The sequence below is a fragment of the Dermacentor variabilis genome, chromosome 7, assembly GCF_050947875.1.
Source record: "Dermacentor variabilis isolate Ectoservices chromosome 7, ASM5094787v1, whole genome shotgun sequence".
Classification (NCBI taxonomy): domain Eukaryota; kingdom Metazoa; phylum Arthropoda; class Arachnida; order Ixodida; family Ixodidae; genus Dermacentor; species Dermacentor variabilis.
In genome coordinates this window covers 51,726,699-51,870,877 of record NC_134574.1, presented here as the reverse complement: position 1 = coordinate 51,870,877, position 144,179 = coordinate 51,726,699, and the positions used below count along the sequence as shown (strand labels likewise).

Below are 144,179 nucleotides of genomic sequence, written 5' to 3'. Positions count from 1 at the left end.
ACAAGTTGATGAAATGCCGCACGACATCTTCCAGCCGTAGGAAAACCCGTGGGCACCTCTTGTAGCCTTGTCGAAGAAGAAGGACGGAACCCTACGTTTCTGCGTCGATTATCGTCGACTGAAGAAGATCACGAAAAGGGACGTATACCAGCTCCTACGGACAGAAGACGCATTGGATCCTCTCTGCAATGATAAATACTTCTCCTCGATGGACCTCAAGTTTGGCTACTGGCAAATTAAAATATATGAGAGAGATCGTGAAAAGACCGACTTGATCACGCACGACGACCTCAATGAGCTCAAAGTTATGCCATTTGGAGGGTTCTCGGTGCCTGCAACGTTCCACCGCGTGATGAACATGGTTTTAACAGGATTCAGGTGGCAGCCCTGTTTTGTTTAATTTGATGACATCGCCGTCTTCGCTGGAAATTTCGACGATACGCGACTTGCGACAGTACTATAGGCCACCACGTCGCCAGGCCTCGCTGGATCCAGAGAAGTGTTGCTTCGATTACGATCAGCTTCTGTTCCTTGGCCACGTCATCAGCAAAGCTAGAGTCCGCCACGACTCGCAGAAGACAGCTACCATCGCAAAGTTCCCACAGTCCATCGACAAGAAGGCAGTGCGAAGATTCCTTGGCACGTGTGCCTACTGTAGGCGCTTTGTCAAGCAAGTTTCATGCATCGGTGAGCCGCTGGCAGAAATAACTAAATATGATGTCGGGCTCAAGTGGGAAGTGCCGCAGGCCGACGAATTTCAAGAACTCAAACGGCGCATGAAGTCGCCGCCTGTACTTGCGTGCTTCTACGAGGACGCCGATACCGAAATGCACATTGACACCAGTAGCCTAGGCCTCGGGGTCGGCGTAGTGCAGAGGAAAGACGGACATCAATGGGTGATAGCTTAGGCGAGCGCGTCGCTGTGAAAAGAGGGAGGCAATTATTCTACGACAGAAAGGGAATGCCTCGCCATCGTTTGGGCTGCCTCTATCTTCCGCCCTTACCTATGCGGCTGGCCGACCAATGTTGTCAGCGACGATCACGCTTTGTGCTGGCTAGCGATTATAAAGGACTATTCAGGATGGCTTGCACATAAAGCCTCAGACTGAAAAAATAGGACATCATTGTAATCTACAAGTCGGGACGAAAACACTTCAATGCCTATTGCCTGTCACGGCAATGGGCATTGACCCACTGTCGCTTGATGATGGAGATGACGACGCCTTCCTTGGAATTATAAGCGTGGAAGACTTCGCTGAACCAGAACGAGCAGACCCGGAGCTAAAAAACCTCGTCGAGTATTTGGAAGGGAACACCGTCGTTGACCCTAGGGCCTTTAGGCGAGGATTGTCTTCGTTCGTGCTTCAAAACGACCTACTCGTAAAGAAGGAGTTCTGACCTGTCCGTTCCAACTACCTTCTTGTTGTTCCCTCAGCGCTCTGTCCAAAAGTACTGTACGCCCTACAAGACGATCCGACCGCTGCGCACCGCTGCGCCGGCGTCGCCCGTTACATCAAAACGTGCCGAGACTGCCGGTGACGCAAGACACCACCGACAAAACCAGTTCGATTACTATAGCCGATCGAGCCTCCTTGCAGACCATTTTCGCAGATTGGGATGGACTTGTTGGGACCCATTCCCACGTCAATATCCGGAAATCAGTGGATCGTCGTGGCGACGAACTACCTCACCCATTTCGCTGAAACGAAAGCTCTGCCGAAAGGTAGCATGCCAAAGAGGCGAAATTGTTCATCGAGAACATTCTGCTGCAACATTGCGCTCAAGAGGTCCTCATCACGGGCAGAGTAACGGCCCTTACAGCGGAGCTCACCGAAGCCATCCTGCAATGTAGCCAGACAAGCCACAGGAAGACAACTTCCTACCACCCGCAGACGAATGGCCTTATGGAGCGCCTGAAAAAGACCCTCGCCGGTGTGCTAGCAATGTACAACGACGTCGAACACAAGAGCTGGGGTGCCATCCTGCCACACGCAACCTTCACTTACAACACGGCGGTGCAAGAAACAACAGTGATCCCGCCGTTCCAGCTGGTTTACCACAGGAATCCGATGACGATTTTTGATGCCATGCTGCCGCACGTCACCGACGAAGAGAACCTTGACGTCGCCACCGATTTTGAGCACGCCGAAGAAGCCCGACAGTTTACAATTAGCAAAGGACCGACAGCCGACACTACAACCTTCGACAAGGCTACGCCGAGTACTAGCCCGGCGAGCGTGTTTGGCTTTGGACCCCAATACGCCGAGAAGGACTTATCGAGAGGCTTTTACGCGGCTATTTCAGACCCTACACGATCATTCCGCGCATTGGCGCACTCTACAATGAGGTCGTTCCAGATGGTATTTCGTTATCACAGAGGCGCCGCTCAGGACTTGAAATAGTCCATGTGCGACTTAAACAGTTATACCATCGCTAGCGAACTTTGGGACTTTGCGTAGTTGAACCCAAGGAGAGAATCTCAGCACGGCTGCCATTGGCTAGTTTAAGTAGACGCTTTTTGCAAGCTTGCGCCTAGGTTTCTTCAGTTACGGCCCATCAGGAGGGCGATACTTTGGTAAAATGGCGGCGCACACGACTGTTTACGTTGTCATAGCAACCGAAACAGCAGCCACGCAGTGCCTTTTTACCCTAGCGTTCTTTGTTTTTCCCTTTCTTTTACTACGACGACCCGCTCCGCTCCCTTTCCACCCTTCCCCCTGCACCGCGCACCTTTGCTTTTGCTTCCCTTTTGCCTGTACGCAGCGCGTAATTCTTTTATCGCGTGCGTGCGCTACGCCAGACATTGGTATTGTAAACTGGCGCGTGGCGCGCCGTTGGTTCTTTGTGTGTTTGCACGAGCGCAGTTTTGTCCATACTTTTGAGTATGCCAGCATATGCGAGAGCATATATAAATTCCACTCCCAACACGATAGATTATTGACATCGTTTTATTTACTTCCGTTTGAGAAAGCAAAGATTTTCGCATAACTCGGTTTGGCACACATTCATAAAATGAACAAAAGTGAAAAATTCATGAAATGTACAGGCGTGGCCATTGTTAGAGGTAACACAGCGCGTGTGGCCGCGCTGCTCGGGCCACCAAGTGGGCGCCGCGAGAAGTATTACGACGCAGGCGCAATCAGCGCCAGAGGTGGAGTTAGCTGCGCGTCGTCTGCTATGGTTCCTGCGACTTCGCCACACGCGCTCTGGTACAAAATACTGTAGTCATGGTACTTGAAAGGAAGGAGACCTTCATCTAAGCTTCATTTGCAGCCGTGGTCTTGGCTTCTTCGTGTTTACCATATAACAAATCTAAAGCACCAATTTATAAATATGCCTTGTTTGTCGTGTGATTTTTTAAATTCTTTATCATGCAAATTCTGAAATCGACCCTCTGTACAAAAGGGACTTTTTAGAAGTAAAATGCGCAGTTAAAATTTCAGGTGTACAGCATGCCTGATTACTTTGATAACTGATTTAGAATACTACCTGTCGACCCACCAGTGCTGAGGGGTTAGTGTTCTCCCAAAGCGCGCGCGCAATCTAGGGTTCGCCGTTCGCCGCGAAGTGGAAGGAACCGTAGCAGATGATAGCAGAAGACGCGCAGCTAACTCCGCCTGTGCCACTGATTGCGCATGCGCCGCAATCCTTCGCGCGGCGTCAGTTTTGACGCTCCGCGGAGAGCGGCCACTTACTCCGCTTTACCTCTAACAGTGGCCGCGCCTGTACATGACTACTAAGCGACACAAAAGTTTACAGACAGTGAAGTAACAAAAAAACCTCAAGTAAACACGAAGGCTGTTATGTACACACATATAAAAATAATTTTATATATTGCCTTAAAAACGAAAGTGTAATGAAGCTTCTAATATCCGCAGTGAGCTGGTAAGAAGGACAGTTATAATCTTTGCCAATGCCTCCGCGCCGTCGTCAGATTGAACGCCACGTCACATCAGGGAGGCGCTTTGCACCGACCTTAACTCTCTAGCATGCGTAATCATGCGAACAGCAATTAAAATTTGGAGTGCGCGCGTAGGCGCCCACTCCAAATTTTAAACTCAAAGCGCGTGGGCGCCATCACTGGAGAAAAGAGGAGGACGAACAAACTGTGTTCGCGCTGTGAGTCTAACCGGTTAGCGCTGCAACCGCCGTTGTAAATATAACCTGTAAATGGTTACTTGTCTTACTGACTGGTTTTCGCTTAAGATTGTCGTCGAGGTGGTACGTTCCCCGTCCTCGCAACGGAGCTCCGTAGCGGCTGCACCGTCGTCTTCTCAGCGATGGCTCCCAATGGAACTACACCGTCGCCACCTACACCTGAGGCGCCTACCACAACGTACGTTACGGTGCCTAGTCTTCGTGATCCTAGGACATTGCCCACCCAAAATCACATTAATCTCAACGACTGGCTTAGCATGTATGAGCGTGTTAGCCAAAGACACCACTAGGACCCTACCATCATGCTTGCCAATGTGCTCTTTTATCTGGACGGGACACCGCGTGTTTGGTTTCACACCCATGAGAGCGAGCTCTTCAGCTGGGACATTTTCGAAGCGCGGCTTCGCGACCTATTTGATAACTCGTCAGGTCGCCAACAGGATGCGCGAAAACAGCTTGCCACCCGTGTCCAGTCGTCGACCAAATGGTATGTCTCCTACATACAGGAAGTGCTCGCCCTTTTCCGGAAAGTGGATGAGCACATGACCAAGGTTGACAAGGTGGGCCATATCGTAAAAGGCATCACGGACGAGGCCTTCAATTTGCTCCTCTATAGCAACATTTCTACCGTCGACGCCATCATCAAAGAATGTTGCCGCTTCGAGGTATCCAAAAGCCGCCGCGTCGTCCCATACATTTCCTGGCTCCCAAACACCCCTGCCACGTCCTCTTGCTCCGCTCTTACCGCCACATGACCACTTCAAGAGAGCGTAACCCGTATCGTTCGCTGTGAGATTGAAGCGGCGAGTCCGGCCCCTCTTCACCCACGACGCCCCTGAAGGTACCTTTGACCAAGTGGCCCCACTATCCCCGATATCCGAGCAGTTGTGCACCAAGAAATTGCAAACCTTGGCATCCCTACCGCCTGCTCTGTCTCACGTCCTGATTCGGCACCCATTCCCATGTCCACAGCCCATAAAGACCGGTATTTCGCTCCCAGACCACGCAATCCTGCCGATGGCGAAGCCCAGAAGACAAACCGATCTGCTTTCGCGGCTACAGCGTTGGTCATGTATCTCACCACTGCCGCACCACCTGGATACCGCCATAATGGAGCTCACTCCCCGCTCTTCGCCCTTACACCGACGCTCGCCTTTATTCACCTCGCCGTCTCTGACCTACTACTGATGCCCCTGACAGCCGCTCCCCTGTGCGATCGCCGTCGCCTCAAAGCCGTCGCTCCCCGTCACCCCAGCTTCGCCGCTTTTCCTCGCGAAACCGTCGGACGAAAACCTAGGCCATGCAGCTCTTGGAGGTAGTGCTGCTTTACGTTCGTCCTGTCCAAATCTCCCGTTGAAGCTCCTCCCAAACACGAACCTAATTGTAGAAGACGTAGATGATTTTCCGTTGACGGCATTAATTGGTACTGGAGAGAAAGTGTCCATAATGAGCTCTAACCTATGTCATCGCCTCAAAAAAGTTCTTACGCCTGCCATCGCTCGAGCCGTACGCGTCGCCAATGGCGCCACTGTTGCCGTCAGTGGTATGTGCACCGCTCGCATAGGAATTGCTGGACGCCAAGTTCCAATCCTGTTCACCGTGCTGACCAGTTGCCCTCATGATCTTCGGGGTCGACTTTCTGACGACGCATTCTGCCCTCATCGACTGTGCCACCGGTACGCTGTGCCTAGTGCTTCGTCTTCTTTCAGACGTTCGCCCCAAACAACCACGCACCCTCTGCACTAGAGTTTGTTCGCTTACCTCCAAAAGCCCTATCCTTCGTCGAATTGGCCTCAACGGCAACCGTGCCTGATAGCGAGTATGTCGTGGCACCTATTCGTGATGTCCTCTTGGCGCGCGATATCTCTGGGCCATACTGCGTCGTAACCTTTGCCGCTTCTTGGATCTGTCTCCCCGTTATGAACTTTGGCTTGACGAGGCAAGTGTTACCTGAAGGCATAGCGGAAGCCACACTCCGGTCAGTGACCGACGACCACGTCAGTGCTTTTGAAGCCGACGCGTCTCCAGATCCTCCTAATTACCCGCAGGATACCTTGAACCTCAACGGCGCATTGGGTCGCATGGTCGCTTCGGACCGCGCACCTGACCAAGCAGCCGCCCTATATCGCCTTTTACTTTGCTACCGCGACATATTTGGCACTGGCAATCGACCGCTTGGTCAGACGCCCCTTGTCAAGCTTAGGATACACACTGGTGATGCTGTTCCCATTCGCTGCCGACGGTATCGCATGTCCACGGCAGAGCAGCAAGTTATTCAGCAGGAAGTCAACAAGATGCTAACCAGAGGCATTGTTGAGCCCTCGTCGAGTCCTCGGGCGTCGCCGGTCGTGCTCGTCAAAAAGAAATATGGCACGTGGCGTTTCTGCGTTGATTTCCGCCACTTAAACCGAATGATTAAAAATGACGTTTACCCTTTACCATGATTCGACGATGCTATTTATTGTCTTCACGGTGCCAAATACATTTCGTCCATCGACCTTCGATATGGTTATTGGCGGATTTCTGTCGATGAGCAAGACCAAGAAATGACCGCTTTCGTCACTGCAGATGGCCTATACAAATTCAAGGTTAGGCCGTTTGGTTTATGCAATGCCCCCGCTACGTTCGCGCGGATGAGCGGCTCTCGGCTTCAAGGTTTCAAATGGTCAACTAGCCTTGGTTACCTTGAAGACGCCCATGTATTCTCGCCTACATTTGAGACGCACCTTCAGAGCGTAGCAACTATTCTTGACGTCTTCCGCAAGGCTGGGCTCCAATTAAACTCATCGAAGTAGCACTTAAGGCGCCGACAAATTACAGTGCTAGGCTATCTAGTCGATGCTTTCGAAGTACAACCAGAACCAGGGAAGCTTCGAGCAGTAAAGGCTTTTCCTGTACCTCAGTCTGTCAAAGACATCCGAAGTTTTGTGGGGTTCTGTTCTTATTTCCGACGGTTCGTGAAAGATTTCGCAGTAATCGATCGACCACTCAGTGAAGTTCGGAAGAAAGACGTGCCTTTTACGTGGGGTTCCCCTCAGGCTGCAGAATTTTCACGCCTTCTCACGATTCTCACCAACCCACCGGTCTTGGCCTACTTTGACCCGTCCGCGCCTACAGAGGTCCGAACCGATGCCAGTGGTTAGCGGGTCGGCGCCGTCTTATCGTAACGCTAACACGGACACGACGGCATTTTAGTGTATCGTCGGAGAAGACCATTGAGCTGTTGCTGGTTCGAAAACTAAGGTCGTCGAACTAGATCCGAGAGGACAAATTCATTGCTGGTTTTCGCAATTTCCTTGATGTATGCAATAGCCGTGCCTTGTTGATAGGCTTCAACTTCTTGTTGAAGTTGGTCAGTCTCACTTCCGCTTGGCCTGCGCGCCGTCGCGCGATCCCTCTTGCGGTGCAAATTTCACTGTCGAACAGCAGAAGTTGATCGCGCTTGATGACAGCTTGTACGCCTGCAGTTTCGGTGCTGCCGGAAATGGAAATGCTTGAGCGAGGCGGGATGCCGACTTGATCTTCGAGCACACCGAAAGCTTAGTGACTACGAGAACTCCCCGGCCGTAATACTGCAAAATGGCTGGGTCAGTTTTCCCATGACCACGCCAGCCAAACCAGCACTCAGGCGACGTTCGCAAGCAGAGGGCGAATTGCGAGTGTTGTCGACAGCGCGCACGGCACGGTGATCGCCATCGAGCAACCAAAAGGGCTCAAACTGAGGGAGACCCAGAGCTTCATAACCCGTAGAGGGTACTATGCGTTCAACACCATGATCGTGCATACTCACTGCATATAGAATTTCTCCTGGTTTAATTTTTCGAACCGGCCAGCCTTGATGCTAGCATGGCTATTTTTGTACTGCATAGACAGCTACGAACATATAAGTGTGCAGTGTAGCTTGCTATATTTTGCCAGTGTGCACATGTGTTCTCACTGCAGTTTTCATTGAACGCGTCGCATGATGTGCGCTATGTGCCAAAATACTTGTTTATTTCTTCTTTTTCGTAGTGGAAAGTTCAAGTTTTTATTTTTGCTCGGTTGCGAGTAGCTGTAATTGGGCCTGCTTTTGCATAGTCGAGATGGGGAAGTGTAAGTGTAGAGCTGTATAAGTTGTTGTTAAATGACCTTACTACGAAGTGCAGCAACAATTAATTTCTCTTAAGTTTTTAAGTTGGCATCGTAGCACGTTTAGATTGACGTAGTTTTTGCGTAACTTGGATGCTTCCACCGAGTCACTTTTTTGCCACTGTGCTTCAACCATGGCCCTGAAGGTATGTGATGGCGACATGAGAATCCTTGACCCCCGTTTCCCGGGGTCATCCCACGACTTCTTTGCCTGCTCTGTGCAGGAGAAAATGATCAGGGGGTAAAAAGTGATGAAAGATGATGATGAAGACACAAAGAAGGGATGCATAAATACACTGACACAGTGGTTTTATTAACACGTTGCGTCTGTTCCGGTGATCTTCAGTTAGTCCAGAGCAGCCCTCGTAGCTATTGATGCTACTGTACGGTCACACATTGCGGACAAAATAGTACTTTCAAACAATATCTCCCTACCAGTTCCTGTTAACGTCGAAGCCAGGCTCTTCCGCTGTGATGCATATTGAGGGCAGTCGCAAAATAGATGTTGCAGATTCTCAGACGCTTGGCAGCATTCAGCTGCCTACCAGTTCTTGCTAACATCCAAGCCAGTCTCTTTCGCTGAGATGCATACTGAGGGCAGTCGCAACATAGATGTTGCAGAGTCTCAGACGCTTGGCGCATTCACAGTTCGGGCTGTCTGCACAATCGATAAGGTGCGCATAGCGTCGAGTGAAAGCGACGCCCAGGCGAATCCATGAAGCACCCCATTGGCATTGCTTGGCTCCAGGAGGCGAGAAATCCTACTACAATCTATTTACCGCAGTCACCTGTATCGATATTCTGGTTTAACGTATGAATGTGCTGTGCAATCTCACAGGAACGCAGTCAATAAAGGTTTACATTGCCTATAGAGTATGGAATATTTATGCCGACAGTTTTGAGATAGCGGTTCTTGCTTCCACATTCTATAGCACAGTGCCCAGGTGCCCAGCTGAAGGTAACTGAGAGTCGGTATCTCTGAGAAAGATAAAGTATTTGTAGGATGTCTAATGCTAGCGTGTAATATTGATTTCTCCTCGAGAGAGAATCTATAGCTTACAGCGCTGATTTCGCATCAGAAAGTATACTACGTATGCGCTGTGTGAAGTAGGAGACAAAGCGGACAGCTTCCATGTGTCTGAGGACATTAAGGATATGTTTTGGGTGTATTCCTCGGATGTTCATGTCACAGCTTTCTGAACAGCTTCCAAAACGAATATTAGGTTCACAGTAGACACTGCGTGGTAGATGCAATGTCCCAGATATGTCCTGGACAGAACGTTCATGCACCTAGCTCCTAGACATGGTGTGCGTACTTACTGTACACCAGAGAATGCCATGTGTTTCTCCTTTCGCTATGCCCTCTGCCAGGCACAAGTGACACGTTGAAGTAAGTTAACATTTCGAGGCAAGTTGTGTCAGTATGTATGCAATCAATGATGTTCACAGATGCGGACTTGATGGCATCGGAATACAATTTGAACATTCTGGGACAATTACTTCTCTCGCAAAGACACTAAAGAAGAAGCCTCTTGGAGGACCCATCTTGGGTCTTCAGTACAAGGCGTACATACGTTATTTTTGATATGACCTTGGCAAGATATCCAAACATCCGTAACCCGACAGATGCCATATTTGTCTGCAAAACAGTGAATATATGTGCAGGTTGGTAGTTTTTTTATCGCACAGACAAATTGTTCTTATAATCGATGACTTTTTGTCACTAAATGTCATCACCACCTGTTACATTTTTATCCTGCTGGAAACTCAGACAATCACCCAGTCATGATGTCGCCCAGCCATAACAAATGTCACCCATTCATAACAAAGTTTAACAAGTTCAAAGCAGAAGATACCGTGCTTTCCTTACGATCGCAACAAAAAACCCAAAGTGTCTTATTTGTAGATTATTGCCCTGCCAGCCAGAAAATAAGAAACAAGCTGCTTGACTTCGCCGAAAGAAACAGGGGTCATCTTCCTTCACTATAATGTATAAAACACTGGACTTACATAGCAAACGTTTCGTGTAGGACCTGGTGACCAACAGCACTACAGAAGTTGAATGGTAGTTCATTACTCGTGAACAAAGCAGTGTTGGTGGTAGTTTGAGCGCACGTAGATTGCGACATGACACTTCTACATAGGGATGTGCGAGGAGACGGACGTGGTGTGTCTACATCACCCAATTGCATCGATCGTTCGCACCTGACGGTTATAGCCTGTATCACGCCCAGTTTTCTTAACAAGTCTGCCAGTTTTTATTCAGCCCTTGATTGCTGTGCCGCTGATATTATTGCCGTAAATGAAGCATGGTTATATTCAAACATTACCTGTCATGAAGTTTTCTCAAATATCTCACACTTTGCAATTTATCGCGGTCATCGCAGGTTGCGTCGGAGCCGTCGTGTACTGCTAGCCATCAAAAAATGTATTGTCACAGCTTCTTACTGTGAACTCTGAACTAAAATGCATTTGGTCAGTTGTCGAGCTAGGTTATCGCAAATTTATATCTGGTGTGTGTTATCGTCCACCTTCGTACACGGGTGCCTTTGTCAGTGAGTTATGTGACCTGCTAGGCACTATTCATGCTCACTATCGAAACACTTCATTTTTTCTAATGGGAGATATGAATTCGCCAGAGTTACAATAGTTTTAACACCGCCTATAGCTCAGCCCCTTCTGCAGAATCCAAAGTTTTTTTAATCTCCGCTCATTGTTTGCTCTTTCACAGCTGGCCTGTAAACCAACCAGACTGGCAAATGGAACAGTCAACACGCTCGACTTATTACAAACGTCATGCCCTGGACTTGCGTCTCACATTTTCTACTTACTTGGATAAAGCGACCACCTTCTTCTGGAATTTAGTATTAACACTCCTATCTCAAAGAAGCACGCGAGTACTAAACTTGCATTGCCAGAAAGCAAGTTTTGAGACAATCAACACTGAGTTATCAAAATTTCTCGACTTCTTTCTTACTAACTTTGATGACAACATTGTTGAGGATAATTGGCAACTTTTCAAAACTAAACTTCACGAACTTGTAAAGAAGTGCATACCCTTGCACAAGCTCTCTTGCACTATCAACGCTCCATACTACAACGCTCATTTAAAACCCCTGAGAAATAGAAAATAGCAGGCATACCTTGCCGCTGGGGCTTCTCCTTCTTACACACGATGGGAATCTTACCATACTCCTTACAGTACATTCGTGTCAGCGCTAAATCTATCTAGAAGTAAATTTATTCAAGAAACTTTGTCTGAAGTGTTAACTAACGATCCTCCGAAATTTTGCCGAGTCATTAACCCTTGCAGTCACGATACTGTTAACCTTGGTAATGATACTGCTGTTACTATACCGGATGATTAATGTTCCTCCTTCCTTGATAAAATGTTCTGCAATAATTTCGTTCTTGTTCTTGATCCACCATTCGCTACTGCCACACCATGCGCATGCCTTCATTGGAATAGAATGCTCATCATTCCATGCAGTGTTGCTAAAGCTTATATAATCCCAAAAACGTCTGGCTTGCATGGCGCTGACCTCATTAATTGCAAAATTCTAGAACCACTACTTTGTATTCATCAATTATTCTTTTAAAGAATTTTCAGCAATCTCTTCACACCCATCACATCTCCGCGGACAGGAAGCTCAGGAGGGTCATTCCACTCCACAATTGTGGTAATAAGAAATTTCCTAGCAATGATTGCCCCATCATGACCAGCATTCCCTGTAAAAAATTTGAACATATTCTGTTTTCTCAACTTAACTCATTTCTCGAATGCATCTCAATTTTTCTGCTTTCTAACAAGGTTTTCGAAAATAAATCTCTTGTGAAACCCAGGTACCCTCCTTCCCCCACAAACTACAGTTAATTTTGGGTGGTACTTCCAGGCCTATTGTATTTTTCCACATTACTCAACGGCATTCGATAAAATATTTTACAACCTATTTTTTTAGGTAACCAAAAGTAATATAGATCCAAATCTTCTTAAGTGGCTTGAAATACTCAAGCCGTTTGTTGAATGCAATGATAACCGATAATCTACTAAGCCTGTGCATTCTGGAGCTCCACAAGAGTCGAGTTTTGCTCCCCTCCTCTGCATTGTACATACTGATATGGCCAGCCTGCGGTTCTTCTAACATTCTCTGTTTTGATGTTGACTGCGTCATTTTCCATGAAATTACCAGCGATAACGACACTAATGCCCTTCAAACTGGCCTTGACGCCATATCTAACTGGTGTGATACATGGATTATGCAACTAAATCTTAACAAATGCAAAGTTATGCCTGTAACTCGAACCTCATCCACCTCCCCCTGCTATTTCCTCAGTAGTGTGATCTTGGAGTATGTTGCTTCCTGCCGTTATTTCAGCGTAAACATAACATCAACCCTAAACTGGACTCCACACAAGAGTATCATAATTAACATTACTAATCGCATGCTAAATTACCTCCGTCGAATCTTCTCCGCTCCTCCTTGCTCCCGCAAACTCCTTGTCTGCAGAACACTTGTCAGCACGCGTCTTCCATATGGGATCCTTCTTCTAACGCTCTCATTACTGCACTCTATGCCATAAATAGTTCTTACCATAGGTCATATTTCAACATGTATTTCTACTTTTCTGCCTGTACGCTACACGTTGTCATTGTACGAGGAATTTACATTTTGTATCGGTTTTGCATCCCATGTAATTTCTTCTGTTATCATGTAACACTCCCCTCTGTAATGCCTCCGGACCTTGAGGGTACTAATAAATAAATTCATAGTATGCGTTCAAGGCTAGATGCTCTCGGTGTTTTGTATGAATGCACAGAAAGAGACAACGACCGAGTGAGGTGAGCGCGAGTAACAACCATCTTCCCCTTCGTCTTCTGCTGGTGCCCGTATTTCTCACTACAATCATTCCCAGGCGAAAAAGGAGCCATCCTGGTGACCTATGGAACAGGCAGCACTGGTGGGTCGTAGTGCGGCTTCAGTCAGTAGACATTAAGTTTCGCGTCCACGACGCCGTAGGTCCGTAGGTGACTGAATAGGCTCAATGACTTAGTTGACCGGGGACGTGTGCTTTAGAATCCAGTAAGGGCCTTCATACTTTGAGCTGAATTTTGTAGAAAGGCCAGGAGTAGAGGACGGAAGGCGGAGCCATAGCAGCGTTCCAGGTGAATACGATGGAAAAGTCAAGCTTGCGGCACGCCATGTTTCTGGCTGGCCTGGTCTTGCGCGGTGCGTGAGCGACCGATCTTACGATACTTTTCGGCATAAGTGGCGGCTTCGGATAGAGTCCTAGAATCGGAAGCGGCGAGGCGATACAAAATAATTGTGTCCATGCGCAAGGAAGGCTCGCGACCATAAAGAAAGAAGGGAGAGAATCCCGTGATAGACTGAGTTGCGCTACTGTAAGCATACTTAACAAAGGGGAGGATGCGGTCCCAGTTAGTGTGATCAGCGGAGACGTACACGGCGAGCATGCTGCGGAGAGTGCGATTTTAGCGTTCAGGCGTGCCATTGGTTTACGGATAATAGGCAATTGTAGTTCTACAGATGATGTTACATTCGCGAAGGAGAGTTTCTACAGCTTCGGATACATACCAACGACCACGGTCACTCAGTAGCTCGCGAGGCACACCGTATCGAAGAATAAGCTTGCGAAGGACGCAACAAGCCGACTTCACGTTCTGTGGCCGCCAGGAACGCCGAAGTTTAGGCGTAGCAGGTGAGGTGGTTTAGGGCGGTGAGGTGGTCCACGGAGACCCAGTGGTTGCCATCCGGGGTGTACAGTAGAGGGCCTTACAAATCAATGCCGATACGGCGAAAGGCCGCGAGGTACAAGGCAATGGTTGGAGCGGCCCTGTTATCTAGTGAGGTGGGCGCCTGCAGCGTGGGTACATGGAGCACGAATGAACGTTCTGCCGAAGGAAGTTGTACATTCCTCGCCAGTAGTATCGAAGTCGTAGGCGTGCATACGTCTTTAGTACACCGGCGTGGGCGCATTGCGGATCCGCATGAAAAGAGGCACAGACGTCGGAACGTAAATGGCGAGGTATCACTAGCAACCATTTACGATCATCAGGTAGGTAGTTGCGGCGATACAGAAGCCATGCGCGGATGGCAAAGTGGCGAGCAGTGCGACGAAGCGAGCGGTCAGTGGTGCGTGGTGACGGTTGAGATAAATACTCTAAAAGAGACGCTATCCATGGATCCTTGCGTTGCTCTGCTGGCATGTCGGCAAATGTAACAGACGAAGAATCGTAGCTGGAGAAAGACGGAGTAGCATGCTCATCGGGCAGTGGTGAACGCGAAAGAGCAGTGGCATGCGAATGCTTACGGCCTGACTGGTAGACAACATGGATGTCATAGTCCTGCAGACGAAGCGCCCTGCGATATAGGTGGCGAGATGGGTATATTAATGACGACAACCAGCACATGGCGGTGAGATTGGTCACGACGTCAAATGGACGGCCATATACGTAAGAGCGTCGTCAATTCTGGGCAGCGAATAGACACCTTTTCGTGTGATCATGTTAAGGCGCCTATAATCAATGAAAAATCTGATGATACCGTCCTTTTTCTTCACTTCACCAGCACAACTGAGGAGGCCCAACGGCTGTGTGAGGGCTGAATAACGCCACGATGAAGCATGTCGTGGACGTGTTCATTAACGACGTGGTGTTCAGCGTGAGAAACTTGGTATGGACGGTGGTGTAGGGGTGCATGAGTGCCGGTGTCAATGTGGTGAGCGATGGTGGATGTGCCGCGCAAGGAAGATTGCTTGTGATCGAATTACATCCGAAAGTGGTCGACAAGCTTCAAGAGTTGGGTACGCCGAACCAGTGGGAGTTCGGAGTCAATTGACGGAAGGAAGGCCTCTGTGGACGAATCGGCGTTGGTCACCGGAGTAAGGCTGTCGACGAGAAGACAACGGATTGTCAGGCAGTTCAGAAGAGTAGACGAAATCAATATCATGAAGCCGACCTATGCATTCACCACGGAATAAGGTGGCCGTTGAAGAAAAGTGATTCGTGACATAAATGGGGCTCCAAGAGTTTTCGACCGTGAGAACTGCGAAAGGAAGGAGGGAGTCTTAGCGAGACGTGAAGGCTTCATAGGGCTTAAGAAGGGCGGTGGAAGCGGGAGCATAGCCGCAAGAAAGTGGTACAAGAACAGAAGACGAGGAAGGTAGGTCAGTGTCCGCTGCGACGACTACTGGAGGAGAAGGTGGCTAGTCAGATGAGGCGTCACACGTCGGCGACAACTCAATATCGGCACACGCACTGTCAACAACGGCATAGTTAGTAGCAAGAAAGCCCAACCCAAATAAACGTCGTGCGAAGATGGGGAAAAACGACAAATTCGACCACGTACAAGATGTCCTGAATGACAGGGTGAGCTGTGCATGCCACTGAAGGTTGAATGTGGTACTCGGTGGCGGTACGCAGGGAGACATCGAAAAGGAGAATCGTGGCCTTTTTAACTTGCGGCACAGTTCAACACTAAGAACAGACACAGCGGCTTCACTATCAATCAGTGCTTGCATGGAAACACCTCCGATATACACGGTTATTTCGTTCGGAGGTAGAAATCGAAGCCTTGAAGTTGTCGACACGAGCGCAGATCTCGCCTCCGGAACTGCGATGGCTAGTTTTCAGATTGAACGTGTGTGTGTGCGTGTGTGTGTGTGTGTGCGTGTGTGTGTGTGTGTGTGTGTGTGTGTGTGTGCGTGCGTGCGATAGGGGGGGCGCCGAAGCACAAGGGAAAGTAAACCGTAACGTGGTGACGGCGACCGAGGTGTGCCATAGCGATGTCGATTCGGTGAGCAGGTGTCCATGGTTGTGTGAGAGGAGATTGTGTGCGGTGGCTAAGGACGTAAGTAGGCGCGATGTTCTTCGCCCATACTAGTGCGGAAGTCACGACAACGGCAGAAACAAGCGACATGGCCAGGAAGGCAATAGAAGTAGCAGATAGGCGTGTTGTCTAGGGTGCGCCAAGGATTATTTGACGGCGGTGCGGGGCGGCGAAAAGGTGGCGGGTTCGGACAGACTGGCGCACGAGCAGCGTAGAAGTCATCTGCAGGTCGACGAGGACAGCAGAGGTCGACAACATCCTCAATATAGGACGTAAAGTTCTCGCCGGATTGCTCGGCGCGACCGCGTAGGCGCTGTTCTCCGAGTAGTTTGCGAACAGTGGGTCCGCCGAAGATGCGCTCAGCGTTTTGTATGAATTCACAGAGAAAAACAACAGCCGAGCAGGTTGAGCGCGAGCACCAACCACAATGATCGTCTTCTTCCTCTTCACCTTCTGCTAGCGCCCGTATTTCTTGCTATAAAATAAAAATAAATGAATAAATAAATAAGAAAGAGGCCAGCTGAGGAGTTCACCCGCCATAAGTAAAGAAACAACTCCTTCTCACTTATTAGGATTATTAAACTTTCGTTCTCTCTCACTCTTTCTTAGCAATTAGACTGCCATTTATAAAGCGAATGGTGTGCACAATGTACAATCACTACAGTTTGAAGCAGTAACATTAAGAAAGAGAGAAATGCAAATGAGAGAAAGGCAGGGAGTTTAACAAGAGTTAAAGCCTCTGGTTTGCTACCCTGCACCAGGGGAAGGGAAAGGCGAAGTAAAGACGCAAAGAAGAGCGATGAAGCTAAAGAAAGTTAGTTAAAGTTTAGTTACATGTTCTAACAGTGTGAGGCCGCAAGTTGTTGTTCTTTTTGAAACAGAAGGCATTCAAATGTGTGGATAGGAAACGAAACATGTAGCGTTTCAAAGCTGCACTCAATCACAGCTGGTGCATTCTTTGCTATCATCCATTCATTCCTTCTTGCACAAGCGAAGCCAGCAAGTGCGGTCGCGCTATTGAGCTGGCAAAGCACCTCAAACGTACGGCCTAGCGTTATGCCGCTGTTCAACACCTGTGCAGTGAGTGCTGCGTGACATCTGTGTATAGTTGCAGTCAAACAGGACGCAGAGTGCGGTTCAACTCCGATGAATAACTGTGTATCCAATACGTTTGAGTGCTGTTTTATTTCTATACGTTTTAGTTGTGGAAGCCCTGGGGCATTAACGTGTGCTTGATGTGTAATTCGGGCAGAAACATTTCTATTGTTGCATTGTGATTTGTTTCCGGATGCAAATAGAGAGAAGTGCTTCTTGTGAAGAAGGAGGAAAGGCTAGCACTATCTTTTGCAGCTCATGTGGGAGCACGGCCCAGAAGCAGCAGGGTGGGGGAGATGGGATTAAAAGAGAGAGAGGGTAGGAGGGAAAAAGGTAGAGGGTCGTCCCAGCAGCATCAGAGCAGACCGGCCAGGAGGGCCCAGTGGGTTCGACCGGAGGAATAGGCTGGAGGTAGACCGCATAGGAGGTGACCTAGTAGAAGCGAAGTAGTGGCGGTACAGGAAGCCGAGGTGATGGGATGGCCGTTAGGCTATCCGTCTTTGTAGAAATTTCCTATAGTCTCGCCGAGAGCCCCGACGAGTCTAGGTACTCGACGACATTTAGGAAGGCTGGTAGCCGATTACGACAAGGGGGAATGATACCTTCCTGTCAGGAACATGGGAGTCCCAGGTGGTGGAAGTCCTGCAGAAGTCGGCCGTGGTGCTGCAGGTTAGCAGGGAAGGCCAGCAGGAGGTGCTCCAGAGCCTCTGGTTCACCACAGGAGGCACAGGCTGGCGAGGGGGCTTTCCGAAGATGGTACTGGCGGGCTGCCATCCAGTAGCAGTGAACTCGCAGTCAGAGCAGCAACCAGGCATCCCTTCGTGGGAGGCCATGTTGTGGAAGAGGCCATGGAGGCCGGCAAAGGGATACCCGTTTGTCCAGGTGGCAGGCGATGACGTGCCGGCGCAGCCTGTGTCTCGAGAAGTCTGCGGCCCTTACAGCAAGGCTGAGGGGGACGTTTGAGTGGTGGGCACTTTTTCCAAGAGTGTCCGCCTCTTCATTGCCCGGGGTCCCCACGTGTGCTGGTAGCCAATGCAGGGATAGTGAGCATCCGGCGTCCTGAAGGGCCGTCAGTCTTGAAGTGAGTAGCACAATACCAAGGTTTGCCCTGTCAGAGTTCTGCAGGCAGAGCAGTGCCACCTTGGAATCTCAGAAGATGGCTGCCGGGGTCGCTGGTAGCTCTTCTGCCAGTAGGTCTACAGCAAGGTGGAGTCCTGCTAGCTCTGCTGCGGTAGAGCTGGCATGTCCCGGGAGACGGTGCAGCTTGCTCTTTTGTAGGGCCAGTGCAACGTAGGCTGCTGTGGATGAACCCTTCTCCGGCATCACAGATCCATCGGCGATGTGAAGGTGGTCCGCAAGTCTCTCTTGGAGTAGAGAGGCTCCCGTCTGCTATGGGGCACATAGTGGGGAATGGTTCTTCGAGACACCTGGAAGCTCCGTCGAGATAGGGATTGGTGGTCGATGTGGCGGGCGAGGATGTACAGCGTTTGCAGGCGTGTCCCCTATGACTTCCTTGTAGAGGCCACATACCGTTCCATGTGTGATGCTGGCCGGGAGCGTAGGCGAGTCAGGAGTGCTTGGCCATCTTCGGCATGGTGTAGGCGATCAATGTGTTGTAGCCCCTGCAGCAAGAAGAGTATGGGCAGGGGCCAGGCACCTGCCTCAGCCAAAGTGGCGGCCACTTGTGAGGTACGGGGAACGCCAAGACAGAGCCGTATCGCTGACCGGTGCTACAGCTTCAGTTTCCGTAGGCGGGGCGGAGGCACTGCCACAAGAGTGAGGGCATACAGTAGCCGTGAAGTGGCTGCATCATAATCAGGTGTACATCAGGCGTACATGATTTTACGCCAACATACATGGACTGGTATCAGCCTCGCTGCCGTCTTCTGTTGCTCGATATATTCCGCCTGAAAGTACGTGTTTGTGAATATTATTCGCTGCAATATGTTTTTAAGGCATTATATGGGTCTGTGCTTAATTTGCAAAGAGTCTAATCAGGCTCCTCCACAGACTTTTGTTTGCTTTATTGTCAGGCAAGAGTGGTGCGGTAAAAGTAAGTTGCAACTATGGTTTTGCACGGACTGCAAACTCGGAAAAGGGCAGTGCCAATATTAGCGCATTTAGGTGCCGGACTGTTTGTCACACACTCTGTAGTGATGGCGCTGCCAAGATGGCTGTTTCTTGTTTATGCGTGCTGTTGCTATAAAATGTTACACTTCATCAACTGGCATACTTCTAAAACACTAATTTTTCTCTCCCATGTGCCAGGGAGTCTATTTATGCTTCGTCCTAACAAAGCGCAAGGTTGCTCTATGGTATAAGTGGATAACACTGTGTGGCGTGTCGCTAAAGGGGAAAATAATGTGGACGGCACCGAACCATTTGCCTAACCAGTTTATGAACCACTTCAATTTTTTGTCTGTAAGAGTGGGAACTGTACTGGAATATAATCAGAAATCGCTTAATGAGAACCATTATTTCTTTACCGTGACAACCTAAATATAAGTGAACACGGATATAAGTTGACCTGATTATGAGCGTGAACGAGTACCTGTGATCTGCAGACGTGTGCGCAAGTGAGTGCGAGAGATTAGAGGCGAGTGTGAACGGGACATTGACGCGAGCACTAGAGTGGTGTATCAGTCAGTGACTGCGATAGCGTGAGTGTGACATTGTAGTAGACAGAGCCTTATTGGGTGTGTGTCCATGAGTCTGGGACTGTCTGAATCTGATTGTGGTTACTCAGTGTGCGATGGAACCCGGCTTAATAGATTTTTAGTAAGTCCGAGTCCGCGAGCGGGGGCAGGTTGCAGCTGACTAGACTTTTGCTGAGTCTGAGCCCGAGTGAGGGGGTGGGTCGCCTAAGCAACACAGTGAATTTTTGAGTGAGTCTGAGTAGGCTGTTCATTTTGCCGACCCAGAGCGTAATCGAATGTCGTCACATATCCCTAATATTTTTCTAATAATTTTGTTTCCCTGCTTACGCGACTGCAATTTCTTTAAATATGTTTTTATTCCTCTTTAAAGAGGCATGGGAGCCTAGCTGTTTTTTGCTAGTGCACATTACCTCACGGTTTACGAAGTCATGGAGCACATCAGGGAAAAAAGAAGGCGATTAAACTCAACGTTGACACAGGATAATGTCTTCCTGAGTGAGCAGGGGGTGGGAAAGGGGCGGTGTCACTGCGCACTGCCCTCTGTCGAGTCACCCCTCGCGTGAGTACACTTAGAGTAGTGTCGGAACATGTAGGTTTTCTGCACGCTCAATCTTCGAGATCAGCTTAAATTTTTAGACTGGAAATATCCACCCGAACGGCTTTACACTTGTGTACATTCGGGATCGACCCGCATATTAGAGTACACTATGTCCGATGTCAGCCAACAAAACAGGCTAGAAATACGCGTGCGTAATACGGGAACAAGGCGAAGGCAACTCCACATGAAGGATATTGCTTCTAAAATCGTGCGGTTAACCCTAAGAAATGGCACGGCGGGTTACGATGGGTAACCTAAAGGATGCCTCTGAATCTGTATCGACTACCTGGATTTTTAATGAACAAGCTATGCCCCCATTACAAAAACGCTTTTCTATTCCGTACCCAAGTCGGTACCTCTAGCAGACGATGCGTGATATCTGCTTCGCTAGTATTAAATTTCGCACAAACACAGTTTCCTACTAGGAAAAAAACAGACGTCATTCACCGCAAATATCCCCCTTGTCACCCAATTTTTTTTTTGCTTTCTTCAGGACAACGGTGTATGTGGCGGCGGCGGACATAAAATGCAGGATAATGCATGATAATTACAGGGCTAATTAAGTAAATTCACCTGATTGCCTTTTTAACTAAATCACCATAAACGTGGATCGCAATAAATAAACTGATATGTCTGGTTTGTACATGCTACATCCGCGTGTCTATTACAAAACATGCGATTCGCCGCACCTCTTTAAGACGAAAAATCTCCACATCCATGCGAACACGAAACTCACACACTGGTGGGCGCATGCGGCCAGATCATCGGAGACGTCACTGGTTCTGGATACATGTAGCGTTTTGATGAAGCTATAGGGCGTCACACATTAGACGGATAACTAGGATAGTGTAGAACGAATAAAACACTAGATGTAATGTTTCATTTTTTTCAATGCATATACACATTTCTCGCTGGATGGCAGCAGCCAAGCAAAAAACGTCATTGTGCAGCCCGTTTTCGGAGAATACGATGACGTACTTGGATCGCTGGAGGCGGGATTGCCTGCGCACGCGACGGAGTTATTTAGACTGCTCAAAGTTCTGTTATGTGGTGGTATGTGAGCAGTAACAACAAAGGAACGCGCGTGTATTTAAAATAAGGGTGTTCCATCAAGACCTCCATCGAATAAGCTAGAAGCTCCGAATAAACGCACGGAAGCGCAAACCTGCAAACCAAGGTGTAGAAGGAAAGCCTCAAAGAATGATATTATGAGAAGAAATTTAAGATTCCACTTCTGGGACAATCATCTTCGATTCACTTGTCTTAGCGAAGGCAACAGGCATAGGAATATTCTCACGGCATTCGTGTAGGAATGTTCCACTGCAATATCTGCGATGCCGCCAAACATTAGCTTTGGACAGACACCGCCGATAGCACTTGTTTTGCCTGAAACAATATTGTCTTGAGCATTGTACAGTGGCTGGCGGGCAGCGTTTAGTCAAACCTCCTCTGTATCGCAGTTGCTGCGAATTGAATATTACGCGTTACATTGAAAACGTGCCGATTCCATTCACAAGGAATATCAATGTTGCGCAAACCACAACACTTAGAATCATTGCCTCTATGTAAGTCTGAGACTATGACTCCATCGATAGAGCATCAGGCTATACGCTAAAAGATGATTGTTCGAATCTCACTTTTGTAAAAATTCTCCATTTTATTGAAGAGGCCCCAAACCAGGCCAGACTGTTGCAAGGACGCGAAGGAATTGTTGCATAAAAACTCACATCCCTATGTGAGATTTCAAGTTGAACACCCCACCACTTCTTGGGGTTCGCGCCACCGACAAAAATATGATGGTATTAGCGTGCAGCATGATGCAGCGCGTGAGCGTTAGTGCAGCTATATCAGTACTAATTGTCATGTGCACGCAGAAGGACACACGTGGCCACACAATTTTCGTAGCAATGCCTTCCGCTCCTTTCTGTGCCACTCTTGCCTTCCACATTTCACCACCAGCTGGTCCAGTTCATAAAGCGCATGGAGCTTCGCTTCCATGCTAAAAGGGATATGACCGGAAAATCTACAGCTACATGATTGCGGCCCAGATAATTCCTGTGGGTGATCACCGTTCTTAAATATCACTAAATTACCCACGTCTTAGTGCCGCCCTCAATTTGCTACTCCGTCTTTAGCTATAGCAAACCCACCCGTTATCCACAAGGAGGATGATCTCTCGCAGACCTTTGCACGGCTACGAGCCTAGCTAGCAGATTCAGCGGTCTAAATTAAAGGGAAGCTTTAGCTGAGGCCCAGCTCCGGCGTGGTTGATTCAAATATATTGTCACGTGGTAGTGACGTTAAAGAACACAGTAGCAACACTGTGAAAGACAAAACTAGCTTTTATTGGGCGAACCTGTGCCCACATAGACAGGCTACTCTTAAAGCACAACGACAGCGGCGAACACAGTCGGCGATCGTCGAAAATCTGATCAGCGGGTCAAGCGCGTCGGCTTTGATACAGCAGTCGTCGAACTTTCCAGACTAATCGCTGGGACGCGCGTGCCTTCCACAAAGTTCTACACCATTTCCATCACGTGATAAAACCAGATAACACAGAGTCCGGCTACAACAGAAAGCGGAAAGAAGCATCGATAACTTTCCAGAAACTTCAGATACATGCAGGCGCGTACCGCGCTGTGCGATAACATTTGTTAGGTGACGAAACGTGGTCGCCCGATAAAGATAAGTACACGTGTCAATGCCCACCTCTTAAAAAGCGTCGACCCGATGCTGCACACAAACGAAAGTTATAAAGAAAAGCACTCGTAGCAATGAAAACAACAAAATAAGGAAGTTCGTCAGCGTCCGTAAAAGGGTTTAAGGCGCACCACGTGGACCACTTCAGATCGTGCGCGGCGCCGCTGCGAATGCGAAATGCCGTCTGTCACGACCTCATAGTCCAGTGCACCCATACGTCGGATGACCTTGTAAGGTCCAAGATAGCGTCGCAATAGTTTCTCACTCAGTCCTCGTCGGCGTATCGGGGTCCATACCCAAACACGGTCGCCACGCTGGTACTCGACGAAGCGTTGTCGGAGGTTGTAGTGTCAGCTGTCGGTACGCTGCTGGTTCTTGATCCGTAGGCGGGCGAGCTGTCGAGCTTCTCCGGCGTGGTGAAGATAGGTAGCGACGTCAAGATTTTCTTCGTCAGTGACTTGCGGCAGCATGGCGTCGAGCCTCGTCGGGTTACTGCCGTAAACTAGCTTGAACGCCGGGATCTGGGTTGTTTCTTGCACCGCCGTGTTGTAAGCGAATGTTACGTACGGCAGGATGGCATCCCAGGTCTTGTGTTCAACGTCGACCTACATTGCTAGCATGTCGGCGAGGGTCTTATTCAGGCACTCTGTAAGACCATTCGTCTGTGTGTGCCGTTGTCCAACTGTGCCTTGTCTGATTGTATTGCAGAATAGCTTGGGTCAGCTCCGCTGTAAAAGCCATTCCTCTGTCGGTGATGAAGACTTCAGGGGCGCCATGTCGCAGAAGGATGTTTTCGACAAAGAATTTCGCCACTGCGGCTGAGCTACCTTTCGGCAGTGCTTTAGTTTCAGCTAAGCGGGTGAGGTAATCCGGCACCACAACGATCCACTTATTTCCGGTTGTTGACGTCGGAAAGGGTCCCAACAAGTCCATCCCGATCTGCTGGAATGGTCGGCAAGGAGGCTCGATTGGCTGTAGTAATGCTGCTGGCCTTGTCGGTGGCGTCTTGCGTCGCTTACAGTCTCGGTACGCTCTGACGTAACGGGCGATGTCGGCGGCCAGGCGCGGCCAATAATACTTTTCTTATATTCTCGATAGTGTCCGGGAAGATCCGAGGTGTCCAGCGGTCGGATCGTCATGTAGGGCATGCAATACTTCTGGACGAAGTCCTGACGGGACAACAAGGAGGTAGTTGGCGCGCACTGGTGAGAGGTTCTTCGTTATGAGTAGGTTGTTTTGAAGTGAGAACGAAGACAATCCTTGCTTAAATGCCGTAGGGACATCGTCGGTGTGCCCTTCCAAATACTCGATGAGGTTTTTCAACTCCGTATCTGCTCGCTGCTGTTCAGCGAAGTCTTCCGCGCTTAAAATGCCAAGGAAGGCGTCGTCATCGTCGCCATCTTGCGGCGGCGAGTCAATGAGGTCGCGTGATAGGCAATCGGCATCAGAGGGTTTTCGTCTGGACTTATAGGTTACAATGATATATTCTTGCAGTCTTAGGCTCCCCCGCGCCAGCCGTCCTGAAGGATCCTTAAAATTCGCTAGCCAACACAAGGCGCGATGGTCGCTTACTGCAAGGACTGCCCCCAGAGTACGAACTTCTACCTGAGACGACAAAGAAGATCGTGGCCAAGACAACCCCAATGGCTGCCCCAGCGTCCCCCGTTATCCTACAATAAACTCGTGACTCACCGACCTTCCATGGAGCAGCTACTGAAGGAAGCCTGGCTGGAGACCTACGAACGAATCGCGACTTTCAACGACTGGGACTCCGACATCAAGCTGCGGCATGTATTCTTCGCCTTAGAAGACGCCGCCAGAACGTGGTCGCCCGATAAAGATAAGTACACGGGTCAATCTGTAAAACGCGAAAACACTTTTCTGACCTAACCCCTGGACCAATTTTATCGAAATTTGTTGCATTTTAGAGAAAAAGAAATTCTAGTAACTGTTGGTTGCGGAATTTTGACTCTGGGCTTGAATTTTGTACGAGAATTTTTAGATATTCGAAAGCTAAAAATATATATAGAAGAACGAAGTTTACACATTAATAGCTCAGCATGAAGAACAGATATCGCTGTTCTGTAAACGGCATCCATTAGATCATTCAACACGGACCAAGTCGATAGGGCAATTTACATCTTACGTGGATTTGTTGCGTTTTGTACAAGGATTTACAGAAGCTCTATTTGCATATTGCTAAAGTTTTCCAGACTCATATGTAACATACCTATTTTGTGAACAAGAAGAAAGGGCGTTAACCGAGGGGCCCGAAGTTTTATTAGTTATATCATAGGAAGCCAACAAATACTGACACCAAAAACAATTTAGGGGAAATCACTTGTGCTTAATAAATGAAATAAAGAAATAACAAATGTAATGGAATATAAAGTAGATGAAAAGACAACTTGCCGCAGGTGGGAACCGAACCCACAACCTTCGCATTTCGCGTGCGATGCTCTACCAATTGAGCTACCGCGGCGCTGTTTTCCCATCCACTTTCTTGGGTATTTGTGTCTCCTAGTACATTGCTGGGAGTGTTAGTCAGCGCCACCCCTCATAGACCTTGGCGGCGGACGGGGCACGTCCTTTTTGCCGCAGGCGTCACGAGAACGTGATCTTTTTGGGTGAAGGCAACTGGTCAATAAACCAACATATGCTACCTGAAGGCATCAATGTAGCCGGATTCGAGACCCTCGTTATGTAGCGGCTTCTTATGATATACCTATTTTGTGTGGTTCAGATTTACTACTGCCTGCTATTTCCAGAAATGTGATAGCGTTTTTCATTGCTAAGTTACAGAGTTGTACACCTGACAGTTTCGTTTCCTGAAAATTTGCGATTTCTGCCAATTTTAAATAAAATATTTACAACCAAAATAAAAAATTTGGAACAGTCACTAGACTTTACATTTTTCTTTTGAATGCAACCAACGTCGTCAAGTTTGGTGCAGTGGTTGCAGAGGGAAACGAATTCTCTTTTTAGGTGTGCTCAGGAGCACTGGAGCTAAAGCTCCGTCTTAAGCACTCGTGCTATGCAACAGCTTAATTGTATAGTGGCTGCACACCGTCATGTGCTTCCGCCTCCCCAAAAAACTAATTCACCGTAGGAGGGACGACATATGTTTATCCTCAGTGACAATGGCTAGCCAAACTGTGCTTCTATATACTTCGACTGGGGCAAACGCAGCATGGGGCATTTATTTAAACCCGTTTGTTTATCGCCACATTCACGCACACAAACCACACGACTGCAGGAAAAACGCTAACAGTGGCAACCAGCCTCTACCACTTAACCTAGCTATGTATATTTTATTTGGATGGATCTTCACCTCCGAAAGAATTAACGTTCACACCAGGAATTCTGTGCAGGACAGCATGGTTCTGCAGCATATGAGTATTCACCTGCTTTCTCTGCCTATGCCACCTAAATCTTAACTCTTTGCAAGGTTGTATGAATGAGCGCATGCAAACTACGCCTCGAAGATTTCTAGTTGCACATCCAGCATCGTAGTGCACTCAGTAACCGACACAAATAACAAAAGCCTGTGAACGTGTCTTTGCTACAGTGTTGCTTTTGCTGAAGGTACTTGCGAATGCGTCACTCAGGATATTATTGTCAGCATGATGAGGTGGCCAATATTTCCTGGTGTCCACAGCTATATGTACAGACCATCCTGCGTGCGCATTGAGGACACCCGAAACTCTTAGAGGCGCCGCTCAGAAGAACGCAATACTAATAGCTCTTTTGTTCTCCTAGGCGCCAAACCGAATTCTTTAGCTGGTTGACAGACATCGTCCCAGTCAGCATCGCCAACATATCAGCAGAGGAAAAGAAGACAAGGCTAATGAAAGCCAATTACTGATTCTGCTGCTGAATGCGTTACCACGTGGCCAGATTTAGGTACCGCTCCTGCCGTTTGTGTCCTTCTTCAGCCCTAGCCCTTTGCGTTTTACCTTTACTCATTCACGCACGAACCAACTAGCGCAAGGAAGAGGTTTACTTGAGATTGTGCAAGACGTCCTGTAGTCCTAAGTGTGGCAAATATCAGTGCCATCCCCTGACTGCTTACTGTGCGACCTTTCCAAGCCTGCTAATAGGTGGACCACTAGAAGCTGTATCACCTTTATTGCAAGAACGATCTGTGCCAATCCGGAAAATCGTGGCACTTGCTCGGAGCTACAGGAGTGTTACAGTGAACTGGTCGTATTTGGGCAGAATCAGGTGACCGGCGACTTGTATCTATGCTTTTGAACAGCGGAAGTCAGCGCACCTACATTCGCGCAGATGAGGCAAGACTTCCCCAGCGTTCGGCCGCTGGAAAAGCAGACCTCTCTTTAGTGGCCTTTGGAGGGCTAGCCACACAAGCAACTTTCTAGTTGACGTGTATACATTATACTCCATAATGCGACATTTCGGCCTAGCTGTTTAGGCGTTGTGAATTCGCTTTATACTGAGGCGAATAATTTGTACCTGAATGTACCTCTCGGTGGTGGCGCTGAGCCTCTGCTTGTGCAGTTTGTTTAGCAGCAGCGCCCAATCTTGGAAACTCCGGCACTCCGGTGGTAAATGTAATTGGCGCCATCCGTCAGGAGGGCGGAAAAGCAACCCTGTTTCCCTTGCACGGCCTCCTAGACTTGCACGTGCCGAGTCAGGAGGCCGTGCACTTTCGCCCCTCCTCTCAACTCCTCTCCCGTGGCCCTCCCTAGCAACTGCCTCACTTTCGACTGTCTCCGCCTGGACCCGCCGGCTCGGCGCCAGCTTAGCTGGCTGCATGAAGTGTCAGGTCTCGTTATGCGTTGTTATTGGGAAGCGTGCGCTGCTGTGCGTTGACCGGTGCGGGCAGTTTTGTCAGTTTCGTGGTCCTCGATAGCTGTGTGATTGTGCTCCGCGATGTTTCACCCGTTGCACGACTCGCAGCGCTCGTGCATCGTGCAGCAATGCACGGATACCTCAAAAACAGGCCCTGAAAGGTTCTTCCGGGTGCTTAAAGATAACAGGTGACCGCGCCGACCCAAGGACATATGAATACGCATGTGCACGAAGACGGCCCTGTGCACGTGTATGCTCCATGAGTCGCCGGACGTCGTTGCGCCTCGATTGTGCTACACTTCCCTCTTATCGGTAGAGAAAGCTGACAAATAGATGTTCGTCCTAATTGTCAACTGGTCTATGACTTGTATTTTTTACGCCGCCTTATTCTGAAAATTCAGTAACTCGCCCAATTTTCCATTCCGCACTCAGTGCTTTTTCTGTGTGTCACCGTTGTACAAACGTTCTAACAGCTGAAAAATTACTGTTGGTGTTTATGCATTACCTCAGCAATTGCCCATGGAAAAACCACGTGAACAACCTTCATCTGTACGCATGATATGCTTTTTTTCTGGAAAGCATGAGCATGCAGGCTTTTGCGGTTCGTGTTTATTACACAAACGAGTGCCCACTCGGTATGACGTAGTGTTTTAAGTGACGTAATTTTACTGCTAAGCCTTCAATTTGTGGTGAAATAAAAGTCGTCTGGTTGGCTTATTTCACCTGGTCTTTGATTGAAGAATAGGCCTTTCTGCGAATGTGTTCTATGTGCTGCTGCAAAAGCTGACTGCCTTCTGATCCCCCTTCCCACTGATATTGAAGTTGTGGGCAAGTGCAAAAAAAAACGTGATAAGGAGTATTTACATTTTAGTACAACGTTATGTTTGTTATCCATGGCTTTTTCGTTTTTTTCAGTAGTAATAAACATGTAACGCATTTCATATACATTCTGCAGCTTTATAAGTAAGTTCTCGTTCTTTTTTTCTTGGTGTGGCTGTCAACAAAACAATCTTAGCATCTTATTATATCTCTTAGGCATCTTGCGTGTCATTGTTTTGGCATTACCAGTGAATTTTCCCTTTCTTTAGTTGTCGTGACTATGTCATATACATGTCGTCCAGTTTTGCGCAATACCTCAATAAGTATTACAGAAGATTTCAGTGCGCATATCAGAAGCTTTTCTACGCTTTCGTCTTTATGGCATTATATAAAAATATTTTATATCTGTGTACATGAAAGAGCCTTCGCGTGTTCTCGAGTTTCATTGCTATTTCATTGCCTGTCTACATTTGTGTTGTTTTGTAGTCATGCACATGCCATGCATTTTTCACTATTGTTCATTTTTTTAGCGTGTATCATCCCAAGTTATGCGAGAATATTTGTTTTCGGAACCGGAAGTCAATAAAATGAGGCCAAAGATTTGTAGTGTTGGAAGTGAAATGTATGTATGCTCTGGCATATGCTCGCATACTCAAAGTATAGCCAAGACTGCGTGCGTGCTAACGCGTAAAGAACTCACGGCGCAAACAAACAATGCCTGGGGTAGCGCGTGCGCGCGAAATATATATATACATATATATACATATATATATATATACATATATATACAAATATATGCATATATATATATATATATATATATATATATATATATATATATATATATATATATATATATATATATATATTTATACGTGCCACGGAGAGACAAAAATAAAGCAAAAGTGAAGGGGCGCGGGGCATGGGGAAGTGTGGAGAGCGAGCGTAGCTGGTCGTCGTAATAAAAAAGAAATAAAAATAAGGAGCGCTAGGGGGAGGAGGGGCCGCGGTGCTGCTGTTCCTGCTGCCATGACAGTGTAAACAATCTTGTGCGCCATAATTTTGCCAAGGTATGGCGCTCTTGCTAGGGCCATAACTAAGGGGGACCATTGCGCTAGCGTCGAAAGAGCGTCCACTTAAAGACAGCCAATGGCAGCCATGCGGGGGTTCCGTGCTGTTTTTGTCGCTCACAAACTTACACAATCTGAAGCCTCTTTGTACATCGCCTAAGTGCATGAAATAGATAACAGTTCGATCCAGTGATGCACGGAGTGTAGTGACCTTAACAACGATTAGCTTGCAGCTGAGCATGCCACTTTGAGGCATAGAAGTTTCTTGTGTATATGACGCGGAGAATGCGTGCAAATTCTGGTTCGGAAGTTCTGGTTGGACATGTAGCTTTCTATAGTGTGAAACATACTTCTTCGCGTGCCAATCTAAGCAGGTCTCGCAAATATTCAGTAGCCCTAGGTCGTGTTGTGCGCCTTTGCCTTACAGAGGAATATGGACAAGAATTACTGCTTGTATACAAAGGGACCACGGATGTTTGCATCGGTGCACACGAGATGGTCGGTTGTAGACCCGCCTTCCCTAAAGCCACATTGAAATTGGTAAATTGTCTTGTGCGCCTCTAGGACGGTTAATTGACGCCGATCGATCATTTCCTCAAAAATGCTTACAAATGTGGCTCATGAGCACTATCTGATGGTAACTCATTCGCAATAAAATATATTTACCCTGTTTCAACACTGGGATAGCAATATTTAATGCTATATAGATGGAAGCTAGCCAGGAGCGCAGACAGCATTGACAAATGCGAGTAGTGGTATTTGTGTTTCGGAATGAAGGTGAGTAATGATATCGTACATCATTCGATCGGCCCCGGTGCAGAACTCTGATAAGCGGCCAAGGAAGCGTTAACTTCAGCATCGGTTACAGGACGCTTATAAGCTTCCCTGGGCAAATTTCTTGGTTTAGTAGCTTAGGTTAATCAGTTTCTTTATATTTCAGAAAGTACTTTAAGTAGTGGGTAGAGCTACAGACGTGCTTGATGTCTTCACTATGAGGGCTGCCTGGTGCAACGCCTGGTGCCTGCTAGGAACAGCGGATGAATTTGTATTCGCTTAAGCCCCCTTAGTCGGTTTCCTAGTTTTGCGTCCTGTGTATACGATTTAATGTCTGCGAGTAACCTCTCCCAAACTGCCCGGCTAGGTTGCCATGGCTTCCGCCTTCCCTGTGGTTACTGTGTGTTTTTTTCTATCAAAATTTCAGCAGTTGATGACGATGGAGTTCACCCCCCCTCCCCTAGGCTGTTTCTTTCGTGCCATCTTGCATTCGTCATTCCACTAGACCAATTGTGCACTCGTCATTCCACTACAACATCTACCACTCGATTCTAGAATGAATTAGTTTACTGCGTCAATAGTAAAGACGGGAAAATACCATATGATTTCTTTTGTGCTAATATCGGTCATCATATATTGTGGTCAGAAAATGATTGTTTAAAATAATTCCAATCATAGGGGCTAGTTTCCACCGAGGCGCATGTGGAAAACATTCTTGTTGCTGAAATATGTTTAGCATTACAGGGAAGTGGTCATTTGTATAAGTATTCTCTAAAGAGAAGGGCTGCAGATCGAATGGTTAGATGTGAAGAAGAGCATAAATTGTGAAAGATATTGCAATAGGTTGGTTATTTTTCGATTAAACACGCATGCGCTGGAGGATACAAGGAAGATTTCTTTAAGACAACCTCTTGCATCGCATCAGGAGTCTCCCCAGATAGAGTAATGGGTATAAAGTATTTGATGATTATGTAAGGTTCTTGGAGCTGGTCTGTGAGGCTGTAGAATCGTGTTTTGGTGAGATGGTATTTAGGTGGCGCATAGATAGGACAGGTGCTTAACAGCTTGTCGAACAGATTCGCTCGTACACAAACTGCTTTCAGGGGCGTCTGTAGTGCTATATGTTACCTCGTCGACAATAATTGGCTCCCCACCGGACGAGCTAATAGTGTCGTCGCGGTCTTTTCCGAAGATTGCATATCGCCGGATGAAGTTTGTTCGATTGCGATTAATGTGTGTAGCCTGGGTACAGAACAGTTTAGGCTGATTCTCGGTCAATAGTTCAGCTATGTCATCGAGGTTGTGAACGAATCTTCTAGCATTCCAACTCATTACCTGTGTCGCCATCATACTAATTGTCCTGTATAGTGTGGGTCGCAGGTAAAAATTCCGATTCGTATTTAAGGATCCTTGTCTGGACCCTTAATCTCTTCTTTTCCTGTTTTTCCCGCGTCCAAGAGAACCGCGTCGGTCCTTCGGCATCAAAGGCACCTACGTTGTGTCCATCGCCTCCTGGAAGACGCTAGATGCTCGCTATCCGGCTGTTCGTGCGGGTTTCAGAGTTCGCCTCATGAAGGGACGGCCCCTGGCCTGACGTCCCAAGAGTCGCCAAGCTCTGTCGCTGACTAGATTCATTAGACTAATTATTGCCACGACAGGGGGCTGGCACCACCACCGAGTGCTCGTTGTGCGTGGGGCACACAAGTGGCAAAGGCTGGTGCGACGCTGTTCTGTGGCGTGCCGCATCAGCATAAGACGTGTTTTGGAACACTAAGCACCTTTAGCCAGTTTCTTTGAACGAGTTACTTTCTTTTAATGATAGAGTAATTACTTTATTTTATTTTTTCCATGTTGAACAAGATATTGAATAGGCTGCACGGTCGCCGTCAAAGTTTACGCAGTGGGATGTAGCAGCAAAATAATCTGTAGTGTGGCCTTAGGTCTGACGTTTGGCACATGTGAGTAGACCACAGCAACTACATCAGCAGTGGTTACACTTCTGCTTTTTGAAGCATCTATGCGGGTTGGGAATGCATGTTCTGACACGAGTTATGGTGCATCTGGCTTGGAGACACTGGAAGCAAATGTAAGAATGAAGTCTTTGATCGGTATGTCGTAGTTTTCCCTCTTTATCACGATCCATTGCACGTCAGTTACATTCTGCCTTTTCCAGTAAGAACAAGCAGATCATAATCGGAGATAACGCTTCGTATGGTGCTCAGTTGGGATGTGGAGTGACAGTGATGGCAGTACCCGCGATGGGTACAAGTTTCTAGAGGTTTTCATGTTGGAGGCAGAAGGAGGTCACCGGTGGCCATTTTACTAGCTTTATACCGAGGTCCGATTGTTTCGGTAAGGCTCTCTATAACGAGGAATGGCGAGATTAGCCTGATTGCCTTTTCGGGTTTGGAAATGTGGAGGACGTGTAAGCTGGGGAAGCTCTCTTTGTGTTGGACAAATATATCTGGCTTGCTTCGGTGCGTACTCGCTTGGCGGTGGTACGATCTGGTATGGAAGGAAAGGGGTCTGCAAGCATATTGGAATATAATATGTCCGGCAGCAGTAGCAGCCACCGATCCTGCTCTACGAGAGTCGTCAATGGGTAGCGTTGTGCACGCCAGCTGCACATGCGACGAATATGATGGGTATGTTGGTGAATCGCCAGCGAACTAGCAGGTCGCACAAATTTCGTTTCCTTTTAACGCCGAAAGTGAGCGATCATTTGTGCATTGATAGTCATCGCACAATATAGTCAGTGGCAAAGAACATAACATGAACACTACTGCTCAACCAACGCAAAGCCCTCCTTCACATTTATTTATTTATTTATTTATTCATGTATTTCACGCACTTTCAAGGCCCGAAGGCGTTACAGAAAGGAGTGGAGTCGAAAACAAAAGTAATGCCGTAAAAATACAAACACGAAGTATTAAGAAAAATAATAACGAAAGGCATTCCGTAGAGCGGTCTTGAAGTTAGTAGAGTCGGTGAGGAGTGTGAGTGATGCAGGATGGCGATTCTAGTCCGTGCTTGTCCTAGGGATGAATGAGTTACTGCACCGGTTTGTACGGCCCGATGGCACCCCGACTTTAAGTCTGTGGTCAGTGCGGGCCGAAATATAAGAAGCAAGAAGGGTTATTTTTAAAAAGGGTTCAAATAAAAAACTTTGTGGAAAAGGGAGAGACGGGAACATTTGCGGCGTGACGAAAGATCAGGTAAATTAAGAGTTCATTTCATTGGAGAGATACTTGCATAGCGAGAATAATTAGTTATAACAAACCGTGCACCGCAGTTTTGAATAGTTCCTAGAGTAGAAACTAATGAAGAGTGAGTCGGATCCCAGATGCCTGAAGTATGCTCCAATTTCGAGCGCACTAAAGCTTTGTAAAATGTTAGCTTCAGGGAAGAAGTTCAGAGCTAAAATCACGACGCAACTAACCAAGCATGCGGTTAGCGTTATTAATAACAAAGTCAATATGCGAGTGCCAAGAAAGGTTATTTGATATGTGAAGGCCGAGGTAGTTGTAAGGGGTAACTGACGTCACCGGTGCACCATTAATAAAGTTCGTGCGCGTTGAAGTGTTACGATATATTCGCATGGCCTTGCATTTATTTTAATTTAGTTGCATGCACTAATTAGAACACCACTTAGTTACGCGGTTAAGGTCGTCCTGCAGCTCTTGTGAATCGGAAGGATTAGTAATTTCACGGTAAAGAACACGGTCATCCACGAAAAGCTTTATGGAAGAAAAAAGAACGCAGTTCAGGAGGTCATTAATATAGATCAGATAAAGAAGGGGACCCAGGACTGAGCCTTCAGGAACACTGCTGGTACATTAGAAAACCGAGATTTACAGTTATTAGCGTTTACAAACTGCGTCCTGTTAGAAAGAAAATTCTTTATCCACTCGAGTACATTTATGTCCAAATTAAGTTCAGTCAGCTTAAGCAGACATCACGGGCGATGTTGAGATTGCTTGCGTTTTATTCAACATACACATGGGCAGCAGTTATTATTCTTCAGGATAATAAATATAGCTACGTTGTGGAGCCTCTGCCAATCGTTAGCTTTCTTTCCGCCTGCAGCAATTATTCTATTTATGTTGTTTTCTCCTGCTGAAACTGGTGTGCTTTAAGTTACACCACCCTGAAAGAACGTCTCAAATCCACCATTGAGAGCGTAGCTGGAAGTAATGTCGTGCTTTTTAATCAGCGCGATTAACGCATTTCTCTCCAATTTCTCGGATACAGTAGTGTACATACGCAGCATTTTTCTATATGACTCAGGCACACACTATGTTATGTGCTTTTGCGAAAGCATAGTCGCTTCTAAAATAACATGAACGATTGCTTTCTTTTAGCAGATGTCTGGCATGTAGTGTCTTGTGGAGCCGCTTTCACAACAGATATTGCACGACAGCTGCAAGCAAAATTGTCTTCAACAGTAGAGTATTCTTTCGGCATGCACCTGCGATCACATTTAGAGGAGTCTGTAGATCGTACTGTTCGTCGCCAGCATATACAAAGGGGCGTCATGTAATGACTAGGATGCAACGGTTTGTGAAAAATATTTCTGCTGACGCGCGCGCTTTAAAAGCACGCATTAAGGTACGCTCTGAAGAATAGTGGAAAAGTGGCAATTTTCAGGCGCTTCTGATTGGCCACTTCGTGCGCTGTAGGAAATGCAAATAACGTTTTCCTGGTAGAAAGAATATTTGTAGTGTTATATCTTGGTTGACACGCATTTCTCTCCAGAAACTGGTGTTTATGTATTAAACTCATTTCTCCCTCGTAAATAAAGAGTTCAGAACGCTTCTGCAGAAATATCGTTCGAGAGAACAGGCCACAATTTTTTTCGCCAATGTTAGCGCTGTCTTATAACTGTGTTGAGTTTATTCAAGTTGTGAAATGAAATCATCAATGCAAATAATAACCCTCAGAAAACCGTAACAGTGGCAGATTTCTAACGAAGCATAGTGTGTTTCTGCCGTGAACTGCACTTTTTCACCTATTTGGAGTAGGGTTTAGTATGAACCGTCAAAAAAAAAAAAAAAAAAAAACTTCTGTTATCTTTTGAGCAGACATTAAAGGAAAATCGCTCTCTAAGACACATAACAGATTTTGGCATGGCGTACGGAGGTAAGCCGAAATGAGGTTTCTTTTTGTCCACCATTTCTGCTGCCTCTTAATTGACGTATGCGTATCTTGAAATTGGCGATGTACTGATTGTTTTTGTTTACAGGTATACTCCCACAAAAAATGAGCCCTCATTTGTTGCCGAGCATTGCATCGGAGATTTACAATAATCCATCTGCTGTCTACGTTTGGTCGCTTTCGAGAGCAGAAACGTCAACACGGCGTAAGTAGATACAAAGCGAAGTCCTCGAATTACGTCATTGATCGTCTCGCGATCCTCAAGGCCTCACACGTCAGCCGAACATTTTGAACAAACTAACTAGTGACACTCCTCGCAGCTGAGTACGCGTTCGGTGATATGAGCGCACTTCTTTGTTGTCTAATTGCTGCCGTCTGGTGCTGCAGTATAGCGTGTACAATACCTGCCCGGTAATGTCCGCTGCTTCCACTACGACGCCTAGCACAGTGTAAAGCATCAGATGTGGTGTGGCTTGCGCTTTCAGCCTAGAGCTACAGCACATGTCTTAGGCCTTCCGTGTATGACTAGAAAGCGGCGGCAAGGAGCCGGTTTTTATCGCCTTTAGCGATTTGCCGCTAACTGGCAGTAAAACATTATTCTCTCATAGTTCCTGTATCTCCTCACAGGACCCTTCACCTGGAGGTGTTGCAGTTACATGTGTCAAGTTCACAGAAGGGCTTGCTTTCGTCACCTTTACATACTGCTGATCCGCTTTTTCGTGTGGGTGGGTTCTTTGGCAGCACTTGATTCATGAAAACCTGAACACACAACAGGAAGACACTTTTCCAGGAACCTCGAAGACCTCATGTATATTATTCCCAGGCTTAAGCCGCGCGTAGTGTTACCACTAGCTGCACGTACTTTCGCTACCATTACCTTACCTTCCTTTATTTCCTTTATTAAGCACAAGTAATTTCCCCTATGTTGTCCTTGGTGTAAGTGTTTGTTGGCTTCTCTTGATATGACTAATAAAAATCGGTCCCCTCAGTTAACCCCCTTTCTTCTCGTTTACGTACAAATAGGGCACTCAATTGACCCGTGAGTCAGATTTCGCAAGCCAAAATTGTGCTCGCCATCTCTTGTTGGGGTTTATGAGTTATTTGTTTTTCTTGGAACCGCAACGCTCAATGAAGAATTAGACTGTCAAATTGCAGTCTTATGAGTGTTTTATGCTTCATCGTCACGACATCATGATATTACTGAGTAGACCATAAATATAATCACTTTCGCGCAAACAAGGAAGGACGGAAGGGAACTAGGGGAGCGCCAACTTTCGACTGTTTATTCTCTATTGTGTAACATACAATATATACACGCAGGCGAATGAGCTACATATAAAAACAACTTCAATCGCGCCACACCCTACTAAAAAACCTTCTCTCGGCAAGCAAAAATAAAAGAGATGTGCCACTAATGCAAGACGAACCTCGCTCTTTAATATGAAACGCCTCTAAGAATTCCCGTGCTGTGGTGACCCTGCTTCTTCCAAGAATCCATATCTTGTAGCCGTGGCTCACGCTGATGTGAATTTCACTGCTTAGGCAAATGTGCTCCATCTTTACCTTTCAGGGACAGCTCCAGTTCCCGCGCACGCCCATTTACGCATCCCCCAGTCTGGCCAAGTTATGCCTCACCGCAAGACAACCGAAACTCATACAGGACTCCAGTCGTACATTTTGTGCACGGCTTGGCGTGCACTTTAATAAAGCCATGTTTTTTGCTTCATCAGCGAGAATGCGAGGACACAGATGAGCGAGCTTGCGTGGCGCAGAGAATACGATAGGCACCCCATGTCTGTCTGCAACCTTCTTTAGGTTGTGGGTTACACGGTGCATATAAGGTGAGACCTCCGGCCTCACCATTCTCTGGGCTTACTCATCCCTTCTCCTGTGTTCGTTGATCTTGAGTTTCTGGAGGAGCGACTCGGCGACGGCAGTAATGAGCGCGCGGGGAAACCCGGTTGAACAAAGTCGAACCAATTTATTCCTAAAGCTTGCCTGCATTGCGTGAGGGCATGACCGTACAAGAGCGGGTTCAAGGCAATGTTCACCAATGGCTATCTTAACTGTCTTGCAATGTGCCGACTCATATGGCAGTAATATCTTTTTCGGCCTAGGCGAATAAAGCCAGCAGGTTTGAGCCGTCTGCAAAGCGCTGTTAAGATCTAAAGATTGTTGTGAATTGCATGAAGATACTTCGTAATCAAAACCCAGTCCCTTCCCGGGATGGCAAAAGACCGCTAAAGCTTTATCAATACTGGTCCGATAGGATACAATGGATTGTTACATTAAAAAACTTAAAAATCATCAACATGCGTAAAACCCTTCAAAACCTCCCCCCTTCACTTAAAGTGTGAGTACAATGCACGGTCAATAGCACATAAACAACTGCAAGGTAGAGGAGCAACACAAGAGCCGATACAAATGCTTTGTCGCGTGTACATAAAAATCGTCATAAAATTTGATGAAGGTGTGTTTAAGGTAAAACTCGAGAAGGGATAAAAGAGCGTCAACAGACACATCTGCAATATTCTGGAAGTCAGCGGTACTGCTCTCGTCGATGCACCTTCTGACACAGAGAAACAACTCATTGTGCGGGACAGAAAAAAAAGAAATCCTCAACGCCCACGGAAAACAAGTACCCTACCGTTGGATTCGTCTGCAGAAAGTGCGCGACACATGATGAATTCTCTGTCGCAAACGGGTTATCAACAACAAGTGCATTAAGGTGCCTCGTTAAAAACTGGGTAATCACATTCTGCCGAGAACCGCGTTCACTCGCAATCGTCCTAAACGGAATTCCTGGATTATATGTTTTCGCCGTGAAGAAGACAGAAAGGGCTGAACTGGAACTTGGAAGAGCACCGCCTTTTTTTTTCTTCACGGCAAAAACGCAGAAGCCAGGGGTTCCGTTTATGACAATTGTGAGCGAACGTGGTGCCTGGCAAAATGTGATTACCCAGTTTTTAACGAGGCAGCTTAATTCGCTTGTTGTTGATGACTCTATTGCGACAGAGAATTCTTCATATGTCACGCACTTTCTGGAGACAAATCCAACGATAGGGTATTTGTTTTCCCTGGGCGTTGAGGATTTTTTTGTATATGTCCCGCGCAATGAATTGTTTCTCTGTGTCAGAAGGTGCATCCACGAGAGCGGTACCGCTGCCTTCTTGAGTGCTGCAGGTGTGTCGACGCCTTTTTATCCCTTCTCGGGTTTTAGAGTCACGTTCATCAAATTTCATGAAGAATTATATGTACAAAGACAAGGCATTTGTATTGGCTCCTATGCTGCTCCTGTGCGTTGTAAGATATTTTTATTTACTATTGGCCGTACCTTGCACCAGCATCCTAAGTGGGGTGGGGGGAGGTTGAAGGTTTTTAAGTATGTTGACGATTTTTTAATTATCTTAAAGCAACAATCAATTGTACCATATTAAGTCATTGATAAAGATTTAGGGGCATTTTGCCATCTCGGGAAGGGATTGGTTTTTAATAACGAAGTGTCTTCATGCAATTCTCTACAATTTTTAAATCTTTATATCACGTTGCAGACGGGTCACACCTGGTGGCCTTATTCACCTCGCACAACAAAGGAATTACTGCCTTATGAGTCAGCACATTCCAAGGCATTTAGGAGAGTCATTGCCTTGAATCCGCTCTTGTATGGTCGGGCCCTCATGTAATGCAGGCAAGCTTTAGGAATAAATTGGTTCGACTGTGTTCCGCTGGGTATCCCCGTGCGCTCACTACGGCCATCGCCGAGTCGCTCCTTCAGAAACTTAAGATCGACGAACACAGGAGAAGGGCTGAGGAAGCGCAGAGAATGGTGAGGCAGGAGGTGTTACTTTATATGCACCGTGTAACCCATAACCTAAAGGTTGCAGGCAGACATGGGGTGCCTATCGTATTCTCTGCGCCACGCAAGCTCGCCCATCTTTGTCCTCCCATTCTCTCTGATGAAGCAAGAAACGTGGGTTTATTAAAGCGCATGCCAAGCCGAGCACAAAATGGGCTACTGGAGTCGTGTATGAGTTTCCGCTGTGAATTGCGGTAAGACATAAGTCGGCCAGACTGGGGGATGCGTAAATGGGCGTGCGCGGGAACTGGAGCTGTCCCTGAAAGTTAAAGATGGAGCACATTTACCTAAGCACTGCAATTACCATCAGTGCGAGCCACTGCTGAGAAGATACGGATCCTTGGAAGAAGCAGGTACACCAAGGCACGTGAATTGTTGCAGGCGTTTCATTTAAAGAGCGAGCTTCGTCTTGCAGTAGTGGCACATCCGTTTTACTTTTGCATGCCGAGAGAAGGTTTTTTAAAGCCGGCGATTGAAGTTGTTTTTCTACGTAGCTCATTCTCCGGTGTGTATACACTGCGTGTTATACAAGAATAAACAGTTGAAAGTTGGCGCTCCCCTTGTTCCTTTCCGGCCTTCCTTGTTTGCGCCAAAGTCATCATGTTTGTGGTCTACTCAACAGTACAAAGCGACCGATTAAATGATGTTTGAAGAAGATTGCGTTAGCTTATTGGAAGAATGCTGTGTTTTCTCTATAGAATTCTAGCAATACTGCGTTGGCCATTTTAGGTCTAAATATAAGCCAACTCAGCCAACTATTTGCACTTGTACAGTTTCTATTAATCTCGTACTGCCAGTTTTCTATTTGAAGTGCTCGACATGAATTATGCGCTAACCAGAACGGTGTAAATAGAAGCTCGCCATTGTCTCGAGGACTTCGGTGCAGGATTTCTAAATCTAAAGAAGCAGCACAGATGTAAAAAATGTTTGTCCTAGTCTGAATAGAGGGAGGATGTAAAATAAAAGAATCGTTTCTAGCGACACGTTGAAAGAGTGGCTAGTGCGCTCGTGTCGCACAACAATACTGAAGGCGAACACTATTGCGCAGCCGTTGCCACTGCCTCTGCAATAAATGATAATTTAGTCTCAGCACTGGCATATAAGCATCTGCTGCTGAACGTACGCGCCTTGAATCTTCGTTAGCTTTCGGTCTGGCCCAGGTTCGTGTGTTATGTTATGGCAAGAAAGCAATTTTGTATTATAATTCTGTGCGCGCTTACAGTAACACAAGCTGGTCCCACTGCAATGCATTCATTTAAGCCACTGGACATCAAACAGGTACTTCTTCGTTCTTTTTCAAAGCAGTGTCAGTGGTTACTGAGCTGTGAAACTTATGTTGCATACCGTTTGATTCACAGGTACTAAACAGAATGATGCAGCATGACAGCCTGTCGGCCCATATAATACTATGAGGTGCAAGGTCGTGTCCCAGAATTTCTAAGTTTTTGTTTCAGCTTATTTGTAGCTACGTTAGGCATGTTAGCTGCAATAAATAGCCCATGACATCGTCCGCCTGTTTCCTCATGGGCAATTAGGTGACTTGCGGAATACCGCGAAGCTACCCGTCAGTGTAAATTCGGACGAAGCCTTCTCGCGATGGCTGCCGAAGGTAATCGGTGTCGCGTTGAATCAATATAACACATGGTATTGTTACCGTGGAAACGAGTGTGCATGAGGCGTGTAGTGCAACGGGGGGGGGGGGGGAGTTCTGTAAGAGTCCATCTAGTGTACTGTCCATTTCGGCCGCTTCTGATTGGCTAGGGCCGCTCGTCTCCTCTCTCATACAGCTGCATCGAATCAGCAGTGGCCGAAATGGGCAGTCCCCTAGGTGGACTCTTACGGAATACCCCCTCTGGACTCCCTTTCGCGCTGCGCTCGTACACTCGGCGCCTTCTAGCGCCACTGCGGCAAAGCCTGCGCGCGGCCTTGAAAAGCATGGCACGCCGGTGCGCGAAGACGCTTCGAAACGCGAGAAGCGGCATCCGCACTCCTGTGTCGTACGAGTGTTTTTTTTTCTGTTATTGGCATCCCTTTCAGTGGGGGTGGTGACAGATAGTTATCTTGCCTGATTCAGTTAATCAGGTATGATATACACGCTTTTAATTCTAGCCATTTTGTATACATCTCTGTTATCTTTTGTTCTTTTTCTCAAAACTGATATACTTTCCATGTACCCCTCCCTATGCTTGGAACGGATACGGGCGTATCCTCTTGCCTGCTTTTTCCACAAATACTCTCAACCTCGCTTGCTTATCTCGAGTGCTGACCGATTGATGTCTTCGTGCGCTCTAAATCAAAGCGCATCTGGAAAGCGCACGTTGCCTATGCGTCTCACTTGGTGAATTTATGCCTGTATATAATGTGTAATAAAATTTTTACCACCTTCCGTCTGGCGGCAAGCTTAAGATTTGCGTAGTATTTAAATTATTAGGCGTTTTATGGCGTACTAGCGGTACCTTGCTTTTCTCCGCCCAAATTACCCAGTAACAAGGCAATAAATACTGTTTGAAGCCGAATAGAAAATTGTCATCTAGCGCTCACTATATAAGAGATTTTAATCGACGTAGATAGAGAACACACAGCTATGAGGTGCGCACGCTAATGGACGCTGTTAGGTCTTCACCTTGTCGCGCTGAATTGCGCCATGGTATGATGAAACGTGAGATTGCTCATCTACTCCTGGCGATTTTGACAGACGTCTTTGACTCAACTCGAACTTTTTCGTTAAAAGAACGCGAACTCGTCTTTTCGAAGTTTAACTAAACCGCTTTTTTTCAGCCAATAATCTAAACATCTATTATCATGACTGCTAATTCATTCACGCTTCTATCCACTTGAAATACAAGCGATTCTGGAAGGTTTACGTTAGCTACAGGTGCGTCTAGGTGAATCTCTTCACATTTCATTAGTATGTTCTGAATGGCCTTGACATTTTTGGCTGCAGCAGACAAAGCCTTCATCTTGTTGCAAATGGTTGCTCCGGCATATTTTTGGTCTTAGGCATTCACCTAGAGCCTCAAATAGCAAGGAACTGCTGTTTATGTTATTATTCAGATTTCTTCTTTCCTTTTCTTGATTTTCTTGTAAATCCCTGTGTTCTATTTGTTTCACTTCTTTGTATCCAATTCACTGTCCCTGTTTATCTTACATTCTTTTTGATTACTCCTGGTTGTGTATATAAGCGAAGCTTTCTTTGCCTCTCCCTTCGACTCTATGACTGCTGCTGCTGCTACTGTCTTGCACGCCGCGTCGGGAGGTGGTTCAGAGCGTGTATGTACATGGCGGGAGCGTTGTAGACAGGAAAGGGGACGCGATAATCTCATCCGGACATTTGCACCGCGTGGAATTTGCAGAATAGCCTATGGAGCCCACTGAGCGTCGCCGCAAAGCTCTCTTGAGGGCTCTAATTGTCCAAACCCACCGCAAAAGCATTGCAGAAACTGAAACGCTTACCCTTCTACAACGCGCCATTGTAAAGAGCGGAGGTGGGTGGAATGGTAGGGAGGAGGTGGGTGATAGCAGGCACATAATGGGTAGACCCACTGCAGCCACAAAACGAACGAATTACAGCCTTGACACTCTTCGTTCGCAACTCGCATATATGTGTGAGGGTTGGAGAAGGAAAAGGCGGTGTGAGAACGTGAGGAAACATTACTACGAGGCAGGAAAGTGGTTGCGGTCAAACTGGATAAATGTAAGTCCAGGGTACGGTACGGAGCGTTTGTGGTAGTTCTTAAAAACAAACAGCATGGAAATTTCTCAAGCGGACAACTGACGCATCGTGTGGAGACTCAAAGCCGCGTAGTATCTAAAGGTCTCGCGTCGCTTTTACACGTCTGTGTCCACAGAGGTAGCTTTGCGGGTTCGATCTCGACCTTGGAAGCCACATTTAGACTGGGCGAAATACAACAGGGCTCGTGTACTTAGATTTATGTGCTCGTTGAATAACCCCGGAGGTTAAAATAAAGCCCTAGTTGGCCACTACGGCATGTCTCATAATCTATAGTGGTTATAGCATGTGCAGTCCTACAATTCATTGAATGTTTAAGACTTCTGACACGATGCGATTGTCATGTGAGTTAACGACAACGCTAATCTTCTCGGAGGTTATGATCAATGGCGCACAACAACGCCTCAAGAAATTACGTCTTAGTGTGTGCTCTGTATACTACGCGGACGAACAGGAGTAAAATTCACCATCAACTGATAACTATTGTATTGCGCTAACGCTTAAGAAGGTAAACATTCGCCGTCAACATCACCGCTAATTATGGGTAATAAAGGTCAAACAGGAGAGAAGGCTTCAGTTACGTCGATTGACACCGTGCGTGGGCGCACATACTTTTCACACTTTCTATTACCCGGCACATGGTCGCCAACTTGCCATTTAATTTAATATGACCATTTTAATGATTAATTTCTCTGTATATGACGGAGTAGTCCGCGAATACTTTTGTATTGCTGTGTTTTCATTAGTATAGAGTAAGAAAAGCAATGGTCCGAGAACAGACCCTTGGGACTCCGGTTGTTACTGCGACTGTGTTAGAAAGCGTTTTTTCGTAAACCACAAATTGCGAGTGGCTAGTTAAGGAACCTCTTATCCAAGCAGAAACTTCTCCTATACCAAAGAAATTTTTAAATTTGCCGGTTAATTTGCTCTGTCATACACAGTAAAAAGCCCTAGATAAATCGAATAGAATAAAGTCGGTTTGATCGCGGTTATCAGCTGTAACAGCAAGATCATGGACTAGTTCAAACAGTTGAGTTACTGTCGATAGACTGCGAAAACATGCTGGTTGGGAGAGAAAAAATTAATGTGATCTAGAGATACTGACATGTGCTTTAAGATTATGTGTTCGAGAAGTTTGCATGATGCGCTAGTCAGTGAAATCGGTTTGAAATTTGAAGGTAATGTTGTGTCACCTCCTTTGTGGATAGGGATTACCTTCGCGATTTTCCAATCATGAGGTAGTCGTGAAGTCGTGATTTCCGGAAAACTAGGCCAAGATGTTTAGTATGACTCTGCATATCTTTTCAGGAAAGTATTAGGTATATTGTCGAGGCCACTGCTTTACTTGGGGTGAAGTTTAAGCAGTAGAGTGAAAATAGCGGCATCCGTAATGTCTAGTTTATCGATTTTCGCGTAATGCTGCGTTACAAGTGCGTGATTGGAATTATCATCTATAGTAAACACTGACTGAAAAAAAATCGTTATATGCGTTAGCCTTAGCAGTTTTTTCTACGGGAAGAGGATGTGATATAGCATTTTCGTTGCCACGAAAGTAACTTCAGAACTTCTGGGGCTAATTATCAAGATATTTAAGCAGTGTTACACCAAACTAGTGCTATTTAGCACGTTTAGCTTTAAGTTTAAATTCCGCGATGGCGTCCAGGAATTTCGGAATTACGGATTCCCCCCCCCCCCCCCCCGCTTTTTTTTTTCGCTTCCCTTCGTAACCTTTCGAAACGTAGCTTTGCTTCAATAACTTTTCGCGCGATCCAGGATTTATTTTTCGGAGGGCACTTTGTTTTTGTAGCCACGTAGTGAATGAGGCAGTAAAGTACAACCGATTTGAAGTCAAACCAAAGGAAATATACATCTAGTGAAGCATCGGAGCCAATTTTTTAAAAATGCTGGAATTCATGAGCGAGGTGCGTTAGTATGCTATTGTAATCAGCGCTTTCAAAGCCTGTTACTAATCAGAATCAGTGGCCTATAAGAATCAGTGGCTATGGTGTCGCCAAAAGATACGATGCACACTGGTTCGTCGTGGTCTGATACGTCATGGAAAACATCACTTTTTATACGGTGTATGTCACAGTGATTACTGAAAAAAATTAGATCAAGTACACTCTGAGTATTTGCCTGTGAACGGGCGGGGCATGAAACGATCTGATGAAGATTGAAAGTTAGCATGAGTTGAAACAATGCATCCGCAGCTGATGACGGGTACCACATACTATTCCAGTTAATGTCTGGAATATTAAAATCACCCATGAGGACAATGCGGGAACCAAACACGTGGTGTTCCATGTAATCATGAATGACACTGATGGAAACATCAGCAGAGTTTGGGCACCGATAAACACAACCTATGAATATGCTCGTACCGTCACAAAAAAGTTTGCAAAAAATGGCTTCTGCGCTTTGTACCTCTGCAAATGCCACAAATGAAAGGCCTTCTTTTATTTATAACGCCACTCCACCACCACGTATGGGGCGGTCTTTTCGGACCACAGAATAGTTGGGCAGTGCGAACTCGTGATCAGAAACGTCAGGCGTGAGCCATGTTTCTAATATGGCTGCTAGGTCTGGTTCATGATCAATCATCAGATTTTCAAGGGATTCAGGATTGTTGGTGATGCTTTTTGCATTCACCATGAGGAGTGTTAGTTCGCCGATTTGCAGTGCGACGAGTAGTAGCTCCCTTCTTTGTTTGGTCACTGGGTAGGCTCACCGCCTTTGCTGTGCTTGCAGTAGCTACTTATACGCGCTTTTAATTAAGCGGTACATTGCCCTCCTGCTCATTGCTCCTAACACATGCTCGATTATTTATATATAACTTATCTAAAGCAAGGCACACTTTCTCATTTCTTTGTCGGTTTGCTTTCGCACCCTTCCAAAGTTCTTCTCCACTGGATAGGCCTGTATGTTTAAGTTTGCCTCCCTGTTTTCGTATTGAAGATTTCCCTTTTGAGTCAAGTAGCTTAAGAATTACAGGCCTAACTTCTTCGGCGCCCCTCTACCAATCCGCCGTATATGTTCGATTGCTACTTGTGGTTTTATTTCTAGGGTGCATACGATTCTGTTTTTGTTCACTGCACTTTCAAATATCAATGGTGTATCTCCGTCTATCTCAGGTAAGCCATTTGTTATCAGGTTAGTTCGCCTGCTATGATACTATAGATCATGATTTTTTTCTTGCATGGCTTTATTAGGAATATTCACATTGGTTATTTGTTCTTGACAACAGCCAACCTTTTCTTCCAGTTTCGTTAGAAAGTCTAATTTCTTGTCTATTTTAGCCAGGCAATTTTCCTTAATCTCTTTTTTATCAGCAGCTATTTCTGTTAATTCTTGGCTGATTTCAAGGTCTGGATTCACCTCCATGTCTTCGCCAAGCAATAAGAGTTTGTGTATATGGATCGCATGCTCAATCACAACAGCACATAGCCGTGGGCACGGCAGCACAAATAAGAAAGGCTCCAAAAGGACTTCTTCTTGGGCAAGTTGCTGCTTAGATTTTCTAGGTATACATTGTGGGGCAAAATACATTTCGAAAGAAACAGAAGAAAGGAAGATGGTGGAGTACCAAACTACCAACTGTTTCATGACAGCACGAAAAAATGCATAAAAGAAATGATAACTTCCGCGCCTGCGCAGGGAGCCAAGGTGTGACAGAACAACATGGTCATGATAACATACTTTGGAAGAAGCACATTTATGTGGAATATAATACGATAGATGTATCCCTGACACAATCAGACCCTTTCGTTTTAATATAGAACTCTTCCAACAACTTCTTGCAGTTTGGTTCCTACTTTCGCCAAGAATCAATACTTGTTTAAAGGATGGCGTACAACAAAAGGCTTTGCAATGCTCAGGAACATGCGCCTCGTCACACTTACCGACACTGTTAGCGTGCTCCCTCAGTCTGCCATTAATACAACGTCGCGTTTTCCCGATGTATGACTTGCAGCAATCTAGGGGTATCTCGTAGACCACCCCTTCAACACAGTCTCTGGAATGTTTGGCGTGGTGCTTCTGGCAGCCCCGCGGCCCCTCGCGTGTAAAACTTTATTCAAAGTAAATAAAATAAGGCACGATGGTTGGAGCCCCTATTCCAGGCCTCGCGTGTTATCCGGGGGAACAATTGAGCTAACTTGTTGGGAGCCGAAAAGACAACCGGAATGCCATATCTGGTAGCTACGTTCTTGAGGTCATGGCTCACCCGGTGCGCATAAGGTACTACTTCTGGTTTTAATGGCTCCCTCTCCTTCGAGTGCGTTTTCCCACTCACAGCGGTAGTTTTTAGCTTCTGCAGGAGGGACTCGACCACGGAATTTAAGACAGACTGAGGGTAGCCTGCTTTTAAAAGTTTCTCATGTTGATGGCAAAAACTCGCATGCATCACAAGCACACATGACTTGCGCGGTGTGTGCACGTGATGGCCGTGAGCAATGCCGGGCCCAATGACCCGGCCTCCCTTGAAATTGTCTTTTATAGCTGGGTTGAGTGGTGGCGCTCAGCCCAGGCCATGCGTACAGTCTATGATCGCAGCTTCTGGGCAGGTAGACGACGAGTGATGAAGCGCGGGATCCCATGACTTGAGGGGCAAGGAATCTCGTAGCAGGCTGATAGTGGTTACATTGACGTCGCATGTTGCTCCGGCTTGTCCTGGTGGCTCGAAACTCGCAGCGGCATGAAGCAGCAGTCCGAGTACGAGCTGCAGGATGAAGATAAGCGGATTATTAGCTGACCGCATTTCATAAATGCCGCCGTGCCCAAATCACTTTGGAGCGGCACCGTCCCAGTGGCAGTTACATATGGTTGCTCAAGATGACATCAAAGACGTTCATTGAAGAGCGGTAGACAAATGCTGGTGCATACTCATTGACCGAAGTTGGTAACAAAGAGGTTCCGTGAAGAGGAGCACAGACCGAGTGGAACATACTCAGTGACTAAGTCAGAGTCAGAGGAATTCATTGAAGACCCTTACATATTCAGTGCACCCAGCGCCGCATCCACAGTGCCATTGCCAGGCTTCTTGAGCAACAGTGCCGCATACAATTTTATACAAGTTGGTCCAACAGTTGGTTACCTGCCCTGATTCCTCATTTCAGCAGCCGGATGCTCTGCCTATTCGGCCTCGGACTACGTCGTGACACTGGTTGGCGGGAAAGTGGATGCATAGAAAGATAGACAAGATAGGTGGACACCCAGCCCCGGAAAAGTTCTTGAAGTAGGGAAAAAATGGTAATGGCATACTTAGAGAATTAACTTGAATGAATATTTCCCATTCTTTGGAGGGACACACGCCCGTTCATCTATTTGTTTTCTCCACCGCACAATCACTTACCCGTCCTCTTACATCCGAGAGGTCGCAGCCCGCAAACGCACACGGGTTTTATCGGAAATCGGCATAATTTTGTGAATAACGAACCATACAACTCCTGTTTCGATTCCGTCCGCAGAAAATAGGTTCCAAGTACCCAGTTTTACGTCTTACGCCAACCCGTGTCTTTGCTCGGATGCAAAATTTGATGCAAATAGTGTGGAACACTTCAACTATGGGAGATCCCAGGCAGCACAAGAGCAATGGTCCAAGCACGGCTCAATCCTGAACGAAATTGGTACCATTTCTCAACCAACGCTGGCATATTGGCAAAACGTAACCCTATCCAATGTTGGCGCAGAGTTGATACCAAGATTGGACAAATATTGGGCCAATGCAGCACTCATTTTATTGTTAGCGTAGCACCAGCGCCGAGCCACTTCATCTACACTAATAATGCCCTATTTGAGCCAACGCCCTTTGCATGACGGATATTGTAAATAAGGTGGCTCTAGAGTATGGAGCCATTGTTACTGCGAACCATTGGATAGCGGCATTTTTTGTTAGCAATTGTTCCCATACTGTCTTCGTCGATTTTAACTGGAAAAATTGGACAGACCTATACCGTGTCAAGAAGCAGAAGTCCCCTTTACATGTAAATCATAATAAACATACTGAAAGACGCTTTCATAACAATTTATTTATGACTAAATTAGCACAAGCAGGCATTTTCCGTGGACATAAGTGGGTAACACTGGGTTATGTTCAAACAATTTAATTATAAGCAAGCGCCAAAGACCCAGCTCTTGTGAAGCTAGGTTGATGGCGGTGGATTACGAGAGGGCCTGAGGATAGGAATTAGGCAAGGTGTCGAGCACGGTGAGCTGGTCAGGGCTTTCAGGGCAAAGAGCTGACGTCGGTAGGCTGGCTCGTCCGTGCTCGGATGAGGTTGAGCTGGTAAGGCCCCTGAGGACCGCGATACCTCTGGGGTTTCAATCCATTTGCCGCCACCAGCCAAAGCAACATCCACCTTACTTGGAGGAAATGCTGGCGCTGGAAAATAAAAAAGAAATATTATCGGAAATGCTGATACGAGAAATGTATGTGGCAATGTTTTCATGTTGAAAAATCATCATACTGCAAGAATAGGGACTTCTATCAGGCCACGCTATCTAATATTTCTGCATATATGGCATATTTCGTAGAAGGTGTAACATTTTGAACACAAACACAAAATGAGCAGGGTCCGTCCGTTTTGTTTGCACCCCACATCTAGCCTACGTAGCACTTTCGAATTAAAGAAATGTAACAAAACCTACAACAGCATAAACGCCTAGTTTCAAATAGTGTAGATACCTGCGAGTCGGCCTAGCTGGAGCAGATCCATCTTAAAACTTTTTGTGCGCGAACAAACAGGCACGAACAACGAAACAGGACGTCCTTGTGTCGTCCTTGTGTTGCCCCTTTTCTTCGTCCCTGTTTGTTTGCGCACAAAAGTTTTAAGTGTAGATACAGTGCGGCCTTCGTGCAAAAACTTACATGTGACTACCGAGAAGTTGCTTCAGGAAGGAGTAGTAAAAATACGCATTTATTGCACGGAAAGAAAAAAAAATTACTGTCCCCTGCGCTTGATGGAAATGATGCTTGACCTAGAACTGTGACAACAAGCGCGGTTTCGCTGATCGTCTAGCTCAATTAGGCAGCACGCATGGGAGGATAAAATCAAAGTCGTAAAATTTTGGTTAAATTAACCAACATATTTACATGTATTTTACAATAGGCACTATTCGAAGGCTGGTAATAAAAGAACTTAGCCAATTAGAGGCAATCCACATTAGGCAGGGCTGCTTTAGTAGTATGTGTACGTATATCTGTGATAATGCTCGGGTTGGCAGCAGCTTGTAGCATTCAACCTAATAAAACATAAAAGAATAGTCAATTCAGGTCACAGCGTTTCTGTTCAGTAAAAGTTGGTGGATCTACACAAGAAATATATCAGAATCAGGATTCACGTGCGCAGAAATAAAATAAAATAATACAGCACATTGCAGTGATTCTTTCGGCTCTGCGCTCACTTACTGCGAGAGCAGCATTTTCCTGCTGCAAAGACCACCATTTTATTTTAGATTACCGGCTTTCCCCTGAAATAATTGCGTTCCGCCTCTACAGGAAACTGGACAACGATCCATAGCTTATATGAATATGCATTCATTTAAATAAAGATTTTAAAAAAATACGTAATATCATATTTGAAATGCTGTTACTGCAAAAAAAGCTGTTTTAGATTTCTAGTCAACCTAAACTTATAATCCGCACATCCTTGCCTCAAAATTATAGGAAGTAAACGCAATATAATCCTGCGATCGCCACCACATGCTGTGCGATAGGCCGTGTCAAATCGATGCAGTGGAGGGCAACGTGAATGCGAAAATATTCAACGTTAAGGAAGCTATGAAATGTGAGAAGTGTTAGAACTTCAACAGTAAAATTACACTCAAATCGCGGAATTAAAATGACAATAAAACCACTTGAGTAGGTGGACGAAGTTTTTACGGCAGCAGTATGCTGAAATTTAATTCATTAAAACATTATTGCTTCTAAAACAGAAAACTAAATGCGCCGTTTAATTCACTTCATCTGGTGCCTTAGAAAATTTTTATCATGCGCAAAACAACTGCAGTCACTTTTGCAACACTCCTGCGTATCCAAATTACTCCCAAATCGAATACGGTGGCCACCAGTCAGTCAGTCAATAACTTTATTAAGGTCCTGAGGAATTTTAAGCCATTGGAGATCCCACGCGTTGGAGATCCTAGGGCCCGAACCGTAGGCGACGCCCAAGTCGAGACGGGAACGTGGTGACACTCCGCCAGTTCTTGGGCCCTCTGGATGGCCTTGAGTCGGAGCTTGAGGTCCGGGCTTTTGAGGGCATCTTCCCATTCGGGCTCAGTGGGGAGAGGGACCTCTGGTAACGCGGTACATTGCTATAGCATGTGCGAGAGGGAACAATAGAGTTCTTGGCAGTCTGGGCAATTTGCCTGGATGTCTGAGTTATAGTGACTCAGCAGGTCTCGTGACGGATACAAGCCCGTTTGTAGCATTCGAAACGCGGCCACCTGCGCGCGTTCGAGTTTGGAGTGCGCATTCTGCCTTTTCGATAGTGTGAGGTGATTTCGTGATAAGTGAGTAGCGGTTCATTAAACTGAATGTCCAGCCCCTCGGAGCCCGTGGGACTGTCGCGGCGGGCAAGTTCTCGCGCATGGTCATGGGCCGTTTCATTGAGGTTTGGTTTTCGCGGTTGAATGTCCACCGGCTTTGGGCGAGGATAGCCGGAGTATTTGCGCCATAGTCTGAGCCTCGATCACTTCGTAGATGTTGTTGTGCACACCTAGCTGGTCAACATTTGCTGTACTTGCTCTTTGTGGAATGCCCAAGACTTATTTGATGCTCTTGCGCATGAATGTGTTTAGTTTCGTCTTTTCTATTTTCGTCCGATTGTGGGCAGAGGCAATGTAAGTAATGTGGCTCTTAAGGAACACGTGGTATACGAGCGCAGAAGGTCATGTTCGCAAAGACCCTTCCTGCACCCTGAGCCTCTGTGGATGAGTCTCATCATGTTTTCGGTTTTCGCGGGTAAGTGTTTGATCCTGTGTCCGTGGCAGCCGGTGGCTTCGATTAGGAGCCCAAGAGTGCGTATGTGCTCGACTCGCGGAATCTGTTCTCCGTCTCTTGTGTGTAGTGCGATGGGATCTAGGTCCATTGGTATCATGCAAATATAATAAAGAACCTTTTGCCTATCTGGCGAAAGAAACAAGTATACTACACACTGGTACATTCGCGTTTCTACTACTGTCTTCTTGTCTGGGGCACAGCACCTAAAACAAGCATAGAAAACATATATTTATTACAAAATCAGTTTTCGCGCCTAATAGAGAATGCACCACACCTTAGCCACACTGCCCCATTGTTTAGAAAACATCAGCTGCTTACACTGTGGAATGTTATAAACAAAAAGATAGTGTTAGCTAGTTACCTACAAATGCATTCCGATCCTACGGCTTTTCTTCATCAGTATCTAACGAAAACACACACCTACAACAACCGGCGCATATGCTACAATAAGGAAAATATACGTACGAACTACGGCACCCAGAAACTTAGCAACAGAATTTCCAGATTTTAAACGATCACCATCCTGCTGTAAACATTATCCAGGAAAGTAAATCATTCGAAGCTTTCAAAAATGACATCACTATGTAAATATTGTCACTGCAGGCACTGTTGTTTCTTACAGCATTTTCCCCAATTGTACATCAATGTTCAATAAGAAATAACTCCCGTTTCAATGTTACCAACCACCCTGTATTTCCATCTCGTTTAGTGTTTATTTTGTGCGCTGAATGTCTTGTGCTCTCGAATGGGAGCAAGAGGGGCGCCGACTCCTTGTCAGGCATGCACTTGCCTTTTGGTCTGCGCCCTAGCCAACTGTACCATACGTTGTCTGAATAAACCCTTTGACTCTTTGGATGTTTGTCTAGAGGAGTTAGGTAGCGGACTTCTTGGCAAGGCTTGCGAAATAGTAAGAGTTCCGATTTCTTGGAGGATAGTTTCATTCCTGTGTATAGTAGGTACTCTTCCGTTGCATCTAGGGCAGACTCTAATGCCTGCTCCAGGTCTGCCAGGGAGCCTCCCGGGCTCCAGATGGTGATGTCATCTGCGTATAGAGCGCAGTTGACGTTCGGGATGTCTTGTAGTCTGTCTGCCAGTCCCTTCATCACTATGTTAAATAGTAACGGAGACATGACTGAGCCTTGCGCTGTTCCGACGGAGCCAAGCGTGTAGGGGTCCGACTTGAGTGCTAAGGCTCGCAGTCAGGCTTCTCTGTCTTTTAGGAAGGAGCGTACGCACTTCTGGAATATCCTGAAATTATGCTACAAGAAACCCGAATTAGCAAGACTACCCGGTTAGCAACCATCTGTCCCCCTCCTGAGAGAACTGCGCATTTACTACCTTGGTCAGAAAAAGGCTTAGTGATCCTTCATCACGATGTTAAGGTAGCGCAGATCAAACATTCATTCGTAGAAATCATACCAGAAAGCAAGAGCCAATCGCGCACGTTTATCCTGAATCTATAGAAGAATCCAGTGAGCATACGACAGAGCTTCCTACTAACACTTTTTAGGAGGGCGACTGATATTGCGGGCTCCCATCCCCTACTGATTGGGGAGATTTTATTGTCCCGCACGGAGCGTGGGGCTACACATATACGAGAGCCAAAGGAAATGCTTTATGCTAGGACATACTAGGACATACAGGTGATGGGCCTGACTAGCATCACAGACTTCAGCTTCCCCTCAAGAATGGGAAGCAGGCTGACTAGAGACACCACGCCCGACCTAAGATTATTTAAGAACCTGACAAGCGCCAGTTGTACAAACGCGCTCGAATACCTTGCTAGCGACCACAGAGTTCTCCAAACGAATTCATCGGAGAATTTAAAGCTCGAACCAAACAAAACGTTCAAGTGGACAGACAGCGACCAGTTCCGTAAGAATCGAGCCCTAATGACGCAAGCACAGATCACAGACATTCAACAATGGGCCAAAGTGATGGCTGACGTCAAAGAAGTAACAAAGACCGTGAAGCCAGAAGTCCCCGTCAAGAACATCAACAGCCACGTGTTGCGCATGTGGGAGGCCAAACGATCGCTGCAGGCCAGCTGGCAGAAACAAAGAAACAATAGGAAGTTGACGAAACGCATAGCGTTACTCAGCAAACAAAGAGAACAGTGCAGAACTCTAAGTAAACAGCAACGTGATAAGATCTGTAACGCAATGGATGAAGGAAGAAAACCGCTCCTAACTGTGCAACAGATACGCCCCGCTGAACCAGGTTCTTCCACACGGGGAATACACGGGAGATAGACATTGACGAGGCGAAAATGTGGGCCGCTCTGCAAAAGCTCAACAGCAAGTCAGCCCCGGGACCGGACGGTGTAACAAATAAGACCCTTCGTAGCTTGGGCAACGAGACCATCACCGAACTGACCAAGTGCATTAACTATTGCTGGACCTGAGGAACCATCAGCGACTAGTGGAAAAGAGCAAAAATGGTGCTTATCCCTACTGGCACTTCGACGATGTCGAAGCGTATCTGGACACCCTGCAAGGGTTTGGAGCTCATCTCTCTACGCAGGATGCAATGTTGCAAATCAAACACCAGATTGTCGACAAGGAGATAAGGGTTACGAGGGCCATTCCTGGATTAGACCTCAAGAAAGTCTTCGACGAAGTGGCTCGCGCAAACATACTGCGCAGGATAGCCGCAGGCAATCTACGAAACCAAGCGTACAGCTACGTGAGGATTTCGTCACAAAAAAGAACGTCTCGTTAACGCTGGGCAAACTCACATCCGAAGACAGGAATATGGCTAGTGTCGGCACCCCGCAAGGCACGGTCATCTCGCCAATGCTATTTACTCTCATTATGATCGGCCTCTCCGAGCGCCTCAACGCCATCGAGGGAGTGCATCATACCATATACGCCGACGATGAGGTAGCGGATGAGGTGGTGATTGCCCTAGCCGTCGTGAACCCCGGTTGCAGATACGTGCTAAGTGACTAGCAGACGGCGGTCAGAAACTATGCACAGGGCAGAATTTCCCCGAAGGCCCAGGCTATACTCAGAGCAAACGCGAACTATATTACCTCCGAGGAGGCAGACGAACGACACATTATATGGTTCCCGGCTCAGATCCCCAACATCCCCGTACCCTACATCAACGAGGAGGTCCGCCGCGTGCTACGAGGTCTCACATTTCGCCCCCACATAGAAAGATATTCTCTTGGGGATGGAAATATAACGGTGGGAAGGACAGAGAGTAATAGTGACATTAGAAAGGTTGATCAAAAATCCAGGTGTGTTTATCCACATCGTAAATCCAAACGCGAAGGGCCGTGGTGGTATACTGGAGGCAGTTACAAACCAGGACCTTCCCCAGCCCCGCTCGTCTCAGGTGGATACGTTCATACATCTATTGAGAAGTAAACTTCAAACTATGCGGCAGAGCTCACGCATCTCTTAGACACATTCTCTGGGAACCTGACGTTATAGGCAAAGAACATGCAGTGCACTGGACGGCGGCGCTGCGCAGTTCAAACCTCCAAGATCAAATATTGGCCATCCAGCAAGCCCCTGAAGTGGCGAGGAGACAGGATCTCCTGACCTCCTCGGGGGCAGCCTAGGGCCGGGCCACGAAGTTACAGATTTTGAATACAGTTGTTACCATCACCACCTGCTCATGAAGCCTTCAGAGTGGTGCTCCGTCAAATCGGCAAAATACCTTCAAAAATCAATTGCAAAAGAAGTGCAAGGAAGCATCAAGCGGTCAGCAGTCGTGATATGGTAGAGACGTTAGAGTATTGGATAAAAAAAGAAAAAAAAAGAAAGTGATAAAAGCCGACTTATTACAGGCATACGTAGTGGTAAAAGGTATGTATGGAAATTTTAAGGGGACAGGGTAGGTCCTATTCTAGCAATGCATTTTAGGCTATGTTCGTGACCCTTTTTCTCGTGATCTGCTGGGGTTAGAACAATAATCTTGGTGGCATTGTAATCAGCAATGTTAGGTAGTGTTACTGAACCAGGATTATTTCTTTTTAGAGATTAGATTTTTTGTTTTCATTTTTTTACTGGACCCACCAAATTTTAGAGCCAAAATCTGCAGTAAATAGCCTGTAAACAAAAATCCCCTACAAGAATATTTGAAATCCTGGTTCAGTAGACTTTCTGTAATGTTTGCTCAGTATCTGGAAAATGTTATCGCCCTAGCGCTTGTAGTTTCTGAAAAAAAGGGTCAAATGCAGCAAAATTCGGTGTTTTGAGATAATTGGCTTTGAAGTGGAAGAAAGAGCTTTATTGCAATATAGGACTATAGAAACAAATTCTGGCGCATTTTTTCAATAGCCACCAGCCTGGTAGCCCCCTCTATCGTCAACACTTTTTTCCTGTGCTAGCTGCCTTGTTTTCCGGGCCTCCTTAGTTACCAGTCGTGTAGCCCTCTCTGCAAAGTACAGTCGCCGCCGGTCAACTTCGCGCAACCACTGGACTGTGAACCGTCCTGGAGAAACTACGAATGACCTCAAAATGTCGGCTCGAGCAATGCTGCGGTCATTAAAAGTTATCACAGCATCCATTGTCGCTATTTTCAGCGTCTTGAGGCCAAGAAAGACATTCTTCGGGGCGCGCTCCCACACAATCTTGTTGAACGCCTCATTCGCGTTCTGAGTTTTTTCATGGAGACATTTCTGGAGAAGCTAAGGCTTTGAGAGCTGCTGAAACACCGGCGTTTTGCTTAGAGCGTTCCGCCGGGCGTGAAAGCTTCGATGCAGACGCTCATGTGGTGGCCGCGGCGCCCACTCCTGGTTTGTGTTGCGGAGAATTGGCGTCATTGGAGGTCGACTTATGCCGGTTTCCGTGGAAGAGACGTTTTTTAAAGCACTTCTTTGGCTTCGTCATTGCATTATCGCTAAAAAACCAGCACCAAAGTATAAATAAATTCAATTGTCCGCGAAAACACGCCAAAGCACGAGCAAAACGCCCCGCGTTGCGAGTAATCCAGCTGCGTCTTAGGATTAGTTTGGCTAAGTGAAATATGCTAGCAAGATTTTCACTATTGCCAGATGAGTGACAGCCATTCCGCTAAACGTGGCAAAAAATAGGCGGTGAAAAAAATTTTTTTTTTCAGTTTAGGAGAGGCAAAGATTCCGAGCATGTGTCGAAGGGGGCGTGGCTGGATACTGCCTAGGTTTCGAAAAATGTTGATTTTGAGGTAAATATTTCGCGTACGCGCAAATGAAACACTGGGCCATGTTAAGGAAAGAATAGAGATTTTAAATTACACAAAAACAAAAAATCAATTTTTTTTGGAAAATTTGCCTACCCGGTTCCCTTAAAGAGAAAATAGAATAAGCAAATGAATCAAGACGGTAGAATGCAGAATATGTATGGCAGACCTGAAAAACATAAGCAAGCTAGGTCAACATTTGCCAACACCCTGTTTCAAAGCAGATACAAATAAATAATCATTATCGTCTTTATAACTACTTTCTTTTGAACCACATTTACCTCTGTCTGGTGAGCTTCATGATATGCTAATGCAATTCTAACCCTGTTTCGTGTGCAAGGTATCAAGTTCTTTACAGATCAGCATCGACGAATGGTTTTCAATAGTTTTAGTCGTATGTGTTCTGGAATGATTTTCTTGTGAAGAAATCTTTGTAGTTATCTTTGCGGCTATGCTAGACAAAGGGCATGTTCGGGCAACTTTTAACCTCTGTCTGGCAAGCTTCGTGCAATATTAATTTTATTCTAATCCTGTTTTGTGAAAAAGGTATCAAATTCTCTAAAAGATGAATGACAAAAATGCTTTTAAATAGTTTCTCCGGTTTCTTGTCGGGGATGATTAATTTATTAAGAAGAAATGCTAATATGATGTATGATATGCTAATGTGATTTTAATCTTATTTCGAGAAGTAGGTATCAAATTCTTTAGCAGATGAATGCCAACAAATGATTTTAAATAACTTAGCTGTTGGTTATTGGCAATTATATTTTCTGTGAAGAAATCTTTGTAGTTATCTCCGCGGCTATGCTAGACAAAAGGCATGTACCGGAAACTTTTAACCTCTGTCTCGCAAGCTTCGCGAAGTACTAATGTGCTTTCAATCCTGTTTTGCGAAGTAGGTATCATGTTCTTTAGCAGATGTATGCCAAAAAAATGCTTTTAAATAGTTTCACCGGTTTCTTGTCGAGGATGATTTATTTTTTATGAAAAATCTTCTTATTTATTTATCTCTGCGGTTATGTTAGACTTAAGGAATATTTAGGCAATATTTAAGCTGCTTCCAATATGCCCAAAATGGCTAATTGTTTTGCAAATTGTAATCGCATTTGATGGCACATCAAGCTATATATGTTGAAGAGAGAAGCAGCTGTAAGATTCCCGTCGAAGTCATAGTCTATACGAAGGCCTCGCACAACGACATCCAATTTTGCGCTAGCTCATTCTATTTATGGCTTATATTTTCTTAACTTCATGACATCGCCTAGTTTTATGTGTCCTCGACTTGGTTTCCCTCATTTTAGCGCCCATTCTGTAGCTCTCATAGACCATCGTTTATCTGCCCGACGCATTGCACAGTGTGCCCTTCTCCACTTCTTTGTTCTTAGTTTCAAGTACAATATCGGTTATGCCGTTTGCCCTCTAGTTCCTTAAGCTCCCACATAACAATTGTTCTTCATTCTATCATTGTGCCGCCCTTAAATTTATCCTTCAGCTTTTTTGCTGATCTCTAAGTTTCTGCTCCAGATGTTAGCTTCTATAGAATGCAATGATTGTGCACTGATAAGGGGGTTTGGAAGTCAAAGAACAAAAAAAAATATTACTTGAGATTAGTACACGTATTGCGAAGGTACTGAAATGTTTTTTTTTGTTCTTTGACTTCCATACCCCCTGATATGTTTAACTGATGCTTTTTACCTTGTCATGTTCTTATGCTACGGTTTTGGCAATCACCTATATATATGTTCTTCGTTTTAATAAAAATTTAGTTGAGAGTTAGCGCTCGTCCTGCCTGCTCCTTTCTGTGTCCCTGTTTGACTTCGCGCTAGAAGCCAAAATCATGTTACCGTACCAACTCACCGAACTGTCTATCCTTTTGCACTCCACCTCATGTTTCGTCTCATCTGTTTTTGGTTGAGCTAAAGGTTGTCTTAGCTTTCGCAAAGGAACCAACGGACCCACATCTCTTCATTACCTGCAAGATCGCTGTAGGCACTCTTCCGGCGCCTTGATAACGCCGCTGCTTCTTCATTTATGCTACAAGTCTTACCGCTGCCAATCGCTAGGCTGCCAAAAGAACTTGGTGACCTTCGAAAGTCAGAATGTAGGGGCCTCCCAAATGCCAGGAGACGCAAGCGGTAACTCGCATTGTTATCTATTTCAAAGTCCAACTACGCGGAATAAGTACAGCAAGCACTTGTAAATAGCTTTGCAAATATCTATAAAACTTTGCTGCTGCCCTAATTCTCGATAGGAAAAGAGGAAAATACCGATCGAAGCAAGGGTGGGTCATGGAGGTTCGATATCGCAATGAAATTCACTGCTTGCTTAAAGAAGGATTCAGACTGTTGAGCAGAAATAAATAAGTGAGAATCAACGGCGCATATACAAAAATTTGCGGCTTGCTGAACAAATTATCTTTTCCGACAAAGTGTGAATAAAGCCCTGATTATTATTATGCAGTTCATTAGCCATGCAAGATAATAAGAATTTTGATTGATCATGATCGCCCCTAGAGTCTGCGCCAGGCCACGTCTATCTAGGCTAAGTATCCAGAGGAGACGCTGATCACGGAAACAAAATATACATTAGAAGAAAAGTTGGTTGAAGTGCAAATGCCAATAATGGCCGGCAACTTAATATTTTTTGTGAAAAGGGAAATATAAAATCCTCACATTTAGCTGGTCAACATGCAGGTTAACAAAGAAGCTTGATAAAGAGTTAGGAACCTCGCAACAAAGCATTCTATGGAAGTACACAAAAATACGCTGGAGCTAGTGATGATGAAACCAACTTTTCTAAAAGGTGACGTTTGATCGTCAGAGCAACAAGAGTCGCTTAAATGATGATTTCGAGACTTGCCTTGTTCGGCAAGACTTCCCTAGATCACTTGAAATCTCCATCACTTTGTGTAACTCGGTCTTGTAAAAACCCATATGGGCTGAGTGACCGGCTTGATGAATAAAAACAGCACATACGCCACCACACACTGCATCCCTATATAAATAGGCATGTGTCTCGCTGGGACTGACCTTGCTAAGGCCTCCGAGGTGGCTTGCTCCAACATTACGATCACAATAGTCCTTGCAAGGGTGCACATTAAAGCTTTGACCACGGCTAGGATGTAGGCGATTCTGGTAAACATGATTCTGTTAGAACCGCAGGCAACACTCTGCAGGACCGGCTGAGGACTGGGTCACTTAATACCATGAAGAATTGATTGATTATCGGAGATTAGTTTCCCAAACCAAAACTGGGACTATGAAAAATTCTGTATCGGGTGTTTCTATGCTAATTGGGACCACATGAGTATAAGTAGTGTATACCTAAAGCTACCGCGACCTCGAGGTCAGCAGCTCAATGCCGAACTAACTAAGGTGCCTGGGCACATGACTTTGAAAATGAAGAACACGGGCGTTTTATCAAAAATAGATTAGGCTTTCTACGGCTTACGGCATCATCGTTTGTTCAGAAATACCTTAAGTTTATTTCAGCATATCTAATAAGCCTAGCCGAAGGTACAGACACCATCAAAATGTTGCAGTTGCGCCCGAAAGGCGAAATATCGATTGCGACACCAAATTATAGACCACCACACGAAGTAAGGATAGCTGTCTTATTGACGGGCAAACTTAAAGACACTCGCTTTCTAACTAAAGTAACAAGCATTGAGTCAGCGCGCACAGGCATACATGCATGCATGCAGACGTAACACTCGGTGACCGCAGACACTCGCTGTCATAACGCTGCCGTGAGGAAGTGTGACTTCAGCAGCGAGCGACGAGACCTTCGTGCTGTACATAGCATCAACGGAAACTGAGCGGCGCGAGCATAGCATACACGAAGCTGGGAGCCGTCAGCCCACCTAGACTCTGCCCCCGAAACAGACTGCTTTCAACAGAAACCCGCACGACCATGCGTGTTGCTACCACAGTACAACGCTCCCCTTTAACCCCCCTCCCCTTGTTCCTTGCGCACGACGCAAGACGGCGGGCTCACCCCCCGCTTTATTCCCTTGGACGTGCGAGATTAAGCCACGATCGTCCCGTCACTGTCCCACACTTTCACTCGCACGTGCGGCATAAGATGTGCGGCGGTGGTGTTATCGCCCTCGGCCTCGGTCAGGGGGCATAGAAAGGCTTAAGACGCACCATGAGGATCAGTTAAGGTGGTGCGCGGCGCCGCTGTGATTGCGAAATGCCTCCTGACACAACCTCATAGTCCAGTGCGCCTATAGGCCGCATGATGTTGTAGGGTCCCAAACCGCGGCCTAACAGTTTCTCGCCAAGTCCTGTTCGGCGTATCGCAGTCAAAATTCATACACGGTCGCTAGTTGGGTATGCCCGGTAGGGTCGCCGAAGATTGCATTCAGTGCCGGCTGTCGGTCCTCTGCTGGTTTTAGATGCGCAGGCGGGCCAGCTGCTGTGATTCTTCGGCACGCTGGAGATACGAGTTGACATGGATGATCTCTTCGTCGGTAACGTGTGACAGCATGGCGTGGAAAGTCGTAGACAAGTTCCTACCGGAAACCAGCTTCAACAGCGTGACCTGCCTTGTTTCTTGCACCACCGTTTTTTGAGTGAAATTTACGTGCAGCAGGATGGCATCTCACGTCTTGTGTCCGACATCAACGTTCAATGCAAGCATGTCGGCGAAGGTCTGGATGAGCCGCTCCGGAAGACCATACGACTGCGCGTGGTAGACAATTGTCCTCCTTAGGTTTTTCTGATTGTATTGCAAAATGGTACAGCTAAGCTCGGAAGTGATGGCCCTTGCTCTGTCGGTGATGAAGACTTCTGGGGCATCATGTCGCAGTGGGATGTTCTCGACGAATAATTTAGAAACTTTGCCCGCCTTAACTTTAGACATAGCTTTCGTTTCGGCACAGCAGGTAATGAGTCAGTAGCTACGGCGATCCACTTATTTCCGGTTGTTGATGTCGGAAACGGTCTCAACAAATCCATCCTGATCTGCTGAAACGGTCGGTAGGAAGGCTCAATCGGGTGTGGTAGTGTCGCTGGCCTTGTCGGCGGTGCTTTGCGTCGCTGGCAGTCTCGGCATGTCTTGACGTAACGGGTGACGTCAGTGGTCAAGCGCGGCCAGTAATGCCTTTCCAGTATCCTCTATAGCGTCCGAAAGAATCCTAGGTGCCCATCGGTCGGATCGTCACGCAGGGCGTGTAGTACTTCTGCACGCAGTGTTGAGGGAAGAACAAGAAGGTAGTTGGCGTGGACTGGCGAGGAGTTACTTCTTTAGAAAGTCGTCGTTTTGCAGAGAAAACGAAGACAATACTCGCTTGAATGTCATAAGGACAACGTCGGTGTTCCCTTGCACACACTCGACATGGCTTTCTAGCTCCGGGTCTGCCGTGGCCATTCAGCGAAGTCTTCCGCGCCTATTATTCCTCGGAAGGCCTCGTCATTCTCGTCGTCTTGTGGTGGTGGGTAAATGGGGGTGTGTGATAGGCAGTCGTCATAGGAGTGCTTCCGTACGGTTTTGTTGACGACGGCTATATCAAATTCCTGGAGTGTCAGACTCCATCGTGCGAAGCGTCCTGAAGGGTCCTTCAAATTTGCCAGCCAACAAAAGGCATGATGGTTGCTTACAACTTTCAAGCCCCTGCCATAAAGGTAACGGCTGTATTACGTGGCAGTCCAATTGATGGCAAAGCTTCCGCTTTCGACAGCGACCGATTAGCTCAAGCAATGACTCATTGAAATCAGTCTTTCTTTTGGACTACGACGGCGCCGAGACCTCGGCGGCCTACGACGGCGTGGATTTCGGCGTTGGTGCCTTCGTCGAAGCACTGGCGGTGACTGCAGGCGGTGGTTAAGATCCTCGAAGGCTTCGGCTTGCGGCGCTTGCGAATCCACGTTAAATCGAAACACAACGATAGCCGCGAACGTAGTCGGTGATCGTCGAAAATTTGATGCGCGGTTGAAACGCGTCGGCTTTTATACATGAGTCATCGAACGTTCCGGAGTAATCACTGGTGCCCATGTGTATTCCAGAAATTACTAAATAATTCACTCCAAGCATGTAACCAGATTACACAAGGTTTTGTGGCAACAGACAGGGGTAGAACCATCGATAATATTCGAGAAATTTCCGATACATGTAGGCACGCCTTACGCTGGGCAATAATGTTTGTTAGACGGCGAAAAGCGGTCACCTGAGAAAGATAAACAAGTACACGTGTCAAAATTTTGTGTGGCGACGACCGTCTCCGTTCTATCTACGCCCTATATTCGTCGTAAACACCTTGCCTTTCGTCACATAAATTGTCTCATTATCTTGGCCCTAAATGTTGTAACTTTTTCCTCTCATTACAGTTCTACAATACAAGGCACCCAATATGGAGTTTGCAGACAACGGAGAGAACAATATACACCTGTAAAGTAGATGTGCCAGTGAGAATAGCGAGATCTTCTGTTATTTTTCAGAGACTTTATTACTGGCATATTGCTACGTATGTACATTTATGTTTTCTAGGCAGTTTGCCTGTTTACATTCATTAGCCATTTGATATCCCTAATAGAGTCAACAACAGCATGGAAGGATGGTTCCAGGTGTTGGAGGATGCAGCAAAGAAGAGTGTGCACTTCAATGCCATGATGGTCCGCGTTTCAAGTAACGTACTCGCCTATTCGTAGCTAGAAACATTAGAAATGATGTAAAACTCACGCTTTAAGGTGTCGCCTACGAATTGTTTTTTTATCGATATTATCTGGATAGTGAAAAATGTAAGCCGGGTAATCTCGTCACAGAAGGTTGGCCCACAGACGTTCAACAATATTTACCGATAAGATGTGCATACCGAGAAACGAGGTGAGAGTGGCAGCGCGGTTCAAGGTGCAAAGCTTGCTTACCAAGGTAGTATGTCGGGATACTTGGTGCAAAGCATAAGAAGGATGTATGGTGCAATGTTAAAAACCAACTGAAGAAACAGGAGGTGACAGCAAGAGCTCCAAGCTTTCTTGTATATTTTTATTATCACATAGCACAGTAGTGCGCTTTAACTTTTCTCTTGAGTTCAACACCACCAATCAATGCGCATCGAAAGTTTAATTCAGAGTTGACGAATGAGATGATGGAACAACTGCAGCACGAATCCCTATGAAGCAGCTCAATAAATGCAGCGTCACAAAGCTTTTGTATGCGAAAACACAAGATCCCATATCGCCTTCTGTGCAATACTGTGATAAAGGTATACAGGACGTCTATTCTAACATTAGGCGAGGTTTAAAAATATCGCGCAGCATTCTAGGACGAGGCGACAAAATGTTTATTGTTAGCCTTTGTATGGAGCAATTTACTCATATTTTTCTGTTTCGCTGAACTTCGTCATTATTACAGGTTATTTAACCAACTTGAAAAATATCAAACTTAGCGCGAAGCTTTCCAAGAGAGAGTTGCAGAGTGTTTGGGGAAACACTACATTAGCAGTTCTTTCCACGACTAGTACAACGAGCAAATACGTTTATCTATAGGTAAGTTATTTGCAGGTTCCTCATGTCAGGAGAAGGAAATTTAGAGAAGGACAAAAATTGGTTTCAGGATCCACGGCAAGCACTATTACGTCTAGACGGGCAGCTATGAGCTGGTCTTGCAAACAAAATTGTACAGTGAGTGCAAAATTTCTCTCGGTATCTAGAGAAGCAAATATTGGTTGTCCGGCGTACCCGCGACCGGGCTGGTGGGCTAGATCTGCCGGTCCGGACGTTGGACTAGGCGGGTGCACGCTGAGTTCGCGTCCTCGCCGGACCTCCAATAAAGCTCTTTCACTCCCTCGCTCACTCGTTATCACATAATACACATACTTGGATGCTCACAAAAAGCGTGAGAAGTTATGGGCCATAGAAAGACTGACTGAGCGCAAAGCTTTAAGCAGACAGGTAGAAAGCGCTGCGAATGCAAGGAGTAAAGAAAGCATCCGCTATACTAGTTCATATAAGGAGGAAAGAAATAGAACTGGGGCCGCATTATGTAACGATTCGCTCTGGCTATTACGACTCGGTTACGTCACCCGGAGAGGGAGTGGAACGTCAAATAAGGAGGGAGATCAATGAACGAGCGGCGTTCTGCCGCAAGGTCACGTCATCCGTTTTATTAGTACTCTGGGGCGTTATGGTAATGGAAGGATGTTGCTAGTTTGATAAAAAATATTGGTTTTGTATACAACACTTGCACAGTTAATTTCCGGTAACATCTGTGAAAGATATCTATAGCGGCTCCACAGCCACCATAGTCCTCCATAAAGAAAGCAACAAAATCCCAATAAAGAAAGGCGTCAGGCAAGGCGATACGATCTCTCCAATCCTATTCACAGCGTGTTTACAGCAGGTATTCAGAGACCTGGATTGGGAAGAATTGGGGATAAGAGTTGCTTCTACTGTGATACATCTACTTGGGACAGGTACATCTACTTATTACATCTACTTAGGACAGGTAGTGACCGCAGATCCCGATCATGAGACTGAAATAATCAGAAGGATAAGAATGGGCTGGGGTGCGTTTGGCAGGCATCGTCAGTTCATGAACAGCAGGTTGCATTATCCCTCAAGATAAAAGTGTATAACAGCTGTGTCTTACCAGTACTCACGTACGGGGCAGAAACCGGGAGGCTTACGAAAAGGGTTCTACATAAATTGAAGACGACGCAAAGAACTATGGAAAGAAGAATTATAGGTGCCTCTTTAAGGGATAACAAATGAGGAGATTGGGTGAGGGAACAAACGCGAGTTAATGACATCTTAGTTGAAATCAAGAAAAATAAATGGGGCTTGGACAGGACATGTAATGAGGAGGGAAGATAACCGATGGTCATTAAGGGTTACGAACTGGATTCCAAGGGAAGGGAAGCATAGCAGGGGATGGCAGAAAGATAGGTGAGCGGATGAGGTTAAGAAGTTCGCAGGGGCAACATGGCCACAATTATTACATGACCGGAGTAGTTGGAGAAGTACGGGAGAGGCCTTTGCCCTGCAGTGGGCGTGACCAGGCTGATGGTGATGATGTTGTTGTTGATGATGATGATGATATGGCCTAGTCTGATTATCGCTATCCTAAAGCTCCGTGAAAGAAGCAGAGTTCTCACTTAAAATGCAAATGTGTCGCTGCCATCTCACTTTTTGAATGGAAGCACGCTAGGATAATTGCGCCGCTCGTCCAAGCGCGGTGACGCAGAAAGAATTGCTACGTAACAAGTCGCACGGTCATAATTGTTTCGCAGAACGTTCGACACGTTTCATATTGGATATTTTTCATAAACTGAAAACTAGCGAAGTTGGTTATTATTCTTGAGTAACATTGCAGGGAAGCGTAATAGACGAACAGTGTGGATTGCTCCATATAATAATAACAACATAGAAATGGTCATACCCTCCTTTAGTGTTAAAAATAGTTTCACACCTCGGCTAAACTTATCCAGCAGACCCTGAATAAGGGCGTGTCGGATATAGGTTCAGTATTACTGTGATAACACGATTTAGTACAAAAGCAGACGTACAGATCTTGACATACTGTACCACGAGTATGAAAGCTTGTGATAGCAGGCATAAGTTACGGCTTTGTGTTCCTCCCTATAAAACAGTGAAGTACGCTTTCTTTTCGGAGCGCCTGTGTACAGAGTGTTTCAGCTAACTTTAGCCAGAGTAAAAAAAATGCCTATGCATTTTAATGCGACGCGACCAAATGCATGTTGCTCACATTTGTGTGTAGTGTGTCAAGCTGTTTTTTTGTATTTTGCTTAATTACATAATTAGTCAAGAATAATTAACCAACTTCTGAAGCAACATAGACAAAAATTTCAAATGAGAAAGTTGTAGAGCACTTTTCTAAACGCCTGACTAGACAGTTTCTAAGATTCTGTCTAGTAAGTATTAGTGTCTAGTGTTTTTCAGCTTACTGCGAAAGATATACCGCGTACATACCCGTACATACAAAAAGATATTGACACGGGTACTGGTTTGTCTTTATCGGGGGACACGTTTTCCCGCCTAATAAATGTTATCGCACAGCGCAGGACGTGCCTGCATGTATCGGAAGTTTCTGGAATGTTATCGATGCTTCTATCCACTGTCTCTGACCGAACCTTGTGTAATCTGATCGCATGTGTGCGCGACGCGAATAATGTAGAACATTGTGGAAGGCACGCGGGTCCCAGCGATTACTCTGGAACATTCGTCGTCTGACGTATTAAAGGCGACGCGCTTGACGCGCTGGTCAGATTTTCGACGATCCGCGATCGTGTTCGCCACTATCGTTGCGCTATATGTGTAGCATGTTTTGTGGGCACAGCTTCGCCCAATAAAAGTTAGTTTTGTCGTCCATAGTATTGCTACTGCGTTCTTCAACGTCACCACCACGTGATGATATACCACGTGACATACCCGTTTGCGCACTGCGATTGCGGCGCTCCCAAACTGCCCGCGTACAAACGAACCTAGCATCCTGCAGGGCGTGTTGTCGCTTCACAGGCGACAGCGCAGTGACAAAGGCGTTGGCTGTGCGATTTGGGCGAGCGATGTGCTTCCCACGCAGTGGTTGATGGCAGCAATGACCAGATGCTGCTGCAGCACACCCGGCTAAATTATATGTTCGTTTGTGCGCGGAACGTTTGGGGGCAGTGCAACCACGACGCGCAAGCGGGCATGTCGCGTGGTGTTTGTTTGTATTTCGCGGGCATTCACAGTACGCTGAAGAACAATAATACCTAGTCGATAGAAAGAAAGAAACTGTTTATTCGGACGTTTCGCAAACTACTCCGCAATTTTCTAATACAATATTTTTTTCTAGCTTCGTTGCTTCAGAACTTCGTTCATTAATCTTGGATAATTATTTAATTAGGCAAAATACAGAAATAACGTTACGCACTGCACACAGTAGTGAGAAACATGCATTGGGTTGCGTCGGCATATTTTTAAACTCTGGCTGAAATTAGCTGAAACACCCTTGACATAGCTCTCTTGATAGTCATTGAAAAACACTACTCCTCGTTGAATAGCAGGTAGCATAGCTATTTAAAACAGATGTAGACATTTGCATATACACTGCAAGTATATATGCAAATTGCACGCGATATATATATATATATATATATATATAAATGTCATTGAGTAGCCAACATAGACGCCAAGGGCAACATAAAGGAAATCACTCGTACTTACTAGTTGTATTACAGAAATGATAAATTAATGCCAATTAAAGTGGATGAAAAAGAATTTGTCGCAGGTGGGGAACGATCCAACGTATTCGCATTACGTGTGCGATGCTGTATCCCATCTATTTTCTTGGGTATTTCTGTTTTATTACAGTTAACCTTGAGAGTGCTTGCCAGTGCCACCACACACACACTCATACTATATATATATATATATATATATATATATATATATATATATATACATTGTGTAGTGCTCATTTGGGAAACGCTTCATATATACGATAGTATATGTATAAGTGGTCACAAAGTAAGGGCACAGGCTTTACAAAAACCCAGACGAAGATTAAGAGAGAATTTCAACTGAGCTAAATTGAAATTTATGGTATATCGAATCGTGGTAACTGTCTTTTCGGTTGAAACACTGCGATATTTGGGTTTGGTGAAGGCCACATACTGGTCAGTTTAACGCGTGCTAGCTGTTCATTACGAAATTTGCACAGACAAAGCAATGAAAACGCATTAACCCTTTTCACGAGACTACCTGAAGCTTTATGCAGGTTCACAGCTCACTATGCTGCCAAACAATAAAAGAGATGATTTTAATTTAATTTTAATGTTTCTTGAAATAAAATTAATATCGAGGAACTGCTGCAAAAGCCTACAATCGCAAACAAATTTCCGACTTTTTGGAGATTTGAAAATAATTGTCTTGTGTCCTTTTATGCCATTAGTAATACTTATGTCCTAACGGAAATTAAACGTGTGCGCCCAATCTAATAATGGACGAGGAGAAGAAGCAAGGAAATTATTCTTTGAACGGTGTCACCAATTCGCGCATGGACACTCTTTGATAAGTAACATTCGAGGTGGTTTTCTCTTTTCCGCAGAGATCATTTACACTGAAACCAAACGACTCTTGTATGAAAGCAGTGATGGCAAATGTGGAGTGTTCTTGGTATCTTCCATATCTGGCCGTACGTATGCATCAATTAAGGAAAAAAGAAGCCTTGGAAATTTTTGCAACCTATACCTATGATATGCTACCCTACTGCCTGATGTTAGCCACAACTCCTCCGAACTATGGGCATTTCCTCTCTATTGCATAGTTTTTAAACAAGCATCGCAATATTTGTAACATGTTTCTGCAGTGCAGGTTGCGATATATGCCCTCAAGAAAAGGCTAACAGTTATCTCTTGTTTGTATCCATAGAATAACAATGTTCGTACGGCATGTATTGCTGACGCTATCGTGTTACGGGCCTGTTCTATATATTTTTGTTGCTTATGACCTAAGGTACTGTATCCATAGAATAACAATCTTCATGCGGTATGTATTGCTGACGCTATCGTGTTACGGGCCAGTTCTATATATTTTTGTTGCTTATGGCCTAAGGTACTGTGCGATGTCAAAATGCTGTTTAACACAACTGTTGCCGTCCGTTTCACATTACATAGAACGATGCATGTGCAATCGTATATGGGCCGATCCCCTGGTACTTTTCAGTTGCCATTTGTATTGATGTTTAATTTCTTTGACGTGCTCGTGGGTATAGCTTATTTTGGTTTTTGTTTGCTTGTTTTTTGCTGTCTCTGATAAATGTGTGTGTAGCAGGGCTTTGTCAGGGCACTTGAATATAACTTGAGCACTTTAATTCCAGAGAAGGATTGCCTAATTAAACGGTTGAAATTTAATAAACAAAACATCTTTCCCAATTTCAGGAAACGGTAGTAAAATTCAGCGTAAATTCTAATGTGCCACCTCGATGCATCCGTTGTCGAATGTACGGCGTCCGCAGCAGATGTTGGGGCATATATTTTTTTTTTTGCTTTCACGTGACCATGTCTCCATCACTCGCAAGGCAAACGAAGAAAGAGATGTTATGACAAGGGCGCCTCATTTTATCGCGTTTTTGCAAGCTAGCGATCAGGCTAACTCTTTAACATGCTAGAACAACTCTTAATGGTAAAGAAAGTAACAAGTAGTTTCTTAGTTTTTAATAAAGAACCACAGTACTGCGATCCAAGCGCTCAACGAGTGCTCCACATCCCATATTGACTTGCCTTGGAGAAAATGTTACGTGAAAATATTATTGTCATGAACGTTAGTTTGCTAATTAAAGTAGGAAATCAATGCTTCACGGTAAACGTGAGAGCCGGAAATATAGGCGCCTTGCTTTTGATTGAAAATAACAAACGAAAGGGTCCAGGGCTTACCGAGCATGTAATACTGCGCCTCATCATGTTCCCTCTTTTCTAAAAAAATGTATCCCTTGTACACACCGGTAGATACAGGAGGCGAGAATTGGGCCATTCCCTTCCTCAGCGTGAGACATGCCAACTATTTGCTTTGGCAAAGTTGATAATGAATTGTGCAAGATCTCTACGCTTACAACTTATAGTGCAAAAATCAATACGTTAAGAAGAAGCAAGGCTAGACACGTGGAGCATGTGTTAGTTATGCCTGGTGTTTCGTGCCATAAAATATTGTAGTAAGCGCTCTCTCCTATTTCACTTTCTCTTGTCACTGTTGAATTTTACACATAGCTACTACGCAGCCGATTTCTTGAGCATTCAAGGTGCACCTTGTCCCCTTGTTCACAAAGATACTACAGAAAAAAACTACAGAAGAAAGCATCTCGCGAGGACTGTCGCCGTGAAATCAATCACGTCCGGGGATAGTTCGACATGCGGATCATTATGCGCTCCACGCGAGACGCGAAGAACAGCTGCACGTTATCACGGTTTCACCGGTAATGTCGCCGTTAAAGCAATTAGAATTGTAACAATGTAGCGACAAACTGCATTGATAAAGTAACGGTTATTTTCATTTTGTAGCAGGGGAAGTGGGCTCAGAATGTTAGCACGAGTTTCGTCTTTTTTCTCAATCGGACATACACCTGTGTGGTGCGCTCCAAGGAAGTGGAAGGGTGCCAGCAGAAAAGTGCATTTCATCCCTCCTTTCTCGCGGGTCTTAGTGGAGCAGCAGCAACGAAGAAAAAAGTGTGTAGATATATATATATATATATATATATATATATATATATATATATATTTATATATGTATATGTATATGTATGTATGTATGTCAGCCAGAACTTACCTTCCGATGAATTTGAACGTTATAGCGATTAGCATTGCAACAGTTATACCACGCAAAGTGCCTCAAATGGCCGGTCGCGCGGCAGTATTGCGCGTGTTGGCGGGCTTATTTGACGCTCGGAAAAACATTTTATGTAGCACGTATTCAGCAAGAGAAAGCTGTATCGCGAGTTTTTCATGTTGTTTTACAATGTACTCATCGACAGTTATCATATCCTTATAATGTGTGAGAAGTTAAGGTTTGCTGGAGGTATCGGAAGTGAGAATGCTGACATAAGTAGCGATAAAGAATGTGAGAAACATTCTCGCCGAAAGTCCAAGGGTTCTTGCGTAAAGTTAATCTGCGCAAGGTTAGTCGGCCCCTAAGATGAGGCTGAAAGGCGTAATTGATGGGAATCAGGTTAATATTCCTGAACCTGAAGGGATGTGACGAAAATAGTAAATTGTACAGTCTTATTGGATTGATTGTGCGGTGAATATTTTCCAGGAAATAACACCTTCATTATAGACCGTACCCGAAACCGACACAGGTGGACAGGTAGAGTATACCAAGGCGCTTGAGAGAACGATGCTGAAGGAACTAGGCAAATTGCATCTGTAACTTCGGAAGAAAGATGACCTGTGTATGGGCAACCATGTGCAGGTGGCACAAGCTAGGGGGTAGCGACTGTTTATTAAAAACACAGGGCTCTGCAAAGTCAATGGACGCGTTTTTGTGTAATTAGTCACCGGTGGTTAATCATCCCGTGAGTTGACTGCCTTAGTGAGTGCAAGATGAGTGAGGTACAAGGATGCGCCACACATAAACTTTGGTGAGCCCTTATAGCCAGGCGACGTTGATATTTGTTAATTGTAGGCCTACTCCGCCTATAACAAAGTAAGACGTTTGCGCCGACCTTCCATTCCAATTGCCTTTTTCAAATATATTATTGCACATTGCATATGACCTGCGTTTGCATCTCAAAGGAGGGACTAAGAGCGACTACAGGGTGTTGCTTTGTACTACGTGAATATTTCATGGATAAATGCTAATAACGTAGCGTATATGGTGTTCCTATTCAGTACCTTTGCAGCGAAGGGGGCATGTTTTGTCATTATTTATGAAAACTTCTGAAGCATAAGTGGGCATGCGTATTTATTTTGTAATAGATGTTTGCAGGAAGATATTTATACAGTAGATTTGAAGCCTAACAACCATATATTTTCTTATTCTAGGACAGCGTGCCGAATTCTAGAGATGCATCACCTTCACATTGATAGCGACTGAGTACTAGGGTCCCCTCGCCTTACAACTGCTTTGATGAGGCTTTACATGAACTGCGTTCGTCATCTTCAGTTTGGATAACGCACTCCATGGCCATGCTAATGCGCTTAGTGATTATAAATTGCTTAGGAAAGGCGTGAGCCCCAGGTTCGATCTCCGCACGAGGAAGAACTTTTCGGAAACTGTGAATCCTATCTCCCTAGAAATGTGCTTCTTCCTACCTTCGGGTGGATGACAATGTGCCCGTTCCTGAAGCTTGCTCCACCTTGCGCACTTCCAGACTTCCTCAACCTGGCGCCCGAGCACCTCAAGAGCTTAATGAACATACGCAAGATAAAATGTTCCGCGTTAGTTTGGATTCGAACCAACATTCGAGAAGCAGATATGGACACCCTACCAGTAATCTACAGGCATATTCTTGATTGATAGGGATCACGAACGAAGCATTTACGCAAGCGCAACCAACGGCACAAGTCAATGCGCACGAAATGTAAAAATAAGTCGCATATAAATTAAAATTAAGCGTAATTTAGTCTGTGTACCTAGGGGTTATCTTCCCGCACGACATGCAACGTTAACAGCTTGTCGGTCACATCGCAGCACGAACACTATAGACTCGGTCCCTTAGGAGAATGTTTGCCTAAAATTCAGAATAAACCGAAATTGCTAATGTGTAAACCACTTGGTCACCTTGTTATAGAAGACGTTCAGTGCACCTAGAACCTACTCAACTGACGGCCGCCGACGAACGCTGACACCCGCCTAAGCAGAAGAGGAAGCTACGAACGATAAGAATTCCTTTAGACACATTTCAGAGACAGTGCCCTTGCCAGATATAAAATTCGTACCAGTTCGTAGCCTTGGCTGTTGCGGAACTGCACGCTAGCGGATAAGACAGGACACCGTATTGTACGCCACTGAATCCCCGGACACTGCGGACTGTAAAGAAATGATCTTGCTGCTACAATATCGAAAATGAGCTTACAGGACTGCATATTTTTGCCATTCCATCCTTAAGACGGAGCTCTATAAGGGGAGAAACTCCAATTCCGCCTATAGGAACGCATGCGAAACTCAGAAATGCGTTTCTGAGTAAACCCCTGAACCACTCTAGATCAATTTTGTTGCATTTGAGAGAAAAGAATAACCAATAGTAGCTGTAAGAAGTGAGACTTTCATTTAGGGTCGTAATTGGTTCTCCACACCATTCCAAAAAATTGGTAAAATTAAAAAAAAAAAGAGATGCACGAAGTTTACAAACTCGTAGTTTTTTGTTTTATTACAAAAAACAGATATCGTAGTTCTGTCACCTTCATCAGTTAGAGCATTGTAGCGAACAAATACGGCATAATAATTCACAGGTTACGCGCATTTGTTGCAATGTGTAAAAGAGTTTTAAAAATGTTCTACTCACTATTTAGCACTGTATTTCACAGTGCGAAAAATATAGTATATGCATTTCATATGGTTTAGCTTTATGACCAGGTGCAACTCGCTGAATTGTGATATTGTCTAACTTCTCTGAGATACAACTGCAAACGTCATATTTTCGTTGACAAATTTTCCAATATTAAATCATCCTTATCAAAATATCACCGATCTATATCAAAGATAGGCGTCCAACAGTCACTATAATTTCACGTTCTCGCTTACATGTAACAATAGCCATGAAATTCGGTGCAGTCGTTGCCGAGAACAACGATTTCTCCTTTCCTACGTATATAGAAAGGAGGCCCCGAGCCAAAGCTTCCTCTAAGGTCACGCAGTTTTTCTCATCTGAGCAATGAGCAATTGGAACAGCAAGACATTGCACACACCAAGATAGATATCGCAAACGGACGCGTGTGACATCCAACGGAGCCATGCGAACGTCCTACAGAGGCTTTGACCAGGTTGTGATATTTGCATCGCATGCAACGCACCCGCTCACCAGAGTGTGATACCTGCAGTGCGCCTGAGATTGTAAAACACGTGCTTGTTGCCAGCCCCAAAGATTATCGTGAACGGCAGGCTTTGAATTCTTCGTAGACAACACCTTGACAGACTTGACAAGACTTGACAGACCGTTGACTGAAAAACGATTGCTGGCTTCTTGGCCAAACACAGTAATCACGAAGCAAGCCTCTCTTACAATCTTTAATGCCACAGGCCTATATTCAAGGCTGTGAACAATTTCACTAGACACACACGTGTATTATAATAGCATTCAACTGTCTACCCTCATCAACGCTCCTCAAACTCCTCTTTCTATGATGTTTTACTTCGCTTTGAGCAGGGAAGCGGCAATGCTCCGTTTCAGACATCAGGTGCAACGCTGTGGAGGGTACAGATACTTTTTGCAGTTGCTGCGTCCGTACTTGAATATAGTTCGATATTTTGATAGCAACTGTGCGAAACTCTCCTTAATGGGCTCATAATTGAATGAAAAACTGTGTTAATACCTGGAAAAAAAAAACTCTCCTATACGGCTATCTAATGCGTTGCTTTAGATCAGTTTGTTTTTCGTTACGCTTCCTTTCGGCTTCTTTATTGACAGCTCATCGTGGCGGCCTCATGTGCACGATCACGTGAGCAAACAATAGTGGCTTGCGGCGAAACATAGATGGACCGCGCGGAGTGATATATTTTCGTCACCAAACTAATTGCGTCGCTTCCACAGCGCTGAAACGGAGTATAGAGAATATTACGTCAGGCCGACTGCTCTACTTTTCCTCAAATAATGCCGCCTATCTTTTTTCTATTACGAACATTAATACTTTGGATGGTAGGCTCTCAATTGTGCCTTAAAGCTCGGGTTCTTAAAATAGACAATCGCGAAATATTGCGAATATTGAAATGTTAATTATTTTCGGAGACATGTAGGAAAACATATGTTCTAAAAATAAGAATACGAGACATCATATAATAATATCAAGCCGTAGACGATCCTTCCTTCCTACTGGTGATCGTCTAAGTGAAAATGGCAATACCTACAAAACTTGCATGGGAGTTCTACAGTTACCAGAAATGGCCCACACAGCTACCCTACATTATATAGGCAAGTAAATGACAAATACAGAAATAAATGCGAGAGCTCTAGGGAGGTGTATGCAGCTCTTCAATTTAAAAACGCTTATTGTTCAGGCGTGGAACATGGACTGGTAACGTAGTTTACTAGAACAAGCTTCAAATGAAGTCATTCGTTAAATGCAAAATAAGGCTGGTCTTGTCAATCAAACGTTGACACGAACGCGTTGGTTGTCAGGATCTACACTGAAGGATAATAACTAGTTTGTTCTTGTTGTAATGGCCACGCCATGATTTAACTGAGAGATGGTTCTCATGCAAAAAAGTTGTTTGAGTAGTCGCTATATTAGTGTCTCTCTAGTAGCTGGTTTTCAGTAACTATGTTCTAGGTGATTTAGAGATCGTGCTTGGACTAACTTGCCATCGTTCGTGTACAGAGGCTTTCTTCAGACAGGTCGTGCTAACGTGGACGAAAATGTAATAGCTCATGTTGGTCTTAGATGAGAACAATTGTTTTGATATCTTATTACGTTTTAGAGCTCAAAGGTCTGGCCATGTTGAAAGCAGCTGTTGTGCCAGCTAACATATTTGCACCCCATCCGCAAGCGTGTGATGTCTTTTGCTAGGTTCAAACGCAACATTCGTGTTGACGTGAAATACTGCCCCCACGATTGCAACTGAATATATCGTAAGTATAGGACAGCGCTGAACGCCAGATCAAAAGCTAAAGTACTAAAAAGTAAATGTCACGAAATGGGTTATGGTCATCGATAGTGTCCAAAGAATTGTGATGTAATCTAAAGAATTTCAGCCAGATACGGCAACAAACACAGATAAATGCAAACACTGAATGCAAACACACCAACATCGAGCATAAGCTTGGCTGTGCTTTTTAGTTATTTTACAGTGCCTGCTTTTTCAAAGTTCTGCAACAATTTCTGGTTCTCATTTACAAATCTATCACTGCAAGTAGCCACGGACCTGTGCCGTGGAACATATAAAAATTACTCGCGCAACTATATAATATTGTAGTCACAATATCGCACCACCTAAAGATAAAAGCCAATGTTTCTTCCTTGTGAGTTACTAATATTTGCATCGTGGTATCGTATTTTATGTATTTTTCAATACAGCTATTGTCATTCGAGATCAAGTTAGGCGGTCAGTGCTACAGAGTATGAAATACTGTCACAACCAACGCAAGGCTCCTCGAAACAATTCAGGAGAAATAATAAGGCTGCTAATACAATGCCACCCCTAGGGTAGCTTAGGAACACTGCAAGCTCCGGGAAAGAAATATTACAGTGAGCATCAATGCAGTATATACAATTATATACTAGGTTTGGAGTATACATGAATAGCAAAAAAATGTCCGTCGGCACTCTTTTGAAATAAACATTTGAATGTGCTATCGTAATAACAAACACAGTCAAGGTATAATGATGGTGACAAGATGCACAGGGCTCATAAAATATATATTGGGATTTGTTAACCTTAAACTGACATGAATTCTAGCACAAAGTTCAGGCGTCCTTGTTTTGCATTTGTTCAAAGTGCACCAAGCCCTGACTGCTTTACAAGCTAGGTGGCAGAATCATGGCGTTTATCTTTGTTAAGAATAACCTGATAATGTTTCACTCGACCTATTCCTGGTAATTTGTGTTAGTGATTGTGTGCGGAAACCACACGATGTGAGCACACTCAAAATTTGGGCTTGCAAAGCTCGCGTAAACTAATAATTTGTGCTTTGCATAATTGTAAGCCTGCTTTAGGTAAAAATAGTAGACGGAATAATTTGGCGGAGCGCTTAAAATATGTAAAAATCAGGTACATTTGGTCTTTAAGGTTATTTCGAGGTACTGATAAACCGCTGCAACTCCAGTACCGCTCATTGCTTAGGTAATGTCTAAACGGTTCCGGTAGTGGTAATGAACCAACGTAATGCTTCCTTCTACTTGGTTTTTCTAACTCTGTATTCAGCGTGGTTCTGTCTCTCCGTTTATGTATATATGTATATATATATATATATATATATATATATATATATATATATATATATATATATATATATACACACATATATATGCAACAGCAAATTTCGGTATGGCTGCATTGTCTATGGGCTTTATATGGTCATGATTCAGAAAAATTGAGAAGCTCGGTTCCCCTTCTTATCTCGTTTACATATATATATATATATATATATATATATGTGTAAACGAGATAAGAAGGGGAACCGAGCGTCTCAATTTTTCTATATATATATAATATATATATATATATATATATATATATATATATATATATATATATATATATATATATATATTATAGTGGAGACCGAGCAGAGCTCCGGCTGGGCGGCTCGCTCGGAGAGCGCGAGGAAGCCGAAGAGGCCGAATAGAACAGCTTAGCCCAGGTGAACGGGTGTTGTCCCTGTTTCTTCTTTACAATGGCGCAATCGCAAAACACGTAACCATCGGATCTTAATTCGCCTCCATCCACGACCTTTCTGAGCTGATGAGTCCTTTCGGGCCTTTCGGATCACACGGGGACGGCGTCCGAGCCTTCACAGTGACCCCAGAGCAGGGCTGCAACGCCAAACTTGCCCGTCTATTTTCCATGCTGGCACAACAGTTGAGCAACATGGCAAGCAGCTCTACTTCCAGCATTGGGTACGCCGAATTCACTCCACTCTGTGAAAATGTAATTACAAGGTTTTACGGGTTTAAGGCCGACCCCACCACTGGGGTCTGCGCCGTCGACTCTGTTGCCGCAAAACACTGTTGGCCAGAGTCCATCACGAAATCCATCGCAGCAAGTCGTCTGCGAGCCGCTGTTGAGGCCTGGCATCGCTCTCATGAAACCGAATATGCGTCATGCCTAACGTGGGGCGCGCCTTTGACGTCCACATATGCAGCTCTTTCAAGTGCTTATGACGCCATTGATTCATGCACATGCGGTCACGCCAGAAAGCTGCAACCGAAGACATCGTCACTTACATTTGCGACAAACATGCCGCCTACAAGCTTGCGACAAGTCTGGGCCTCTCCGGCAGCCCGAAAGTAAGTCGTCGATGGCTTACATGACCCAACGCACATGGCCATACTTTCTCCACTGGCTGTCCAGGATGATAGGGTGACTTTCGTTCGAGGGGCGACCCAGTTACAGGAAACTACTAGCAGGCGCTTGGATGCTGGGTCCCCACAGGAGCCCAACTCTCTGCGATGCGCACGCTTATCGCGCAGGCGCTTCGGCCATGGATATAAGACCTTCCCACAAGTGCCCCGTCAAGCCATGCAATACCAAACGCGGCCGTTCCCAACAGATGAGGTCCGCGTCGGCGAGCTTGCGGCTCTTGCTGATGCTGGAGCTCATCGTACGGCATTGCTTTGAAACTACGGCCCAATCACCCTCCAGCCTGGGACCGAGACAGCGCTGTGGAGTCTGGGTGGTTGTGTATTGCTTGTCGGGGCGCTGGACCTTCAGCTCCTAACCGAAGCCGGGAGCAAGTTCCTTGCCGTAGTGCCCTTCTTCGAGGACCTGCCTGCTGACATTGTTCTGTGAGCCGACTACTTCCTCACCGGTGAAGTTCAGCTCACCGTAGATGGCAGTGAGCCCAGCTCCACTGCTTGACTCAGAAAATCGGGCGCCGATTCAGAAAAGCCTCCCTTAAGCAAGTACTGTAATATTATAAATGTAGGACAAAGGACATGATCATTTCTGTCATTTTTATGCAATGGCAACAATGCTTAAATCATTACTGCTTCATCTAGAAACTTTATGATTTGTCTGTTCGAAACTGTGACATTTTCGTTTTTTTTTTTGCTTTTCAGATGAACATTACGAGCTGCGGGTATGGAATGTTTCTGTTACCCATGTGGATAAGAAGTGTCTTGATCATTTTCAACATGCTGCTTTTAGGACACGACGGCTAACCAAAATGTTATACAAGGACAGATGCCAAGCAATAGTACGACCAAAATAAATCCCAGAAGCTAATCTCACTTGCAGCTCAGCAACAGCCGGAAGTTGCATGGCTGTGGCGCCCACAGTCTCTTTCGAGATGTGCTGACCAAGAGTGAAGCGCACAATTTTTTATTATAAAATTTGGAGGACACTTAAGCTTCATTCTTAACAGGGGAATGCGATAGCATTAAAAGATACCTGACTGCCTCTCACGCTTCCCGGCAAGTGCAGCGTATGTAACCTTAGCATCTGACGGGAAACGCTAGCGGCGAAAGCAATACACGAAGACAGGCTTCTGGGCGAAGCGCGGCAGGGGCCTCGATGGGTGGACGGAGGGATGTTATGAGCGTCACCTTTGGAACGGGGCGGCGGGTTGCGCCACCAAGCTCTTGCTATTATGCTGCCTAATGTGCTACCTAGGCAAACAAAAAAAAAAGAAACAGAAATAAAGCACGATGAACTCCAACAAGCGAATTTCTTTACCCCCTATGAGAACTTTGCTTTTGTACGTCTCCATTTTTTTTGTTTCCCTGCTTTCATTCCTCAAATCTTCCAATCACCTCTTACTGATCTCTATTGCGGACAGGTTTACTTTTCCCCTGATTTCGCTGGATCCAAGCGCTTCCAAAAGGCCAGTGGTGGCTAAAACGACCGCTGGGCAGGCGCGGTGGACGGATGCATGGATGTATATGGATGTTATGAGCGTCCCCTTTTGAACGGGGTGGTGGGTTGCTTTACCAAGTTCTTGCTATTATACTGCCTAACGTACTGCCTAGATTAAAAAAAAGAAATAAGAAGACTGTGAACTCCCACAACGAAATTTTCTGGCCCCTATGGCGAACTATGCTTTCTGACGTCTCCGTTTTTTGTCGTTTCCCTACTTTTCGTCCGCGAACCTTCCAATGGCCTCTTACTAATCTCTATTGCGGACATGTTTACTTTTCCACTGCTCTCGTTAAACCTAAGGCCTTCGAGGAGGCCAGTGGTGCTTAAATTGACCACTGGGCTGATGTCTTCACATTCTAACAAAACATGCTCCATCGTTTCCCTAGCTTTACCGCAGCAAGGACATGGTTCTTCTTCATTCTTATACCTCGCTTTATAGGGGCGTGTTGAGCTTAGTAATGAGCTTCGCTTTTAGGTATCATAAAGTGTTTCTTTCCTGATTTTGTTTTGCCCCTTAAGTTCTTACTCATGGCAAGATTCTTTTCCATTGCCGCCACTGGTGAGGTTATTTCAGCCCATCTGACTTTCCACTTGACGTCCATTGTTGCTGTGTTGCCCACCCTACAGGCCGCATACTTGCTGGTTAGCTTCCTTGTTTAGTTTTTTTCCACTGTGAATCAATGCTTTTTCTGTACAGATACCTCAACACTCTCTTAGCACATTTATTTTCTTACATATTCCTCAGTATTTCATCATAATCAATTTTACTGTGAGCTTCCCTCACTTTAAAACTAGTTCAGCCCGTACCTCCCAGCAGAGCTTCATTCGTAGTCTTCCCGTGCGCGCCCAATGCGAGACGTGCCACATTCCTTCGGTTCCCATCGAGTCCTGATTTTACCTCTACTTTAAAGAAAGCAACCGCATTTCAAAAAGTAAGCCTTGGAACCATTAGTCCTTTCCACATACCCCAGAGTACCTCGTACTTATTGTATCCCCATGGCGCTCTGTGCTTCATTATGGCTGCATTTCTCTTCGCCTTCACTGTTATTGTTGTTTCCTGTTTCCATATATCTATTGCCTTCTTTTATCCGTATAGGAAGGTATTTATGTTCTCTTACCCGAGGTATTTCCTGGCCCTGTATCTTCACTGCCTGTTCACAGTTTTCATTGAATACCATAACACCTGATGTTTTAAAACTAAATTTCAAACCTCAATTCTTGCCTTACTGACCATAGATATCAACCTGACGTTGCAAATCACTTTGCTTGTTAGCTAGCAACACAATGTCGACCGCATAAAATAAACCTGGAAGCTGCTGCTCCACTCTGTACCCGCCTGTTCGTAGGAGAGATTAAACCCGATATTATTTATTTGTAGCGCCGTCTCCATCCTGAACATGTACATTATAAACCGCAGTGGGGATAAAGGGCACCCCTGCCTCAGAACCTCCTTGATATAATTTTCTCCTCGCTGCTCATCCCATCCCATACAACACAAACGATATTTTCTAGGTAAATCTCTACCAAAAGCTGTAGACAATTGCCACCTAAGACTTCCTCTTTAAGAATATCCTCCCAATATTTGCGGTCTACGTTGTCATAGGCTTATCTAACGTCTGAAAAGGCCACATGTAACGGTCTGCTTTCTACTCCTGATATTTTACTACACTGAGTAAGAATACAGAAGTTATCATCAAAACGCTTACCTATTGTGAAGGCACTTTGAAGTTCTCCCAAAATCCCAGTATTCCCTGTCCATGCTTGCCGCTTTGATTTGATTGCCTGCATTGCTAGCCTCTATATTACCGATGTAATGGTCAACGGTCGATACGATTGAATTCTATCTTCCTCCCCCTTCCCTTTATAAATTTAATTCATAGTACTTTGTCGCCAACTGTCTGGTATTTGTCTATCTTTTAATGTTTTCTTTTCCACTGTTTTTACCGGAGCTTCCTTACTTTTTGGTCCTAGTTCCTTAGTCAGTCTAATGGGAACCTCGTCTAGCCCTCTAGCTATGCGCTTCGGAATCTTCTCTTCGGCCCTCGTACAGTTGGAATTTGTCCGCACCAGCTCCTTTTCCACCTGGTTTTCTTTCATGCTCTTTTTTTCTTCAAGTACCACCTCGTCATAGCGTTAGAAAGATTCGGCTGTTATTTTTCGGATGTAATTTCTTGCCACTTCCCTTTCTAGTTTGCTTCCATCTTCGTCTAGGACATGTTGTTGTCGTTGACCTCCTGCCTAATAATGTTATGTAGTTCCAAAATAATCTAGGTGGGGCCTTCTTTTTCTCACATATTTCTGACAACCAACGTTCACTTTCACCTTTTATCTTTTGTTGCACCTGTATTTGAACCATAGACTTTTTCTCCCGGTATATTCCCCATTCACTGGCTGCTTCATCCTGCGGCAACGACGCCTGCTTTGCCTGCCTGTGCTCTCGAGACGCTTTCTGTCGTTAGGCGATCGCTTCTCGTATCTCCCTGCTCCACCAGCTTTTCGGTTTCTTTTTTTTCCTTTCCAACGAACACGCTGTTTCTCTTTGCGTATGTCTGTCATTATTACAATTAGAAGCTCACTATATTCCCATTTTTGGCCATTTGCCAAGTTTTTCCTCTTATCTAGTGACTATATTTCATATTTGTTCAGCGCTAAATCTTGCACAGGCCATTTTGCACTCCTTGCTCTCCTTCCTAAGTACATATCTTTTTTAGAAAGGATTCGTTTATGGTCAATTCCTGTGCTGCTATACGCTTCCTCATCAATGACATTTTCTCTCTGCTTATCATGAATTCATTCTGCCATCAGACAGTAATCAATGGTTGATGGCCGGTTTTTCACTTCCCATGTTATCTGACCCTCCCACTTAGGCCCTGTATTCACGATAGCGAGCTTAAGTTGCTCACAAAGGCCTATCATTAACTTCCCGTTGTTGTCGGTACAGCCATCTAAATCATGTATGCGGACATTCATGTAACCTAATAGGACAATTTCAGCATAGTTCCCGAAACCGCTATTATCAGCACTTATGAATTCCACGAACTGTTTACTCTTCTCGGCGCAGTTATTTCCTGTACACAAATACGCAACGCCCAGCCAATTTTTTTTCTCACTCATTGTATCCTATAACCAAAGATGCTCTTGACATTTTGAATTTACTCTTTTCCCTTTGTCTGCCTGATGGATGAGCATTCCGACTTCCCCTCCCTTCCTTTCCGACTTAGTTCTGTTGCAGCCTTCCCAAACATAATTCTCATTCACTGGCGGCTCTTGCGGGTCTCTAAGATGCGTTTCTGTAACCGCATATACCCGTATTTGTTCTCTATTTACCTGCTCCTCAATCTCTGTCCACTTTTGCTTTATTCTGTCGTCCTGCATGTTTACGTAGTCTACTGCATGGCGAGCTCTCTTGCTTCCCTCCTTTTGTTTCTGTTATTGACAGCGATGCTATTCTGAAGTTCCCTTAGGGGACCTTCTTTATTACTACCTACTCTGGCCTCCTGAGCGCCCATGGGCCCCATAAAAAAGCAACAGCGCGACCAGCAAGTCACCAGCCTACGTCTCATGCAGGACTGTAATTGAAGTGGATCCCTTCTCGTTTAAAACCAGCGCACCTTCTACCTTGCCTATTTACTTCGACATTTAAACCACGCGGCCACGCTTTGACTTTCTTAGGAAAACACACACAGTTAAACAAGTAAAGCTATTACTCTCGCCACTTCCAAGCGACTATTTAAAGGCTATAAAGGCTTAACGTCCCACCCGGTTGCACATGTTGAAGCACGTGGCGCGAAAGGACGCGCTGACTATCCTGCAAAACCAAATGTAACCGAAACACACCCGCGCACCCGGAAAAAATAAGAGAGACAAAGAAAGAACGCTACCCAATTATTATTTAAAGGTTACGAAATGAGCAAATAAGAACAGAAGCAAGCTCAAAGCATGCACAACAACTCACAATTTCGTCGCGGCCACGAGCCCTAAAATGCACACCCATGTGCGACAAAATCGCAAGCCAACTTAATGCGGTGGAGCCGAGCGCCATCTGGAAGCCTTTCATGGAAACGGGTGACCTGCTCCGTGGACCCAGATATTTACGCGCCGGCGTGCGCAAATGGCGAACGCGGTCTCCGCCCTGTGCTTTGTAGAAACGCTGGAAAAAGGTTTGTTTGAGTTTTTGCGTAACATTATTATGTTTTGTCATGTAATCAAATCACAGTCCGAGATATATCATTTCTGTAGGTTGTGTGTAAGTAGTAAGTTTGAATTTTCCCCGTATTTTAGCTTGAGAAATTCAATTCGTTCATAGAATTTCTTGCGTCATATGAACGGGCTGGGTATATGTGTTTCGGAAATCTTTTTACCGATGCGACTTCTGACGCCGGACAGCGAGTTTTCTGCAACACAAGCTCCTTAACGCTCTGGCGTTACTAATTACCAGACGCATCGAAGCAGCTGTCGTTTTCAAGATCAGGCATAGAATTTTTGCACAGTTCCGACTCCTCCATGCGCACATAGATTTCCCGCCATCACCGTGAAGGATAGACAAGTCGGATAGCGCAGGTATAGTGCAAAGAATACACTAAAGTGCAGGTAGCGCGTTTAAAATTTCGAGGCCACGCGTGCTCTGCTGTAGGTCCGAGCGATTTCGTAGTGGCATTGGGACAATCGCAAAGCGTATTCCCCATATAACATGGCATGAAGACGGAAGCCTGCTTCACCGCAACAAAATAGTTGGAATATCTTGGAATGGTGCCCACGCTTGCACCCCGAAGCCACCGTCGACTAACGCAAATCGAAAGAGGTCTTTATTTAGGGTCCTCCGAAGCTGGCTAGAAATCGTAACCTCCCCAAGCGTGGTCACTACGTTAGTACTCGTGATCCTACCACAAGGCTTTGGTAAAAAAAGCCTGGTGCTGTTGCCAGAGGAACTCCGTCGATTGCCCGGCTGGTCTTTTGTAGTCCCGCATCGTTCGGTCCTTGTTTGTAAGGGTGTTTCTTTCTGCAACCAGCAATTTCAGTCAATCAATTTATTGTCGTATTTGGCGCCATTTAAGACTTAAGTATTTTGCACATCCTTTTTGGCGGACCCAGTGGTGGCCACTATGCGGGCCTCCGCTGGCACCATCACATAGCGGTGGCGAGCAGCTTCGGTGTGGTTGCGTCTTTGTACTACAAACTCCTGAGTGGTGCAAATCTTTTCTAGGCGAAGCACGGTGAAGGTAAGAGGTGTCACCGCACGAGGCACCTAGAGTGGCGTCATGTATAAACCGTCTACTGTAGAGCCAGGAACTATGGCAACTCCGCACGAATAGCCATTGCAATCTCTAAGGAATAGCTACCCATTAGGGGGAGTGCGTTACGTGGAGGAGGTGCTATCACATTAATATATTTTATCCTACATGCCCATTGTGTCATCTTCGCGCATCCATTCTGAGGGATTGACTAAGAATCGGCATATGCTAATATCAGATACAATTGCTGAAGTGATCTGTTTGGGCAGATTCGCTGTGGCAGATAACCAGTCACGCAACGCCCATACTAGGCCAGACAGCCGCAAACACTAATTTAGCTATTCGGGCACAAACGCAGTCCCCATGTTGTCGCAAAGCAGCAGCACGCCGATAGCTACGCTGTAACATGAAAAAAAGAAAAGCTGTAAGGTGGCAGTATAATACTTGTCCTCTAGCGAAGCCACATTGGGGAGTATATTATACTCCATATCTTCGCACTATAATTTTTCCTCCGTGTGGGCGGAATTTTCGCCTGGTGCCTTGGGAGTCCTTCCTCTCTTTGTATTTTTTTATGCTAAGCTCTGGACGGAGTTTATTCGAGGTGCACCAGCAGTGTAAAAGGTGGTATCACATGAGTTCGCATAAAGCTTTTTAATTACGTAGCGGCCACATGTAAATTTCAAAATATACGCACAAGAAGCGTCAATTCTGTAATATAAGTCAATGAGAGCAGATAGACCGCTACATATATAAACATTTAAGAAACGCCCAATGCAGAACATTGAAAGACATTCAACATGCACGCGACGCACGAGACTAAGCAACTCTACCAGTATATATAACCACGATATTGCGTTCCTTGAAAAAGTCTAGTGAGCAACTGTGCTGTTTTTAGAATTACGTGAAACATAATCGCAGGTATGAGGCCGGCCTCGCTGAAATTTACACGAGACCTACTTAAACACAACACTGTAAATTCAACATCAGTGAAAAATGAAAGCTAGTCGCATATTTGTCAAAAGTAGCATGCCATTCCGTGAGTGCTGGAAGTCCCCGTACTGCCGGCATTCCGTGCCAAAAATGAATAGGTTAGTTACAGTAAGCAATGAAAATGTAGCGTGCGTGCTTCATGACAAAAGTAACTTCATGCGAATTATAGGTACCGCAAAATAAATTTATTACGTGTGAGCATAGCCCATAGTGACCAATGTAACACCAAAAACTATGTTTGCTTACCTGCAGGACATGATCAGCGTCCAAGCAATGTTTTTCGGTTGTAATATGGAGCTATATCGCGGATCTATTGAACGAATCGTCCCAATAGAAAGTAGGAGGTATGCTCCAAAATCAGTGTCCGGGATAGAGCATAACGATACTGCAATATCGGAAGCAACGAGGTGATTAAAAAAGAAATGCGCAATAATGACCCGATTCACATCGCTCGGTAAGCCTTATCTGCTTTACGTATTTACGCCCTGCAGTTTTTTTTGGGCGAGGATATCGGTGCCCAGATATATGTCTGCACTCCGGTCTTTATAACTGGCAGCACAGCACTGCTACGAAGTATGGCATTCACGTGACACTAGCATGGACGTTCTCGTTCGAGCAGCGGCTACTGTTGTTTTTCCTATGCAGCACTTTGAAGCATTACATGGGACGCTGGAAGCATATACTCACAAGGAGACAAAAGGCGTATTTCACGTACTGAAAAATACAAGTTAAGGTGACGCAACGCAAAACCACAGCGAAGAAGATCAACGACAACTTTATTGATCAACAAACACGCCATAAACGTGCTCAGTGGGTGGAGTCTCCAGGCACCACTGGCTTCCGCACGCCCTCTTGCTTGGCAGATGACGGCCCTTGGGGCCTGTTCCTGTGAACTGGGCTTAGGCTGGGCACGCCCCCACACCTTAGGCATGTGTGCATATATTTTCTGAATAAGTTCTATGGAGAATGTGCAGGTTGCTATATGTATGCGTCTACTTTCTCCGTATAACCTGTTCTTTCTTAGTAAGATTCATATGTGAGGGTGGTAGTTTCCTTCTGTTCCTTCTGCGATAGTTAAAATTGCACAGTAGTGCTGGTCAATTGGAAGCAGCTCATGTTTCTCGCTGTGCTTTCCCTGACAATCCGACCTTGAAGGGACGGCGAGAATCTTGAGCTAATATGACGATTCAACCGGCTGCTTTGCGGTCATTCCTAACACTTTCCCGCACTTAAAATGATGTTCTTGCACTCATCGTTGTGTGCCAAATGATCAGGGCTAACGTACGTGCAAAAGAGATACAGTGAGCTTCAGGCGTGTCTACAACACTTTCTGGATGGCATTATTAAGAAAAAAAAACGTTTGCGCTGTACATTTGTTTCCCTGATGTAAACAAACCGTCAACCATGAGAACCATCGACTTCACCGAACGCGGCCGGCTGGTGCGGTCACGCAGCTGTGTGCATGGGAATCGCCACCTGACCAACCTATTACGGCGTGGGGAATTTTTTTAAAACTCCCTGTGGGAAGTTTCTGCAAGCGAACAGTATTATGAAGGTGGTATAATGCCACGTCTTGTCACCTTTATGCTGTCACAGGTAGCAATCGCAGCAAAATGAAGGAACGCCGCTGTATTTCTCCCTTATATCAGAGTAATAATTCAAGGAAGGGGAGTTTGTAGGGCCCATCCTCGGTTATAACTCCCAGGTGGGGTTGTTTTCGTTTACACTGTATAGTTGGCAAAGCTGGTTGATAACTTGGATTACCGGGTAAGCAAGAGACCTTAAATATGGACACAAATATATACCGCAAAATGGGTGAACTTTCCCCCAGACCGCCAATTGAGGTTAAAGCATTTACTTTGGGAGCCTGTTACGACGCATCCACATGAATTTCAAAAGCAAAATTTAGCACAGAGGCTGTTTCATATCTACAGCAACTGAAACATAGGCCTTTCACGCCACATCAAGTTACGTTGCAGTGCCAAAAAACATGCTGAATTCGCCCGGTGCTCTTGGTTATACATGGTCCTTGCGCCATTAAACTCTATTGATGAATAAATTAAATGAAGTCATTTTCATGGGACCATAGAAACAAAAGAGACTCGATGTTTTTTCACTGCGCTTGACGAAAATATATCCGTTACGTACGACCTTACAAGAAGAGGAGGAGACATATATTCTGATTCTAAAAAAAAACAATGCTGACAGGTCTTCTTGAACGTTCTAGTTTGACGCATTATTGAATAGTTCCACCTAGTTCCCTGCAATGGGTACATGTTACCTGGCTGCTTTCACTAAACACAAACGCTCTACACGTGCAGCTGAGATCAACTTCCCTGCAGCCTACGCACTGACTTAATCATTTTGAATATACAACCCGTTGACATGAATTGCTTCTGCCGGTCGGCTGAAATAAGAGTTTTGGTTTCCACATACGCAATAATGAAAGTCGTAATAGTGTGAGGGCGCGCTCGAGTGTGGTGCCGCTACGCTCGGTTTGCCCTCGGGACGCTCTGAGAGACACGTTCCGCTCGCTCCGCCCTTAGCAACTGCTCATTTCTAAAGATCTATCTATCTATCTATCTATCTATCTATCTATCTATCTATCTATCTATCTATCTATCTATCTATCTATCTATCTATCTATCTATCTATCTATCTATCTATCTATCTATCTATCTATCTATCTATCTACACACACACACATGCACACGTGCAGACCCATAGGATACACATGGCGTTCATTTGAACTCCTTCATTCCAACTTTTCTCTAGAAAATCCAGCACATTTCGAATTACGCAGCTGTGCACTGGAGCTGAGGCTGCTTAGTGCTTTTTTTCAGCGACAGTAACAGTAACGTTGCATGCGTGTAATTGCGAAAAGAGTCACTTGCTATTGTACAATCGACGATACAATGGCTGCTTTTTCCAGCCTTCCCCGATAATTATAACCTATATAAACAAAACTCAATATAGTAAAATTATTAAGGATACCTTAATATTATGTTCAAGTCCAAATTAAAACTGCTATTCAACACGTTATTGATGGTAATGAGTGTTGTGACTTCATAGGATCGCATACGTGAGTGATGCTGGAATCTGAAAGTATAGTTGACTTGCTTATTACTAATTAGCGCTTGAAAGAGATAGACTCTTAGGAAGAGCTGAGCCCAGTTGGAGAGTCTTTGATGACTATCAAACCTATGCATGGAACGAGAGGGCTTGCTGGCTCGTAACTATCATGCGGGGCAGCTTCATGTGGCGGCGACAAGCGTGGAATAATACCCCTGTTATACGGGTGACCTTAACAGCGGTTAACGTAACCGTGGTTATCGTTGACGCGGTTACACGGCAGGGGAAACTGCGGTTAGGCCGCTAACCACGGTTTATCGCAAACCGAGCTAGGCAACCTCGGTTTAGTGTAACCGACGTTAAAGAAACGGGCAAAACGGCGGACGGTACTTCTCTCGAGTGCAGCGCTGGCGCTTCCCAGATATCTTCCAAAAAGCGTATCATTCGGCCTGACGCGACAACTGAGGCATTTATGCGCATTTGGGAACACAATCTGGCCGCTCTGCGAAACGCGCGCCTCTACACAGAGATGACGGCTACGCCCAAATTTCAATATATATACGGACAGCGCGATAAAACTGGACAAGTGAGACAAACAAACGCTGTGTGTTTGTGTGCTTCTCACTTTCTTGTCCAGTTTGATGGCGCTGCGTTTAAACTTATAACTTCAGTATTTTTAATATGTAAGTTTTTGGGATAATTTGGGCAATGTGAAATCGCAGTCTACATACGATAACACCTGAAAGCTCTGCCTTTTCTTTCTTATCTATTGTTTCTTTTTTTTTGTAAATACAAGCGTATAGCTCCAAAGTGCATTTGCGTAAAGTTGCACTCCCTTTTATTATGTAACCAATGTTTGTGAGTTGAAATATTAATTTGTTCAATAAGAATTTTTCTCACTTTTTCGTTTAGTGAACTTAATTTTATTTTATATTTACGCATGTGTGAACCTTAATTCTGACTTTTAGTATAGCTGTATGCCCATCAGGAATTCTCACACCTGAGAGCTGGAGTTCGAAAATAAATAACCTACACGTGTAAAACGTAGCCTTACACGTTAAAACTCTCAAATATGACAATTGGTTTGCTGAAAAATAACATCTTTATACCAATGTAATCAAATGTTGAAGAAAAATGATTCAAAATGAAGCTTGTACTCAAGAGATTACGTGACGCGTCATCAGACCATTAACCGTGATCGGGATGGCCCGTGTAACTCTGGCGGACTACGGTTCGCGTTATCCATGGTTGAGCGAGTTAAACTACAGTTAAGTTTAACCGCGGTTAAGCAGCCCGTGTAATTAGGGTATAACACAGCGAATAGTTCATCCTGTAACGCGAACCACGGCATCGTCTATTCGAAGCCACACAGAAAAAAAAATGCTTGGAACACGAGTGCGCACTTGCTTGCAAACGCGAAACGGGTGGCACCGATAAGCAGTGATGGCGCACCGTTTTAACGTGATGTTGTTGTTGCCGGGTGTACCGATTGCCTTGAGAATCATTTCATGCATGAAGGGTTTGATTAGATGTGTGTAGTGTGCGCGATATACTCTCGCCCCTGTTGGATGGTGTTGAAGAACCACAAGCTAACGTTGAAGAGCCTAGAATAACCTGCTAATCGAGTGGGCAAAAAGTGGTTGTTGCGTGATGGAAAATAGCTGATAAGCGAACCATTATATAAAAATAACAACGCATAACTCATTATGCAATGTCGGTCGACTTAATCCAGGGTTGAAATACCCCAGTGTTAAAGCATCAAAGTCGCTAGAATGTAGCCAGACGATCCGCGAGGGTTTAGGACAGCGAGGGGATCGAACAATTGGATTGTCCAACATTTTTAGCGCATAACTGCTGTTCACCGGAATTCTATGCGCTCGGCGATCCTAAGCAGAGACCACGTTGACCATCAATTTTACGATGTTGTTGTTAGCATTTAGCCAAAATACCAGAAATAAGATTCCGTGAGCTAAACCACCTATAGCCCACAACGTACTTTCTTTCTTGTCAGCAGCCTAAACTGGTCAGTGGTGAAAAATACTGGCAATCCCGTTTGAACCTTTCTGTACCAATTTAAAGCTGTAGCATGGATTAGTCTTTAAACGTGCATGACGGTGGCACAGAGTACACGACAAAATAATATGCTCCATCAGGCATTTTTTCACGGTTTCGCTCATCTCTTTCGTAGCATCAGTTTATTATTTGGCGCAGACATAATAGCTAATTGCGCCTTACTATTAATTTAACCGGATCTTAGATTCCTTTAAGTTGATCAATGGACAGTGCTTGTTCTTATTCCTACATTTGACACAACGATAAGAATATTATTCACACCGCCTGCATGGTGTGAACAAACTACAATGCCCATTGTGTTTGTGCCGAACATACTGCCACGAAACGCTATTTCCAAATGGGAATTCTGAGAAGACGGCAAACGCAATAGCACTGAGTAAGGGACCTCGATGACAATGTAGGACACAAAGCAAGACAACATTTCTTCTTGCGACACACCTGTGGCATATACAGCACTAGAGGGCGGAGTGAAGTTCGGAAGTGTTGGCAGTGGTTTGTAGTTCCGAGGAATGGCTGCTTGAAGTACCTGGTAGAAAATTTCCGTGCCCCTCTTACTGTTCTTGAAGATATTAATGTCAAAAGCGGCATGGTGAAGCAGATTCATGTAGCCCTTCTGTTGACCATAGCTTCAATACTGGTGGAGTGTAAGTTTCCGTTACTGAGAAGAAAGACATGGAATATAAGAAAGGTAATCTTCCTTCTTTTAAATCAAGAATTTCGCCAAGTGACTTACCACAATGTAGGGTTTCTAGAGAATTGTGGTGCTGCCTTTTTCTGGTTTGTGTACAAACTGCTGAACGGCCAGAAGGACGCTTTGTTTCTGTGTAGTGCATTGCAAATGGATTAACAAGTCTCAATGTTATTTGATGAATGTACCAGAACACTGTTCTCTAAAAAAAGATAGAGAAATGATAAGATGCCAAAAAAACGAGGTAATATTCGAATAAACCTTACTTTTTTTGTTATCTTGCCGTGTGGTAGCGCCAATGAACTTCGATCGAATATGAACTCTCGCAGCTCAAGAATATCGTTGCCTCAACAAAAAACATTTTTTTTGCTAATCCAGTGCACTCCTTTGCCCACACTGCCCCGCCACACACAGAAGCCACACGTCTTATACGGACCAAATATTTCTAGGACGTACATTTTTATGTTGATTAAGATTTATTCTGTTCTATGTGTAAAAACATATACAAATCAAAATATTCGTCAGCCCCTTTAAATTTACCTTGATTGATCCAATGGTTTCTGCCGGCGTTGCTGTTTTAACTGCACGTGCTAGTCATATTCTCGCCACCATTGGGAACATTTTCCCGTTTGTTCAAGCACAATCCTAAATTTCACATCCATAGAGGCGCATCTCCGGAACACAGTCTGACCCTGTCAAAGCAAGTGCTAAACAGCCGCCTTGCACCGTTTATTTACCTGTAACGAGCTGTTAACCCATATTCTTGATCTACTTTATCTGGCTTAGTTTTTGGACAGTGCTCTCATATTTCATTTCGTGTGTATTTGTACACTATGAACAATTATGAAAAAGTTCTAGGCCATGCCTTTCATATCTTTCCAGTTCAAGGGCTAATATGATCCAATATATAAAATAGGTACAGACGGTCGACCTTATGTAAGGCTTTGGCTAAATGAAACTCAGCCATCATTTGAACAAAGTCAGGCTAAAGGACGTCTACCCTAGGCCGCTAATCGACGATGCCCTCGGCTGTCTCCATAGGTCTACCTACTTCTCCTCCATAGACCTACGGTCAGGGTTCTGGCAGATCTCTGTAGATGACCTGGACCAGGAAAAACCAGCTTTCGTTACATAGGGTGGACTTTAGAGCGCAGTTTCTAGGCGCCCGTATGTGCGGCGAGCGTCGGCGTTGGAGTCCTAGTTCGTAACCGAGCGAACAAGCACAGGGAAAGATGACAACGATGACGTAGCGCAGCTGGGGGTGAAATAAAGCAGCGAGAGCGCAGAGAGTGCGAGAAGAAAGCGGGTGATGAGCGTATGTCCAAAGCTTGAGAAAAAAAGCGTAGTACCACGCACGATGGGCTTTGCTGCGACGATGAATGCGAGACGGCGCCAGAGTAGTGCGCGTAGGCTATGCGGAAACTAAGTGCTGCATAAATGGAGGCTGTCATCGGCGGCTGCGTTGAATTGCGCTCATGCTTCACCCACGCGCGTCCTCACGCGATCGCCCATTAAGCGAGGCAGTTGCGCCCCACGCAACGTGCCACACGAGACAGATTGTCCGCACCAGGCAATATATCGCGAAATGAAAACCCATATACAGCTTCACTCAAAACCTTCATTAGGGAGAATCGTAATCGTCGGTGACTTTTTTCAATTTAAATTGATGTCAGTTGGCTTGTACAATGCGCCAGCAATGTTTCGAAGGATGATGAACTCTCTACTTCGCGGCTGCAAATGCTCCACTTGCCTGTGTTATCATCACGATGTCATGTTTTTTTTCACAGATATTTGAGGGCAAGCTTACATGCCTGTCGGTAGCTTTTGATGTTTTCAGGCGAGCAGGCCTTCATATTAACTCATCACAATGCAGTTTCGGCTTTCGTAAAATAACTGTGCTAGGCCAGTTTAGTGCTCTTGGCGTACAGCGTGATCCCTACAAAACACGTGTAGCCGAATATTTTGCAATACAACGTTCAGCCGAAGCCATCCGGAGCTTCGTTGGTCTGTGCTTTTATTTTGGATGCTTCGTCATGAATTTCACCGAAATCGCGTGTCCCTTAACGGAACTTTGCAAAGGGCATATGGTTTTCGTGGGGTTCTGAACAAGATGATACCATTAGTACACCGACGCCGGGCGCACCATTCCCACCCATTTTGGTCCATTTTGACCCGTCAGCGACCACTTAAGTTCGCGCAAAATTCCATTGGACACGGCACCGGCGCTGTCCTCACCCAGAGTCAACAAGGACAACACCACGTTATCGCCTATGCCAGTCGATTCCTCTCTCTTTCAGAGGTCAAGTTTTCGGTCACTGAACGGGAATGTCTCGCTTTAGTTTGGGCGGTCGCAAAATTTCGACCATACTTGTTTGGCCTAACGTTTTCGGTCATCACAGACGACAAGCACTATACTTAATGTCCTCCTTTAAAGACCCCACTGGAAGATTTGGTAGCTGAACAATAAAGTTTCAGGAGTATATCTTTGATGACATTTATAAGTCTCGCTGAATGCACCAGGATAACGACTGCCTCTCCCGTCATCCCGTGGATCCTCCCGACTCCGCTGCACAAGATGACAACGCGTGCGCCCTCGCCTTTGTGCAGACTCGCGCTCCATAACACACCATCAGCGTTTTCACATCTCCGACCCATCTCTACAACTGCTTGTGCTCCGTGATGGTATTCTCTACCGACGTTCACATGCCTACTGGCGCTCTACAGACGTCTCACGTTTTCAGCTTGTAGTTCCAACAACTTTCCGTCTCACTGTACTCTAACAGCTACACGATGCGTCAACCGCTGGATATCACCAAGTGTCCTGTACATACGATAAAGTGCGGCTTTTGTTCTTCTGCCCAAGCATTCACCGTTTTCTACGTCGGAATGTTGCTGCTTGTGAGTACGACCAGTGGAGCAAACGCGCGTCCTTGTGGCCCGCCGCTTCACTTAAGCCTGTCAAGATTGCAACTGTTTTGTTCTACAGCGTGGGCCTCGATCTGGTTGTCCCATTTCCCAGTTCTTTTAGGGGGAATAGGTGGATTGCCATAGCTACTATCTGCACCATGCGCTCAGCCATCACCCGTGCACTGCCGCTAAACTGTACCGCTAATGTCGCGGACATTGTGCTTCACGATGTCATACTCTATCATGGCCCGCCATGACAGGGGCTGACCAACCGTGGTCGTTCATTTCTATAAGAAGTCGTTGACGACATCTATCGTTCGTGTTCCACGCTTCACAAGCTAACCACCGCCTGCCACCCACAAATAAATAGACTTACCGAACGTCTTAATCGCACACTGAACCCAGTGTTCTTCAGTTACGTTTCCGCAGATCGTGGTCAGTGGGAGAGCGCTTCGTTCTTTGTGACCTTCTCGTACAAGTCGCCCCACCACGGTGCAGCAGCAACTTTTCTACTTTATTCATGTTCTTTATTCGCCCCCCAACGCTGCCTTTTAGTATCTCCTGCCATTAGATACCAGGTTTTCTATTAGTCAGTAAATGCGTAGACTACCAAAGATGGCTGACTAACAATGTCGCTGGCATACTCTCCATAATGAATTTGTTTTTATTGAGCGTGCTGACCCTAATCACCTCATGAACAGGGACAGAGGCGCTCATCGATAAAGCGGCGGGTACGGGCTCGTACATAAGCCCATCTGTATTTTTCCATCCCAGTGCCTGTAACTATGCCGCCATGGTATTATGAATTCCATTAATGCATTGATCAGGATACTGGCATTTCATTTCCTAGCAGCTGAGCAAGGTTTTCACATACCCCTTTATTATGGGATGTCTTTTTGAATAAGATTGATGAATGTTCATTCGCTGTTACTTTAATATCCTGTTTAAGGAATCTCAGTGTCAAAAAGTTAAAAGGGAAGGCTGATTAAAGGAGTACGTATATGCTACACACATGACTTGGCTAGATAATAGTTAATGGCTGACTGCTTCAGGCTATAAGCCTAACCTAATGTGTACGCCAAGGATACCCGCTGTTACTGCTACTATTCTACATGTGACTGTGAAAGTTTGTGTTAAACCAGTGGGGACAAAGGAAAGGGGACAAGGACGAGATGTTCCTAACAAGTGGTTTTATTATATGGAATAAGGACACTTTATTATATGGAATAAGGACAACCAGGAAACACTACTCTCTTTATACTACTCATTTATCCATTCACATATAAAATATTGCATTGCATGCTGGGGCAATACGTATCGTACCCACTTACAATCATTACAAGTACTACAATACCAGGCTGTTAGAATAGTTACATTTAGCCCTAACTATTTCAATTCCAAATACTTATTACATAACTATAATATTCTTACTGTGGACGAGCTTATTAACTTCAGTCTTGGTACGTTTTTATATCGACAACTAAATAACGCTTACCGCAACAGTCTGATACCTCAGTCTTGTCTAATGAATACTAATCTTACGCGATTTGCACTAAGCAATAACTTTATTCTTCCCCTGCTTCGCACAAATTATGGTAAGCAGAGTGTCCATTTTTCGTCCGTTTCCTTCTGGAACACTCTACCTCCTACTATCAAGTCATGCAAATCATTTCAATTTAAACGACAACTAAAAGACCACATTTTATCATCTGCAACCACTTAGATGAGTATATTTTCCCCTCCAAACCTACATTTGGCTACGCAACACAAATTAAAGTTAATTTGGTTACGTCTCATTATCAATTTACTTTCAAAATGGTGTTATAGTTCTGTAATTAGTCGAATGTAATAATAATTATACTTTTTTACTAGCATGTCTGCTGCTGATTTGTTTAGTACTGCCAAACCTAAAACAATACTAAGTTTGTTATCTTTTGAATATTTTACGCTATTTGTTGCAACTGTTGTTATTTATATCTTTACTTATACGCTGTACAGGACGTCCCATTACAGTCTTTGACCTCGGGACCTCCTCCTGTGTAATACTGCCTTGTACTATACCTTGTCTATTAATAATAAAACCTCATTCATTCATTCATTCATTTTCTGTCAGACATCAGACTTAAACACGATACACGTCTACTCAAAGTATCTCCGTATTCCATCTATGGCGCCCGCAGCAATCGCGTGAATTGTCTACAATTTACATACGCTGAAAGTAGCAAGAACTCTAACATCTAAATAGATGTGTGACGAACATAATCTTCTTTTTGGCGTGAAATATGAAATGCTTCCAGGATTTTTCTAGTTGTTTCATTATAATCATTGATTAGACGTGTTACTAGAGCAGTGTGTGCACTCACAATTGCGACAATGCAAAGACAAATCTGTGCCAGGATTTCGTTTTAAACTACACATGTGTTCGCTTTATCTTCAATTAACACATATGCCGGTTTGTCCGATGTAGTCTTGTCCACATGTTATAGGGATCCTGTATTCTTTATAGGACAACTTATATTTGTTGCTAAGAATAGAGACCATAACATTTTCTCCGCCTTCAATTTTTGTTGTTTTACCCTGGAACGAACACTTCTTATTTTTTTTTTGCCGGATAGAAACAAATTTACTTTCTATATTCTGCTACTTAGTTATCTGTGGGACAGGTGATGTACATAAGGAGTTATAAAAACCTTTGAATGTTTTCATGCGAACTTGTATTGGTCACAACTTTTAGTGGCATTGTCGTGGTCACGGAAAAAAAGAAACTATTTGCTGCGGGAGCAGCTGCGGGAAAGGGCTGGTTGATGAGTTGACAGCTGCACCGGCGCTGTAGCATGAGTCATTAACAAGGAGTCCAGCTACCTAGGCGCGTGCTCACGCCACGCGCGCATCCATTCAGAGCAGCTTCGCTTCCATCCGAAAGGAAAAGGGCAGGCAAAGTTTTCAGGCACCTTATGCGGGCTTCGTTTCCGTTCAGTTCACTCTTGGGAACTGATGGGGCGGCCACGCGTTGTGCGTTCCTCCGAGAAAAGGGCAGCCTTCGAAGAGTGGTGACAACGATCCGTCCGGGAAAAGGGTCGCCGTCCGCGCCAATCCAGCCTTTAGAGCCGTCCGAGCCCTGGCAATCCGACAGGGACGAACAGAATATCCCGAGCTGACGGAGCGGGAAGCCGAAGCAATCTGGCACCATTACCTGTAGGTTAGTTAACTGTGACGAAGGTCAGGTGCACGCATTACAAGTTTTGCTTACCCCCATTGTGCGGTACGGTAAGGGTTGGTCATCTTTTTTCGCTCTGTCTGCTTTGCTTTGTAGTTGGTTCCTCTTCTTGTTTTAGCTTGTTCATTACTTTGCCACATGAAGCCTGCAATAATGTCAGCAGATAAGGAAAACATCTCAAAATTGGCAATGCTATTCGCTTTGAAATCAACCAAACGTGACCTCCCATCAACGAGAAGAGCGTTTCAAAATGAGGTCGTAATAACGCTGCCGGTCACCACCCGATGCTTACGTCGTCAGTTATGTAAATTTAACGTTAAGAGATTGGAAGAAAAATAAATTGAGATAGTTATACATTAAATTGTCCCTGTTGCCTTTTCTTTTTCATGCCGGAAAGAATATAAAATTATGGCAAAACTCATCTCACGATGACTGTCGACGGTAAGCAGTAGAGCAGCACAGTGAGAGACCATACTCTTGAAGTGACGTTGATTCAACACGTGAAGAGCTAATTTAGAGGTTTTCGTTGCTTCCGCCAAATTAACACACGGGCAGATATCGTCGCAGTATACTATGGCATTCGCTTGCCATGGGGGCCGATGAGCATGGATGGATTACGACTACTAATCGACGCCGGCGCAGGGACGATAGAATGACGAATAATGACAATAATGGAACGACAAAAGCATATAATGGCGACAACATGACGACACTCTCATGTCAATAAATTACGACGATGATATAGCGGTGGCAAAGTGAGTACTACGACGTGAGGACAATTTATTTATTTATTTTAGCCATAACACTTAAAATACTCCTGCTAGAGGGGTTCTCATGAGGGATGGGCGGGCATTGAAATTAAAGCAGACACGATTCTACTGCGGTAAGCACTGAAATGAGTTAAAAACAAACAGCAATAAACAAATGGGTAAAAACTAAAAAAAAGTGGCGTTGCATAACTTAAGAAATCGGAAAACGCCTAAAGAAAAGCGCGGAATCTTATAATATATAAACATCTACAAATATTGAACGCAATCTGTAGAGAAAATGGCAGTAACATATTTGTAGGTATAATACATGGCAAGAAAAATGTAAGAAAACTCAATAAACAGGTTAAGACATCCACAGACACATTGTAAAGAAGTTGTTACAGATAATACAATCAGATAATGCAATCAAGCAAGTAATATAATGATAGACCTAAACCGCGCAGAATCAGTCTGACCAACGAGGCTGACGCGAAAATGATTCCAATTGATGGCTGTTTGAGAACAGAAAGAATTATGAGCAGTTGTCCGAACATGTGGTGGACAAACAGCTTTACGGTGGTGGTAGGGTTGGGAAGAGGATGTGATGGTATGCTAAGGGTGCTGACGGGAGGAAAAGTATGGTAGAGTTTATGATTCAGGCAAAGCCTGCATGCATTGTATCGATGCTCGTGATGCGGAGGGTTGCCTCGATGGTGCTGGTGCCATACGGTACCGATGCTGCTTTAATGGCTGGTTGTTGACGTTACACAGCGACTTTCCTTTTGATTGTGGAGCTGTTGCCAAGCAAAGTTGCACCTGGAACTACGAAGCATGTGCTGGTACGATTACAGATTTTTGACATTGCAGTGGCAACGAAAATGCCAGAACGGTAAGCTGCAGAAAAAGAAAGGGATTCGAATGAATATAACTCGCCGTTGGTGTGCCACCCAGCACACGTCACCTCACAATGGGATGAATGACAATTGTTGGACGAGGACAGCGTGACAACGAAGGTATGACGACAACCGCGTGAAACGCGAATGGGGATGATGGCACGACCAAGAACAAAAGTTTCGGGCCTGCGCAGTTAAAGCAGCACATTCACAGTTTAAGCTGAAGGAGCGGTTCCATAGGAGCTCCATTTTCAGCCCCATGAACTGCATGGTGTTCGCTTCATTTTCACGAAAAGGATCTGAACTGTCCGCCCGTCGTGTACGACAAGCCGCGGCTTGCGCTGTGACTGAATGGCGTCAGCATGGTTGCGACAGAATGATAAACAAGGAATGACATTGATCAATCGACGAAGGGGCCATGACGACAATGGGACGACGATACTGAATTGGTGAAGATGGTGAGACGGCAGCGTGACGGCGATGTCCTGGAAGCTGTATGACGGCAACGGCATGTCGAGAATCAGATCTCTAAGCTACAACGATTACGATCAACCACCGCGACGACATCAAGACCACAGTATCACAAGGCATGCATGATGACGACTTTACGATGATGATGCAGTGACAACCATGGTATGATAACGGCAGCAGGACAAATGACGCGACGACGATGCTATAACTTCAATAGCGCTAAAGTGACTGTATCAAAAAAGGTCAAAGACGACGAGCGGTGGGCTGAAATCATGACTGTTATATTACCGATACTGGCAACGTCTTAAAGCACTTCAACTTGCTCTTCTCTCTCAATTCTAGGAGTAGATCTCCACTAGGCATCTTTGGAGCCTTATAGGCAGGTTCGGTTTTTTGTGTGCGGCTCTTTTCTACTAAACATTGGGAAAGCTTCCTCATCGAAGTGTTTCGTATGCTACGTTTGACATGGTATTTCACATATGTTGGGACATTGTTTCGGAAAGTAAGTTGAAATGTTGCATGACTGTGCTTTCTTGTCTCAGGACAATCTGGTAAGCTGTAAAAGATTCTGCCATAGAGTTTCCTGCATATACGTGCCTATGTCAGCCGCCCTCAACCGAGCCCAAGAAGGGGACGCTACGAGACCCGAAGGACATTAACTAATATAATACCCTAATGATACCATAATATAGTAGACCCGAGTTTGGATAAACTCGGGTCTATGGAAGTAAAACGAAGATAAGACAGGATAGCTGGAAAAAGAGAAAGACGACGGTAGGAGGGAGAGGCTGACAGGAAGAGGAAGCTGCCGATTTCTCCCGCGTTGGGCGGTCTGGGGGTACTGTCTACGTGATGCCGAGTCCGAAGGGGCTTGTTGCCTTCGCCGATGGGCCTTAAAGGTCCTCAGCATCGGCTCAACCCCCAGCATTCCCTTTTGCCCGGACATGGCTAAGCCACACACGGTTAAACACGGAAGGGTACAAACCTAATGTGCACGAGTACGTGCTGTCGCAACCCTCTAAGCGCTTGCTGACTCAGATGCCCCTGAGGTGCTTTCTGAATAATGGTTTCCAGCCCCGCTCTTTCAGTACACTTTTACGATGTTGTGTCTGTTTTGTTCTAAAGCAGCAGACAAACGCTTCAATGGCAGCGAAGCGAAAAATGTCTTTATTCCGGATAGCATCACAGTGTAATGGCCGCCGGTCAAGCGCATATCATCGATGGTACAATCTTATGAGACCGCGTGGCCAATAGAGAACATTCATTCCTCCTTAACTTAAAGCCACGCACGCTTCTTTCCGCAATAATAATTGGATGCTTGATAGTGGTAAAGCGGACTCTTTGTACGTTAACTTCTTGGCAAAGGGGCTTCTTCGGATAATACCAGGGTTGAAGAGGTGGTGATGCTAGAAGACTGAGTGTTCCGCCTCATGCTGCGATATCAGCTGCTCTGATGAAGTGGCGTCATCAAAGCGTGCATCCTCAAGCTAGTCCGCAGGAGGACCACTAACTATGGAGTCAGCAAACGGATTTTTTTCTGACGGAGTTGATGGTTAGTCCTGCTAACGACGTGGACTCAGGAACAGCTTTTGCGATGTCTGGATGGAGTGATGTCTTTAGGCCGGATATCATGTAGAGTGTCAAGTGGCCAATACGCACAAAACAGAAATGGTAGCTTAATTTGACTACAAATGTACAGTCGCTCAGCCGTTCTACCAGGACAGCTTCCGCCCACTACAGGGATTCCCCTCTCGCAGTCCTCACGATAACTGCATCACCAGCTTCCATTGTGCTCCCTTTCCTCAGCCCTCGTTGCCATAGGTGGTGTCTCGGTCTTGACAAATCATCATATCCTGCTCAAAAGTTGGTTTGAAAAGCGAAAGCACTACTCGATGGTGTTGTTTCAGGAACAGGGCGGGAGGAGGGGTTCTTCCTGTTATGAAACTTGCGCTATTCTTGTAAGCAAGGAAGAAGGCAAGTGAGCGGATGCGGAGTCCTGTGTTGGCTTGTTAGCCAATCGCGAAGCACTTGCTGGAGTAGAAATCCAGAGAAAACAGAGGGAATGCAGACAATGGAATATCAAGACGATGAGAAAAATGAGAACAATGTGAAAGCAGGAGTGAAGGTTTCGACAAGTGTACTTGTCATCTTCAAGAAAGCCCTGGAGCCCTGAAAAAGACAAGTCCACTGTAGATACACTGGTTTCTGCGCTCACCTTGTTCTCCCTTAGCTTGAGTAGAGTGGCTTTTTTCATTTTAACCAGGCGTTCTTCTCTCTCATTCGACGAAGCATGGTATGGTGGTACATGCGCGTCGGGTGCCTCGAGAAGAGGTGAAATCGGAGAACTCCTGCGCACTAAACCGGGGTTCGTTATCGCTGATAATTTCCGTTTGGTAGCCAGCGGCTGCGAATATCTGTTTCAGGCATTCGATTGTTTTGGACGGCGTTGTAGTGCGGATGCACTTTCCTTCTGTCTCCTTGAAGTAAAAGTCCACTAAAAATAAGTTGGAGCCATCCTTCATCACGAAGTCGACATAGACCCTCTTCCAAACACGAGTTGGATAAGTCCATGGATGCAATGGTCCAGGTGCCTTCACAGACATGGTCGTTGGACACACTTTAGATTCGCAGACAGTTTCAATTTCCTTGTCAATCAACGGTCCCCACACAGACGACATACGGAACATCTTCCTACTTTGCATTCGTGGGTGTTCTTTATGCAAAAATGTTAGCACTGCTTCTCTAAGTTATTCCGGGATGTTGACCCGCTGGCCCCAGGCCGCGCTGCCTTGGTCATATGACAATTCGTTTCGACTAACGAAGGGGGCTGAAATTGATCATCCTAGTGCTTGGGCCAGCAAGATAACTTGAACTGCACGACTTTGCATGGACTGCTCTCCATTTCAGTCGTACCAGCCACCTGGCTGGCGGTGAGAAGTGTTGAATCAATAACTGCAACACAATCATGAATGTCATCTTTATGCTTCACTGGAAGCGGCAGCCTTGAATGTTCATCGGTAACTTCTATGTTCTTGCCGTTCTTCTAGTGCAGTGCGTACTAAGCTTCTAACGTGATAACACTGCGCTTAATTCTCGCCGCAGCCAGAGAACGAATTGGATTATCTGATGCTAAGATGCCCAGCAGCCGTTAATGGTCTGTCTAAAGCGAGAATTCGCGTCCGCCTAGATATCTGCGAAGCCTGCTTAAACCAAAAATTATGGTGAGGGCTTCCTTCTCCCCTTTGGGGAGGGGGGGTAGTTTCAATCCGTTGCATTTGATGTTATGTTTGCGAAGGCGATGGGTCTATCTTAACCATCGGTCACGACGTCAAAATTTACAGCCCCGACAGCGTAGGTAGACGAGTCGCACCTCAAATCGATTAGCTTTCTCACATCGCAGAAAGCCCAAACTTGACTGTCGATGAGGCGCTGCTTGCATGCCATGAACGATCTTGAACACGAGTCCCTCCATAGCCAACTATTGTCCTTCTTGAACTGGTTGAACATTGGTGCAGCAACTGCACCCAACTCTGTTTAATTGTGCGTAGAAATGGAGGAGGCCAAAGAAGGCTCGTAGTTCAGTTACGATGCTTGGCTGAGGAGCTTAAATCATGAATTTATCTTTGTAGAGCATAGCAAAATGTGATCTGCTGTTATTTTGTGCCAAAGACGAACGAATGACCGGTTAAAAGATGCGCAGTTTTTCTTTTAGGGTGACATGATTTGCAGGTCGTGGAAGCACTTTTTCACGATTTTTCGACAGTGGTCTGCGATGTCACCTACGACAATGACGCCATGGATAGCGCAATGTATTTCTGGAATCCCTTTTAAGACTTTTTCCAGTAATGACTGAAAAATAGTGGGGGGGGGGTGCTAGAGATGTAGTATGTAAGCCGCTGAAACTGCAGTAATCTCAGATGTGTGTTCACCCTTAAAAACGCTTCGCTTTCCTCAGCAAGCGGCACCTGTTGATTGGCTTGCCATATATCCAGGATGCACAATTTTTTGCCTCCGGCAAGCATGACATATCTATAATCCTTCAATAGCAAAGAGCAATGGTCCGTATACAGAACAGGAATAACTGTGGCACTCTAGCCGCCACTAATCATAATCCTGCGTCGCTTTCATTTGCGACCCCAACCAAAGGCATTTCCCAGTCGCTTTTCGTGATCATCTTCAGTAATTTATTTAGCTCGAGCTTTTCTGAATCTTTTGATAGTTCGTCTTTGAAGCAAACGGTATTGACCGTGCTTTTGAGAACATTGATTGAGCTCCTTTCTTTACAAAGATGCGAACTTCTAAGTTTTTAAAGATGCCCGGTGCGCTCTTGAAAAGCTCGGGATACTTCCGTAGAGCTCCTACCCTATGTTCCACTGGTCTATCCGCGGACAGACCTTGTACTGTTTCCCAGTTTCTGTTCTGTTTTTCCAGCAAGACTTTTCCCATAGAAGCAGGAATCGACGTTCCCTTCTCTGTCACTACATTTACGGATAACGTGATCTCGCTTCCTTCCTGGTCTACCAAAGCGTTTGCTTTCTTGAGCACTTTCATCTTTTCTCATGTGTGCGTGCACAATGATTGGTTTTCACGAACTTGACATGCGGAAAATACTCCTTATACAAAAGCTCTGGCATGATGGTGACCGCTGCATCACTGTCAATTACCATCGAAAGAGTGTTCCTTTCAATGTTGAAGTGTACTGTATAGTCAGCTAATCTATTGCTAGAGGAAAACATAGTTTGACAGCTCGAGCCTCCGGATTGATCGTCCGTAGTGTCGACATATGTGACAGCGTTTGTTTTCGCACCTTTACTGAGGCAATTTCCAAGCGCCCCCTTTTGTTACAATTTCGGCAGGTGCCGTTCTGACACCAACATTTTTTTTTACCGTATGACGCTTTTCGCAATGACAACAAGCACTTCGTAGCTCTTCATCTTGCCTATCGTTGGTACATAAAACTTCCGTCGACTTCATTCCCTTATCACGGTCTCGTTCGCCACGAGTGACGTTGGCGCTGCATGGTTTTCTGTCGAACTCATGCCTTTGCGTTGCCTCTTGTGCAGCTAGCTCTTTTTCTAGCGCAGTTTTTCATGCAAGCTAGAATGGCAGGCCTGCCTACGCAAAAAGAGCCCGCCGTGTTTCTTTGTCACGCGAACCAGATAGTCTGTTCCTTAAACGCAACTGACAACTGGCCAGAACGTGGTCTGAGGCGTTGATGGAAAAGAAATTACCATGATTTATAGTTATGCAATGCCGCACACTCTTCCCGATTTAAATTGGAATCATAAATTTAGGTTGGTCTCAAAACGTGTAAGGGGCGTGACCTGGTGGTGAAATATTGGTAGTTGGGATGTATGCTGTGAGATTTTTGTACGTAAGTCGGCTATCAATAAGTATAGCACAATATATTGCTAAAAATTGTAGCTTAGCGTATTATTAGTGAGTCGCACATTGCTCTATGCTCGGGAAATCAAACACGTATGCTATGGCGACATGCTCAACTGCGTACGATGTGTAAAGGCATCCTTTCGTTTTTGATCCGATTAGTTTCGTTTTGAGTGGTTAAATGCGAAAGCATATGGACGGGAAAATACGAAAACATGTATATATTATCGCAAAAATGCATTGACAATTCGGAAAACATGAAACGTAGGAACATCAACGTGCTAAACAAAACCATACGTTGTTACAGCGACGGCCACACTTGTCTGCCTCCCTCTAATGCCTGCATATAATTGTTATCGTGTTCACCTTTAACGGTTGTAAGCATGGTTCCGGTGAACGACAACATTCTTCCTGCAGATAGAAGAAGTCTGATGAAAAGATATTCCGCGGCGTTTTCCGCATTATCACTTCATGATTACACACTCTGACCGGTAAAATTTCCATTGCAATAAAAATGCCTACCATGAAAATTTCTTGTCAGTCTCTTTAAGGTATCATTTACAATCTTGCCAAATTTGCAATCTCGTTCAAGATGCTTGAGATCAGTAATGAAATATTCGACACTTTCATTGCCTCATCGTATTGGGCGATTAAATTTATAACCCCCTGCGATGATTGGCTGAGCTGGGCTGAAATGAGCTTCTAGAAGCCATTTAATGCCCTCAAAGGTCTTCTGAGAGGGCAAACAGGGCACGACTATCTTCTTTAGCTGTGCATATGCGTTCCCGCCCAGTAGATTAAGATACAACTTCAGTTTACTGTCTTCAGGATTATCATATATATCTATGCAGTTCTCCATGCGTTAAATAATATGATTTGGGGTTTTGCGTGGCAAAACCACTTTCTGATTATGAGGCACGCCGTAGTGGAGGACTCCGGAAATTTTGACCACCTGGGGTTCTTTAACGTGCACCTAAATCTAAGCACACGGGTGTTTTCGCATTTCGCCCCCATCGAAATGCGGCCGCCGTGGCCGGGATTCGATCCCACGACCTCGTGCTCAGCAGCCCAACACCATAGCCACTGAGCAACCACGGCGGGTTTCATTCGTTAAAATCCGAGCGTATGTTGCCGTTTTGTGGGTTGAATCCTGTCCTTGTGCCTAGTTTAGGACCATGGCCTGCCTCGGCTATAATGAGCGAACTTCACTTATCTGCAGACCTGATTCCCTCGGTGTGCGTTATCTGTATTGCCGATTCTTGTTCGCTTGCTCCAGCTGGCCACTGCAGTCCATGCAAGTATTATGAAACCCTTCCTGCTCTTGACGTTCTTGCGCTGCTCCAAGCTGTCGATGAAATCCTGGCTACGAGGGCTCTGTGTCGCCTTGCGCTGTGAGCGGTTCAGCCACGCAACTGCTGCTGGCCAGCTGTGTTTGACTACGCGGAGAGTCCCACCCTCGTCGTCATATATAGTGTTCTAGAGTAGCAAAGAAATGCTTTAGTGCCGGCAACGCAAACAAACGGTCTTTGCTAGAGAGCGCTGCGCACTTATAGACATAACGGCGCACGCAGGAGGTCATCGGTGGTGCAATATTATTAGACCGCATGACCAATACGGCATATTGTCTATTTGTCTACATGCGCATTTACTGAGGTGAGCAATATAAGCGGGAACATGCGAAAGCACAGCAAATAGCCTCGAAACCGAGTTAGAGTGCGATGCGGATGGCAATGTCGAAAACACAGGGGAAAGGGGGACGCCCTTCCGGTAACTGTTGGCACTCCCACCGTGCCTGGAGTTTGTCGAAAATGGCAGCTTCTGGGAGTTCAGTGGCCACTGATAGCCTATAAGATGGTTACGTGCACAGTAACTTACAGCGGGTCATTGTTTTTCAGTCATGCTTTTATGTGAGAGCACTTCTTTTTGGTGCCCGTGCCTGCGGATAGTATAATGTATTTTCAGAGATATCCCTATAGACCCTGGGGTGGAATTTACTAAACGAACTTACGAACAATTTTTGGCTTCACAAATACCTTACGAAAAAAACGTATTCACAAAGCTAAAACTGTTCGTAAGATCAGAAAGCTTGCGATGTCCGTTGCTGCAAATACGAACGCTGCAGTCGACAAAAGAAATTTATGTAATGGTAGCACATATGCGAATTTCAGTACTTGTGCCAATAGCGAGCGTAAGTCAATTCACAAAACCTAAATAGCCGTCGCTGTTGGGCACTTAAGAAATTTCTACTCCAGGCCGATAGCAGTCTAACGAACCTAATTATGTCTATCGCACCCCTCGAGCTGACGGGGGTGAGCTTGAGACGTCGCTCTAGCAGCCGATTGGCCAGAGGCCACAAGTGGTAGCGGAGGAGGGTGCGTGCTTATAATTATGCGGCGTGCTCTGATATGTCATCTGAAATGCATTGATCAGTTTTAGTGCATTATCGTATTGGGTGTGCGGTGCTGAGGCATGCAGCACAATTATTGCTGTGCTAGGAACTTCTGCTGAATATCCGATAGACTGTGTTTCTTTATGCGCGCATTAGCCGGATTTTTTATATCTTCATGACGCACTATGGGGTAGTAGCAAATAGAAGCGTGGGGCCTGTCCTTGACAACCATTTAATTCGTCATGCATAACTTTTGGGCAAGTAGTATGCATAACAAAAGATATGCATGATACTTGCATACATGCATATACTTGAGCACAGACGTCGTGTCTCTGCTCAAGTCTTTGCTAACCCTGCAGCCTGCGATGTGAGCAAACGAATGCGTACGACGGACGGCAATCCTGTTGGTGATTTGATGCGGCATGTCAAATACGCAGACATATAACAAAGAAATAGCGGATAAAATCGCTTACCGCCATTGATGCGAAACTCATGTGGACTGTTCCAAGAAGAGCATTGCTGGGAAATGCAATACAGCACACGAACGGATTGAATAATTTATGAGTCCACACACACACACACACACACACACACACACACACACACACACACACACACACACACACACACACACACACACACACACACACACACACACACACACACACACACACACACACACACACACACACACACACACGCGCGCGCGCGCACACACACACACACAGACACACACACACACACACACACACGCGCGCGCGCGCACGCACGCACGCACGCACGCACACACACACACACGCACGCACGCACGCAAACACACGCGCACAAGCGCACGCACACACACGCACACACACGCACAAGCGCACACGCACACACACACGCACCAGGCCCATTTATATATATAAACTCTGTGACGCGTATAATTACACTCACAATTACCGCTCATAAAGACGTACCTACGTTTAAACAGCGGAACTGCTTAAGGTCTTAGTTCCGCCGTGGAGAGTAACCAGAAAGCTCAGCCGAGCTTTGCGCCGCCTTGCGTTGCCTAGCCACCACCTGTGAGAGCACGGAGCCACGTAACCTCCTCACAGCTTACGGAGTCGTGAAGTCACAGGCAAGTATCAGCTCGGAACAGCCGGCGCGGCGACACACCTCTCGCATCCTCTACTGCGTGCGTACCTGCTGCTTCCATGGGAAGACCGCAGAATGTCCGCAGGCCCGAAGAAGATGCGGCTTATCAGGAAAAACGCTGAACTGCCAAGCGAGAAGCGATGCGTCGCCGCCGAGTTGATCCGGGACACGGCGCCGAAGCTGCAACTGAGAAAAAGCGACGCGGGGTCGACGATCCAGAGGTTCAGTCCAGGCAACGCGAGAGTCTGCGCCTGAACGCTCGACGTCAATGGGAAAGTGATCCGGGCTTGCCACTGTTTGGAAACTTCAAGCATCAAGCCTGCCAAGACATAGGGGATGCTAACGGCTGATTCCAGAGCGAATTTCTGGGCATAGAGTTTGGGCACAGCTGTCGCGTCTGTGACTGATTTTGGTTAGACGTGAGCTTGTCTGCCATGAACTTAGCCAAACCAACCAACAACTTTGCAAAACCTAGTATAAACTCAAAAAGCCTACAAACAACGTAGGCAAGCCACGTAGAAGCTAGGTGATCAGAAGCTGCGCTGTTGACTCCAACCTTGCACCACACAAGTTGTGCAAGGCTGCAGCCAACAAACAGCTGCAATAAAAAAAAAAACATGTGCACACCTTGCACTAGCAAGCTACGCATGTTTAGTTTTTTTTGGATGCGCAAAGGCAGTAACAAACAATAGACCATGGGAATGGCAGGAGACAAAGCAAAGGGATAGAAGACAATTGATATCGTCGTCTTATGATTTGACGGAGATGCTTATTCTAAAGGCCAGACTAACATCAGTCTTGGGAGTAATGACGTCGCTAAGACCTTTCGATTTCTTCGTTCGATGTTCTTTCTATGTTTTGTTTTTCGCCTAGGGATGCTTGTGCAATAATTTTCGTCCATCCGGTGGCAGTCTTACGGTGCTCCGCGCCGGCTGCGCATTAGTCGGGTCAAAATAACGGATGAAAGTGCCGGCCACAGTGGCCTTATATAGCGAAGTGAACGATGTGCGAAACGATAAGCGCGGTCCCTAAAATGCTTCCTATCAGGAAGATCAGCGTTTGCGTCACTCGAATTATTCTGCCGTTTGCTCTCCCGGCGACGCACTGTTCGAACTCTTTATTCAGTGCTCTTGGACGAAGCTGCTTCATTTAAGTGTAATTAGCGGTGCAAGTGCATATCGTGTGCATTGTTTGTGCTGAAGGAGTGAACGAACTTCACATCAAGACAGTGTTAGTTGCTGTGTAAGTGTAATACAGTTACACGGCATTTGCGGCCGTGTGAATACGTAAAGCCACAGCGCATGTATCCGAGCCTCCTCAGCTTTCGAATCTGCCTCCGTGACAGTTTCGGCTCCACATGTTTTAATTATCTGCAAGCAAAGTGTAAAAATACTTATCGAGAATGTGGTCAGGCAAGGAGACACAATCTCTAGAATGATATTCGTTGCATGTTTAGAAGAAAAATTAAAACTATTATACTAGTAAGGATTAAAAGCGACGATCAAAGGCGAATGTCTAAACTACCTTCAGCTTGCCTTCATATGGTATTGTCCTGTTCAACAACGCTGGGGGGTTCATTGCGATAATTTAATGATAACCCTAACCAAGAAAGTCTTACAGTGTGGTGAAGATTACTATGCAGAACACAAAGATGATATTGAATAATGTGTCCAGCGAAAAAGAAATACTCATGGGCAGTCAGCATTTACAGTGTGTGCAGGAACAAGTTTATCAAGTTTAATTACTCACAGGGAGCCCTGATCATGATGAGGATACTTACAGAAGGAAAATGGATTGGAACGCTTACGGCCGGCATTATCCAAACATTACTGGGAGCTCACCGTGGTCTCTTTAAAAGAGTCTGCAATCATCCCATTCTTCCAACACAATCATCATCATCATCATCATCATCAGCCTGGTTACGCCCACTGCAGGGCAAAGGCCTCTCCCATACTTCTCCAACAACCCCGGTCATGTACTAATTCTGGCCATGCCGTCCCTGCAAACTTCTTAATCTCATCCGCCCACCTGACTTTCTGCCGCCCCCTGCTACGCTTCCCTTCTCTTGGGATCCAGTCCGTAACCCTTAATGACCATCGGTTATCTTCCCTCCTCATTACATGTCCTGCCCATGCCCATTTCTTTTTCTTGATTTCAACTAAGATGTCATTAACTCGCGTTTCTTCCCTCACCCAATCTGCTCTTTTCTTATCCCTTAACGTTACACCTATCATTCTTCTTTCCATAGCTCGTTGTGTCGTCCTCAATTTGAGTAGAACCCTTTTCGTAAGCCTCCAGGTTTCTGCCCCGTAGGTGAGTACTGGTAAGACACAGCTATTATATACTTTTCTCTTGAGGGATAACGGCAACCTGCTGCCAACACAATCATATGGAGCAAAAGCTTGGATGTTAACAGGGAAACTTGAGAACAAGTAGAGGACCACTCCGACAAGCAATTAAACCAATAGTGTTAGGCCTAACGTGAAGAGACAGGAAAAGAGCACTGTGGATCAGAGATCAAATTGAGGTAGCGGTAGTTGAAATTATCAGGAAAGCTTGGAGATGAGAAGGCCAGGTAATTCGTAGGGCATATAATTGCTGGCACACGAGAAATACGGAGTGGGTGCTAGGTGAAAGGAAGCGCTATGAAGGACGGCCGAAATTCGGGTGGGGTAATGAAATAAGGAAATCTGCAAGCACAATTTAGAATCAGCATGCCAGTGGTAATTACAGAACTCCCAGACAGGCCTTTGTCCTGTCGTGAAGATAAAAGTGCGTTCATGACGTTTTACAACATCTAAAACTCGTCCGGAAATTTACCGGACTGTTGCTCTGCAGCTGCAGTTCACTTCCTCTTGCGAGGCGGTATTCGTGTGTTTACAGAACGGAGTCGGGTGCCGCTTGCATACCGCAACCCCACATTGGCACCGTACTATATGTGGAGTGACTGTCCTGAACAAAGTGCGTCCGTATCGCCAGATCGACGACTGGAACGGATTTGATCGGTAACCAGCTAGTATGTTCAACAATCGTTTGCTTCGTTTACTGTGCTGTGGAGTATTCTGATGAACACTTGAGCATCGACATGATGTTTACTGATTAGCCTTGACTTCTATGAGGTGCCACTTGGGCTGTGACAGACAGCGTAGTAAGGGGCTCCAGGTCCTGACGTCATCAACCTATCATTCATTGCGGGCTTCCAAATTGACGTGTGGCGCCTTCATGCATTTCGCCGCTGTCAGAATGCGCTCGCCTGAATTTGCGAAACAAACTCTAGACACGGTGTTAAGTATCGTGTTTTATCCGCTGAGGAGAATCAGAGGAGAACCTTTGCACGCTGATACGATGTCAAAGTGTTATAGGCAGCGAGACTTGCAGGCGTAAATATTACCTAATGAAATTTTCTGTCATGATATGTATGGGGCGTGTCGGTAGCCACGGTTTCTTTCCGCATTTCTTTTTTAGAGCTGCTTTGGTAGTTACCCGTGCACTAGACAGTGATCCTATGCGAAGGAAGCGCGCGTTTCGTCGTCAGTTGGTTGCACTTGTGGGCGCTGCAGCAGACGCCAGGAAATCGAATAGAGGTGTGCAGTGATTTGCCGTATGAATACAGCTTCAACTACATATGCATGATGTGCGATCATGCTATCAGCTGACCACAACTCTTCGATTTCTTGTCGTTTATTCCGAGCTTTGCTTCCTCCTCGCTCTCATACGACGCTGTAAGTTAAATGTGCTGTCACTTCGACTGCACCATTATCACAGCTACGAACTTTTTTGGCTACGAGATTGCGTAAGAACAACGCAGCTTAGTGAATTCAGCCCCTCATGTATACCTTATATACCTGATGGAGCGCATCGTGTCACGCATTCCAGACAGAGGGACATATTTGCCAAGGGAGTAGCTCTCGAATATTTACGCTTAAATACAGTGCTGCTATTGGCCATGCTTTGGTGCACAGAGTTATCTCTAACCGTAATATCAAACAGCTTTATAAATGTGCGCTGGTGATGCGCATTTCCGCACTTTGTACGAAGACGCGCATGGTGGGAGTGCCAAGAGTTATTACAACAGCGTTCTCCTTTCCAATTTGTTTCCGACGGCGGCCGGCAGATGTCGCCCATAGCAGGGTTCGAGGCACTCTGACACACGTTCCTGTGCTCCCGCTCATATTGCTCACGACAGTACACTACTTTCGTGTAAACGTCAACTAGCGCATGAGACAACTGTCGCCCGCGTCACATGACCTAGTAAATGATTGCCTCATAAAGAGAGAGCAAGTGCGCCTGCCAGTTTTCATTTGTCCACAGACGAAAGAATGAAACGTGCGAATAGCTGTTACCGTGTCACTATCGTTCGCGTGAGTTACCTCGCAAAGCGAGAAGTTGCTTAACCACGCGCCAGTTACCGCTATTCTCTTTCGCCCTGCTCTTTCGGTCTTTTACCCATGTGCCTGGCGTTGTGTAACCATGATGTCAAATAAATCGGTCTGTTTGTCTGTCTGTGCCTGTCTCATAAGCCCTTTCATAGGCAGCTTGGAACGCTGTGGCATCTAGCACGAGCTCTTGCAGTTCCTGCGTTCGCGATAAGAAATAGTTTGGTGTTCTTGCAACAATTTGTCGGAAACTGATCTTTATTTAGGCTCGGTAATGAGCTAAAATGTCTATTCCCCTGAAAGGGAAAGGAAAAGGACCGCTTCGATTAGGTGGTTTTACATTGTTTTGCTCTTCGTTAATTTTGCTTGCGGATTTCCATTCGCAGCTCGTTACGGCTGCCGCCCAAACAAGTTGGCGCGAGCGTGCGTGACCACGAAACATCACCAGAAATTACGCGAAGTGACGCATGTTGATGATGGTACTCCTTGCGTACCATTCAAAGCGTTGCACGCTAAATATAAAACGGAATTCAGAATCAGTCTTTTACTTAAAGAAGCAGAAAAGTTGACAGCTTTGCATAATTAACTTCTGGAGTGCGCTGTCGTCGCTTTCGTTCTCTGAATAACGAGCCGAATTAGACATGCTTTTTCGTCAGTAGTTTGGGTCATGCTGGGAAAACCAGTTTGCAGCATTTAGCTGTGGTATGCAGGCAGCAATCCTTCGAGCTCCATGTAAACAACAAAATGTCCTAATTAAAGCCTCCTACGTAAGAACTTTTCACTTCATAAACTGGTTAGTGGTTGATAGTTGTGCATCTTTTGCAGAGTTTGTTTTAATCTGACTCTCTTTACCATCCTTATGTAATTAGAGTGCTTACGAACCATCAAAGTTGTTGATTAATTTGTATTGTGGGCTGGCATAACCACAAGGTGGTATTTAGCGCACAGAACCTGTAGAGAGGAATAGCCGTGACTGTAATTATATTTTACTCTCATTTCAGTTCACAGATATACCAGAAAACATTTGGACACACACTACGAGCGACAGAATGAATATTCGGTGCAAAGTGGACGTAAAGCAGTTTGCCACTCCATCGTCACTGTACTTTAATAGGTGGTACAAGTTAGGGACGGAAAAGTGAGCTGTTTTATCACACTTTTGGTGAATTAGGAGCGCAAACGACAATTGTTTTCTTTTTCTTATAGGATTTATAAGGGCGTCAAAGCAGTCTTCGATCAGAAGCGCAAGGATTGTATGATGCTTCATAGTAGAGGTATCGTAACCGCACGTGTCAATACCTTTTGTTGCAGACAGAGTTGTAGCGCGTCCTGGTCATAGGAACAAGTCACACACACACACACACACACACACACACACACACACACACACACACACACACACACACACACACACACACACACACACACACACACACACACACGCACACACACATTAATCATATATATATATATATATATATATATGTGTGTGTGTGTGTGTGTGTGTGTCAAATCACAAGGCAGGAAACAATGACACTAAGGACAGCATATGGAAAATAATTTGTAGTTCTTAATTGAGAGAAACAAATAATAATAAAAGAAAGTGAAAGTGGATGAAAAAATATGGATCCCACGCACCGTGGGAATCGACGTAAGTTAAGCTTTCTGTGCTGTTTGCGTTGATTGACGATAATTAGTGGTGACGTTCATAGCGAATGTTTCATTTCTTCAGCTTTTAGTGCAATGCGAGATTTGTGAATCGATGGCAAATATTACCTTGCGTGCACCAATGCTATTTGTCTCCGTGGTACACACAACACACAGCGAGGCCTGTTTGCTTGAGGCGTGATTGCGCGCCATTGTCCATTACCTGCGAGAAGGTTAGCATTGTCATTGCCTCACACAGCGCTTCCCCTCGGGGCACAAGTGTTCATTAAGCTCTACTCGAAATATGGCAATGTACTTGCCAAAATCACAATCAGATCATTAGGCACGCCGTGGTGGTAGACTACGGTTTAATTTGAGTCTCTTTGGGGTCCTTAACGAGCATCTGAACCTAAGAACAGGAGTACTTGTTTTCGTATTTCGCACCCACTGAAGTGTGGCAGGCCCGGTCGGGATCACACCCGCGGCTGTAGCCGCAAAGCTACCACGCCGGGTACTAGTGTTGAATGGGAATGCGACGCCTAGACTCTACGCTGCTACAATGTAGCCTAGAGGGTACCGTGTTGGCGCATGGTGTGCAGCTCCTTTGAGGCTGCATACCATGCGTCAGTTGTCCGCTTGACAAATTTGCAGGGTGTTTGGTTTTCAGAAAAAGCAGAAACCTACCCTACTGTACCTCGAACTTAATTTTATCCCGTTTGTACGCAACCGCTGTCGTGTCTAGCAGCAGCTAGGGTCCCTTGGGAGCGCACGCATCCAGGCATCCAAGTAGTAACGTTTCCATGTCCTCTCCCTCAGCCACCCTCCCCACATATGTGCGTGTAGCGAGCGAAGAGTGCCAAGAGCTTCGTGGCTGCGTCAGTCCTACTCATTCTCTTCCTCCTCTCCCCCTCCGCCCTATGCGTTTCCATTTACATCACCACTGGACGGTCGCACGTTAGTAGGCAGGTAAGCGCTGGTGCTCTTGCAATGATTTTGTGGGGGTCACATATAATTACAGCTGTCAAGGAGGTATTGCGGCGACGCCCAGGGATCCACAGAGGACATTGTGCATAATCAACGCGGTGCAAATGATGAAGCGAGTTTCTCGTTTCGCCTATCACATACAGCACGCCCATATCATGTAGGTAGGCCCTCTAAGCCCTCCAACCCCCTCCCGCGGCGCGGCGTCCAAGGAAACAGCAGCAAAACGAGCACCAGCAGCAGCGAAAAAAAATCGCCAAAGCTGCCAGATCGATATCCTCTCTAGGTTGTGAACGAGAAGAAAGGAAACTGAGAGGCCTGATCATTATAAGTGACATCATGAGAAGCCAACAAACAAAGACACCAATGACCGCATATGCTAAATCATTCATAGATCTGAACTGAATGAAAGAAATAAACAAATTGACGTGGAAGTGGAGAAAAAAATAACATCGAGGAGTTTCAGCTCTTCATGACCAATGTGAAACCTTTCTGGTGTAAGTGCGAGGTGGCCAATCAAATTGCTTCTACTAAAGTCCCAAACCAACTAAAACGTCGCACAAAGGTTTTAGAAAAAACTGCTATTCATCAAGATGCCTCTTCAGTCCAGCAAGCACAGTGTCCATAATTCCGTGTAAAGTGACTAAGCTTGAACGCAAGCGGAGAGGAAGCACTAAACGTTCGTAAAATCCGCTGGGATTCACAATGGCAGCTCTTCTTTTTTTTTGCTGTATCGTTCGTTTACCTCAATCGGATAGTATCTGCTTTTCGAATGGAGTGGCGAAAAATACGGGGCGATTTCTTACTGACGCTTTTTACGTCTTGTGCAATGACGTAACGTAACATGACAAGAACTTTATTAAGGTCCTGAAGAGTTCACGTCTAGGGGGGTCCGGGATGAGCCGATGGCTTCATCCATAACGGGACTGGCAGGCCCAGACCCACCGCAACATCATGGGCCTTCTGGACGGCCTGGAGTTGTTGGAGATGTTCCGGACACCTGAAGACGGATTCCCAGGAGTCCTTGGTTTGAAGTGAAGAGGCCTCTAAGGCTTGGCACAGCCAGAGCATGTGTTCAAACTTACACCCTTCGTATCTGTGATTGCGGCATTCCTGTGACTTCTCCTGATCGATTAAGTGCATTAGGCGAAGAGTACGGTAACATGTAGTCTGTATTATTCTAAGCTTGGGATGTGGCAGGGGCAAGGTTCTTATGCCCAACTTAAATTGAGTGGTAATCTCAGGATATGTATGCAGTGGGTCTTTTCCTAGATCTATGGGAATTTCCGAGGCCCCTGGCTCGGTTGCGTGATTGATGAGGTCCCGCGCAGACCTATGGGCAGGCTCATTGGGGTGATCCCATTCGGTCCAGTAGAGATTGTCCTTTAAGTGGGCAGCAGGGAACCACGAAATGTGGTGATATCCCTGCTCTTCATTTCTGATAGTGAAGTGCTGATGCCGACGGATCTTAGTTATTGTGTCCGCTAGCTATCCGGATGAGAAGGAGGGCATGGCCGAGCGTGAGTCCGAGTATATAAAGATTGGCTTTTTACGACTACTCATAGCTACATGGCAGTTATTGTTTTAAATTGTAAATGGCTCGCAACTTCTCAATTCATCAATTTATTTGCATCACGCTACTTTACGTCAAGTTCACATGGTCGTTCTGGAACCGGGGAATGAAATGTAGCATCCATAACTAATTACCAACAGGAAATTAACCGATTTGCCTCTCTGTACTTTTTTTGATTTCTTACGACAATAATATTTTCTCCGATTATATTAAGAAATACAATGCATTTAAGGCAAAGCCGTCTGGATTTCATTTATGGAAATACACTGATTCTGTGAATTGTTTCACATAAAAATTTCTTCTGTCATCAGTCCCCCGAAAATGAAATCTGAGATCCAATCGCGATGATGTTCCCCAATATTCGGCCATCCCACGCAATATAAAGCACTACTACAAGATTAGGAGAGCTTACGCCCTGTACCGTAACCTAGGAAGACCAAATTTTTAGGAGGGACATTTCAGCAATGCGATATTTCTTACAGAGAGAATTTATGATTCTTAACTCCACCCATTATTACTGAGAAACAATAGGAATAACGCCATGACTTAAAGACCATGATGTATCTCATATAAGAGCAGGAACAAAAACAAAAATCTCGCAGAGCTACGACTGACAGCTCCTACTCAGCGACATCATAGTAATCAATCTAGTTATGTCTACCGAAGAACGAGGGTCTGTCTCAACTATCACCAGTTACACCTGTCTTTCCTGAGGTGATTCACTTCATGCATTTATTCTATTTTCTTTTTGCTTTTCATCCCATTATTTATTCCCCTGACACCCTCGACGGTGTTTTCTATACTTCTGTTAAATAGGGTATACGACATCATAGTACCTGGCCATGTTTAGGTTATTGTTAATTTTACCAGAATATATTTACCCGCATTGGGTTGCAGCGTTAGCCTTATTGCCATTGAGGCATGCAGCAACGAGTATGCATTTCCGACAGGCTGATGCTTGCCGCATGCCTGAATGAAAATAAGGCTAACGCTGCAACCCAATGCGGGTAAATATTTTCTGGTAAAATAAACAGTAACCTAAACATGGCCAGATCCTATGCATTTCCGACAGGCTGATCGGATTGAGAACCAGCCAATGCTGACGCATCCATGGTTGTTGCACTACATAGCCTCCAATAAAACAAACACAAGACATATTTAACTATTGTCTATAAACTGGCGGAATACGATCTTGCTCTATGATAACGTATCTCGTGATCTTTTGGCCCTTCCAACAGTTAGAAATCGCAGGAAACCCTGCTCCTACAAAAGTTCGAGCTATGTAGGAAGCCATGAAAAATGTAATCCTTGTTCCCTGTTGAATCAGAAGGCTCAACATCTTCAGATTCCTTAGCTGCAATCCGAGAGATGAAAAACATGTACCAGACAAAGCGACACTGTGCGATGACTCAAGTCTTATTTTATATACAGGTAATATCACGTAGGTACAGGCCATCTGAAAAGTTTATGAGGTGCGGCTTCGAAAGAAGGCAAATTATTGCTATGCGCAAACTCATATGCTGCAATCCAAATTTTTACTCCATAAAACATTTTGGTGACGTACAGAGTGATTCGATAAATTAGAAACGCCATGTATTATTACTCCGCAATTTCCATTGTCGGGATGCACGTTTTCGGAAACCGTTTTTGGCTGAAAGTAGACTGGATAAAAGGTGATGCAACGAACGCATAAAGCATTGTTGATTAGTAACAAGGACAATATGAATATGTTATCGGTTCCTTTCCCAGTACTGCTCGCCCGTGCAGAATTCCTTCACAGCACTGAGCGCGCTATCTAATAAGGAGCTTAAAATAGTGCTTCTTCCTCGTCACAATCACTGCCTTGTCGGTTTGGCGCATCCGATGTGCGTGAATGTTTTCACCATTTCATGGCAAGATAGTCATGTCTAGTCAAGTTGTACAAGCGGCACGAGCACCGTGATACAATTTGGGATTTCAGCGAGTGCCAGGGATGGTCCCGCATTTATGTATATGTAACATAGGTAGAGATAGCGTTCGGACTTCTACAGAGGGATTAGTTTTCCGTCGAGCAGCATTCATGCTCGCCGCGATCGTTGGCAGTGTAACATGACTTGGCTTTATGGTGATCAAACCTCGAATGAAGCTTTCATAATTTAGTCCTTCTTTGTGGTAGGGTTTGTGCTTCTTCACCGTCACTACAGCTTACGTGACGTTAGTTTTTATAACAGATCGCCGTGTGTGCAGCCTATTCAATATAATGTTCGCGAATGTGCTGGCACTGTCTACTATGCACTGACCGGCATTTTTGTAGTATTTGAAACCTCATAATCAAATGCAAAATGTGCGCGTAACAACAGAAGATTTTGGATATGATGAATATCCAGGCATAAATCATTCACCCTCTCCATTTCAGGTCACATTGAGTCTGAGTGTATTGTTTATCACGATAAGCGCTCTGGCTGCGCTGTTATTAGGGTGAAGACAGAAAATGGTGCGTCTCCATGTTTTGAATTGCTTACCCATGCTTCCAATATATTGAAAGTATTAGCTATTAAAAGTAAATTCATCATTTTGTTTCAAGAGACATGGGAGGGGGGGGGGGGGCTAAAGTGTTACCGTACTTAGCGATGGTCATGGAATGCTTATATGAAATGCTTTGAAACTTTGGTTATTAATTTCTTTCTACGCTCGAGCGCAGTACCCGATAGCGGTACGCTGAAACCTTTATCTCGCGGCCTGACAATTCCGTTTGCACGGAGAGACGGTGCATTAATATCAGAATAATTTTCTCTGATGCAACAAGTTAACTGGTATTTCTTCTTGCCCGTGCGATGAGCTTTAGATTTTTGCGCGCAGTTGAAATAGCTGGAGTTGGAAGTTGTTCGCGTCTTCAATGCCTTCGTTGGGTAACGAGTAAGCCTGTTTGCTTAAGACGCCCTGTCTCCAGCCAGGAATACGAGCGGCTCAGTATCTCACCCTTCTTAGGTTCAGTAGTGGGCGGGCTGAAGACACCGATAGGTAAGGCTGGCTTCACCGTCGCCATAACGTTGCCAGATTGCCGTTACATATGTGGAACCTCACAAATGAACACCCTTGGCCGGATGCAATCAGTTTTAGGTTTTACCAAATCATGTTCGACAAATCAATATTTATCGTGGTTTCCTTCTACTTCGAGACACTTTAAAGAAAAAAACAACTTAAAGTTTACTCGAATCATGTCACTACAGAATAACTACCTGGCCACGCTGACATCATGTGCAAACCAAACGAAAGGTACCCGTTCAACAATTGTTCTAATTGAAATAATTAAATTCCTCATTGCAAGCTTTATATATATATATATATGTAGAAGCAGGAGCCGATGGTCATGAAAGTGCTTTATTATTTTAAAACGGCCACCGAAACCGATACAATTATTTTCCAGATTATTTGTTCAGTTTACTGAATTACGCACACAGCACTGCAAACTAAGCCCGCGGTACACTCCACGCTTGAGGTAGCAGGGGACGTAAAATGAAGCTGGTATGAAGCGTGATAGGGTGCTTCGTCTCATTCTTGCTGCTACTGAAGTGACTATGAATGCAATGACGAGTGGCGCACAGCGCCCATCTCAATATGATTGCGAGAAGTGGGGACTGCGGCAGCAGCCTTATTTCACGTCGCGCTGCTACGCCAAAGGAGGGTTGCATCGCTGCGTGCGTAATCAGTAAGTTGAACGAATAAACTGAGAACAATTATCTCGGTTTATAAGACCTTTCTGAATTAATTAAAAACCGAACTATACGGTCAGGACCATTCGCCTCAAATTTTCGAATTTGAGGTGTGCAGCAAATTTCCCATTTAAGGAAGTCTTTATTCTATTCATATCTTTAGTACAGAGACTGTCTTCGTTATTACTGAAGCATATCCGCTAGATAGTTAATCTCTCGTTACGTGATTCGAAGAGCATTAGTAGAGTTCGTCTTTAGAAAAGGTGATGGAAGTACAAAGAAAGAAACACTGTCTACTTATCGTTGGAAATAGTTGCACGTGAACGTGCTGTGAAAATGTTGTTGCTTGTTTGAGACCCTTTACACCTTGGTTGATTTTTCTTTTTTTCAGTTCAAACTACCTACTACGACCTCCGAGTTCAGGACTCCTTCATAGGGGAAGGTCCTAGCTCTGAGTGCCTTCGAATATTCGCGAAGCAGGGGGTTCAAGTACATGCTATTTATGACGCGCGATGTAAGGAGATATTTGCTCACAATGCGAAGTCATCAGTGTCTATGCGATAGGAAAAGAGCCCTTCAATAAAAAACAATTTTGAGAGGACTTACTGGTTTTGGAACCTTTGCGAATGCTTGCACTGAAAATTTACTTTAAAAAAAGAAGAAGCAACACAAGGAACGACAAAAGATGCAGCTTTTACCTCCAAAGTGACCTCTGAGTATATCCTAATATTGTATAACGCTAACGTTGTCATACGCTTTTACATTCTTCAATTTGACATTCACGCCTTCTAATCCTGTGAATCATCGCATTGCAAGGATTGTGCGCAGCTCTTAGTACAATAATTTTCATATTTAGTTCACGCCAAAGCTTATTTGAGTCCTACCTTTATGATTCTATAATCTGCGCGAAATGTAGACGGGACGTCGCATGAGCATTTTATAACATGTATCAACTAAATATTTTTTATATAATGCGTAGATTCATGATTATATTGCGCTTAGTGTGACACTGTACACTGACGAACCTGAAGGACTGGACGCGAACGTACGTAATTTTAGGTTCAGGCTCTTATGTAGTTGAACATTTTTAATATTTATTACAGTCTGAGCAGATGTAAAATAATACAATTGCGATGTGAGTAGTGTGTCCGATCAGAACGAAAAAACCCGGTATTTTAGCGCTGAACGAAAACGTAATCGAAACATCATTTGTTTTCTTCTTGTTTTGTTTTGTTTCGGAATGAAACCGCAATGTTTTTCATCGGTATTCACGGCAATGACGGGCCCATCCGTGGCGGAGGTGAAGGAGGAATTAGGCACTCTCCACACGTGGGCCGATCCAGAAGACAGTGCAATACCGGGCCCACTTGTGGTGGAGGTGAAGCAGGCGTTAAGCGCTCCCCATACGTGGACCGATCCTGAAGATAGTGGTATACCAGAACCACCTGCGGCGGAGGTGAAGCAAGCGTTAAGCTTTCCCCATACGTGGACCCATCCAGAAGTTAGTGCAACGCCGGGCCGACCTGCGGCGGAGGTAAAGCAAGCGTTAAGCGTTCCCGATACGTGGGCCGACCCAGAAGATGGTTCAACAGCGGGCCCACTTGCGGCGGAGGTAAAGCAGACGTTAATCGCTCCCCATACGTGGACCGATCCTGAAGATAGTGCAATACCGGGAGCACCTGCGGCGGAGGGGAAGCAGGCGTTAAGCGCTCCCCATGCGTGGGCGGATCCTGAAGTTAGTTCAATGCCGGGGCGACCTGCGGCTGAGGTGAAGAGAACATTAGGAGTTCCCCATACGTGGGCCGATCCAGAAGATAGTTCAATACCGGGCTCACTTGCGGTGGAGGTGAAGCAGGCGGTAAGCGCTCCCCATGTGTGGACCGAACCTGAAGATATTGGTATACCGGAACCATCTGCTGCAGAGGTGAAGCAGGCGTTAAGCGCTCCCCATACGTGGACCAATCCTGCAGTTAGTACAATGCCGGGCCGACCTACGGCGGAGGTGAAGCAAGCGTTAAGCTTTCCCCATATGTGGGCCAATCCAAAAGATAGTTCAGTACCGGGCCCACTTGCGATGTAGGTGAAGCAGACATTAAGCGCTCCCGATACGTGGACCGATCCAGAAGATAGTGCAATACCGGGCACACAGCTGAAGCAGGCGGGAAGGGGTCCCCATACGTGGACCGATCCTGAAGATATTAGTATACCGGAACCACCCGCTGCGGAGGAGAAGCAGACGTTAAGCGCTCCCAATACGTGGGCCGATCCTGAAGGTAGTGCAATACCGGGCCCATTTGTGATGGAGGTGAAGCAGACATTAAGCGCTCCCCATACGTGGACCGATCCTGAGGATAGTGCAATACAGGGACCACCTGCGGCGGAAGTGAAGCAGGCGTTAAGCGCTCCCCATAAATGGGCCGATCAAGAAGACATTGGTACACCGGAAGCACCTGCTGCGGAGGGGTAGTAGGCGTTAAGCGCTGCCCATACGTGGATCGATCCTGAAGATAGTGCAATACCGGGACCACCTGCGGTGGAGGTGAAGCAGGCGTTGAGCGCTCCCCATACGTGGGCCGATCCAGAAGATAGTGCAATACCGGGCCCACCTGGGGCGGATGTGAAGTAGGTGTTAAGCGCTCCCTATGAGCGCCGATCCTGAAGTTAGTGGAATGCAGAGCGCATCCGCGGCGGAGGTGAAGCAGGCGTTAAGCGCTCCCCATACCTGGGTAGATCACAAAGGTAGTGCAATGACGGTACGAGCTCCGGCGGAGGTGAAGGAAGCGTGAAGCGTTGCACATACGTGGGCCAATCGAGAAGATAGTCCAATACCGGGCTCACCGGCCGCTGATGTGAAGCAGTCGTTAAAGGGCCCCTCACTAGACCCCACAGCAAATTTTGCTTGTACACTGGAAATTGTTACGTGTCCTCTAGGGAGCGTTCTGCCGCAAAAATGTTTCATGTTGCCTCATTAATAGCCGAGATAGAAGTGTTTAAGTGCCGCGAACCCAGGATTTCCGCAGGCAGGCTCCATTTCATAGCGAAACTCCCTCTCCACTCTCCCCGTCTAGCGTTACTTCCCTGCGTTCTCCCATGCCGGGCCTGGAGGATCGATTGACGCATGCGTCACGGGCACCGCCTTCAATTTTTTTTCTCCCCGCTTTTTCTTTCGGCGACGCGCATACCCGCTGGCGCCGCTGAGCGCGAGCAGTTATCGTTTCTCGCAGCACGCGATTTTTTACGCTGTGCGCAAGGATACATGAGGAGAAGAAGAAGAAGAGCACGGAGCAGACACGTCTCTCACATCGGCTTCGTCTTTTTCGATGTTCCGCTGGCCAATTTTTCGAGGTACGACGATTTCAAGCACATCATCAGATACGTGAAGTTTCCGTGATTCGACTGATACAAAGTTTCGAGGTGGGAACCAATTTTCGGCAATTTTATTGGACATCTCTGTTCATCGTACTACGTGCGGAGCTAACCCTAGCGAGAGCAGGGCCCATTAGGCCTTGCCGGCCTACGTGCCAGGCGGGCATGGCAGACTCCCGTATGGAAGAGGGAGAGGACAACAACGAGGAAGATTTTGGTTGGCAAGTGACTACCGGACGACGATCCCGTGCTGGAAAGAAGAGCAGCAACGAGGCCAACGCGACGCCAAGTACCTCGCAAGCGTCCGGCGGAGACGCCGCTACCGGCGGCAGCAAGGGACCAGAATCAACAACGGCTCGATCAAGAATCGTATAGTCAAGGCCTCAAGGATGCCCCAACTGGCCGAGGAGCATCGGAAGATTATAATTAGGCCACGAGAGAGAGAGAAATAAACTTTATTGGGAGACCAGGCTTCTTGAGCCCAAAGGTGAGTGGCCTCCTCAGTCCAGGTAGCCATGGCTCGCTGCCGCCGCCCGAGCCCTGTTTACCAACCGCTGCTGGCTGTCAGGGTCTTGCATCACCAGCAGAGCCTCCCACTGGTGTTCCAGTTTTTCTTCTGAATCCACCTCTTTCTGCATGATATCGCCTGGTGGTGATGATGATGGTCGTACTTCTCGATTATTCCTGCATCCAAGCACCATATGGCGCAAGGTGTTGGGCACGTCCGGCGGGCAGAACTTGCAGTCTCGCCCGTAGATGCCCGGGTACATGGCGTGCAGCAGTGTTCCGTGTGGGTAGGTTCCAGCGTGTAGTCTTCTCCAGGTTACCGCTTGGTCCCTACTCATCGTCTTATGCCCGGGCGGGTAGCGACGCCTCTGCTTCCTGTAGTGCGCCAAGATATCCGAGTACTTCTTGGATATCCGTTCATCATCCTCGTCACAGTCGTTGGTACGTGTTCTCTGCGCGTCGGAGATGGTTCGGCGTGCATGATCTCGAGCCGCGGTGTGCGCCGCCTGGTTCCCCGTGAGAGACTCGTGTCCCGGCGTCCAGAGGATTTGTGTTGTTTGTCTTGGTGTTGTTCAAGACCTGAAGTGCTGCCTTTCCAATCCTTCCGTTCATATACCTTCTGCATGCTTCTTGCGAGTCCGTCACCACGGTAACCTTGGCCTTCTTGCACGTTGCGATGGCCAGGGCTATGCCCACCTCTTCCGCTGTGCTCGCGTCCTTGGCACATATGGATGTGGCTATAAGTTGTTCGCCCTTCGCGTCGACCACGCTGATTGCGAATCGGTCGTTGGTACTGTACGCAGCTGCATCCGTGTATCTAACGTTTTCTTCTTTGCTGTTCGTGCGTTCGAGTATGCGCTTGAGCGCCTGTATTCTCGCCTGTCTTCTTTCCTTGTCGTACTCGGGATGCATGTTTCTGGGAATGGTACTTATGTGTAGCGTGTCTCTGATCTCGTGTGGGATACGCTGAGGTAGGTGCCTTTCATCCTCCACTTGGTAGCCCAGATCTTGCAGCAGGGCACTTCCCGTCTTTGTCAGTTTTAGTCTCTCCAGTTGGTTGACGTGCGCTTCCACGAGCTCTTCCCACGTGTTGTAGACTCCCATTTTGAGTAATTTCACTGTGGACGTGGAGGGGGACAGGCCCAAGGCAATTTTGTATGATTTTCTGATGAGGGCGTTTACTTTGTCTCGTTGACTGTTCTTCATGTCAACGTATGGGGTCCCGTACGTGACGATGCTCGTGAGCAGCGCTTGTATCATTTTCGGGCAGTCTTCTTCCTTGAGTCCGTGGCTTTTGCTCGTCACTCTTTTGATAAGGTGGGTTATTTGTTGCACTGTTCTCTGAACTTTTTCGAACTCTGCTCTCCCGGCCCCGTCCTTTTGAATCAAGAGTCCGAGGATGCGGACTCTTGATGAGGACACGAGGAGGGCTAAATTTGAGCAAAGGAAGTACCACCGCTATCGGAACTGCAGTGATCTAGGCATCAGGCCTAATGCAGAGCAAGCAAGTGAAGACATGGTGTGCCCTAACTTCACACAAAATATCGTGGTGGTGAGCACGCCTGGACTTCAAAATCGGGGAAACGGAGTACGAAGTCAATGCGTACGAGACGGCCCCGCACGCCACGTGCAAAGGGGTGATTAAACGAGTCGACTTCAGGGAGTCCCAGTCCACTATCACAAGGAATATCGTGCATGAGCGCAACCCACTCGCTTTGGCCGCCAAGCGCATCAAGACGTCGGGCTCAGTCATCGTCCTCTACGATAGAGTGAAAGTGCCAAATTTTCTGCTCTGCGGGCCGACCTTGTTGAGACATTATCTCTACAGGAAACAATTTGACGTGTGCTTTAGTTGTGATAGGGTAGGACACCGCTAGGACGTGTGCCCCACGCCGGACTCTGTTCAGTGTAGAGGGTGTGCAGCCCCCAACCCACGAGCGGACCACGTTTGCGCGCCAAAGTGCAAGCTCTGTGGAGGAGACCATCCCACCGGAGACAAGGCGTACAAGCAGATATTTCGAACACCCTATGTGGTACGAGCTCACCGAAGGCAACGCGCCCGGTCACAATCGGCCACGAGGGAGATAAGCCGGGAGGTGCGTAGGTGCAAAGAGAACGCGCCCGGTCGCGATCGCCCGCGAGGGAGAGAAGCCACTCCAAGTCGGGAGGAGTGCAGGCGCGCTTAGAAGATGGAACACCTGGTGCCAAGCTGACAGTTGGGACCGCCTGGGCGGATGAAGTCAAAGGTACGGTGAGAATCGTCGGTGGCGCCACTGCGCCGGCGGTGACTGAAAGCAATGATACCAGAATAGAACAGCTGATTAGGGAGGTAAACACTTTGCGTAAAGATAACGAAGAGCTGACCAAACAGGTAGTAGAACTGAAAAAGAAGGCACAAGCAGGCCCTGCCAGCGTAGCAGTAGCCAGATCAGTAGGTCAAAGCAACGAACCAAGCGAGGGAGATTACTCCCCCGCCCCGAAAAGAAGAGCAGTAAGCCCCGAAACTGACTCGGTTTTCTCAGTCCTCAGCGAGCTGAAAGAGGTAATCAAAGAAATTAGAGAGACGACTGAAAGGACTAAATTTAAAGTGGATAAACTAGGGAAATGAAAGTTAACGGCCGAACAGCCATTCAAGAATCTCGAAACGAGATGCGACGAAGACGACTTCTTGCCGTCTGAATCAGAAAGCGTAAAATTGCTCTCTGAAACGTCGGGCTGTGCTCTAAAGAGATCGATTGAGGGTAACAGCAAAATTAAGCCATCCAATAATCATGAATAGCGCCCACAGTTTTAGTGTGTGGCAGTGGGACTGTCGCGGATTCCTTAACAAAAAGGCATCGCTGCGCCAATTAATTAGATCGATGGGGGTCAAACCAAATGTAATTATGCTGCAAGAAACTTTAGCGGGCGAAGTAAAGCTAACCAGGTACAAATCGGTATGTAGAGAAATAGATTGCGGGAGGGGATTGGCCACCCTCGTAGACAAAAAGCTACCCATTATCAAACACGATATCCATCTCGGATTGAGTAAAATCGAGTATATCCTAGTAGAAGTCGTACTCAAAAGACACAAGGGCAGGACGCAGAGTATCTTCTGCCTAAGCATTTATAGCCATCCCACCTACAAGAAACAAACCTTTAGGGCACTTTTGAACAAGGCACTCGCAGTCGCAAAGGGCTCCGCGCTCATCATCGGAGGGGCCTTTACTGCCCCATACCAAGCCTGGGAATACGCTTGGAATTCAAAGAAAGGTGACGGGTTATGGGACCTTGCCACGGACCTGGGACTGCGTTAGATAGCCCATGCGGCTTTGCCCACCCGCTGTGGCACGTCCACGTGCAGGGACTCTACACCCGAGCTAACTTTTGTCAACAACGCGAAACAAGCTAGTTGGGTAAACTCGGGCACCGATCCAGGCAGCGACAACAATATCATACTCATAGGTATAGCTACGCCGAAACAAGAGTCTTGAACCTTTCGGTGCACAGACTGGGACATTTTTTGGAAAGTTAGAGTGAAGAGACTAGAATCGGAACCGATAGAAGCGTGCAGACAGTCCTTCCAGACGTGACTCAACCAGCTCAAAGAGGACCTCAGGGAGGCCACTAAAGAAATTAAGACCGAAGAAAATATAGAGAGCATAGACAGTAGGCTCGCGCATCTGATCGACGCCAAACAATCCATCCTGCAAAGATGGAAAACGCATCGACTGAAGCGAAAGCTCAGCAAAAAAGATAGCATTGATAAACAGACAGATCAAGGAGCATACGAGAACGCTCTTGAAACAGCAGTGGGATGAAGTTTGCCACATGGCAGACGGCAGAATCAAACGTGGAGGCAGTTGGAACATCCTCAAACATCATTGAATGAGAGCGACACTAAGTCAAACAAGAGAGCGGCAATTAGAAAACTAGTACATCAAGTCAGCCAGTGCACGACTCAGGAGGTAGTCATGAGACAGCTGGCGGACAATATTTCCCACTCAAAGAACCGGGCGATAGCGACGAACGCGTGGAATACATGGGAGCACCATGCGAGGAAATGGACCGTCATTTCAGCGAGGGTGAGGTACGGGCCGCCCTCCATGGTCTCTCAAGCAGATCGGCAGCCGGACCCGACGGCATTACCAAAAAGCTCTTGAAGAATATGGGCGATAAGTCTATCACTTTCTCGACGGAATGTTTCACCGAGTTGTGGAGAAAGGGAGACTATACGGAAGAATGGAAGATGGCCAACACCATCCTCATACCAAAACTGGATAACCTACGTCCAATCTCGCTTACATCGTGCATAGGTAAAGCTATGGAACACGTTATTCACCACAGACTTACTAGATACGTCGAGCAAAATGACATACTCCCGTATAACGTTATTGGTTCCCGCCCCGGACTATCGACTCAGGACGCCATGCTCCTGATCAAACACCACCTCATACACGTTAGCCCGGTGCACGTGCGACGAGCGTTTCTGGGACTCGACGCCGAAAAAGATTTTGATCGCATAGAGCACAAGGCCATCCTCGAGGTCCTGTCCGAGCTGGGGTTGGGCGACAGGTAATACAGCGTAGTCAAGGCGTTTCTGGGTGGTAGGCAAGCGAGCCTTACGCTAGGAGAACTAAAATGGAAGGTGATGAACCTGGGAAACATGCGCACCCCGCAAGGGGCCGTACTTTCGCCCATGTTATCTAATCTAGCAATGACAAGGGTCGCGACGAAACTGGAGAGTATAGAAGGTATACACTTTGCAATATACGCCGATGACATAACCATATGGAGCGTCAACGGTAACGTAGGCCAAATGGAGACCAGACTGCAGGAGAGCATACACGCCGTGGAAAGCACGCTAGGCGAGATGGTACTCTACTCTTCGGTGGGAAAGTCGGATCTTTTGGTCCTAAAACATCGGCGCAGGGGTCGAAGGCCCAGGGGCTATTTCCACGGGGAGGAACCCAAGATTATCTTACGCTGTCACGATGGATCCGCGATCAAGCAGGTGCAAAAGATCAGTGTGAGGCTTCCACATAGCAGCGGGAGGTACCAACCTCAATGGGATTCAAGTCATTTCAAACAAGACAGACCAAGTCATCAGGTTACTAAGGCGAATGAGCAAGAGACACAGAGGCCTGGGTAAGGACAGCGCTCTAAGGCTAGTGCACGCCATCGTTCTCTGTCACTTCGCCTACGTGGCAGGTCTATTTAAATGGTCGCAGGCCGAGCTGAACAAGCTCAACACTATGATGAGAAAGTTAGTCAAGGCTACCCTAGGTATACCCATCAGCACCTCGTACCTGGAGCTCATGAACCTAGGCGTGCACAATACGATAGAAGAGACGGCGGAAGCGCAACAGATGGTGCAGCAGGAAGCGCTGACAAAAACGCGAGCGGCCAGGCTTATACTCAAAGCGATAGGGACAGACCCCAATAGATCGATGAACCCGAAGGGATCTGAGGTAGAATTGAGCGCAAACCTTAGAGACGCGATCAAAACCACCCCTCTCCCGAGAAATGTGCACCCGGAACAGGAACACAATGTGAGCAGGAGAAAAGCGAGAGCGAAAGCTTTGTTGAAAGAAATCGAACAGCTAGGACAACAGGCGGCCCTTGTAGACGCTGCCTGGGTCAAAGGCAAAGAGGCCTTCACGGCCGTTCTGGTCGACTGCCGGGGCGAGGTACGGAACGCCGTCACCATCTTCACTAAGGATTCCACGGTGGCAGAGGAAGCCGCGATTGCACTAGCCGTCAGGAACCGTAAATGATCTTTCATCTATAGCGATTCCAAAGCAGCAATCAGGAGCTTTGACAAAGGCTATATCGCTGGGACTGCGGCTAGAATTATCGACAAGGTCGAAACTATCAAAAATGAGGTACGATTGTTTCCTGCACATATGGGACAAGTGGACGAGACTCGGCCCAACCTCAACGAGGTGATGAACGACCTGGCATGAGGACTTGCGTGCCGTGCCGGTCAGAACCAAACCGAAGCCCACTGCCATTCCGCGGAGCATAAAAATCACTTACTAACTTGCAACGATATCACTAAATATTTCTGCTTGGGGCGTAGGCAATTCCCACTGCCACACGTAAAATTGAACAGGGCTCAGGCAGTCACGCTACGTTTACTGCAAACCGGGACGTACACCCCTCCGTAATTCATAAATCAAATCACGCCGAAAGAGAAATCAGGAAAGAATTTAACGTGTGCGATGGCATCATTGACATCAGACACACGCTGGCGGGTCGTCCCGCGACTCTCGCCGGCCCCGAAGAAATATGGCTTTACTGGCACAAGATGATATGAAGCTCTTCATATGAAGATCAACAGTGGGCTGTCCAGAGGGTCCACGATGACGCCATAAGGCTCGTCCTGGCGGTGCGGACGTGGACACGGCCCGTCTCGGTCTGAAAATACCGGGCTTCAGGACTCTAATAAAGTTTTGTGAATAAATGAATGAAAGGATACATGACTCGTGGTATTCAGTGCTACACGAATACTGAGGCAGAACAAGCTGATCGCAGAGCATGATCACGCCGCCGGAACACTGTATAAAATTGCATAATGTCGTTACGTGCGCACGGGACCGCACGACCATGGGAACAAGCGGACGAAGCGGAAGTGCATTGCTGTTGCTTCGTGAGAAGTTCGAAAAAAAAACGCGCAGACATACCGTTTGTGTGTTTTATTATTTCTCTAAACATTAATTCGTAAATTCAAGAGAGAGATTACACAAATAACAGATTGTGCCTTGAATAATTCTCGAAGTCAAGTGTCAGCACGAGCGACGTAACACTGCGGACCCGAGTAGGTGGGCGCAGGGACGCGACCACGCCATCCTCCGGCTTGGAGCGCGGCGGCCACGAGGAGGAAAAAGGAGTTCAGTTTGAAATTTCATATCTTTCCGCGGCGCCCAGTGATGTAATACTTTGCAGGCACGATCGCTATCACGCAATGTAGGCTCTGCGCTTGTCAGCTCAAAATGGCCAGACCTGGTGAGGGGCCCTTTAAGCGCTCCCCATACGTGGGCCGATCTTTTACTTATTGCAATACTGGGCGCATCGGCAGCGAAGGTGAGCGGCTTCGCCGATTGCACATTTGTCGGTAAGTCTCTGTTCTTTCTTCGTTGTCATTATTTTTTCATTGCTATGGTTCGTCATTCTTAAGACTAAATCTACCGGCGACATAAAAACATCGCACGACCATTTCCGACTGGCGACCAAAAATCGACTGAAGGCGACCTGTGCTCACACCGGCAAGTATGGCTGAGCGCGAACTGTTTCTAAGCGAGAACTATGGGGATCTACGGAGTTCGCGCGTACTTCGTTGGCACCGCGTTCCGGGAACAGCCATACATTTTGATTCGAGAGAAGAGGAAGATGTCGTCATTGCGCTGATGTGCTCTGCCGTATTGCCAGTTGTGGCAGCGCGGAAGCCTCTGAAGGAAAGGCGACGCAATTACGTGCGCCCATGCATCCGCCCGCGATAAGCGGCCGGCGATGCTAGACGCCTTCACCCCGAACATCACTTGCAGCGCATACATATACAGGGACCAATGCCAATGGCTCCGCCCCGTTTTCAGACTAAACGAAGCACGCAACAGGCGCATCATATCAGGGAGGAATTTGGCGCCCCACTGGCCGCATAACGTATTTGCATAAGTGCTCTGCGCATGCTTCCTAATTGTAAGAAAACCATACAGTTTAGTTTTGAATACCCCATATATATATATATATATATATATATATATATATGTGTGTGTGTGTGTGTGTGTATTGACACGTGTACTCATCTTTATCGGGCGAAAACGTTTCGCCGCCTAGCAAATGTTATCGCACAGCGCGGGACGCGCCTGCATGTATCAGAAGTTTCTGGAAGGTTATCGATGCTTCTATTCGCTGTCTGTTGTCGCCGAACCTTATGTTATCTGATTTCATCGCCTGACGCGAATGGTGTAGAACTTTGTGGAAGGCACGCGGGTCTCAACGATCAGTCTGAAACATTTGGCGATTGATGTATAAAAGCCGACGCGCTTGACCCGTCGATCAGATTTTCGGCAATCGCCGACAGCGTGCGCCGCTATCGTTGTGCTATAAGCGTAGCCTGTTTTTTGTGGGCACAGGTTCGCCCAATAAAAGTTAGTTTTGTTTTCACAGCATTGCTACTGTGTTCTTCAACGTCACCACCACGTGACATCTGGTGGAGGTGCTTGTGCGTTCATCTACCGAACGCCCCCGCAAAGCCGCGATCCAAGCCCGAAGCCGAAGGACAAAACCAAGATCGCCCAAGACCAGCGTGCTAGCCGCCGACTGCAAGGACTGCCCCCAGAGCACGGATTTCTACCTCAGAGGAGCAGGAAGATTGCCACCACGTCCACCCCAATGGCAGCGCCAGCGTCCCCCGTCGTGCTGCAGCAGCCCAGGGAGCCCCCGACGTTCCGCGGTTCAAGATTTGAGGACCCGGAAACCTGGCTCGAGACCTATGAGAGGGTCGCTGCATTTACCAGCAGCAACAGCGAAGACAAACTGCGATATGTCTTCTTCGCATTGGAAGACGCTGCCAGGACGTGTTTCGAGAACAGACAGGCCACCTTAACAACCTGGGACCTTATCTGAAGCGGCTTCCTGCAGACATTCACAAGCGTAGTACGCCGAGAACGAGCCCAAGCACTACTATAAACCCGATTGCAGCTGCCCAATGAGCAGGGAAGAAGTTTGGGCGTATTGGTGGGAAACATACAGACTGGGATACATAGCGCAAAAAATGACACAGGGCCAAGCAGGAACACAGGACGAGCGCTAACTTTGAACAATTGACTTATTGCAGCTGGTGAGTGTATATATATACTCACTGGGACGCCACTGCAATAGAACACACTGAAGGAAAGGAAGAAAAAACAGTCATGTGACTACTATGCCCCAAAATTCCAGCTCTTTCCTTGATAAAAGCATAGACGGCGTGCTAACGCACTTGGCACCTGCTCTTGCTATCTCAATTGCTGTTGAAAGTTAGCGCTCGTCCTGTGTTCCTGCTTGTCCCTGTCTCATTTATTGCGCTATGTATCCCAGTCTGTATGCCTAATGAGACCACCGCGATTTTTACAGAAGAAATGAGCCGCTATTCCGCCACGCCGACCCCGAAATGTCAGAATAAAAGAAAGTCCGGCTACTGATGCGTGGTGTAAAGGAGGAACTTTTCGCCGGTGTGGTACGAAGTCCACCGAAGACTGTCGACGAGTTTCTTCGCGAGGCCACTAGCATCGAGAAGACAGTGGAAATGCGGAACCGGCAATTCAACCGCCGCACGAATTCGACAAGCTACGCCGGAGTTCAGTCACTGGCCACCGACGACTTGCGCGAGACTATCCGAGTGGTCGTACGTGAGGACCTCCAACAACAACTCGGTGTAGCCCCTCAATCGCCGCAGCCTCAGGCGCAAGCGATGAGCTACGTCGCTGTAGCCCGCCATCACGTTCCCCCTCCGCACCCACGGGAGGGCCCAGTGACGACACAGTTCCTTCGTCCACCACCACCCCGGCCACTAGCACGCCGCCCCGTCACCCCACGCGGCATTCCAAAGAAGTCCGACGTTTAGCACCGTCCGCTTTGCCATCACTGCGGAGAAGCCGGGCACACCTACCGCCGATGCCCATACCGGGAGATGGGACTCCGAGGGTTCGCCGTTAACGCGCCGCGACCGCATATTGGCGAACAACCTCGCGATATCGCCGACTACCTCGCCGCCACTCAGTGGAGCCCTCGACGACCGTCCCGTTCGCCGTCACCAGGCCGCTACCTGTCGCCGCAGTGCCGGCCATACACTGACCCAGCACGGGGCCGCTGTGCGAGACCGTATCCGGAAAACTAAAAGCAGCAACCTATGGAGGTACGGTTGCTGTTCGTCGAACTGACGAAGATCCTCCGCCGCCAACGAAGACGACGAAGAGGCCATCTAGATGACATAATAACGACACGCCGCCGTCCCGACGAAATCAGGAAGCCAAGACTACACCGACGAAAGACGACTTGACTTGCGACGTTCCAACTTCAATTCAACATGACGCATCCTTGATCCGACGCCAAGGCCTAACTGCAACGCCAGACAAAGAACCACCGACCTCGAGGTGCTTCTGGAAGGCCACGCAGTTACCGCCGTAGTGGACACAGGGGCTGATTACTCCGTCATGAGTGGACCCATCGCCGCCCAGTTGAGGAAAGTCAAGACTGCATGGGAAGGCCCTCAAATTCGGACCGCTGGAGGACACCTGATTACGCCGACTGGGATCTGCACGGCAAGAATTACCGTTCATGACCGGACTTACTTTGCCACCTTCGTTGTCCTCCAACAGTGTTCACGAGACGTCATTCTCGGCATGGACTTCCTGAACCAACATGGCGCAGTCATTGACCTGAAGTCGAAATCGATAACGCTGTCACAAGATCAAGCGATACCGCCGGAGAGCTGTCGTAGTCACCACGCCTTGAGTGTGCTCGAAGATCAAGTGAGCATCCCGCCTCGTTCCAGCATTGTTATTTCGGTCGGCACCGAATCACCCGCTGACGTAGACGGCGTCATCGAATTCGACCAACGTCTTATACTAGACCTTGAAATCTGTGTCGCAAGAGAGATCGCTCGACTGCATGGAGGGAAAACTGAAGTGTTGCTGACAGACTTCAGCCGGGAGTTGAAGCACATCAACAAGGGCAGGACGATCGCAAACATCGAGGAAATTCTGGAAACCGGTAACGCGTTTGTCCTCTCGGATTCCGCCGCATCTACCCCGACGACCATGGTTCCCGAACCACACTACAACAGTAATCCAAGTCTCTTCGTGATTAAGCAACAGTAGCTCAGAAGATGGCTCCGACGATACAAAGGCTGCTTTTCGACGTCATCGAGGATTCGACAAACACCAGTCGCCAAGCATCGCATAATCACCGAGGAGTGCGCTCGACCACTCCGCCAGAGCCCTTACCGAGTTTCGCCGCGAGAACGTGAAGCTATATGAGAACAAGTCGATGAAAAGCTGCGCGACGACACCATCCAGTCGTCGAAATACCCGTGGGCATCCCCTGTTGTCCTGGTGAATAAAAAAGACGGGACCCTTTGTTTCTGCATCGATTATCGTCGTCTGAACAAGATCACGAAGAAGGTCGTATACCCCCTCGCACGGATAGACGACGCATTGGATCGGCTCTCCAACGCTAAATACTTCTCGCCGATGGACCTCAAGTCCGGCTTTTGGCAAGTAGAAGTCGACGAAAAAGATTGCGAAAAGACCGCCTTCATCACCCCAGACGGCCTCTACGAGTTCAAGGTTATACCATTTGGACTGTGCTCGGCGCCTGCAACGTTCCAACGCGTGATGGACACGGTTTTAGCAGGATTAAAGTGGCAGACCTGTCTCGTTTACTTGGATGACGTCATTGTCTTCGCCGGAAATTTAGACGATCACCCTAGCGGCTTGCACAGTACTAGAGGCCATCAAGTCATTAGGGCTCACTCTGAAGCCAGAAAAGTGCCGCTTCGCTTACGATGAGCTTCTGTTCCCAGGCCACGTCATGAGCAAGTCTGGAGTCCGCCCCGACTCGCAGAAGACAGCTGCCATTGCAAAGTTCCCGCAGCCCATCGACAAGAAGGCAGTACATAGATTTCTTGGCATGTGTGCCTACTACAGGCGATTTGTCACGGACTTTTCACGCATCGCTGAGCCGCTGACAAAGCTAACTAAATGTGACGTCGAGTTCAAGTCGGAAACGCTGCAGGCCGATGCATTTCAAGAACTCAAACGGCGCATGCAGTCGCCGCCCGTACTTGCGCACATCGAAGGGCACGCCGATACCGAAATACACACGTATTTACGAAATACACACGTGACGCCCGTAGCATAGGCCTCGGTGCCACCCTAGTCCAGAGAAAAGAGGGACATGAACACGTAATAGCTTACGCTTGCCGGTCGTTGTCAAAAGCGGAAGGCAATTATTCTACAACCGAAAAGGAATGCCTCGCCATCGCTTGGGCTATAGCGAAATTTTGTGCTTACCTCTATGGCAGGCCATTCAAAGTGGTCAGCGACCATCACGCGTTGAGTTCGCTAGCTAACTTAAACGACCCTTCAGAACGGCTGGCACGGTGGAGCCTCAGACTACAAGAATACGACATCACTGTAACATACAAGTCCGGACGAAAACACTCAGATGCCGATTGCCTATCACGCGCCCCCATTGACCCGCCGCCGCAAGATGACGAGGATGACGACGCCTTCCTCGGAACAATAAGCGCGGAAGACTTCGCTGAACAACAACAAGGGGACCCGGAGCTAAAATCCCTAGTCGAGTATTTGGAATGCCACACCGACGTTGTCCCTAGGGCATTTAAGCGTGGATTATCTTCGTTCACGCTTCAAAACAACCTACTCGTGAAGAATTTCTCACAAGTCCGCGCCAAGTATCTTCTTGTTGTTCTGTCGGCGCTGCGTCGAGAAGTACTACACGCCCTACATGACGATCCGACCGCTGGGCACCTCGGTTTTTCCCGGATGCTATCGAGGATACAAGAAAGGTATTACTGGCCGCACGTAAACGCCGATGTCGCCCGTTACGCCAAGACATGCCGAGACTGTCAGCGATGCAAGACACCACCGACAATGCCAGCGGGATTACTACAGCCGATCAAGCCTCCTTACCGACCTTTTCACCAGATCGGGATGGACTTGTTAGGACCGTTTCCGACATCAACTTCCGGAAATAAGTCGATCGTCGTGGCGACGGACTATCTCATCCGCTTCGCTGAAACTAAAGCTCTACCGAAAGGCAGTGCAGCCGAAGTAGCGAAATTTTTCGCCGAGAACATCCTGCTGCGACATAGTGCTCCAGAAGAGCTCATCACCGACAGAGGAACGGCTTTTACAGCAGAGCTCACGCAAGCCGTTCTGGAATACAGCCAGACAAGCCACAGGAGGACAACTGCCTACCATCCGTAGACGAATGGTCTCACGGAGCGCCTAAACAAGACCCTCGCCGACATGCTAGCAATGTACGTCGACGTCGAGCACAAGACCTGGGATGCGGTTCTACCGTACGTAACATGCGCTTACAACACGGCGGTGCAAGAAACAACACAGATCACGCGATTTAAGCTGGTTTACGGCAGGAACCCGACGACGCTCGACGCCATGCTGCCGCACGTCACTGACGAGGAAAATCTTGACGTCGCTACCTATCTCCAGCGCGCCGAAAAAGCCCGACAGCTCGCCCGCCTGCGGATCAAGAAACAACAAAGGACCGACAGCTGACACTACAACCTTCGACGACGTCACGTCAAGTACCAGCCCGGCGACCGTGTTTGGGTATGGACCCCGATAGGCCGACGAGGACTGAGTGACAAACTATTGCGATGCTATTTCAGAACTATTGATATATGACACCGGGCTTTGTGTTTCACTCGGTGTTCATCGTAACTAGATCACCGGGCATTGTCTATCAGTGGGCGTTGGTTCCTGCGTAGCCGGGCTGTGGGTCGTACTCTGGAATAGAACAAATCGCGCGCCGCACAGGGCAGATGCCACCATAGGAGTCATGCGCACCACGACTTTTTGAAACATGCCACCCTTTCCGGGCTACCGTTCGAAATTGTGTGCTTTACAGGGTGGTCCGCAGCATTGGTTAGCCTCTCCCAGGCGTCGATACATCCCGCACGCTACCGGGCGACGGGAGCGCCTGTCCCCTTTTGTTTACCGGTGGGTGTCCGGCAGTGGGTTTCGAACCACCCACCTGCCGCCGCCGTGCCGGACGCGCAATGCACTAGGCCAGAACGATGCTGTTTCAGTCGTGCCAGACGGCATTTCGCCTTCACAGCGGAGCCGCGCACGATCTGAAGTGGTCCACGTGGAGCGCCTTAAATCGTTTTACGGACGCTGACGAACGTCCTTACTTTGTTGTTTTCTTTGCTACGAGTGCTTTTCTTAATTACTTTTGTTTGTTTGCAGCATGGTGTCGATGCTTATTAAAAGGGGGGTAATGACACGTGTACTTATCTTTATCGGGCGACCACGTTTCGCCGCCTAACAAATGTTATCGCAGAGCGTGGGACGCGTCTGCATGTATCCGAAGTTTCTGGAAGGTTATCGATGCTTCTATTCGCTGTCTGTTGTCGCCGAACCTTATGTTACCTGATTTCATCGCCTGACGCGAATGGTGTAGAACTTTGTGGAAGGCACGCGGGTCCGAACGTTTAGTCTGGAACATTCGACGACTGATGTATAAAAGCCGACGCGCTTGACCCGTTGATCAGATTTTCGACGATCGCCGACCGTGGTCACCGCTATCGTTGTGCTGTAAGTGTAGCCTGTTTTTGTGGGCACAGGTTCGCACAACAAAAGTTAGTTTTGTCTTTCACAGTATTGCTACTGTGTTCTCCAACGTCACCACCACGTGACAATATATAGCACTAATCAGTTCATTCAGCTGGATTACCAAAAACCGCGCACTCATTTACATTAGAAATGAAAGTGCACGATTGAATAATTAAAATAACCAGTTAATTACTTATTTAGCGCACACATTGCAACATGCGAAAGGAGGTAAACGCTGTCACACAGGAAGTAAAACGTTCCATATAGATTTATGACGAAATACCTCTTTAATCATTCAAAGTAAAATGTACTTTAACACCGATGCATGCAGTCGCAAACCTTGGGAACGCGAATCTTAAATCTGATATAATATCCAAATTTGTTCGCAGTGGATATGACTTTCGAGGGCACCAGCTACAATTCATGAATTTTAATATGCGTAACAAGAGCAATCGACGGAAATTTGGAAACTTTATTAATTAGTGAAATATTCTTCTTGGTTTCGCTTGGAAATAACGTCCCCCTGTGAGAACTATCTAGTTCGAGAAATATAATTGTGCTCGGGTGCTTTTAAAAATTCTTTCAAACACAAAACATACCCGTTACGTTTTTTTCCATTAGCGTCGCATGATTATTTAACTTGCCGAAGCATGAGCAGTGCAAGGAACGTTCTCTCGCTTTTGATTTGGTGCCTTCTCTGTGTGACATAGATGTTTCATGTACATTCATCTTCAATGAAGTCGTCACAGGTGTTACCTAGAGAACTGGATCAGCCAGGGGCAGCGGGGCCGAAACGTCAATTAAACATTGGCGGTACTTAATGAAGATGCTTCACGTGGGGTTAATTATGCAGGCACCGGTAAACTGCACATGTAAACAGCACGTCATATTTACGAGGGTTTGTTCGATACCATGTGTCCAAATCACAATGAATGGTGCCATCACTTCGATCCAAGAAGACGGAAAGACGGCGTTCTTTGATCAATAACACTGCCACTCTCCGACAAGCGTCATCATCACATTTTGTTCATGCATCGAAACAACATTGAGAGATCGGGCCCACCACCATATTCTTCCACCAGCTTCCACGGCTGGCCTCCGCTAGCGACAGCGAAATGTATGGACTGCCGGCAAAGAATCTGGCATACTCCTGACAAGATGGCTTATCTTGTGGGGCTATATGCATGTTTAGCTCCCCGGGCATATGTTCTGTGGTAACAGGGGCTGAGAAAAACCGTCGGTCCTTCTTGGGTCAATTTGTATGTGCCGAAATGTACATTCGGGCCGCTCTTCAACGAACCTCTTTCACGCCGACATTGGTCGTGCTAGACGCGGGGTTGGGTATGCACTGCAGTTTGTAGAAATTCTTTCACGCCGTCTTCCAGCACTATGTGCCACTCGATCTGTGCTGGTCTTTAGCGAAGGTCTTTGATGCTGACTTGAGGAACGGGATATGTGCCAGCAGGTGTGTGGCAATCTTCAATGAACGTGTATAAGGGCAATTTGGGCTAGTTACTAGCCCCTCTACAATGACGAAACATATCCCTTAAGTTTCTCAGACGCTGAGCAGAATCAAAAAACACGTCGCAAAGGCTCCTCAAGAACAGCAACTCGACCCCTTAGCAGGATGAATCATATATGTACTATGTATGGTGGTGGCGGTGCTGCAGGAGGAGGAGTTAACCCTGCATACAAAGACGGCAATTGTTCAGCCTGAGCCTTCTGTAAGTGCCACTTCTGGGTCACCAGGCGTCGAAGAGCCCCGTGTCTCACATGAAGGCGAACAACATTCGTTGCACTCTCTTCCTGAAGGCTGCGGGCCCTCCGGGGAGAACTTCTTCAAAGGTCCTGTGCAAAAGAACATTCTTTTGCAGACTGTAGACCATCGCTTTTTTTCTGTGTCAAACTGCGGGCACATCAAAATGAAACGCTCGGTGTCGCTGAAATCACCACAGAGCCGGGAAGCGAATCGTCCAGCCTTGAATACCCAAAGCGGGGTACACATGAAGTCAGTTTGGATGCGGTACAACAACGTTGCCTCTTCCCGAGTAAGTCAATGGGTCACACAGGCTTGTGGAGTCTGGTAGATAGTCCTAAAGTGAACGCGAATTGCATCCTTAGGGTTGTGAATAATCTTTGGCCCTCATACTCCTGGTACACGCCAGTGCCAGGCGTGCAAGAGCATCAGGTTTTTCATTTCCTTAAGTTTTATTATAGGATGGGATCCACTGTAATTTTATGCTAAATATCTTGCGGATAAGAACTTTGATCAGTGCCAAAGATTGCCTTGTAAACTTATCTCGAGGTAGGCCACGGTGTAATTGTTCTAATAATGACTTTGAGTCCGTCAGCACAACAAATTTTCGCAAGGCCGTGGTAATTGCGGCACTTTTTACTGTTGTAGACAAAACAAAGCGATCCAGGTGGCCAAATAATGTCACATCAAGGAAGAGTATGCAGAATGTCGCTTCACAGCTATCTGTTTTTGCACGCACCGTCCTGTCTGCGTACATTTGCAAGTGGCTTCGAAACGCCGTGCTCAAGTTGTCTAGCACACGAAACATTGCTTCGGCAGTTGACACGCACGGTGCGTCTCGCCTATAGCAGGGCCACACTGAGGCTGCAGGTAACGTCCGAAGAAGACCTTGGAGGTTCGAGGTGACTCCGTTCAAGCCGCTCCATACCTAAATATCAAAAGCTGTTCAGCGTCACATAGAAATGGGAGCGAGTTCTTGGTTTTAGCCGCCGGTGAAGTGGCGTGCCTGTTTGGGAATTGCCCAGCCTTAATAAATGCATCAGCACGGCCTGAAATGCCAAAGGCGGAGTGGAAGATACTCCACTTCATTACTAGTTTCCTTGTTTGAAGCCGCCTGATGAGCTCCCATCGCCCATCGTCAAGCGAAGTCCGTACCTGTGCACAGCCTCCAAGCATTGAAATTAAATCGGTGATTGTGATAATGGCGGCAGCTGATAGAGACTGCCGCTTGCTAACAGTGTAACTTTCAATTTAAGCATAGATGTAGGATTGCTTCACCCACGTACACCTGTCATGGGACAAAGTGCCCTGGCTCTTTGCACTGATGCAGCCCCAACTTTCAACTGCCCGTCGCCATAATAGTTTGCTGTCGATGATGATGCCCAGGAATAAAACACTAGTGTTGTGGCAAATTGGAAGGCCCCTACCATTCAGCGACGGGCGAGTTGACTTCCGCCTCACTCCTGGGAAAAAGCACGAAGTCAGATTTTTCCGCTGATAAAGATAGGCCAAGCATCGATATGTGGTGATCGATGACAGAGATTGCGCCCAGGGCTATCTGGGCCAAACATTTGTGTAGGTACCACGAGATTCAAGTGGAGATGTCATCTTCGTAGATATATAATGAGACGCCAACAAACACTGACACCAAGGACAACATAGGGGAAATTACTTGTGCTTAATAAATGAAATAAAGAAACGATAAATTAATGGAAATTAAAGTGGACGAAAAAACAACTTGCCGCAGGTGGTAACCGAACCCACAACCTTCGCATGCGAAGGGTTTTTCATCCACTCATAATATGACTAATAAAAATCGGGCCCCTCAGTTAACCCCTTTCTTCTCGTTTACTTACGTAGATAGACATTTTAACAGCGGTCAAACATACCTTCTGCGCGCCTACAAGGGGGGCCATGGGAACATTAAAAAGCAAGGGAGATGATACTCCTTGGGGGACGCCTATGCAAATGCGTCGCTTTTCGCTCATTTCCGAGCTCCATTCT

At 46.2% G+C, this 144,179-nt stretch overlaps 2 long non-coding RNA genes across 3 annotated transcripts; both read left to right on the top strand.

Annotated features, from left to right (window-relative positions):
- The first annotated feature begins 40,692 nt into the window (after nt 1-40,692).
- Nucleotides 40,693-80,536, top strand: LOC142589032 (uncharacterized). Of its 2 annotated transcripts, XR_012829786.1 has the most exons (5): nt 40,693-40,946; nt 63,898-64,034; nt 64,104-64,195; nt 69,617-69,703; nt 79,935-80,536. It is a non-coding gene; the product is annotated as an uncharacterized LOC142589032 (long non-coding RNA). The 2 variants fall into 2 exon arrangements; XR_012829787.1 differs by lacking the exon at nt 69,617-69,703 and having other exon boundaries at nt 40,696-40,946.
- A 12,011-nt stretch (nt 80,537-92,547) lies between these two features.
- On the top strand, nt 92,548-120,982 carry LOC142589031 (uncharacterized). Its single transcript, XR_012829785.1, has 4 exons — nt 92,548-92,787; nt 115,310-115,446; nt 115,515-115,582; nt 120,905-120,982. It is a non-coding gene; the product is annotated as an uncharacterized LOC142589031 (long non-coding RNA).
- The last annotated feature ends 23,197 nt before the right edge of the window (nt 120,983-144,179 follow it).